Genomic DNA, 124,008 nt, shown 5'->3' on the forward strand with positions numbered 1-124,008 from the left:
TGGTGGCCGCCCAACTCCCTGCAACTACAAATGGCGGGTCTGGCGCTCAGCTGACTCCGTCTGTCTGTCTTTCTTTCTTTTAAATATTTTATTTATTTGAGAGAGAGAGTGAGAGAGAGCACAGGAGGGGGAAGGTCTGAGGGAGAAGCAGACTCCGCATGAAGCTGGGAGCCCGATGTGGGGCTCCATCCTGGGACTCTGGGATCCTGACCTGAGCCAAAGGCAGTCCCCCAACTGACTGAGCCCCCCGGCACCCCATTCAGCTAAGTATTTCTGTTGAATGGATCCCTCAAAGGGAAATTGCTTGGTTACAGGTCAGATGCATTCTCCTGTTTGTTAGATGCTGCCAAATTATCCCCCCAAAATGTTCTACCAACCGATCCTCTTACCACTGTGCAGGGGAGACTCTACTTCCTAACACACTTACCGACAAAGGGCATTATCAAACTTTCTTCTTTCTACATATTTTTTAAAAGATTTTATTTATTTATTTGACAGACAGAGATCATAAGTAGGCAGAGAGGCTGGCGGGGGCGGGGGCGGGGGGTGTGTGTGAAGCAGGATCACCGCCGAGCAGAGAGCCCGATGCGGGGCTCGATCCCAGAACCCTGGGATCATGACCTGAGCCGAAGGCAAAGGCTTCAACCCACTGCGCCACCCAGGTGCCCCTTTCTATATTTTTATTAAGAAAAATGTCAAACATCCAGTGTATCAGTTTCCTTGGGCTGTTTTGACAGAAATCTCTTCTTTCCCGGTTCTGGAGGCTAGAAGTCCAAAATAAAGGCATGGGTGGGTGCACGCTCCCTCTGAAAGCCCTCGAGAAGAATCCTTTCCGCCTCTTCCAGCTGCTGGCAGGGCCGGGGACTCCTTGCCTGGCTGCTGCAAAAATCTGTTTCCATTGTCACATGGCCTTCTTTCTGGCGCCCAAACCTTCGGCCACACTAATCCAAAAGAAAAGAGAGAAAGCCCAAATGAATAAAATTATGAATGAAAAGGAAGAGATCACAACTAACACCAAGGAAGTGGAAACAATCATCAGAAGTTATTTTTTTTTAAAGATTTTATTTATTTATTTGACAGAGAGAGATCACAAGCAGGCAGAGAGGGAGGGGGAAGCAGGCTCCCCGCGGAGCAGAGAGCCCGATGTGGGGCCCGATCCCAGGACCCTGAGATCATGACCTGAGCCGAAGGCAGCGGCTTAACCCACTGAGCCACCCAGGTGCCCTCATCAGAAGTTATTATTAACAGTTATATGCCAATAAGCTAAGCAACCTTCCTCTTCTTATAAGGACACCAGTTATGGGGTTTAGGGCCCACCTGAATCCAGAATGATCTGATCTTGATTACATCTGCGAAGATCCTATTTCCAAATAAGGTCACATTTCCCAGTTCTGGATGGATAATGCATTTCAGGAGGTCACCGTTAAATCCAGTACATATAGCAAGGTCAAAAAAAGCTTAACAGTACCAACGCATAGATCTGCCCCCTAGGTTTTGCCATGAACATTTACTATTGTTTTACCACAAACCGGTCTTTGTACTCACACTTCCCTCCGTTTTATTTTTGGTGCATTTCAAACTAAGTTGCAGGCATCAGCTCACTTCCTCCTAAATCAATCAGTGCACATATCCTTAATGCGAGTTCGATCTTGGATTATAGCTACCGGCTTTTTGTTTGTTTGTTTCTTTTTTTTTTATTCGTTTATTTGTTTATTTACAGCATCACAGTGTTCATTGTTTTGGCATCACACCCAGTGCTCCATGCAGTACGTGCCCTCCCTATTACCCACCACCTGGTTCCTCAACCTCCCACCCCCCCCCCACCCCCGCCCCTTCAAAACCCTCTGGTTGTTTTTCTGTTTGTTTGTTTCTAACAGTCACCATTCTGAGAAATCAAAAATGGCACAGAAAAATAGTCTTCCAGTTCATCTGAGGTGGTGTCTCCCACCTTATGACTCTAGCTGTCACTGTCTCTTTCCACTCTTTAAAGCACACCGAGAAAAGACAATCTACAAGGATGTCTCCTTCCTCCCATTGACACCGCTCTTGCCAAAATCTCCAGTTGTTGCTAAGTCCAAGAAAGTTTTCTGTCCTCATCTTACCTGCTTCCTGGCAGCAGCTGACGCTGACATGGTTAATTTTGGTGTCCTTGAAACCACGCTTCTCCCTTCCTCCCTCTCTTGATCCTCTTCCCCTCCTCCTTGATGATCCTTCTCTGATCTCTCTCCTGGACCCTCCTCCTCCCTGCCCATTTTCAGTGCTGGACGTTCCTCTGGACATTAGCCTGGGTCCTCTTCCCTCCTCACCTGTCTCAGGGAGAGTCCATCTGCAGGAAAGAGAAACCACCCCTGCAATTTTAAGCGGAAGGAGGATTAAAGCGGGGAGACACGAAGCCCCGCGAGTGGGGGACCGAGGGAGCGGAACCGTCCCAGCCCCGCCCCACTCCCGTTCCCAGCCCGTGGGAAGGGGGCGCGCGCTGGGAGCCAGCGGAGCTCCGCCCCACCGCCTTTCCTACTTGGAGCGTGCGCGCCTGGAGACACGCACAGCCAATCCGTGGAAAGGAGCGGCCGTGAGTGGCGTGAGCTTTGCCCAGTCACCTGCTGATCTGGCGAGCAGGCCTGCGCTCGAGCCAATGGTGGTGCGGGGCGGGGCTCGGGCGGGGGCGACTGTCACCTGATCTGCGGCGGCAGCGGCGGCCGAGGCGGCGGAGGCCGAGGCTGTGATGGCGGCGACGGCAGCGGTTCGGGCGCAGGCGGGGACGCGGCAGGCCCCAGCGCTCTGGCAAATGCGGTGGCTGCCACTGTTGCTGATGGCGGTGGCGGCGGCGGAGCAGCAGGTGCCGCTGGTGCTGTGGTCGAGTGACCGGTGAGCGTGGCGGGCCGGGCCGGACCGGGGCAGGCTGCGCTGCGCGCCGCGGCGGCTGAGGTGCCCTCTCCCGGCTCCAGGGCTGTCCTCAACGAGCGGCGGCCGAGGGGGGCAGAGGGGAACTGTCCCTTCCTGGGCGGCCCGTAGTGAGCCAGCGGGGTCAGGACTCGGGGCCCCACGCAAAACGATGGGAGCCCATGAGCTTCAGATCCCAAGCCATATGCCCCCACTTGACAGCACCTCTTGTGTCCCCTGCCAGGGACTTGTGGGGTCCTGCGGCCAACACCCACGAGGGCCACATCACCAGCGACTCGCAGCTCTCTACCTACTTAGACCCCGCCCTGGAGCTGGGCCCTCGGAATGTGCTGCTGTTCCTGCAGGACAAGGTGCGCCCGCCGCAACCCTCTTTCCCTCAGTCATCGGGAAGAAGTCAGGCCCCTCCCCCCAGGACACTGAGGCCCATTCCCCAAGGGAAGCTTCAGTGACCTTGTCCCAACTGTAGGGACGTGTGGCTCCTCTCTTGGGAAGGACCGCAGGAGATGGTTCAGTGGGAACCCTGCGGCCCTTGAAAGGCGCTGACTTGATTGGGCGGTAGCTGGGGGGTCAGAGGCCAGATGCCTACTGAGTACCGAGCACTTATCTGAGCTCCCCTCCGTGGTGGGGATTATCAGCCCTCTTTGTAGGTGGGAAGACTTATGTCCAGGGATGGTAAATGACTTGCTTAGGGTCACACAGCTGATGGGTGACAGAGTTGTGATTTCTAACTTTGATGATCATAATAGAGATAATCGAAATGATCATTTATTGAGTGTTTCATAGGCCCTGTGCTCAGGTGATGTCATTATCTTGGTTTTACTGCCAAGGAAACCAGGGCTGGTAGAGGTGCGACCACTGGCTGCTGTTCCATGGTTTACGGACACCGCAGTAGGTTCCAGCCTGAGTCTGTCACACACACACCCACCCACCCAGCTTGTGCTCCTGGTCACAGTTTCCCTGCCATGCTCATCTCTGCCTCCAAAGCAGGCATATGGCCCACGAGGAGATTCTAGGGCGTTCAGGAGATTATCGAGCCTCTGCTTATTCCTTCCTTCGTGGTGGCTTGTGTGGCTCGTTCCCCTTCGTGGTCTTGCTCCGTTGGCCTGTGGGCAGATAGTGATGGGTATGCTGGCCTGTAGTCCTTCTGAAAGGTGGGAAGTCATGTTGTTAGACTGGAACTCAGTTTTCATTCTACTACTTCCCAGCATTTGGACAAGTGAGATAATCTGTGAGTGCAGGTTCCTCATCTGTAAAACGAAGATACCAGAGACTGGAGCAGTTCTTATAAGCCTTGTAAAACATCTGTCCGGGGTTTCCTTATGGCATCCATCCATTCATTCATGCCCACTGTGTGCTAGGTGTCAAGTGTTGGGGACATAGCAGTGAGGAGAATAATCCAGGTCCCTGCCTGGAGGAAGCTGACATTCTTGTGAGGGCAGCACGTAAATGCTAAGTCGGTGTATGATACAATGTCAGTGCTGCAGTTCTCAGAGAAGAAGGAAGCAGGCCAAGGGAACAGAATGATTGGCGATGGGGGCGCCTGGGTGGCTCAGTGGGCTGGGGCCTCTGCCTTCGGCTTGGGTCGTAGTCCCAGGGTCCTGGGATCGAGCCCCGCATCGGGCTCTCTGCTCAGCAGTGAACCCGCTTCCCCTCTCTCTCTGCCTGCCTCTCTGCCTACTTGTGATCTCTGTCTATCAAATAAATAAATAAAATCTTAAAAAAAAGATAGGGTGATCAGTCAAAGGCGCACCGGGGAGGGATATCTGAGCAGATGCCTAAATGGACAGAGGGATGAGCCATGTGGGTATGAGTGGAGGAGGGTTCCTGGCAGAGGGAATAGTAGGTGCAAAGGCCCTGGACAAGGAGTGCTCTTGGCGAGCCCGCGTGGGAGCTGCCGTGGCTGGAGGGTGGTGGTAAGGGAGATAAAGGGGTGGGAGGTGGTTAGCCGGGTAGCCAGGGGGTGAGGTGGGGGAAGGGTGCTTGCAGTCTGAATGTGGCAGGAAGCTTTGGGCCGTTGTGAGCAAGCAGTACAGAGAGGACACGGTGGCGATTTGTGGGCTTTCAGAATGAGGGCTCAGGCAGCCACATAGGGTTAGGATTCCTGTCAAGGGGGGAGAGGAGGCCGGGCAAGTGTGTACACTAAACACAACGGCGGGGGGGGGGGGGGAGACTGATTAAGATTGCCTCTGGGCCTCACTGGGACAAGCTGGAGGAGGCAGGGAGTTGGGGTGGGGCTGGAGCCGGAGGACAGCTCTGGGTTGTGGGGGGAAGGGTTGCAGTCAGCTGTGTTCCGGAGCCCGGAGACTTCAGTGCCTTCTCCGGCATATCCAACACCTTCACCTTTCGCCCCTCCTCTACCAAACCCAGGCAGGGAAGGAACCTCTTGCCCTCTCTTAAAAAGGGTCCTGTCCAGCCCGGACGTGGGCGGTGCTAGCCGATGCCACCCCCGCAGGTTCTCCTTTTCTCCGACTGCCACTGCGGCCCAGGGGATGGGACGTGGGGGGCGGGGGCAGTGGATGTTCCTCAGTGCCCCCAGCCCCTCCCCCAGCTTCCCTGTTCCCTGCCTAGTTCCTCATCTGGGGGCAGGTGGCTGACTCCTTACCACAAGTCAGCTGCCCGCGACTTCCTCCCAGCCCCATGACCACCTGCCATGTTTTCCCACCCTAGCAGGAAGGTGCTGGAAGAAGAAAAGAGAACCTTCCATCCCTCCACTGCCTACCCCCAAACATGCCTTTGGTCATTCTTTTAACTTGACCCTTTGTGATCGTAAGTGAGATTTTGCTGTCCCTGCAAAAGCGCAGGGAAGGTGTCTGCCCTGCCTGGGCCCCAGCCCCGCCTTCTGAGGCGTCTTCTCTGCTTCCCACTAGCTGAGCATTGAGGACTTCACAGCCTACGGTGGCGTGTTTGGAAACAAGCAAGACAGCGCCTTTTCTAACCTGCAGGTGAGAGTCCTTTCACAGCCCAGGGCCGCGGGGCCTGTCCTGCACGCCCTCCCCCAGCGCAGTAAATGCTGTCCCCTTAGGAACCGGAGGTGCTGGCCTTGGGGGCAGAAAAGCCTGAGGTGTCCCGGGCCAGGAATGTAGGGTGTTTTCTTTCTGACCTCGGGCCAGGAATGTAGGGTGTTTTCTTTCTGACCTCGAGTAAGACCCCGGCGTGTGGGTGTGGGTGTGGGTGTGCCTTGCCAGAGGGGCCGCCAGAGAGGTTTGTGGGCCGGCCCAGGCCCACTGCTCCCTTGCTAACTCATCCTTCTGCCTCTCCCTGGCCCCCAGAATGCCCTGGACCTGGCCCCTTCCTCTCTGGTGCTTCCTGCTGTTGACTGGTACGCAGCCAGCACTCTGAGCACGTACCTGCAGGAGAAGCTCGGGGCCAGCCCGCTGCACGTGGACCTGGCCACCCTGCGGGAGCTGAAGCTCAACGCCAGCCTCCCAGCCTTGCTGCTGATCCGCCTGCCCTACACATCCAGGTACGGCCCGGCCTCGGAGCCCGGAGTGTGGCGAGGTGCCGGGCTGTGGCGGCACAGCCCAGCTAGAGACGGCCGCGCTCCTGTTCAGTACCTTGAAGCCGTAGCAGAAGGTGCTTCGTGTGTCCAGAAGAGGCGGGAAGGGCCTCTGGTCAGCGGTGACTCAGGACTTAGTGCCTGGCCCTGAGTGAGGCCTGTTGGGCTCCAGAGATGAGACAGGCTTGGGCCCCGCTGGTGGGGGAGCTCACTCCCCAAGCCGGGACACGTTCACAGAGCAGCTGGCAGGGCCTCGAGTGCGACTGTGAAGCTGCGGCAGAAGGGGCAAGGGCAGGGCCGTGGAGCCGGCAGAGGCGCAGAGGGAGGAGTGAGCGTGGCTTCCAGAGCCCCTGGCTTGAGTGTGCTGTCGGATGGGGCTGGTCGGGGAGGACAGCGGCCTGGAGGGGAGGGGAGGCGTCCCCAGGTGGCGGGGAGCTGTCTGCGGGGCAGGGGCCCTAACGCTCTGCCTCTGTCCCATAGCTCAGGTCTGATGGCGCCGAGGGAAGTTCTCACGGGCAATGGTGAGTGGGGCCGGGGAGGGCACATGTTTTCCAACCTCATTCAGCCCTTGGCCGCAGAGAGCTGCCTCAGAGCTCCTGAGTCACTCTGCGTTTCCAGGGTGGCCCTCGGGCCTCCCAGAACAACTGGCAGCTGAGCAGAAAGATGCGGACCCCCAGGCCTCGCCCCTCTTCAGCTGGGCAGCGCGTTGGCACTCCTGGGGGCCTTCCGTGGCAGAGCCCGCAGAGTCGGTCTCCACGCTGGCAGCACAAAGCTTAGCATTTGGGGTTTAATAGACAAGCACTGTTTCAAAATCAGAGCTGAGGACTTCTTTTCTGCTATAAAGGACAGCCTTTCCCCATGGAAGGGTCATCGAAAACCTAGAAGTGAATTTGGAGTTTTCTAGATCTCTGTGTCTTTTCTCATTTAATGTGGTTAGGGCTTGGCCTTAGGGAGCCAGCTCCTGAGGCCGCAGGTGTCCCCGGGGAGGCGGGGTGGTAGCTGGGGTAAGAAGTACCCGCTGTTAGGGACCCTCGATGGAAACGAAAACATTGGTGAAGGTTGATGGAGCCAGCTGTGAAGGGCTCAGGGGCCCACCGCAGAGGACACGGCAGGTGCCAGGGGTGGGAGACTCCACACTGCAGACATCCGGTGGTCTCTACCTCAGCGAGGTGATCCCACTGAACACCAGCAAGAGAGGCCACTAATGGGGCACATGGCACGGCCCAGCCTCGGGGCTGCTGGCTTCTGCTGGCTGGCATCAGGGTGTTAGTGTGAGGAGCCGCGCGTGACCTGGGTCTCGGCTCTCTCCGTTGCTCCTCAGATGAGGTCATCGGACAGGTGCTGAGCACGCTCAAGTCTGAAGACGTCCCGTACACAGCGGCCCTCACGGCGGTGCGCCCTTCCAGGGTATGTCGTGTCCCCTTCGGCAGGGCCTTGGAGGGAGTGTGGCTCTGAGCAGAGTGCCTTAGGGGGCCGCTTTGTTCCCTGGGCCTGTGTGGGGGACGAGGATGAACCAGAAAGTCCCGTTTCCTCCTTCCAGGCTGCAGCTTTCCATCTGGCTCAGTGGGCCTTACGGGCTGCCGTGTTCGGACACTGTGTCCAGGGGTTCTAATTTGGAGACACTAGGAAGAGCTCAGGGGCGTACGGGTCGGCCAGGAGGAGCTTCCTGGCCAAAGGGCCTCTGAGTTGAGCAGTAGGACTGCAGGTGCTGGAGAGGGTGCTCAGCGGGGAGAGGGAGGGCAGGTCACTTGCTTCTGGGCCATGCCCTCAGGGCCACTGAGAGAGGGCTTGTGGGTTGTCTGTGCAGGTGGCCCGTGATGTCACCATGGTGGCCGGGGGACTAGGTCGCCAGCTGCTGCAAAAGCAGTCGGCGACCCCTGGCGTCCACCCCCCCGTGAGTTACAATGACACTGCGCCCCGGATCCTGTTCTGGGCCCGGAACTTCTCGGTGGCGTACAAGGACCGCTGGCAGGACCTGACCTCCCTCACCTTTGGTGTCCAGGAGCTCAACCTGACGGGCTCCTTCTGGAATGACTCCTATGCCAGGTAAGGCAAGTGCCTGTCACTGCACGTGGTGGGGGGTCGTCGCTGTGGGAAGCAGGTAGAATCGTGGGGTGGGGCCTGCTCAGATCTCGGCCTCTCCATGCCTTCTAGGCTTTGCCTGGACCTTTGGTTCTGAACACTTCCCAGTCACTGCGGAACCTGACACCCCCCCCACCCCTGAACAGCCTCAGGGTGACAGCCAAGGGTGTCTGCCAGGCCTGAGTTAGTTCAAGGGCTTCTGTAGCCTCCCTTTGTGGTGAGAGAGACCACCTTTATCCCCAGAGTCCACTGTGCGCATCTCAGCAACCGGAAGGCGGGGAGCTGAAAGGAGTGGGAGTGGGGTGGGCCCAGGGCAGCCAGAGGAGGGCGCTCTTAGCTGCAGGGGGGAGCCTGGGTGCTGGTTTCCGGCCTAGATGGGATAGGGCCTCGGTTTTCCCATTTGTCAGGGGGGGGACACTGCCTCTTCAGGTGGCTGTGAGGTCCTGGGGCAGCTTAGGTAGCGTAGACCTGAGGAACTTGCTCTGCTGCTAGATGCTAGGGGCCCTCCCAGAGCCCAACAGCTCACCTCTTACTCTGGTCCTGCAGGCTATCGCTGACCTATGAACAACTCTTTGGTACCACAGTGACGTTCAGGTGAGTCCGAGGGTCGGTTGACATGTGGGTGGGCTCGCATGGCTCCAGCCTTCCCAGCTGCCTGACACCCCACACGGCCTCCCTCAGGTTCATTCTGGCCAACCGCTTCTACCCGGTGTCTGCCCGGCACTGGTTTACCATGGAGCACCTGGAAATCCACAGCAACGGCTCAGTGGCCTACTTCAATGCCTCCCGGGTCACGGGGCCCAGTGTCTACTCCTTTCACTGCGAGTATGTCAGCAGCCTCAGCAAGAACGGCCATCTCCTCGTGGCCCGCTTGCAGCCGTCTCTCTGGCAGCTGACTCTTCAGGACTTCCAGGTGGGACGCGGGGCCGGGGGTGGGGGGGGCAGACTGGAGGCGGCGGGAGGGAGGGATCAGAGAACGGAGGAGCGCCAATGTCTGTGGGGCTGGGGCTGGGCTTGGGAGTGGGGGATGGGAGCGTAGTTGAGAGTCCTGTGTCCACAGTGCCCCCTCCCATGTGGACTGCCTGCCACCTTAGGAACTCACTGGGTCTCCCTGTGTGTGGGCCACACGCTCCTTTGTGTCCCTCCCAGATCCAAGCGTTCAACGTGACCGGCGAGCAGTTCTCCTACGCCAGCGACTGCGCGGGCTTCTTCTCCCCGGGCATCTGGATGGGGCTGCTCACCTCCCTGTTCATGCTCTTCATCTTCACCTACGGCTTGCACATGATCCTTAGTCTCAAGACCATGGACCGCTTCGACGACCACAAGGGTCCCACCATCTCTTTGACCCAGATTGTGTGATCCTGTTCCTGCGGGGGGTTGCGGGCGTGATGGCGTCCAGGTTGTTGCTTTCCCACCTCGAGGCACACTGGACTGAAGGGCTTCCCCTCTTCCTACCATAGCATGAACCCCCACTTGCCCTCAGCCTGTCTTGTTCCCTATTCAACCCACTGAGGGGCTTTCGACCCCCCATCTCTACCAACAAGGTGTACATATTCTTCATAGATAGTAGACAGATCCTCCAGGCCCAGTCGTTGTAGGGGGAAGAGGACATGCGTTCTGGGCCCCCCTCCTGCCCCTTTGCCCCTTCTGTATTCTCATCTCTGTGTCTTCTCCCCTTGCTGTTTATAGTGCTTTTGTGTAGCAAACGCTCCCTCCCCAGGCTTTATGGGGCTCCATGCAGCAGGTAGAAGCTGATGTCCCCTGCGTTTGGGGGTTGTGGAAGTACTATTTAAGTGTCCCGCTTGGCTGGTGTCATTGTCTTTTGGTGATGTGCTAATAATAAGCAGTACACTGGGGTTTATCTCTGTGGCGTGAGAAGGAAGGGATCTGCACAGCAACTGGCCTGGGTGTGATCATTGGTTTTCTGGCCTATTCCGGCCAGGTGCCTGGCAGGAGGCTGGGTTTCTCGGTGGTTTCCTTCCTAATAAAATAAAGACAGGTTGCCATGCTCATAGGACTCTTGGCACTCATTTTGCACTGGGCGCGAGGGGAGGCGCTGGGCTCAGGGCTGCGGGGACAGGCACCCGGATGTAGCTGTAACGCAGTCAGGCCAAAGGCAAGGCCGAAGGGTCTTCAGCAAGACGGGCCCCTAACTGGCGAGGGTACGGAAGGGCTGCGGCGCGCAGGGTGGGGGAAGAGCGGGGCGCCCAGTGCCCGGGGGCGGGGGGAGACCGTCGTGACAATAGCCCGCTTCCCACCCCGAGGGGAACGCCCCCGGCTGCCGCAGCGGCGCGCGCCCGCCTCTCCCAGCCTCCTGGGGGGCGGGGCGGGCGGGTCGCGCGCGGCTCCCGCGCACGGATCCCTCGCGGACCGCAGCACCGGCCGCCGACCACCGCGCCCGCCCCGCCCCTCTCCAATGCACTCAGGGCCCTCGGCGAGCGACGCCGCCCGCGGAACCGCACTGGTGCCGGGACCCGGGCCCGGGCCGCTCCTCCTGGGAGGCGAGTCGGGGAGGCGGTGGCCCCCGCTGGTGCGGCGAGACGTGGGGAGGGGCCGGGACTCTTTGACGCGGCGGAGGGGTCAAGCGGCGTCGGCCGCCGCCATCTTTGGTCCAGTGCGGCGGCAGCGGCGGCGGCGGCGGCGGCTGCTGTGGTGAAGGAGGAGGAGGAGGAGCGACGCGCGCTGGCAGCTAGGCCTGATCATGGACGAGGAATACGATGTGATCGTGCTGGGGACCGGCCTCACCGTAAGTGTGGCCTCGTTGGCCCGGGACCCCGCATCGCCCCCTCCTTCCTGCGGCGCTGCCGCCCCCGGCCGCCGACCCCATCCTCCCGGCACTGCAGTCCTCTGTGCTGCCTCCCCGGCGCTCGAGTCCCCCAAAAAGACAGCCCCCTGCCCGACGCCGCCCCCACCTCCCCCGCCCGCGACATGGTTTTTCTTCCACCGTCGTGGCCCCGTCTCCGAGAAGCGGCCATCTACCTAGCCGCCCCCTCGACTCTCCGGGCCTCACCCACCCCAGTTCCCTCCCCCCCCCCCCCCCCGCCTCTTGGGTCCGAAGACGCACCCCAAGGCGACCCGAGGTACCCCCTCCGCGGCCCTGACCCCGCCCACCCGGCCCCCACCCATCCCTCGCACGCAGCATCCTCCCCATCCTGCATCCCCCCCATCCTGCGCTAATTCTGGTGGGGATGAAGTACAAGGACCCTGGGTAAGGGGGTCTTGCCCAGTTGGGCCCTCATCCTGCGTTCCTGGCTTTTTATGGGGCCTGGGGACCCAGGGAATGTTCCAGAAGGAGCAGCAGTGGGGCCAGTGAGCACATTCCTGCTACCCCACCACGGTTTCCCATGGAGATTACAGGCTGGGTAGTATTTGCAGCCTTTGTCCTTGGCCTGCTGACAGCAACTGGTGAGGGTGTTTATCTTCCTCTTCCCCAAAGCCTGTTGGACCACTCCCCTGGAGAGACTCCTCTTCCTCGGTAGGGATGCAGAATGCCCTCCCGTGGCTGCACAGGGGCAGGGTCAGAGGCTCCTGCCCTTTGAGGAAAGAGCAGCCCAGGGTGGGGCCTGAGATTGCAGGCGGCGCTCAGCCTTTCCTCACTTCCCGTTCTGGTGCCCTTCACTGTCCGTCGGAGCTCCTCTGCGGCTCGTTGTGTCTTTCATGCCTTTTAGCGCGGCCCTGTGTAGGTACAGGACTGTCTTGGCATGGTGGTTGCCCGAAGACCATTCCTGTGTCTGACGGACACTCTTTTTCTCAGCGCCGTCGTTATTTCTCTTCTGTTGTTCAGTCCTTTGTCCAGCAAAGTTAAAAGACACCGGTCAGACGAAGCTGTCATCCCTGCCTGATCTCAGGCGAGGCGGCCGCCAGGGGTGGAAGGAGCTTTCTTTGGAGCAGAGGCTCCAGCTTTGCTCTCTTCTCAGGTTTCCGGTGGGGAACAGAGCAGGGCCGCTGGTGGGGAGGCGGGCAGGCGGGAGTGCAGCGAGTGTTGCCCTCTTCCCCAGGAATGCATCCTGTCGGGCATCATGTCTGTGAACGGCAAGAAAGTGCTGCACATGGACCGGAACCCCTACTATGGGGGGGAGAGCTCCTCCATCACCCCGCTGGAGGAGGTGAGGCTGCTGGGCCCGGTCCCATCTCCCGTTAACCTCTCCCACAGGGGGTCAGGGTGGCTCCCCAGGTTTGCTGGGAAGGGGGGAATAGGGGCGGGAGGCGGTGGTCCTTGAGGGCTCTCTCTGTTTCTCCTGCTTGCAGCTGTATAAGCGTTTTCAGTTGCTGGATGGGCCCCCTGAGGCGATGGGCAGAGGCCGAGACTGGAACGTTGACCTGATCCCCAAGTTCCTCATGGCCAATGGTGAGAGACATGAAAGAGGTGTTGTGGGGGGTGATGAGGACGACCAGACGAGGGTCAGGCTCCAGAAGGGGGGCAGCCGGACCAGCTAGGGCTTCTGTGGGGGAGCTGTGCTGATGTCGTCCCCCGCCGCCCCACAGGGCAGCTGGTGAAGATGCTGCTGTATACAGAGGTGACGCGCTACCTGGACTTCAAGGTGGTGGAGGGCAGCTTTGTCTACAAGGGGGGAAAGATCTATAAAGTGCCATCCACTGAGACCGAAGCCTTGGCTTCCAGTGAGTACATGTTCCCTGCGCCAGAGAACCAGGGCGAGGGGCAGAGCAGGGTGCGGTGCCCCTTGCCCAAGGTCACGTTCCCCGTGCAGGGGAACACCAGGCCCCCTTGCTCTGTCCTCCCTCAGTTGCCCTGAGCCTCACAGTGCGTGGCCGGAGGGAAGTCCACGCACGGAGGGGGACGCATGGGTGCTTGCTCTTTCTGAAGGGACTTCAGCCTCTGACAGGGGCCGCACTTGACCCGTGTGAAACAGCCCCAAGTGTTGGAACTGGCAGAGTGCTCCAGGCTTGTCCAGTCCAGTCACCTCTGTGTGCAGGTGGGAAACGGGCCGTGAGGAGCAGAACGGTTAATTTAAGGTCACACAGTGCTCAGCGACACACAGCGCCAAAACTCAGCTGAGAGTTGGGGCGTCTGCTTTCTTGGGTGGCCTGTGGGAAGGAGAGGTTCGTGTTCTGTGCTATGAAGGTTCTCCTCGCATCCTCCACAGATCTGATGGGCATGTTTGAGAAGCGGCGCTTCCGCAAGTTCCTGGTGTTTGTGGCAAACTTTGATGAAAATGACCCCAAGACCTTCGAGGGTGTTGACCCCCAGAGCACCAGCATGCGTGACGTCTACCGGAAGTTTGACTTGGGCCAGGATGTCGTCGACTTCACTGGCCATGCCTTGGCCCTCTACCGCACTGATGAGTGAGAGGAAGCTGGCATGGCAGACTGCCCCTCGTCTGGCCTGCGCCCTGCCCTGCGCCCTGCCCTCCCCATTCCCGCGTGCCTCCCCCTTGACCCACCCTGCGTATTTCTTATGCTCAGCCACGTGCCCATCCTTGGCCTTTTTTGTTTCTTCTGTGCATTTATTTGACCCGTCGTCTTCCCCAGGCCAGAGAGGGTGGTGGGAAGGCTGGCCCGGTGCTTGGGTGAGGGTGAGCTGGGGTGCTGCCGCTGGAGCCTGCTCTCTTGATGCCGTCCCCCCCCCCCAGCTACCTGGACCAGCCCTGTCTCGAGACCATCAACCGCATCAAGTTGTACAGTGAGTCTCTGGCTCGATATGGAAAGAGTCCTTATTTGTACCCACTCTACGGCCTTGGCGAGCTGCCCCAGGGCTTCGCAAGGTGAGGGCGTGGTTCTTTTCTGTTGACAGTACTGAGTAGGACCAAAGCCAAGAATGGAAATGGCACCCTTGAGCATTTCCATAGCAAGTAGCAATCGTCCTTTGCCTTTGGTGTGATTCACTTCATACTGTGCCTCGGTGCAGGAGCCGGGCCTGCAGCAGGGCAGTCTGGGCTCCCAGCCTGAGGCCGGCAGCTCCAGGGCCGGGCCTGTGGCCTTTGAACCTCGAGTCAGAGGTTGAACCTTCTCCAGAGACCTTTGTTCGTTCCTGGACCATTCCCATGAGGAGCGAGCTGTGCCTTCGGGCCACCCTCATAGTAGCCCTTTGCAGAATGTTCTAGGTGGAAGCTCCAGAGAGAAAGGAGCACTCCAAATTCAGTCCTGAGTCTGTGGCAGTATCAGAGCGGGGAAGAACCACCCATCTCCTGAGCTCTGCCTGTCCAGGGCAGCCTGCTCTGTTCCCCAGTGCTGGCGGGGGGAGGGCACAGCCGCACCAGGCCCTGTTTCGCCCTGGGAGGGGGAGTCCAGCATGGCTGTGCACACCACAGGTTGAGCGCCATCTACGGAGGGACGTACATGCTGAACAAACCAGTGGACGACATCATCATGGAGAACGGGAAGGTGGTGGGTGTGAAGTCGGAGGGGGAGGTAAGCTGCCTGCACAGCGAGAGCATGATGGCCTGGGTGGGGCTTGGCCTTCTTAGAGGTCCTCTTCCCAGGGACTGGGGCTCTGCTGTGACTGCTGCTAATCAGGTCTAAGAGCCTTGGGCAGGGGGGGTTGGGGGGGTGTCAGCGCTCCAGAAGAAACCGCATATAGCCGTTTCTATCAGCGAGGGGCGTCTCCAGCCCACTTGCTGTGCCAGGGCTTCCGGGAGTGTTCTCGGGCACGGTGTCTCAGCAGAAGGGTTTTTCCAGCCCTGCATATGGGGGCCCACCTCCGTGAGGTACAGAGCCGAGCTGTGTGTTACAGGAGGGGCAGCGGTGACCGCTCAGAGGAGTGCGGTGCCAGCCCGCAGCGCGGACGCAGCCCCACGACCACCTAGGGGAGTGTTGGGATGGGCCTCCTGGTGTTTCCACAGGTGGCCCGCTGCAAGCAGCTGATCTGCGACCCCAGCTACGTTCCGGACCGAGTGCGGAAGGCCGGCCAGGTCATCCGCATCATCTGCATCCTTAGCCACCCCATCAAGAACACCAATGACGCCAATTCCTGCCAGATCATCATCCCCCAGAACCAAGTGAACAGGAAGTCAGGTAGGTCGAGTCCCGCGTGACTGCTGCCGGTGTGTGCTCTGTGGGGCGGCTCTGCCCCCCCCCCCCCCCGGCATTCTGGGGGTTGTCTGCCTGACTCCTGTAAGGAAGAGCCGGGAGCTGCGTAGCCGTCCCCAGGCTCGGCGCCGTAGCTACTGGCTAGCTTGGACTCTGCTCTGTGAGCGTGGGTTTGGGTGCTGCCTGCTCTGCGGGGCCGGGGAGGGCTGCAGGTGGGCCCGAGTTGAGTCGAGCTTCCAGGAAACCTCAGAGCCGTGCTAACGGAGCGCCTTCTCCGGCGCAGACATCTACGTGTGCATGATCTCGTACGCGCACAACGTGGCCGCGCAGGGCAAGTACGTCGCCATCGCCAGCACCACGGTGGAGACCGCGGACCCGGAAAAGGAGGTTGAGCCCGCCCTGGAGCTGCTGGAGCCCATTGACCAGAAGTGAGGGGCTGAAGGGCTGGGGCTGAGGCTGGGGAAGGGGAGGGAGCCTGGGAGCTGTGTGGGGGCGGGGGGAGACCAGCGAGAGTAAGGCTGGTCGTGAGGTCTTCCCCTCCCTTGTCTGCCCCTCAGGTTTGTGGCCATCAGTGACTTGTACGAGCCCATCGACGATGGCTCCGAGAGCCAGGTAAGCAGGCCGTCTTGGCCCCAGCTCCTGGCTACCCCACCCAGGGCCCCTGGCCCACTCACCCTGGCCCGGGGCTCTGGATGTTTCCAGGTGTTCTGTTCCTGCTCCTATGACGCCACCACACACTTTGAGACGACTTGCAATGACATCAAAGACATCTACAAGCGCATGGCAGGCTCTGCTTTTGACTTTGAGAACATGAAGCGCAAACAGAATGACGTCTTTGGAGAAGCTGACCAGTGATTGACGACCCCCCCCCCACCCCAGCCCTTGGTACCCTCTCTCCTGACCTAAGTCTGTTCTCCACGAGGGCACCCCGCTTTCCAGCATTCTCTGCCCCCCCCACCACATTCTACATTCCTCATTGATTCACTGACCAAGTCCTTAACCTCAGCGACGGTTCGGGAGACGGGGTTCGATAGCATCCTCTTTCTTGGCCCTCCCTTATTCTTTTCCTTGTGTATGTCTGTTCCGCCTCCACTCCTAATTCTTCTGCCCTGTTTGGGAAGAACGTGGAGGAAAAGCTTCCTTCTGCCCCCACTGCTCTTAACCCCTACTGTAGTGGCCTTTGGAGATGCCCCCTGCCTCCCCCCACCAACTCTCTTGTGTGTTGGAGAGAAGGGGCCCTCCCAGCACAAAGTTGCATCCCCTGCCCCCCCCCCCCCCCCCCGCCCTTGTTAATTTATTCTAATTTATTAACTTTGGCCCGCCCGATCTGAGAAGGGAGCACTGTGCCTCTTACCTGCGGCCTTCTGGTGCGGCCTGGGAGGGGAGAGGGCTTGGGTGTGGCCCGGTTGGAGGTTGATCTCGCTGTTTTTGTTTCTTGTTTTTGTGTTTGTGTTCTCCGGCATTTGCTGAGAAAAAAAATGTGAGCAAAGCAGAAGGAGGTGGGAAAATGGATCCAAACCCCAGTATGCCCTGCCCCACCCCACAGCCTTTCCCTTGTGGTGGGAAACCCTTACCTTGCAAAGTGAATGTGTCCCCTTCCCCAATCTCTAGTGTACTTCACAGAAAACCTCCCAATAAAACTGTGTTGAAACCTGGGCCCAGGTCTTCAGTTTGATCTCCCAAAAAACTGGGCAGTGGGTGGGGCCTCCGCTCCTTGGGCTGCTCCTAAGACTTTGGCTTTGCTCTACTCGGGATGGGTGTGAACGGTGACTGCCTTCATCAGGGAATTAGCTCCTGAACGGAAAGAGCCACATGCAGGCAAATTAGTGCTGATCTGTAACCTCTTGGGGTCAGTGTGGGACAGAGAAGGGGGTCTGGCCTAGGGTGGGGGTGGAAGTGGAGGGGCCGGGGCCCTGGTCTCGAAGGCAGGGAGGAGGCAGAGGGCCCTCGCGCCCAGGTTCATGGCCTGGGGAAACCGGAGACTAGGGCCCGGTCTTGGGTGGGGGCGTCAAAGGAAGCAGTGAGAAGCAGCGTGGCGGCAAGGGCGCTGCCGTGGGGTGCGGACCTGGCCTTGGGCTGGGCTCAACATTAAGGAACTGGAGGGTCTTGGTGGCCCAGGCTTGGGGTCAGCAGGATGAAGGCGAACTGGGGAGCCAGTCTCGGGCCAGGGGTTAACGTCGAGGAATTGATGCGGGAGCCGAGGAAGCCAGGAACCCATCCAGCCTCCCGAGCCGGCGGGGTGGGGCGGGGCCGAAGGGGGCGGGGAGGCCGAAGGGGGCGGGGCCTGGCGGGGCGGGGCGATCACGCGTCCCCGGGTGCCCTACGTCACCGCGCGGGCGTCAGCTGACTGCTCGGCTGCCGCCGTCCGCGGCCGTTGAGAGTCCATCAGGCCGCTGTTGTCGTTGCTGCCGCCGTCGCCACCACCGCCGCCGCCGCCGCCGCCGCCGCCGCCATGGCTCAATACAAGGGCGCCGCGAGCGAAGCGGGCCGCGCCATGCACCTGATGAAAAAGAGGGAGAAGCAGCGCGAGCAGATGGAGCAGATGAAGCAGCGGATCGCGGAGGTGCGCGCCAGGCCAGGGCGACTCGGAGCACGCGCGCCACCCGCCGCCCCGGCCGCCACGCGAAAGCGGCGGCGCGGGACGCAGAGCCCCGGTGGCGAGCCGGGGCGGGACCCTTGCTCGCCCACCCCCGGCGACGGGCACAAGCGGTCCGCCGACAGTGTGCTCATCTGTAAAATGTGCCCAGGAGGCTGAGACGAGCTAATCCTGTGACAAGCCTCCGGGAGGGCGAAGCCATAGTCAGTGGCTGCACTGGTGGAATTTGGGCTCCCCTCCTGTACACAGCATCTGCGCCCTGGCCCCCCGACCCTGGGAACGAGGCCTGCGCCCTGATCCAGTGGATGCCAGGGAGGTCAGGCCCCATGGGCCCTGGCCAATCCACTGGCCACTGAGCCTCTCGTAATAGAGCCCTTTGCCCCGGACCTAAGGCAGGGTTCGCCGTCTGGGCTTTCGTGGGTGGCCGGTGGCGGGGGGGCTCTCAGGAAGAAAGGGTTCCTCTGCTTGGGCCTTTTGGGGACGCTCGTTTGAAGAGCAGGCTGCCTTCAGTACTGGGGCAAGCTGGCGCACGGAAGCAGCTGCACGCCAAGGCCTGGCTCAACCTTACTTCCCCCTGGTGGCCCAGCCCTGCTGTCGCAGTGTGGACTTGCATTCTTTCGCCGGCCCCCTCCTTTGGAGGCCACCAGCCACAGAGGGACCTGTGTGGTACCAAGTGGCGTGGCGCTGGGCTGCAGTGAGGTCTCATGGGGAACTCTTGGCGACATCTAGGGTCAGGAGGGAGCAACATTGCTCAGTGGGGGACTATAGGCCCCTTGGCCGCTCTTCACTCGCTCCTGTCACCCCTGGCTTGGGTCCCCACCTTCAGCTTCAAGGCTGGGTAGGAAGAACACAAAGGGAGGTGGAGCCTGTGACCCTAGGCCACTGAGGGAGCTCTGGTCCCCAGCAGGAGACACGGAGGGGCCGCGACAGCACGCCCCACTTAGCATCCTCAGCACTGGGAGTGCCCCCCAGAGCCCTGGGGACCCTTCCAGTAACCAAGGAAAGAGGACATGTCTTCCCCAAGGTCGCATCACCGTGAGTCCGGAGGCGGGGTGGCGGCTGGCCCTCACCGCTCCGCTCCCGCCCCAACAGGAGAACATCATGAAATCGAACATCGACAAGAAGTTCTCTGCGCACTACGACGCCGTGGAGGCGGAGCTCAAGTCTAGCACCGTGGGTGAGCGACCCGCGTGCGCGCACCCTCTCCTGGCCCCAGATGCCTGCCGCCTCGCTGACTGTGGTGACTGACCCTTGCTCATCTCGCCACCCCTCCCAGGTCTCGTGACCCTGAATGACATGAAGGCCAAGCAGGAGGCCCTGGTGAAGGAGAGGGAGAAGCAGCTGGCGAAGAAAGAGCAGTCGAAGGAGCTGCAGCTGTGGGTTCCGGCGCCGCCGGCCGCGGGCCTCCCCTCCTGGCACAGCTCGCGCTTGGGGCAGGCCGGGCCCTTCGCCCCTCCATGGGGGGTGGGGGGGATGCCCAGGAGCGGGAGGTGCCCCGGGCTGGTGGGTCCGCCCCGGCCGGTGCCACGAAGGCCCCACGCCGAGCGCAGGCCGGCGGCGCTGGGGCAGGGAAGGAGCCTCGGGGTGGGGCCGTGTGGCCTGACAGTGCCTGTGCCCCGGCAGGAAGCTGGAGAAGCTGCGAGAGAAGGAGCGCAAGAAGGAGGCCAAGCGCAAGATCTCCAGCCTGTCCTTCACCCTGGAGGAAGAGGAGGAGGCAGGGGATGAGGAGGAGGAGGTGGCTGCGTACGAGGAGGAGCTGGAGAGGGAAGGTAAAGGCCGCTTCCAGGGGCCGGGCTCTGGCATGGAGAAGCGCGCCCGCCACCAGCCTCGACGGCTGCTCGGCTTGTGGTCCTGCAGCTCCCGCGTCCGGCCGGCTCCGAGGGCCGAGTCTACAGGGCTGCGGCGGGGAGGGGCAGAGGCACGCGCGCGGCTCGGGGCGGGGGTGTGTGTGTGTGTGTGTGTGTGTGTGGCGCTGGGGTCCTCAGTGTAAGAGGCCGCGGGGGGAGGCTGCCGCCCATCCAGGAGCTGCCCTTCCTAAGCGCCACGAAGAGTGGACTCGCGGTGGTCGTGAGCCTGCTCGCGTCTGTGCTGCTCGGTGGCCGGCGAGCACGCAGCTCGTGTGAGCGGGACCCCTAGGTGTCGCTTCTGTTCGATCGATTTCAGGGTAAACTGACACAGCCACAGACATTCGGGGGCTACTGATTGGACAGTAGGGGTCTCCGCCAAGGGACAGAGGGGTGTTGGGCCACTCGGGAAGGCTGGGTAGCAAAGAGGAAACCAGTGTGGGGGCCCCGTGTGCCTCCACCGAGGCAGACAGAGAGGGGCAGGGCCTTGGAGTTCCATAGGTCCGTAGGCGCCCTGCTGAAGGGCCTGGGGCCACCTCAGGACCGGGGTAAGCCCCCTGTGGTGGGGACGGTTGAGATGGGCCTAGGATGCGGAGAATTTCATGAGCAACTCGAGGGACGGGGGAGGGTTGTGGAGAGATGGATAGAGTCAAGCGCTGAGTGTGCCCGGAAGCCGAGCTGGCAGGAGGGGACACGTGAAGGCCTGAGAGGCTGTGACGGTGGGCCCGGGCTGCTTTGGAAAGCGTGGCGGCAGGGAGCTGAGGCAGGGCTCCGTGGGGTGCGGTGTGGCCGCAGGCCCAGCCTCCTGGCCTGGGCGGGAGTGGCTGGCACGGTCGGGAGGAAAAGCCTGTGCCCCCTGGGCTCTCGTGTGCTCCCTGTGCGGCGGCGAGACAGGCGGAGAGGACCTCAGTGGGACTTAGCAGTGTAAGTGTGGAGGGACATGCGGTAGCATCACGAGCTGTGCGTCTGTGTGGCGGGGACCACGGTTTGGGACAGCAGGGACCTGGGGGAAGACTGTTAACATCCCTGTGGGTTGAGGGCTTCCTCCATCCCGCCACCCCCGTGGTTCGGCTTTGTGGGCCCTGCGATGGGGCCCCAGTGTGGGATCTTTGGGTGCTTGTAACGGGCAGGCAGACCCTGCCGCAGCAGGCTGGGGTGTGTGCTTGTCCCCCAGGGCCCCAGTGTTCCAGAAGGGCTCTTAGGGGTCTGTAAGACCCTTTTAGTGGGTCTGCAAGCTCAGAAACACTCTCCTGGTCACGCTAAAGCATTCTGGGCCTCTCGAGCCTGCAGCTGATGGTGTCGGCGTCACTCAGGCTTCGTCTCAGGTTGGGTGACTGTCGACGGTTACCGCCCCGCAGACGCGCGCTCTCCGGGGTCCTCCGTCACTGGTGACCGTGCTCACGGGCGCCGCACACCCCACTGTGCTACTTCGTTCACGTCCTCGCTGTGAAGACCAAGTCGAGTCCCAGCTGCGGGCGAGCCCGGGCCGGAGCACGGTGGGCTTTGGTTTGCTTGCTTCTTTTGGCACCACAGAGGCTGGCCCTGACGCCTTCAGTCCCCCGGGGCACTTCAGGCCGCAGCTGACGGGGCAAGCTCCTGGTCCCCGACCTCCTGTCCAGTTGGCAGTGGAGACCGACGGCAGGGCTCATGGGCAAGGCTCGGGCTCCCTGGTGTTGTCAGGTGGTGCCAGATGTTCCGTGTTTCCTTCTGCTGCAGAGGTCCCCACAAAGAAGAGGAAACTGGGGAAGAACCCCGATGTGGACACCAGCTTCCTGCCTGACCGAGACCGCGAGGTAAAGGCCGCCTGCCCCTCGGCTCGGCCCCCTGAGCAGCCCGGGGCTTTCCTCCTTGACCCGTGTCCTCCCCAGGAAGAGGAGAACCGGCTCCGGGAAGAGCTGCGGCAGGAGTGGGAGGCCAAGCAGGAAAAGATCAAGAGTGAGGCCCACTGAGCGGGATGGCGAGGGGGAGCCGGCCCTGCTGCCGCCATGGGGCCTCGGGGCAGTGCCCCGAGCTCCTGGGAGCTGGTGGAGGCCAAGGGCCGATTCTGCTTCCCAGGTGAGGAGATCGAAATCACCTTCAGTTACTGGGACGGCTCTGGGCACCGGCGGACGGTGAAGGTAGGCGACGCGGGCCGTGCAGCCTGCTCCCCGGGCCACTGCGGCCCGGCCTCCCTCGGAGCTCCCCGGGAAGGTGCGTTCAAGCCTGGCCCTAGAATTTCACAGGTCCTTTTCCTGTGAGTGGTCCTCAGGGACCCTGGAGGGGTCAGGCCAGCGGGCCTGGACCCTCGTCGGGGGGAGTCAGGGCCTCCAGGGTCCCTGGCCGGGGCTTCCAGGCCACTGCCTTCTCGAGGGCCCCTGGCCAGGCTGCCGCGTTCTGTCCCCTGCCGCTCGCTCTCCTGGATGGTGGCGGTCGGGCCGCTCCTGCAGATGAAAAAGGGCAACACGATGCAGCAGTTTCTGCAGAAGGCACTCGAGATCCTGCGCAAAGACTTCAGCGAGCTCAGGTGCGGGCGTGCGCGCCGTGGCCGTCCGGGCCCAGTTCCGGAGACCTACGGGGTGGCCGGGTCCCCGGGCGGGAGGGCGGCCTGCTGGGCACGGGGCTCCTGAGAGAGTGGGGCCGAGGTGGGAGCGGAGGACGGCAGGCGCCGGTCCCTGGCTCGCCACCCGGCCCCGGCTCCGGCCCCGTGGCCATCCTCGGTGGCCACAGCCCCCTGCCTGCGTCCGGCAGGTCGGCGGGGGTGGAGCAGCTCATGTACATCAAGGAGGACTTGATCATACCCCACGTGAGGCTCTTCTCTTCCTCGGAGCCCCCGGGTGGGGGCGGGCAGCGCGCGGTCGGGGGGCTTTGGGGGGTCTGGGGGCTTCTTGAGAGGGGCCCCGTCCCAGCCCGGGTCATTGTCTCAGGCCAGGCGGGCCTGTGGGCGGGTGGGCGGCAGTGGCTGAGATGGGTCACCGGCCGTCACTTTCCCGCCCTCCGCTCCTAGCACCACAGCTTCTACGACTTCATTGTCACCAAGGCGCGAGGGAAGAGCGGTAAGTTCGCCGGCGGGAGACCCTCCCTTCCCCGTGGGATCCCTGCCCTCCCACCCCCCATGGCCCCGGGGCAGCCGCGTGATGGTCTCGGCCTCGGCCTTGGACGGCTGCGTTCCCCGCTCAGGGCCGCTCTTTAACTTTGACGTTCACGATGACGTGCGGCTGCTCAGTGACGCCACCGTGGAGAAGGATGAGGTGCGGCGGGGCTGCGGAGGCGCGGGGCCGGGGAAGAGTGGAGGGAGGGAGAGCTCGGGGTGGGAAGTCCCCTGTCCCCCCGTGGCCCAGAGCCACAGGGCCCTGTCCGTGCACCCCCCAGTCCCACGCAGGCAAGGTGGTGCTGCGGAGCTGGTACGAGAAGAACAAGCACATTTTCCCCGCCAGTCGCTGGGAGCCCTACGACCCTGAGAAGAAGTGGGACAAGTACACGGTGAGCAGCCCCTCCCCCCAGGGGGCCTGGAGCTGGGGGAGGGGAGCAGCCAGCCCTCCGCCCGCTCAGCCCCCTTCTCCGTCCTCTTGTTCTCACCCCAGATCCGGTGAACGTGGCGGTCAACCTGGCGGATCCTCCAGCTCCAGCTGTCCTCCGCCCCCTCCCGGGGTCCCCAGGACTCCAGGCGCCCCCCCAACCCCTCCCCACTTCCCTCAGCCCTGACCTGACTGATGGAGGAAAGGGAGGAGGGAGCTGGCCATCCCCTGCCCCGGTGGTGTCACTTTTATGAGAAATAAATGCGCACGGCAGAGTTGTTTTAAACATTGTTTATTGAGATAAAATTCACCATTTTGATCATTTGAAAGTGTACAGTTGGGGGGTACTTAGTTCACTCAGTGTTGTGCGACCATCATCTCTGTGTACGTGCAGATCATTTCTGTCGTACCCCCGCCAAGGAGACCCCGTGCCCATTCACAGTCTCTCCCCCAGCCCCTGGTACCCCCTTGTCTGCTTTCTGTCTGTATGGATTTGCCTATTCTGGAAGTTCCACATAAATGAAATCATGCCATGTTTCTGGTCTCTGTATCTGGCGAGAAAGCACGTGTTTGTCTGCTGGGGGCGGGACCGTGGAAGAGCAGCGTGAGTCTGCGGAAGGGGGGCGTTCGCAACCCCCCGGGGCCTGGGCAGGCGCTGCCCTTGGAGCCAACCCGTCTCTCCAGGGCACCTACGTGGCATCATGGTTGTCTGTGGTGAGTGGGAGGGGTCCTCCCTCCCCCCAGGCCTTTGGGTTCCTCTTCTGTCTCCTTCCTGCCCATTTCATAGGGGACACGGCTGTCCTGTGGCTCACGACCCCCTGCATCCCCACCACAGCTCTGGAAGCCCACTTGGCCCTCCTGGAGCTGCGCCTTTCCCAGGCTGTCTGCCTGGTGCCTGCGGGGGAAGGCTGCTGCGGGTGCCCCGTGCTGTCCTGGCTCCGAGGGGGGAGGTCTAGCTTGGGGCTGGTGCTCTTGCTCCCCGCCCTTGCTTCAGCAGCCAGATCCCCCCGTTCCCTTCGGGTAAGCTGAGGCAGGCAGGTCCCGTTCTAGAAGGCTGAGGAAGACAACCTGACCGCTCCCTGCTTCCGTTCTTCTTCTCGCCTAAACCAGAGCAGAGGGAACGGGCAGCCCCTGGCTGACAGCATCCCAAGTCTGGGTCTGGTCCCCCCTCTTTGGCAAACAGATGGGACAGTGGGGGACCCCACAAGGGACAGAAGCTCCTGTGCCCTTCTCCCCCATGGGCGGGGCCCTGTGTCCCCTTCAGATGCAGCATGGGGGATCCCGGCCGGCAACCGGGAGCTCCCCCTCAGCCTTTCCGGCCCTGTGGCTGGGGCAGAGCCATCTGGGGTCGGTTGGAGGAGGGACCCAGAGAGCCTGGGCGGGAGCACCTCGGCACAGCAGGGAGTGGGTGGCGGAGCCTGACCCCCGGTCCTGGTTGTGGGGGACAAGTCTGAGGACCTCAATGGGGCCTTTTGTTTGGCACTGGGAACCCTGGAGAGGGGATCATCTGGCCTTCTGCACAAGAAGAGTGCGCTTCTCAAGGAAAGGGAGCCCCGCTCAGCTGGATTACCCAATTGAAACGGTTGCCAGGGGAACTGCCTTCGACCCCATAGCTTCTGGAAAACAAGCTCCTTAAGGCCGGGTCTTGGGTCCTGGCAGGGAAGGACCTGGCTCGGAAGCACCGTAAATGTACAGGGGTTGGGTCAGGATCCAGGGGCGGGGGTTGGGGGAACTGTAAGGGGAGGAGACCCACTTCCTTCGAGCCAGGCCACTGAAGGGATGTAGCCTTGGTGGGCGGAGGGGCTGAGAGAGGCGCCCCCTCACCTAAGTAGGGGTGGCGGGTGTCTGGACGTTTGGTGGGCACAAGCCGGAGTTCCTGTGGGGGCGGGCTGGGCTAGCGCCAGGAGCCCTCTTCTCGGGACTTTGGCCCCATAGGAATGCGGGGCTCAGAGAGGGCGGGCTGCAGACAGAGGCCGGGAAGCACGTGAAGTCACGGAGCTTGGTGAACAGTCACCAACATTTCTGGGGAGCAGCGGGGCCGGCGCTGCGCCAGGCCTCATTCCTGGGCTGTGGGGGTGCAGTGGTGGCTGAACAAGCGCGCGGGTGGGTGTGAACAGCAAACGGAGACTACACACGAACAAGCAACATGCAGAGGCCTCTCTGAGGCCCCGGCGTGGTGGCCGACAAGGGTGACAACCCCAGAGGGTCAGGGAGCGAGAAGACACTGCAGGCAGGTGGGCGGGGAGGGAGGACAGGGCCGAGAGGAAGGGCCAGGGCTGTGAGCTGGGGGGGCTGGACGCTGATCTTGTCTCGTTTACCTTGACCGGTTCTGCAGAGGCCGGGATTGTGCCTGGTTCACGTGGCGGCAGCCCCGGTGGCGGTGGAGACGCCCTGTCCCTGGCGGCCCTCCCTGCCCGGTTCCCGCAGCACCCCCAGCAGAGAAGCATCTCCCCGTATCTGTGCGGGCAGGGCCTCCTTATTCTTTCCTTTTAAAGCAGCAGAATTAATTTTCCAGACATTTTGCAACCCCCCCGCAAGCAGAGGAGAGGGTTCTGCGCACAGGATACTGTCACTCGCCACCGGGACACACGCAACCCGAGAGAGAACGTGTGTTCTCCCAATGTAGGGTTTTGCTTAATTTTTAAAGACTTATTTTTTATTCTAGAGAGAGAGTGAGCGAGAGATGGGAAAGGGAAGCAGGAGAGGAGAGGGAGAATCCTCAAGCAGACTCAGGACCCTGAGATCATGACCGGAGCCGAAATCAAAAGTCAGATCCTGGGACACCTGGGTGGCTCAGTGGGTTAAAGCCTCTGCCTTCGGCTCCGGTCATGATCCCAGGGTCCTGGGATCGAGTCCCGCATCAGGCTTTCTGCTCAGTGGGGAGTCTGCTTCCCCCTCTCTCTCTGCCTGCCTCTCTGCCTGCTTGTGATCTCTCTCTGTCAAATAAATAAGTAAAATCTTTAAAAAAAAAAAAAAAGTCAGATACTTACCTGACCCGGCTACCCAGGCGCTCCTTACTGAATTTTTAAAAAATTTTTTCAACTGAGGGCAAATTCACATAACAAAAATAACCACTATGTTCACAGTGTTGTGCGACTGTCACCCCTATCTGGTTCCAGAACCTTCCCATCACCTCAAAGTGAGACCCTGTGCCCACTCAAAGGTTTCTCTTCAATCCCTCCCCCCAGCTCCTGACAACCACTCATCTAGTTTCCGGCCATGCACACTTGCCTCTTCTGGGAATTTCACATGAACGGAATTGTACAGCTAAAGAGCTATGTAGACAGACCGACCTTTCGTGCTCACGGACTGGCGGGCTCACTAAATCGGGGCGTGGGTATTGGGTCTGTGCTGCCGTGTAACGTGTAACGTCAGTGAGGAGGGGGCCATGCAGGCCTATATGCCAGGATGTGGGGAGCTCGGGCCATGTTAGAATCAAGCACCATGATGACTCCTTTCCCCAGTGATCTAGAATTCAGTGCAATCCCCGTCCAAAACCCCAGCCTACTTTTTTGTGTAAAAATTGACCAGCTCACCCTCAAAGTGTGTAGACATGCAAAGGACCTAGAAATCCAAAAACAGTTTCGAAGAAGAAGAGCGAAGTTGGATGGCTCATGCCAACTGATTTCCAAACTTACTATGAAGCCACCACAGTGATCCAGGCTGTGTGGTATGAGCACGAGAACAGGTGTGTAGGGGCTGGCGCAGAATCGGGGTCTGGGAAGAAACGTTTGCATTCGCAGTTGAGAGGCGGCGCTGGAGCAGTCGGTTATCCGCACGGAAAAAGTACACTTAAACCCTGCTGTCAGGGGTTGACTGGTGTCCCCAGAAAGAAATGTCGCGGTACTCCCCCAGGACCCTCGAATGTGACCTGGTTTGGAGACGGGGTATTTACACACGCAATCAAGATGAGTCATGCTGGAGGAGAATGGACCCTAATCCAAGACGAATGGTGTCCTTGTAGGAGGCAGCAGTGGCCCGTGCGGAGGGAGGAGGCTGCTGGGCGGCGGCGGCAGGAGTGGCGCCCACCAGCCAGGGCAGGCCCAGGACGGCGGCAACCACAGCCGCTGAAGACGCAAGGAAGGATCAGCCCCAGAGCCTTGGGGAGGGGGAGCCCCCCCCCCCCGCCCACACCTGGATTCTGGCCTTCTGGCCCGGGAGTGGGGAGGGGGGTCAATGTCTCTTGTTTTAAATCCCTCCATATGTGGTACTTCTTAGGGCAGCCCCAGGACACTCACCTTGTTTTGACCATACAGAGAAATGAACTTGACGGCTTACAGTTCGAAAAGTAAAAGCCCAAACTGAGAAAACAAAAAGCATCTATTAAAACACAGGAGAAAAGCTTTGTGACCTTGCACGAAGCAAAGTTTGGCAGGATACAAAAAACATTAATCATAAAAGGAAAAAATTAATAAATTGGACTTCATAAAAATGTAAGCTTTTGCTCTTGGAAAGATGCTACTATGAAAATAAAAAGACAAGCCACCGGCTTGGGGACAAAAACAGAAATACCTTATGACAAAGGGCTTGTCTCCGAAATACAAGTCAAGAAACATGAGGAAGACATCCCACCTTTTCCAAAACGGGCGCAAGATTTGAATAGACATGTCACACAAGATGATATAAGAATGGCAAAGGGGGGGCGCCTGGGTGGCTCAGTCAGCTGAGCATCTGCCTTGGCTCAGGTCATGATCTGGGATCGAGCCCCGCATCGGGCTCTCTGCTCAGCGGGAAGCCTGCTCCCCCCCACTCTCTCTGCCACTCTCTCTGCCTGCCTCTCTGCCTGCTTGTGATCTCTGTCAAATAAATAAATAAAATCTTAAAAAAAAAGAGAGAGAAAAGAATGGTAAAAACAGGGCACCTGGGTGGTTCAGTTGGTTAAACCTCTGCCTCCAGCTCGGGTCATGATCTCTGGATGTCCTGGGATCAAGCCCTGCGGCTGTGGCGGTAGCCTCCCTGCTCAGTGGGGAGTCTGCTTCTCCCTCTGCCCTTCCCCTTGCTCAGGCTTGCTCTTTCCCTCTCTCTTTCTCTCAAATAAATACTTAAAAAAAAAAAAGAATGACAAAAGCATATGAGATGTTCACCATCATCCTGGGGACAGAGACCATGACACTAGCCACCCAGGAATGGGTGGCAGTCACTGGCTGTAGACGGAACTTGGAGGGGCCTCTGGGCTGATGGGAACGGTCTATATCTTGACCCAAGGGTGGTTACACAGAGATATATATTGGTTAAAACTCACTGAAATGTACAGTTAAAATGCAGATTGTACCCCCAGTAAAGCTCATTTTAAAGGGAAAAAAGAAAACAGAGGCAAGTGGTCACCTACAGGAGGGAAGGAAGGAACCAGGAGGGAGGGACAATTCCCTGGGTGTATCTTCTTCCTTTTCTTTAAAGATTTTATTTATTTATTTGGCAGACAGAGAGACAGCGAGAAAGGGAACGCAAGCAAGGAGAGTGGCACAGGGAAAAGCAGGCTTCCTGCTGAGCAGGGAGCCCGATGCAGGGCTTGATCCCAGGACCCTGGGATCATGGTCTGAGCTGAAGGCAGACGCTTAACGACTGAACCACCCATGCGCCCCTGCCCTAGGAGTTCCTTCTTGTGTAGTTTTGACTTCTGGACACATGTTGCTACTTTATATCCTCAAAGAATAAAAAGAGAATGGAGGGAAAAGCTGAAATTAAATGCAGAGAGAAAGGATCCCAAGAGTGTTTCAGATGAATAACATGGCCGTGTTAAAGGGGAATGTACAGTGTCCATGCGGCATTGTACGTTACAACCTCCGTCTTAAGCCGGAAGACGGCGGACAGCAGGATCCTGCAGGCAAATCCCGGACTCCCCTTAGGTTTTTCCTGGGGCTGTGGCGCAGCTATTGGGAAAGTGCTGTCTGTGGAGGATCCAGCAAATGATGATGCCGGGAGCGGGTCTCCCAATAATGGCGAAGGGAGACCCCAACATAGACCAGGGGAAGGCTAAGACCTTGTATTGCGGAATTAGAATGAGAAGGATCAGTATGTCCTCCGGATTTACATCCATGTGTATACTTGTGTGTGTGTGTGCATATTCATGTGTGTACACAAACAAAAGTATCATCAGAAATATAGACGTACATATAGAGAGACGGAGACAGAGAGACCTCCTCGCTCTGCCCGCTGAAAACGCCCCAGTGGCAATGAGCACACTTCACCCCCACATCTTGGTTTCTAAATGTCACTCTCCTTAAAGGAACCAGGGCTCCTTGGAAGGATGGCCGATTCCAGGATTGGGGGAGGAAAGGACAAGAAGACAAAAGTCCCAAGCTACTTAAAGAATGAAGGGGCCATGTCAGAAGGCACCAAAGTGGACACAAAATGGAGAACTAACGATCACGGACTATAATCCACTGAATAAAGTCAAGATCTGCCAGTCCACACTTGATCCCGGGATCGAGCCCCACGTCAGGCTCCTTGCTCAGAGGGGAGCCTGCTTCTCCCTCCACTCCTCCCCCTGCTCATGCTTTCTCTCACTCTCTCTCTCACACATGAATAAATAAAACCTTTAAAATTATTTATTTATTTGACAGAGAGAGATCAGAAGGAGGCAGAGAGACAGGCAGAGAGAGAGGGACAAGCAGACTCCCTGTCCAGCAGGGAACCCAATGCGGGGCTCGATCCCAGGACCCTGAGATCATGACCTGAGCCGAAGGCAGAGGCTTAACCCACTGAGCCACTCAGGCGCCCCTACAAATGACTTCTCTTTTCTAAGTCAGCTCTACACCCAACGTGGGGGCTTGAACTCATAACCCCAAGACCAAGAGTTGCACACTCTACCGACTGAGCCGGCCAGTCGGTAACCCCCTCCCCTACAAACGTCTTTATGGCAGAGGGAAAAATAGTTAACTGTTCACTCGAGAGACTGGCAGTCCCCCACCTTATCCAAGCGCTCCAAGCGACAGTTACAGGGAAGGCACAAGGCAGAGAGGCCTGGAGAGGACCGAGCGCCATGGGAGAGAGAGAGTGGTACTCCTCGCAACAGCACACAGCCTGAATCTCATCATGGGAAAACACCAGACAAACCCAGACTGAAGGACATTCTAGCCAATGCCTGGCCTGCCGTCCTCAAAAATGTCCAGGAAAAGCAGAGGAATGTTCCAGATTAAAGGGGAATAAAGAGAAGTGATGACTAAATGCAACGTGGGAACCTAGATGGGGTCCTGGATCAAAGGAAACACTGACGTTTCTGCTGCTTCAGTGTAAGAAGGTATGCGAGTTACATTGTAATTTTACTGGGGCAAAACATGACAGCTCTTCAAACTGTTCTTACAACTTTCCTGTAAGTCTGAAATAATTCCAAATTATAAAATGAAAAGGAAAGTCACCACTCCCAGCAAACATTTGACTGAAGGGTCTAGCCATGACGATTAGGCAACAAAAGAAAATAAAAGGCATCTAGATTGGAAAGGAAGAAGTAAGACTATATTTTCAGACGACATCATCTCATATCTGCAAAATCCCAAGACATCCCCTAAGAACCCATTAGACGTAGCAAACGAGTTCAGCAAAGTTGCAGGACAAAAGAGCGTGACAAAAATCAAGTGTATTTCTATAACCTAGCAATAAATAATCCATACTGAAATTAAAAAAATAATTCCATTTATGAATAGGATCAGGAAGAAGAAAACACTTAGGAATAAATTTAACAAAAGAAGTGCAAGGCTGGTACACTGAAAACTACAAAATGTGATTGAAAGAAATTAAAGAGGATCCAAATACACAGGAAAACATCTGTTTAGCCAGGGTTCTTCAGAGAAACATAGCAGGACACACGCACAGAGGATCTATTTTGAGGAATTAGCTCATGCAGTTGCGGGGGCAGGCAAGCAGGCTGGAGACTCGGGCAGGATTTCTCTGTTACAATCCTGAGGCAGAATTTCTACTTCTCTAAGAAACCTTGATTTTTGCTTTTAAGGCCGTCCAGTGAGTTAACAAGACCCGCACCAACTCCGGAGGGCGGTCTTTACTTAAGGGTACTCAGCTGCGGATGCTGAGCTCATGTACGCGACGCCTTCACGACGACACCTAAACGAGTGTCTGATCACATCACCGGAGACCGCAGCCTAGCCAAGCTGAAATCAATAAACATCTAAAATTAATCAACATCCCATGTCCATGGATGGAAACACTTAATCTTATTACGATGCCAACACTCCCCAAATTGATCGGCAGATTCAATTTTATCCTTATTGAACTCCCCCTGGATTTCTTTTTCTTTTTTCAGAAACTGACAAGTGTATCTTAAAATTCTTATGGAAGTGTAAGGGACGCTGAGTAGCCGAAACGCTCTTGGAAAAGTACAAATTAAGAGGATTAACAGTTCCCAGTTTCAAAACTTAGTACAGAACTATAGTGATCAAGACAGTGTGATATCAGCATCAAGACAGACATATAGATTAACAGAACAGAATTGAAAGAATCCAGAAAAAAACCCATATATCTATCACCAATTAATTTTTGATGAGGGAGCCATGACCATTCAGTGGGGAAAGAACAGTCTCGTCAAGCAGGGGGAGCTGCAGAGGGAGAAGCAGGCTCCCCGCTGAGCAGGGAGCCCGATGTGGGACTCGATCCCAGGACCCTGGGACCCCGGGACCTGAGCCGAAGGCAGATGCTTCACTGACTGAGCCAGGCAGGTGCCACCAGAGACCTGAATTTAAGAGTGAAAACTGTAAAACTCTTAGAACAAAGCATAGGAATAAATCTTTGTGACCTTGGATTAAACAACTTAGATATGACAACAGAACAAAAGCAACAAATGAAGGATAAATTAGATGTCATCAAATTTTAAAACTTTTGGGCATTTAAGGACACTATCAAGAAAATGAAGAAAGATGGGGTGCCTGGGTGGCTCAGCCGTTAAGCAGCTGCCTATAGCTTGGGTCATGATCCCAGGACCCTGGGATTGAGCCCTGCATCAGTCTCCCTGCTCAGTGGGAAGCCTACTTCTCCCTCTCCCACTCCCCCTGCTTGTGTTCCCTCTCTCGCTGTGTTTCTCTCAGCCAAATAAATAAAATCTTTAAAAAAAAAAAAAAGTGAAGAGAGAACCCAGAGAATGAGAGAAAATACTTGCAGATCATAAGGGATTAAGATCCAGAATATATAAGGAACTCCTACAACTTGACAACAACACAACAAAACCCAATGGAAAAATGGGCAAAGAACAGAATAGACATATCCGATTGCTTTGTATGTCACAGAAGATCTACAAATGGCCAAAAAACTCATGAAAAGATGCTCAACATCCTTAGTCATCAGGGAAATGCGAATCAAAATGAGATACCATTTCACATCCGCTAGGATGGCTAGAAAGAAAAGATCAGATAAGGGTTGGCCAGGGGGCACCTGGGTGGCTCAGTGGGTTAAAGCCTCTGCCTTCGGCTCAGGTCATGATCTCAGGGTCCTGGGATCAAGCCCCACATCGGGCTCTCTGCTCATCAGGGAGCCTGCTTCCCCCTCTCTCTCTGCCTGCCTCTCTGCCTACTTGTTATCTCTGTGAAATAAATAAAATCTTTTCTAAAAAAGGGTTGGCCAGAATGTGGAGAAATTGGAACCCTCATACATTGCTGATGGGAATTTAAAAATGGTGCAGCTACTTTGGAAAGCTCTTTGACCCTTTTTCTCAAAATGTTAATTTTGAGTTAATAATGAGTTAATGTGACCTAGAAATCCCATTCCTAGGTGGAAGGGAAATGAAAATGTGTTCCCATAAACACCTGTACACAAATACTCCTAACAGCGTTATTCACAATTGCCAAAAGATAGAAACAACCTAGATGCCCACCAACTGATAAATAAAATGTGATATATCCATGCAATGGAATATTATTTGGCCCTAAAAAGAAAGGAAGTCCTGATCCATGCTGCATCATGGATGAACCTGGAAAACATTATGGTAAAGTTAAAGAACCATAAGACACATGCATATTGTATGAGTCCATTCACATGAGGTGTCCCTATTCAGAAAGTAGATTAGTGGTTGCCAGGGGCGGGGGTGGGGAGGGGGGAATGACGCTTTAGGAGTATGGGAGTTTCCTCTGGGGGGTGACGAAATGTCCTGGAATTTGATAGTGCAAATCGTCACACGACTTTGTGAATATAGTACAAGTCACTGGGTGTTACACTTTAAATGAGTGACTTATGTGATAGGTGCATTCTATTTCAATAAAGCTGTCTAAAAAGAAAAAGGAAACAGAAAGCAGGGGAATGAAGCCCCCAGATTCAGGGCCGCGGGGGTCAGCTGGGTGAGGCGCCAGGTGTAAAGAGCTGACAGCCTCCAGTCCTGACGCTGGCCACTTGCCTGCTGTTAGCCGCGCCCTCCGGGGTATGGCCCTCGGGGGCGACGGTGTCCCGAGCAAGGATCGCGCCGTCCTCCGCCGGTGCGCGCCTGACAGGTGGACACGGGGGCGGCCGCGCACCTGCAGCAGGTGGCCCGGGACGCGCCTCGGGGCGCCCAGGCGGGGCGGGGTCTGTGCGCTTCGGCGGCGCGCGGGGCCCGAGGGGGTGTGGCGCGGGCGCGCACAGGTCCCAGGGTTGCCGGAGGCGGCGGGCGGGGAGGAGGGGGAGAGGCGTGTTCCGCGGACGCGGCCATTGTGCGGGGCGAAGGGGGATCCGCTCTCTGTGCAGGGACCCGGGCGGTTCCTGGGGTCCCGGGTGGCGCGCAGGGCTCCCCGCGGCCCCGGGGGCAGGAGCGGCTCCCGCCCGCGCTCCCGGCCGCCCGGCTCTCCCTGGACGTCCCCGGCCTGCGCGGTGGTACGGTCCGGGTTTAAAAGGCCCCGGCGGCCGCGGGCCTGCCCAGTGTGTGGGCGCGGCGGGGGCGCGCACGGGGAGCGGCGGCGGGGGCGCGCGAGTGGGGCCGGTGTGGGGCTCGGGGGGCGCGTCCACGTGGCTGGCAGGCGGCCACCCGGAGCCGGCGGCGGCGGAGGGACAGGTAGGTAGGTGGCCTCCATTCCCCGCCGCCCGCGCGGAGCCAAGCGGCTCAGCGGCCCGGGGCTTGGCCGGCTGGGTGTTGAAGGGGTTGGGCCCTGCCTCTGTCTCACATCTCGGGCGCCGGTCTGACTTGTCCTTCGCGCCCAGCGCCTGCAAGGACCGCCCGTCTGAGCCGAGCTCCATAGCTCCCCTGCCCTATGGGGACCCTTTGTGGCTGAGGATAGACCCCTCCAAGGACTGCTGCGGCGCCTCCATCCACTAGGTATCAGTGGGTCGGCCGAGGGGTGCCCGTGGTGGGAGCAGGGCGAGCCAGGCCAGCAGCACGGGGAGAGGCATCCGGGAGCGGGGGCGCTGGAGGAGCATCTCTGGGAGGGGCTGTCCCTTTGCAGAGCCGCTGGGTGTGCCTGTGATGCTTGAGGCTCCCGCTTACAGGTGGAGGTTGGGATGGGGGCTTGAGTTGCACATCCTGCCTCTCCAGGTCTCCATTCCTAGGCCGGTATTCCTGCGGGGTGTGGAGGAGGTTAGGGTGGGATGTGACCCCCCCTTCTCTCCCGCCTCCCTTTCTTCTCTGGCTGTTGCATTAGGGGTCCAGGATGCAGACCTGACAAGAGATGATCAGTCTGAACTGCAAGTCGGCAGTTTCAGGCAGGGCCTATTCCTTGTTCTAGCAAATGCATTGTTTTTCTTTTTCTCTCTTATATACTCTCTTACTTTGGTTCCCTGCACCCCCCCCCCCAACCTGGGTACCTTGTGTCCCACTTCAGGCTTGGGCGCAGGGAAGGTAGCGCTGAGCCTTGCCCCGTTGGCTGCTCAGCTGGCAGAGAAGCTGGGTGTGGCCGGGGGGTGAGGACCTGGCCAAGCTGGGCACTTTCCCTACGGCCCCCACCCTATCTCCCCAAGGCCTCACTGTACTGGGGGACATTGTTTCCTTTCTATAGGGCTCCTTCTGCCCCCCTACACCTCCCCTTCCCCCAGCTAACCTCTGGATCTGGAGGGAGAGCTGCACAGGGCTGCCTGAGCAGAGCCTGACTTATATGTCTGTCTGGGCGCGTGGCTGTGGGGGCAGGCACAACTCGGCTTTGTGTTGCTGTGGGTAGCTAGACAGCAGGCTCCTGGACAGTCCGCTGAGGGAGGCCCTCGGGGCGAGGAGGCAGCTGGAGCCTGGACTGGGGATGTGATGGTGCTGGGTCCGTTCTCAGACCTTGATGCCTCAGACATCTGACCTGGGCCTCCTGGTGGCAATGGCACTCTGGGGAGGTGTCCCTCCCACCCAGCTCAACACACACACTTGTGATTGTTCACTCTCTGCCTTTCCTCTCCCCCCAAATTGGGCGTGGGGTGTCTCCGTGGCCTGGGGCCTGCCTGCGGAGGCTCTTTGTGGCCGGCCACCCTCGGCTCCGGGATCTGGTGCTTGGCGTCTCATTCTGGGAGGGCCTCCCGCCTTGCCTCTCCCAGCATCTGGCTCTGCTGCCCCCTTGGGTGTGGCCCGGTTGAGGGAGGCCTCCTGGCCCCTTTCCAGCGGAGGCTGGGGGGTGACTGATGGCCGTCAAGCCTGCCTGTGCTCGCTGCTCACTCATGCACCCTGGTGGAGGCCCTTTGCACCTGGCCACGGTCACCATCTGGGACTCCGGTCTGCGGGTGGATGAGCGCCCTGGGCCAGGTGGGGGTGGGTGGAAGGCTTCTGATTTGCCCTTGCTTTTCCGCCCTCAGGCCTGTCCCCGGGTGCAGCTGCTGGCCATGCCCGCTGTCGGCCTCCTCCTGCTGGTCCTGCCTGCCGTGGCGGGGACCGTGGGTGGCAGCAGGCCCTTCCCTGCCTTCTTGGTGACGGACACTACACTCACCCACCTGGCCGTGCACCGGGTGACTGGGGAGGTGTTCGTGGGGGCGGTGAACCGCATCTTCAAGCTGGCCCCGAATCTGACCGAGCTACGCGCGCACGTCACGGGGCCCGTGGAGGACAACGCCCGCTGCTACCCGCCCCCCAGCATGCGCGCATGCGCGCACCGCCTGGCGCCCACGGACAACGTGAACAAGCTGCTGCTCGTGGACTACGCGGCCCGCCGCCTGGTGGCCTGCGGCAGCGTGTGGCAGGGCGTCTGCCAGTTCCTGCGCCTGGACGACCTCTTTAAGCTGGGCGAGCCGCACCACCGCAAGGAGCACTACCTGTCGGGGGCTCAGGAGCCGGACTCCATGGCCGGCGTCATCGTGGAGCAGGGCCAGGGGCCCAGCAAGCTGTTCGTGGGCACCGCGGTGGACGGCAAGTCTGAGTACTTCCCCACCCTCAGCTCCCGCAAGCTCATCAGCGACGAGGACAGCGGCGACATGTTCAGTCTGGTGGGTGAGCCCCTCGCCCGCGCCCTCTCAGGCCGGTGCTGAGCGCTCAGGCCGCGGTATCTCTGCTCCGCCCTCCCGAGAGCGGGCTCCCGCGCCCTCCTTGCCTTCCCTCTGGCCCGCCGCGGGAGGAGACGAGCGGCTGGTGGGGACGGGAGGATGGGCGAGGGCCCAGGATGCGGGCGTTCCCCCCCACCCCCGCCGTCGGTGACCTTTGCGGCCTGGGCTCCCAGGACCACGGGGGCTGGGGGGGGGGCGTTGTCCCACGCCGCCCCCTCCACCTGCTCCCCAGGTGTACCAGGACGAGTTCGTGTCCTCGCAGATCAAGATCCCCTCAGACACGCTGTCCTCGTACCCTGCCTTCGACATCTACTACATCTACGGCTTCGTGAGCGCCTCCTTCGTGTACTTCCTGACGCTGCAGCTGGACACGCAGCAGACGCTGCTGGACGCGGCGGGCGAGAAGTTCTTCACGTCCAAGATCGTGCGCATGTGCGCTGGGGACTCGGAGTTCTACTCGTATGTGGAGTTCCCCATCGGCTGCTCCTGGCGAGGCGTGGAGTACCGCCTGGTGCAGAGCGCCCACCTGGCCAAGCCCGGCCTGCTGCTGGCCCAGGCCCTGGGCGTGCCGCCTGACGAGGACGTGCTCTTCACCGTCTTCTCTCAGGGCCAGAAGAACCGGGCCAGCCCGCCGCGGCAGACCGTGCTCTGCCTCTTCACCCTCAGCACCATCAACGCCCACATCCGGCGCCGCATCCAGTCCTGCTACCGCGGGGAGGGCACGCTGGCCCTGCCCTGGCTGCTCAACAAGGAGCTGCCCTGCATCAACACGGTGAGCGCCCCTGCCCCCACCCCCCCCCGCCCCCGCAGCCCCCTCCCCTCCCGCCGCTCTAGCTGCCTCTGACTTCCCGCGGGGTCCCAGGGCCCCCGCAGTTGGTCGTGGCTGGCGGGGAGCCAATTCCAGTTCCTGCTTCCTTCCAGAATATGGGGTCACGTGGCCTCCGTCCAGCCGCTGTCCCCCAGCTCTGACTCTCACTGCACCCCTCCTGTTTCACCAGCCCATGCAGATAAATGGAAACTTCTGCGGGCTGGTGCTGAACCAGCCCCTGGGGGGCCTGCACGTGATCGAGGGGCTGCCTCTGCTGGCCGACAGCAGCGACGGCATGGCCAGCGTGGCTGCCTACACCTACCGCCAGCACTCCGTGGTCTTCATCGGCACGCGCACGGGCAGTCTGAAGAAGGTAGGCTGGGGACCGGGGCCAGAACATGTGCTGTGAGGCCCCGGACAGGGCAGGACCCAGGGAGGGGAGGCGGACTGCCCAGACCGGGCCCCAGGAGCCCAGGCACACTCTACCCTCACCAATGCTGGTGCCCGCCATGGCCAAAAGGGCTGGCTCGTGTAACACAGCGCAGGCCCATCTTGGGGGCTCTGTGCTAGCCATCGAGGAAGAAATGTGGCTGGGACACCCCCCACCCCCTGCCAAGCCTGTGCCCTCTTGTCCCCTCATGGGCCCTGGGGCTGCTTCCATTCTGGGACAGGGGGTCGTGGGAGAGGGGGAGATGGACTCTGGGAGCTCCACTGTGCTCTGAAGGGACAGGAGTCAGGACGGCTGTCCCTGTGCTGCCCCCAGGAGGGCTGGGAACGCGGGACAGGGTGGGGGAGATTCGTAAAGGGAGCCCGGTCTGTCCCCCTCCTGGGCCCTTGTGTGCATCTGAAACCACGCTGGGGAGGCATCATTCCCAAAGCACACCGTGCTCCCAGTTTAAGGTGTGCCTCTCAGTGAGTCTCCAGAACAGTGCTCTACAGTCCAAGCATTGTCACTCTCTTGTTCCCAGAACGAGTCATCCCGCAAAACGCCCTCCCCCACCCCGAGCTCTTCTCCCCTCTCCCCCAGGCCTAGGCACCATGAATCTCTCCGTCTCTAGTTCTTGGAGGCCACCCCCAGTGGCCTCTAGGGATGGCCTTTGAACCCTCCTTCCCCTGCCCATGGGGGCCCGGGCGCGGGGGATGGGGGGCAGGCTGAGTGCCGAGCCCCTGCAGGCCCCGGCTGCAGCTTGATAAGAGGATGCCTTGGGTACGCGTGGCACAGCTGTGACGTCCGGCTGGCTTGTCCCGTGGCCCAGGTCCGGGTGGACGGCTCCCAGGACGCCCACCTCTACGAGACAGTGCCCGTGGCGGACGGCAGCCCCATACTCCGGGACCTGCTCTTCAGCCCTGATCACCGGCACATCTACCTCCTGAGTGAGAAGCAGGTGGGCCCGGGGCGGGCGGCGGGGGGGGCGGCGGGCGGCAAGGCGGGGGCTGGGTGGGTCTGACACAGTTGTCCCCAGGTGAGCCAGCTCCCAGTGGAGACCTGCGAGCAGTATGGGAGCTGTGCGGCCTGCCTTGGCTCAGGGGACCCCCACTGTGGCTGGTGTGTTCTGCGGCACAGGTGAGGGTGGCCGCAGGGGGCCGGCGGGGAGGGCGGCTTTGCGGAGGCCCTGCTCCAGGGAGGAGTCGGCTAGACCCCCTGTGGGCTGCCCACGTGCCCATCTCTCCCAGGCATGCCCTTGTGGCCTCATCCTCCTTCCCCTTCTATTTCATCCAACTAATGAGCAGAACCTCCATCCTCCGGGACACTCCTCGGACCCCAGGGGACAAGGCCAGAGCACACTGTTGCCTGTGGCACTGTGGGCTGGGCCGGCTGCCCCTCCTCCCTCCAGACCTCCACGACTCCCCTGGCCAGGGCCCTCCTGGGCGGCTGCATCACGGGCTCTGGCCTGTTCCCACGCAGATGCTGCCGCGAAGGGGCTTGTCCGGGTGCCTCAGCCCCACACGGCTTTGCTGAGGAGCTGAGCAAGTGTGTCCAGGTGCGGGTCCGGCCCAACAACGTTTCGGTGACCTCGCCCGGGGTACAGGTGAGTGGCCTGGCGGATGCACGTGGGGCGAGGCGGTGGGGGGAGGGGGGACGCCGCACTCTGACTCCTTTGCCTCCCCCAGTTGACTGTGGCCGTGCGCAACGTGCCAGACCTCAGCGCGGGCGTGAGCTGTGCCTTTGAGGAGGTGACAGAGAGCGAGGCCGTCCTGCTGCCCTCCGGGGAGCTGCAGTGCCCCTCGCCCTCCCTCCAGGAGCTCCGGGCTCTCACCCGGGGGCATGGTCAGTGGGCTGGGGCTCTCCGGGCTGGGGGCACTCCGCGTCCCGGGCTCGCTCACGGCCACCCCTGGGCTCGCTGCAGGGGCCACCCGCACCGTGCGGCTGCAGCTGCTCTCCAGGGAGACGGGGGTCAAGTTCGCCGGGGTCGACTTCGTCTTCTACAACTGCAGCGCACTCCAGTCGTGAGTCCTGGCCTTTCTGACCTCTGTCCCCCACATCTCTTTGTCCCCTGCTGGGTTGTGCGGGCCTCAGGTGGGCCCTCGTGCCCCCTTCCCTCCGTTTCCCCGCCGGGCCTGGGGGAGAGCGGTAGGAGGGCGGGCCCAGTCCTCTGACTTCCCAGGCCTCTCCCCCGCCAGGTGCGTGTCCTGCGTGGGCAGCCCCTACCCCTGCCACTGGTGTAAGTACCGCCACGTGTGTACCAGCCACCCCCACCAGTGCTCCTTCCAGGAGGGCAGGGTCCACAGCCCTGAGGTGAGGCGGGGCCGGGGGAGGTGTTGCGCGCCAGGGGCTGGGCTCTCCGTAGGCTGGCCTCTGACCTTTCTGCCTTTGATCTCCCGGGTTTCTAGGAGCCTCCCCCGGGGAGCCCCGTGTGTATGTGTGTGTGTGTGTGTGTGTGTGTGTGTGTGTGTGTGGCTGACGGGTGTTCTCCCCTCAGGGCTGCCCTGAGATCCTGCCCAGCGGGGACCTCTTGATCCCAGTGGGCGTCATGCAGCCTCTTACCCTGCGGGCCAAGAACCTGCCGCAGCCACAGTCCGGCCAGAAGAACTACGAGTGCGTGGTCCGGGTGCAGGGGCGCCAGCAGCGGGTGCCGGCCGTGCGCTTCAACAGCAGCAGTGTGCAGTGCCAGAACGCCTCGGTGCGGGCGGGGCCGGGCCGAGTCAGGGACCGGGCCGAGTCAGGGACCGGGCCGGGCGTGTGTGGGGGGGGTCGGGTGTGGCGGGGCTAAGGCCAGCACCCCCCCCAGCTCATGCAGCTCCCTCTCTCCCAGTACTCCTATGAAGGTGACGAGTACGGGGACACGGAGCTGGACTTCTCTGTGGTCTGGGATGGAGATTTTCCCATCGACAAGCCTGCCACCTTCCGAGGTGAGGAGTGGGATGGAGCCGGTGAGCTCGCCTCCTGGGGCCTGGTTGCTAGGAGCTGGGGCCGCATACGGGGTGTGTGTGTGTGGGGGGGACCCTTCATCGGGGTCCTCCGGGCCCTCGGCCCCCTGCACGGCTGCCCCCCAGCAGTGCCCTCTGCCCGCAGCTCTCCTGTATAAGTGCTGGGCGCAGCGGCCCAGCTGCGGCCTCTGCCTCAAGGCTGACCCTCGCTTCAACTGTGGCTGGTGCATCTCGGAGCACAGGTGCCAGCTGCGGGCCCACTGCCCGGCCCCCAAGACCAACTGGATGCACCCGAGCCAGAAGGGCACCCGCTGCAGCCACCCCCGCATCGCCCAGGTCAGTCCCCCTTGCCCTCTTCTGTCGGCCGGGCACCTGCGAATCTGGGCTCACCCTGTCCCCTCTCCTCCTGTTCTGCAGATCCACCCCCTTATGGGGCCCAAGGAGGGTGGCACCCGGGTCACCATCGTGGGCGAGAACCTGGGCCTCAGCTACCGAGAGGTGGGCCTGCGGGTGGCGGGTGTGCGCTGCAACTCCATCCCCTCAGAGTACGTCAGCGCTGAGAGGTGAGTGCGGCTGTGTGCGCTCCGGGACCCTGAGCCCGGGGCCCTCCGCAGCCTGCTCTGACCTTCTCGGACCCCCAGGATCGTGTGTGAGATGGAGGAGTCGCTGGTGCCCAGCCCGCCGCCTGGGCCTGCCGAGCTCTGCGTGGGCGACTGCTCGGCCGACTTCCGCACGCAGTCTGAGCAGCTCTACAGTTTCGTGGTGCGTGAGCTGCCTGTCCCGCACCCCCCACTCATGCTGAGCCCCCCCCCCAGCTGCCCCTCAAGGGTGCTTCTCCCGCAGACGCCAGCGTTTGACCGTGTGAGTCCCAGTCGGGGCCCCGCTTCGGGGGGCACACGACTCACCATCTCCGGGAGCTCTCTGGACGCCGGCAGCAGGGTCACTGTGACCGTGAGAGATGGCGAGTGCCAGTTTGTGAGGTGGGCAGGGCCCTGTCAGCTTCAGCCTGGGCATTTCATAGGGGACACAAGGCACGGTGGGTCCCGGCCCTGGGCCGCCTGCCCTAAGCGCCCTGCTCGCCGATGCAGGAGGGACGCCGAGGCAATCGTGTGCATCTCCCCCGTGTCCTCTCTGGGCCCCAGCCAGGCCCCCATCACCCTGGCCATCGACCGCGCTAACATCTCCAGCCCCGGAGTCCTCTACACCTACACCCAGGACCCCACTGTCACTCGCCTTGAGCCCACCTGGAGCATAATCAAGTAAGACCCTAGGCAAAATGGGGAGCCTGGCCAGCACTGATGGCAGTCAGGGATTGTGTCCTGGAGCTGTTCTGGGGCCTTGCCTGGTGGCCAGAGTCTCAGGCATCAGGTTACACCTCCTGGGAGCCCGAGCCCTCAGCGGCAGAGGGGCCCGGTCCTTCCGCTGACACGGCCCGTGGCATCCACCCAGTGCCCTGGGTCGAGGAGGCCCTGGGCTCCCCCGCAGCCTTGGTAGCTGTACTGGGCCAGGCTGGGGGCAATGGGGGGAGGGAGGACCCTAACCCTACCCCTGAGGCCCCTCCCCCTACCGCTCCCAGCGGAAGCACTGCCATCACTGTGAGTGGGACCCACCTACTGACCGTCCAGGAGCCCCGGGTCCGGGCTAAGTACCGAGGCATCGAGACCACCAATGTGAGTGCCGGCTGCTGTGGCCCCGCCCCGCCCCCACCCCGCCCGCCCCTGCCCCCTGTGGCCTCAGCCACTGGGCTGCCCTCCCTTGTCCCCACAGACTTGCCAGGTGATCAACGACACTGCCATGCTGTGTAAGGCCCCCGGCATCTTCTTGGGACGGCCGCAACCCCAGGCCCAGGGAGAACACCCCGACGAGTTTGGCTTCCTGCTGGATCACGTGCAGACGGCCCGCTCCCTCAATCGCTCCTCCTTCACCTACTACCCGGACCCCAGCTTTGAGCCACTCGGGCCCTCTGGCGTCCTGGATGTCAAACCCGGCTCCCACGTAGTGTTGAAGGTATGAGTGGGGCACAGGGACCAGGAGAGGCGGGGAGGTGGGGAACCGCGGCCGCGACCCTGTCATGTCACCACCCCCCCCACGCCGACAGGGCAAGAATCTGATCCCCGCAGCAGCTGGCACCTCCCGCCTCAACTACACGGTGCTGATCGGGGGCCAGCCGTGCGCGCTCACAGTCTCCGACACGCAGCTCCTATGCGACTCGCCGCGCCAGACCGGCCGGCAGCCTGTCATGGTGGGTGGGGCCGGGGGAGGCCACCAGGGGCGCGTGGGGTGGGCGTGGGGTAGCGCTCACAGCACGCCGGTCCCCGCAGGTCCTGGTGGGCGGCCTGGAGTTCTGGCTGGGCACCCTGCACATCACGGCCGAGCGGGCGCTCACCCTGCCGGCCATGGTGGGCCTGGCGGCGGGCGGCGGGCTCTTGCTGCTGGCCATCGCCGCCGTGCTGGTGGCCTACCAGCGCAAGAGCCAGGACGCGGACCGCACGCTCCAGCGGCTTCAGCTGCAGATGGACAACCTGGAGTCCCGCGTGGCTCTGGAGTGCAAGGAAGGTGCCTGGGCCGGGGGCAGGGCGCGGGGCCCAGGGAGGGGGGCGGGGAGGAGGGGGGCCTCTCCCCTGCTTTGCTCACTCCGCTCCCCTGCCCTTCCCAGCCTTCGCAGAGCTGCAGACGGATATCAACGAGCTGACCAGCCACATGGACGGTGTGCAGATCCCGTTCCTGGACTACCGGACGTACGCCGTGCGCGTGCTCTTCCCGGGCATCGAGGCCCATCCGGTGCTCAAGGAGCTGGACGTGAGTCCCCGCCCTGCCTGCGCACTCCTCATCCCCTCGGCGGATGCCCCACGCTCTCTGAGACTCCCCGTCCCTTCCAGACACCCCCGCACGTCGAGAAGGCCCTGCGTCTCTTCGGGCAGCTGCTGCACAGCCGCGCCTTCGTGCTCACCTTCATCCACACGCTGGAGGCCCAGAGTAGCTTCTCCATGCGCGACCGTGGCACCGTGGCCTCGCTCACCATGGTGGTCCTGCAGAGCCGTCTGGACTACGCCACGGGGCTGCTCAAGCAGCTGCTCGCCGACCTCATCGAGAAGAACCTGGAGAGCCGGAACCACCCGAAGCTGCTGCTGCGCAGGTACTGGGAGGGGAGCCAGCCCCGCCCCCGGCCCGCCCCCCACCCCTGCCAGAGCAGGCCCCGTGCGGGCTGCCCTCTGCCCGCTGGCCCAGCGCCCCTTATGCCCTAGGACCGAGTCGGTGGCCGAGAAGATGCTTACCAACTGGTTCACGTTCCTGCTGCACAAGTTTCTGAAGGTGCGCTGGTGGGGCCGGGGCCGGGGGCAGGCAGGGGTGACGGGACATGGGGACGGGGGAGGTGGCTAGCTGGCAGGCAGGTGGCGACCCGGGTGCCCGACGCCGGCTGCAGGAGTGCGCCGGGGAGCCGCTCTTCCTGCTCTACTGCGCCATCAAGCAGCAGATGGAGAAGGGCCCCATCGACGCCATCACGGGCGAGGCCCGCTACTCCCTGAGCGAGGACAAGCTCATCCGGCAGCAGATCGACTACAAGACGCTGGTGAGCTGGGGGCTGGGTGGGCTGGGCTCCAGGCACAGGGGAGGGAGCCTCACCCAGGACCCACCCCGTGACGCCCCCCCACTCTCAGACCCTGCACTGCGTGTTCCCGGAGAGCGAGGGCAGCACTCAGGTCCCGGTGAAGGTTCTCAACTGTGACAGCATCACCCAAGCCAAAGATAAGCTGCTAGACGCCGTGTACAAGGGCACCCCGTACTCCCAGCGCCCCAGAGCTGAGGACATGGACCTGGGTGAGCGGCCCTTTCCTTTCCTCCCGGCCCCCATCCTGTGGCCACATCACACTGGCTGGCATTCACACCCCCACTTGGGCTCTGTCTTCGGAGGGGAGCGGGTCCAGAGGCGGGGGGACCCCGGGCAGGACCTCAAGGGCTGTCTGTGGCCTGCAGAGTGGCGTCAGGGCCGCATGGCCCGCATCATCCTCCAGGACGAAGACGTCACCACCAAGATCGAGTGTGACTGGAAGAGGGTCAACTCGCTGGCCCACTACCAGGTGCGGGGCAGAGGGCCTGCTCGTCCCCGGGGCCACCTGGGAGCCATGGCCCCGTCCTGACGACACGAAGCTAGGGCACTGGCTCCTCCCTTCTCCTGCCCCTGTGCTCACGGTTCCTGCTCGGGGAGGCTCGGGTGCCTCTGCCCGTGCGCCCTGCGGGGTCAGGGTGGGTGGGGGCTGAGGCCCTTGGCCCCTCAGCCTCCTGCACCGCCTGCCTCTGTCTCCGGCTTTCCAGGTGACAGACGGTTCCTTGGTGGCGCTGGTGCCCAAACAAGCGTCCGCCTGCGGCATGGCCGACTCCTTCACCTTTACCCGCTCCCTCAGCCGCTACGGTAGGTGCCTTCTGCACGGCGCCCTTTGCTGGCTCTGTGCCCTTCGAGGCTGTGTCAGCCATCCACAACAGGGGGCCCCCTCGTTGCGTGGCTGGCTTGCTTCTGGTGGCCTCCCCAGGCCTTGCCCTTGGGAGGCCTGGAGTTTCGTGGAGCCTAGAGGTGGGGCTGGGCCAGTGAGAGCAGGCAGGCCGCCCCTTCACTTGCTGGGCTCCCAGGACAGAGAGGGCAAGAACCGGGCTGGGGGCCGGCTGGCCCTGCTGGCCTAAGCGCCATGCCTGTCCTCGGCCCCAGAGAGCTTGCTGCGCACGGCCAGCAGCCCCGACAGCCTCCGTTCTCGGGCACCCATGATCACGCCCGACCAGGAGACGGGCACCAAGCTGTGGCACCTGGTGAAGAACCACGACCACGCCGACCACCGGGAGGGGGACCGCGGCAGCAAGATGGTCTCGGAGATCTACCTGACGCGACTGCTGGCCACCAAGGTGCGGGCCTGCTGGGAGCCACCGTGGCCTGAGCCCAGTCGACTTGTAGCCTGGCCTTGGCCCTGTGGTAGGCTTGGCCTGCCCTGGGGCGGGGTGGGGGGAGGCCACGGGATCGGTCACATCCGGCGGGCCTCTCTCAAGGCTTTTGCTTCAGGAACTCCCAGCTGGAGGTTGAGGCTGGGCCTGTCTTGGGCGAGGCCCCTGTCCCCTGCCCCAGTTCTGCTGCGGGGCTGTCCCAGCCCGGCCCGCTCACGGCCTGTGCTCTTGCCGAGCCCATGCAGGGCACGCTGCAGAAGTTCGTGGACGACCTCTTCGAGACGGTGTTCAGCACGGCCCACCGGGGATCGGCCCTGCCCCTGGCTATCAAGTACATGTTCGACTTCCTGGACGAGCAGGCCGACCAGCGCCAGATCAGCGACCCTGACGTGCGCCACACCTGGAAGAGCAACTGGTACCGCCGGGAGGGGGCTGCAGGCCGGGGGGCCGAGCAGAGAGGGCGCCGGATGGGGGGGCCACAGGACGGGGGTGGCCACGTGGGGAGGGCGCGGGATGGGGGGCCATGCAGGGAGGGCACCAAATGGGGGTCCGCAGGACGGAGGGTTGTGTTGGGGGGCGCTGGATGGGGGGCCGCCGGACAGGGGACCGCGCAGGGAGGGTGTTACAGGGCCGGGGGGCCACAGTGCTGCCAGCGAGCAGCAGAGGAGGCGGGGATGCTGGCCGTGGAGTTAGGATGAAAGGCCACGGGCTCGTGTTTCTCTCTGCAAGGTGGCTGGTGGGGTGTTAAGGGACGGCTAACCTCACTACGTCACCCTGGCCATGCCCAGGCTGGCCGGGGAGCATTGGTGGGGGGGAGGGGCCTCAGGCGCTCGCTCGTCTCCCCAGCCTGCCCCTGCGCTTCTGGGTGAACGTGATCAAGAACCCGCAGTTCGTGTTCGACATCCACAAGAGCAGCATCACGGACGCCTGCCTGTCCGTGGTGGCCCAGACCTTCATGGACTCGTGCTCCACATCCGAGCACCGGCTGGGCAAGGACTCCCCGTCCAACAAGCTGCTCTACGCCAAGGACATCCCCAACTACAAAAGCTGGGTGGAGAGGTGGGCCCTGCGGCCCCCTGCTGGGTGGGCCTGGGGGAGGGTTGGGGGGGTGGAGGGCGTGCTGTGGGGGAGGGGAGCTTGACTGGGCAGCCCAGAGAGCCCGCTTGCCACCCCGCCCTCTCCCCAGCCCTGTCGACTTTAGGAAGGAGGCCCGGAGAATGGCCTGAGAGCCAGGTCGGGGGTTTCGGCGGCACCTGGCCCTGTGACCTACTCAGGGTTCCGACAGGTACTACCGGGACATCGCGAAGATGGCATCCATTAGCGACCAGGACATGGACGCCTACTTGGTGGAGCAGTCGCGTCTCCATGCCAGTGACTTCAACATCTTGAGCGCGCTCAGCGAACTGTACTTCTATGTCACCAAGTACCGCCAGGAGGTGCGTGCCAGTTCCACAGGCCCCCAGTTGTTAGGCTCCGACCATGCACTTGGTGGCAAAGTTGGGGGGCTCAGTAAGGGTAAGGGAGCTCCAGGGTGCAGGAGGGGACAGAGGGGGCCTGGAGACCATCTCTGAGGTTGTTCATGACGCCCCGCCTCGCCAGTCCCCAGGTCAGCGCCTGGGATGCTTTCCGCAGGCAAAGGTAAAGGTCCAGGGAAGGGATGGGTGGATGCGGGGGTGCCCGGAGGGGTGAGGCCGGAAGGTGAGCTGGGCTAGTGCCTTATAGGGCCCGTGGCTTTTGTGACTGCAGCCTCAGGAGGCTAGAAACAGAGAGTTGTGGAATTGAGGATATATTATTACTGGAAATGAGAACCTGCCAGCCAGGACCCGGCCCTGAAAGCCCGGAGCCTGCATGAGCTCACCGGGGGCGGCCCAGAGCCCGTGTAGAGGGACAAGCGGCCCACGCAGCGAGCCCTGAGGCCCTGGGACACTCGGAGGTGGCGGAGGAGAGAGGGAGCGGCCACGGAGACTGAGGCGGGGTGGCCAGAGGGCTGGGAGGGACCCCGAGAGGGCAGGTGCAGGGTGACCTCCCGGGTCGGGAAGGGCCGCCCATAACGTGCGCACCGGGGCAGGGGGTGGTCGGGGAGGAGCAGCGAGGGGCTCCGCGGGGGCTGCTGCTGGTCAAGGGACAGGACGCCTCCTGGAGACCCGCCCGAGAGGTTCGGGGGGCTGTGGGAGCTGTGTGTGCCGAGGGGCTGGGGAACTCGGGGTCAGCCGTCTGGGCCGCTCTCGGGAGGGGCTGCCCTCTGGCCCCCGAGAGCAGGGAGCCCGGTTCTGCAGCGGGAGGGGCTCTGGGGTGCGGGAGAAGCTGCCCCCCGAGTTGCCAGGGGAGGGATCGCGCCTCCTGCCCCGTGCCCGGGGCCTCCAAGAGAGGACGGGGTACGCCGAGGCGCCGGGGAAGAAAGAGCTCGAGCTGGGGAGGAGGGCTTTGGCCGGAGGGCACCGGCCCCTCCTCGCCAGCCCCGCTCCCGGGGGGGACACCCTCCTCCCCCAGGTTCTCACCGCTCTGGACCGAGATGCCTCTTGTCGGAAGCATAAGTTGCGACAGAAACTGGAACAGATCATCAGCCTCGTGTCCGGCAACAGCTAAGGGTGGCAGAACCGGTTGGGGGGGTGGCGACTCGGTCCTGAGCTGTCCTCCGGGCTGAGCCCCGGATCCAGGGGGTGCGGGGGCAGAGCCAGGGGGTCCCCGGGCCAATACGCCCCGGCACACCTAGGTGCCCCCTTCATTAGTGCCTTCCTCTGGGCCCTGTGGGGGGGGCAGGGGTGACAGGACCAACCCCTGACCCCGGCAGCAGCAATACCCCTGCCCCCTGCCCCCCCGCCCCTTACCCCCTGCCCCCCTTCCCCCTGCCCCTCCCAGCCCTCCTACCCCCTTCCCCTGCCCCTCCCAGCCCTCCTGCCCCTGTGCTGTGGCAGCCCCTGCCCTCCTCGCTATTTATACCCCCAAGAGCCTATTTATTTAATTTATCTCCCTCTCGCCACCCCCATCTGTAACCGTGTGTCCCTTCTCCAGGATGCTGTCGCCCACACGCACCTTCTGCCCTTGAGTCGTCCTGGCTCCTCTGTGACAACAGCAGCCCTGGCCTGTCCTCGGGCACCTTCCCCCCTGCGCCGTGGCCGGCCCCTCCCATTCCAAGCAGGGGTGGGGGGTGTCTCGGCACCAGCAACACTTGGGGGCCGGGCGGGGGATGGAGGGAGGGGACACCCCCCCACGCCGCCCGTGGACGGTGACGGGGCCCAGGGCTCTCCCCGCAGCTGAGCCACAGATACTCCTCCGACACAGCTCCAGAGTCAGATGGCACCTTCTTCTGGCCCCGCTGGCAGCACCGGGACAACTAGAAGCGGGCCTGGGGACTCTGGAACTCTCCTTCCCCCGGCCCTACTGCCACACGTCCCCCGTGCTGTCCGTACTTGCCCTCAGCCGCCCTGTCCTGCGCCTGCCCGGCGTGGCCTGGTCACGGCGGCCGTGCCTTACTCCTGGGTTCTTCCTCCTCTGAGGGCTCTGGCCCTGTCTCCTGGGCCCCCAAACCCACTTCTCTCCTCTTTTAGGGCATGAGCTTTCTGTTGTCATTGTTCATGGAATTCTTTTCCTAATTAAGTGTTGGGAAAATGGAGACTCGTGTGGCTTTGTCCTGGGGGCAAGTGGGTGGTTGGTGCGCAGAGCAGCAGGTGGGGAGGCTGGCGGCCTGGGTGGGGGGGGGAGGTGGGTTAACTCTAGCCGGGGTCCCGAGGCTCTGAGAAGGGCTGGGGCCATGTCCACCCTCAGCCGGCCCTGGTGGCTCTCCCTTCAAGATCCAGTCTGAATCTGTTCCCTTCTGCCCACCTCCACGCCCCCAGCCAGGTCCCAGCTACCCTGGGCTCCTGTCCCACCTGCCTGCCCTCATTCTAGTCTTAGTGCAGCAGGTGGATCTCGTCTCCCTCTGTGCAGAACTCCCCAGTATTATTGGTAGCACCCAAACCCCTCCATATCGGACAGTGCTTTACTGCCCCAGCTGCCTCCAGCCCAATGCACCTGCCTACTTCTCCACCCCACCCCCCACCTGTTAAAGTCACACAGGAAGGGAGGAAGTGGGATGCAACTGCAAATAGAGTGGCCAGGAATGAGATTTGAGTGAGCCAGCTGGAACGCGGTGGGGGGGGGGGGATTTCCAGACCTGAAAGAGCCTGTGCAAGGGCCCTGAGGCAGGGGTGGGCCTGGCCTATTAGGAGAGGAGGCCCATGTGGCTGGACCAGAGGGAGAAGGTAGAGAGGAGAGGGGAGGAGGCCAGAGAAGATGAGGGGGGCTGGGTCCCATCCCCCTCTGTCGGCCACCCTGAAGGGCTCTTTGTCTCTGAGGCAGACAGGAGCCCAGGGAGGGCGGGCGATAGAGTTGTGCGATCTGCCTTGGGTGTCGGCTCCACCCAGCAGCTTCAGGAGTCCGTGTGTGGGGCCAGGGCGGGGACTGTGGTGTTACAAAACTATGCATTTGCTAAAACTCCTAGACCTGCACGCCTGAAAAGGAGGTTACAGGATGGAAAACAGACCTCACTAAACCTGACTTCAAACACAGTAAAGAAAAAGGAGGGGTAAAGGGTAAAGAGAAAGCTGCTTGATCTAGGATAAGGTTTCAAGCCCAGACGAAGGGAAGTGCCGGGACGTGTGCAGTGCAGGCAGGTGGAAGACAGAGGCCAAGGAAGATGGTTTTCGAACATTCCCGCTGTAAGGTCACAGGAACAATGAAAGACTAAACGCGTCAGTTTTTAACCTTGGGGGAAAGAAACCGCGAGCGAGTAGAATAGAACCATTCTGGGAGAATGAATAGGGGAAGCAAAGTGGATAGCAGTGTAAGAGCGAATTTCTCATGCATCAAGAAAGTCTCAAAACTGATTTTGAAGGGGCGCCTGGGTGGCTCAGTCTGGGGAGCATCTGACGCTTGGTTTCGGCTCAGGTTGTGATCTCAGGGTCCCGAGGTGAAACCCCACGTTGGGCTCTGCGCTCAGGGCTGAGTCTGCTTGAGACTCTGTCTCTGTACCCTCCACCCTGCTTGTGTGCACATTCCCTTTCTCTAAAATAAATGTCTTTTTAAAAAGATATTTATTTATTTATTTGACACACAGAGCGAGCGAGCACACAAGCAGGCAGAGCGGCAGGCAGAGGGGGAGAGAGAAGCAGGCTTCCTGCTGAGCAAGGAGCCCGATGCGGGACTTGATCCCAAGACCCTGGGATCATGACCTGAGCGGAAGGCAGCGGCCCAACTGACTGAGCCACACAAGCATCCCATAAATATGATCTTTTAAAAAATGATTTTTAAAAAGGAAGACAGAGACAGACCCCTGCTGTCACCTGCTGTCAGGCGAGTCTTTGGTGTCATCATCATCACGACCGCAGCCCCCCACCCCCCGGCAGCGTCGCTCTCCCCGCCGGCACGCAGCACAGTCTCCATGTGCCGCCATGGCAGATCTTCTGTTCTTGCATCCAGACTAACGGAGAACAGAGTTACAACCCACTTTGGGGGGCTTCGATTGAAGGAGCCCCACAAACCACACGGACTAGACGAAACACACACCATAAAGAATGCAGGTATGGCGCATGAAGGACAGCGATCTCTGGGCGGGTAGAAATCAGAGATGCACCCTGTGATTGTCTGCAGAGGAAGTTTCCTGGTGGAGCCCAATGGACACTCCTAGTTTAGGAGGCGGGACTGAAAGCCCGGGGACCCCAAGTTGGTAGGGCCGAGGGCGGGGAGCGCAGTGGAGGAAGGGAAGCCTGCATATCCACACAGGGGCCTGCTGGAGTAAGCCGCGGACCACTGGTCATCGCCCGTGCGTGAGGGAACTGCCCAAGGCTGGGGTAAGGACCATCTGACGAACGGAAGGCAGTCTGTCCGACGCTCGAGCACGACAGCACCTAGCAGCTGTCCCCACCGGTCAGGAGGACAAACCTCACAATTCAGGAGGCATCAGACCGGCCACCCAGAAGGGTCTTGCCTCAGTAGTGTTGGGGGAAAATGACTGCTACATTGAGCTGTTCTGGTGTGTGGAACAAATCTTCAAAGTACGCTGAAAAGGATCAAACTGTTCCTGGTCACATAACAGCATGTCAGACTAAAGCTCACAGATCTGTTCAGGAATCAAAGATAGACAGCACCGAGGAAGACCTCGTCTGGCGTCCGATCTAAAATCAGCAGGCACGCAGAGAAGCGGGCAAAGTCCAACCTCCGACCAGGAGAGACATTCTTCACTAAAAGGTACCCAGATTGGAAAGGAAGAAGTAAAACTGTCTTTATCCTGAGGAAACCTGATCACCTATGGAGAAAGTCCCACGACACCCACCAAAGGACCGCCAGAGCCCCTGGGCTGGGCCAGTGTACAGGACGCAGGACTTTCTAGCAAGCGCACTCCTTCCGCCGAAAAGCTCAATTGTCCCAGCACTCCTCGTCACTGAGCTAAGTCCCGTCAGCCACAAAGCTCTGATTCTAGTGTTTCTGGGTTCCTTGTTCTTCTCATGTAAACTATTTTTTTCTTACAAATTTTATTTATCTATTTGAGAAAGAGTGTGAGAGAGAGCACGAGCAGGGGGTAGGGTGGAGAGGCAGAGGCAAAGGGAGAAGGAGACTCCCGCTGAGCAGGGAGCCCCATGCAGGACTCGATCCCACAACCCCAGGATCATGACTTGAGCGGAAGGCAGATGCTTAACTGACTGAGCCACACAGGCGTCCCCAGAGTAATTTTTAAAAAACTTGGCCAGAGAGCCAGCAGTAATAAGGTGGAAAACCAGTATTCTGGCAGGAGGGTGCATTTTCTGGAGAGTAATTTTACATTTTTTAAAAAAGATTTCATTTATTTGTCAGAAAGTGCACAAAGCAGCGGGCAGAGGGAGAGGCATGCTCCCCGCTGAGCAGGGAGCCTTATGCAGGGCTTGATCCCAGGACTTGGAGATCACGACTTGAGCCAAACACAGAGGCTCAACCAACCGAGCCGCCCAGGCGCCCCTCATTTTGCCCTCTGGAGCCAGAGTTTTAAAAGAATAGCAGGGCGCCTGAGCGGCTCGGTTGGCTGACTGTCTGACTCTTGATCCCGGCTCAGGTCATGTTCTCCAGGTTGTGGAGTTGAGCCCTGCATTTGGGCTCCACACTCAGCAGCGAGTCTGCGTGAGATTCTGTCTCTCTCTCTCCTCCGCCAACCCCTCTCTCTCGCTAATAAAAAATAGTAATTATTTTTCTATTTTAATTTTTTAAAAAATAATCTTTAGAAAAATAGTTAATATTTGGGCACTTTTCCTCTCCCCTGGTCTATCTCCCTCACTTGTACTCTGAAATAAATAAATAAAATCTTAAAACAGTAAATAGGCTGGGCACCTGGGTGGCTCAGTGGGTTAAAGTCTCTGCCTTCGGCTCAGGTCATGATCTCAGGGTCCTGGGATCGAGCATCGCATCGGGCTCTCTGTTCGTTAGGGAGCCTGCTTCCTCCTTTCTCTGCCTGCCTCTCTGCCTACTTGTGATCTCTGTGTCAAATAAACAAATAAAATCTTTAAAAGAACCAAAAACCAAAAAACAGTAAATCGGCATGCCTGGGTGGCTCGGTTGGTTAACCATCTGCCTTCTGCTCAGGTTATGATCCCAAGATTCTGGGCTGGAGCCCCGCTTCGGGCTTCCTTGCTCATCGGGAAGCCTGCTTCTCCCTCTGCTTGTGCTCTCTGACAAATGAATAAAATCTTAAAAAATATAGAAAAAAATAATAAACATTTAACCAAGTAATTCTGCCTCTATTAACATATCTTAAGGAAGCATCATTCGAAGATTTTATACCAGAGTTCCACTGACTCACCACATCTCACGGGCAAAGCTGAAGAGAATTTAAAAGTTCAGTAATTATGGGGCGCCTGAGTGGCTCAGTGGGTTAAAGCCTCTGCCTTCGGCTCAGGTCATGGTCCCAAGGTCCTGGGGTCAAGCCCCGCATCAGGCCAAGCAGAGAGCCTGCTTTCTCCTCTCTCTCTGCCTGCCTCTCTGCCTACTTATGAACTTTGTCTGTCAAATAAATAAAATCTTTAAAAAAAAAGTTCAGTAATTACATTAGAACGTATCTTTCACGCATCCATCCGGGAGTGTATTCAAAGTTTTTAGAGAGGAAAAGTTCACATTCGATGGGGAAAACATCAGGAGACATGTGAAACGTGCAAAATATCACCCCTCTTTCATTATTCTCCGTTTAGCATATAAACACAAGGAAAAAACCAAGGACACATTCCATCGAGCGGAGAGAGCCGCTGACAGCAAAGGACAGCAAAGGACAGAGAAGGACAGAAGCCGTGTTCTCCCATTTCCTCCACTGTCTTCAGTCAGCTCTTTCGTCTCCCTATCTACATCCCAGAACCTCCCCTCCGCTTCCCGGAGGACAAAGGGAAGACTCTCTGGAGGCGGTGCCACGATGGAAAAGAAACCCAGACAGGGAACCGCAGGGCTCCGTTTAATTGTCTGCAGTGACGAACATTTAAGCGGAAAACAAAACAAAGGGCCCGGGGGCCGGTAGCGGCAGAGGATCAGGCCCTCCTAACACAGTGGCAGCTGGTACAACAGGAGTCACTGCCCGGGGAAGGACGCAGTCCCCGGGGAGGGACACGTTAGACCTCGGCCCCTCTCCCCAGCCCAGGCTTAGCGGGAAACGGGGGGCCCAAAGCGCCGCATGGTCCGCATCACCAGGGAAAGGTGCTCCAGGAAGTTGAGGATGGAAATTCGCAGGAGGCGAGGATCCTCAGCTCTCCAGCGGCTGAAAGGGAGCAGAAAAGACAACCGAGTTGGAGGTTGAAGCTTCTCCCCTTCCTTGCTCCGCCACCCCCCGCTCCAAATCCAGCCCACCAACCCCGACATCCCCATGAAGGCACCTCCCTGTACCCCAGGCCAGGCTGCAGGCGCAGGCCGAGACAGCCTCCCCCAGCCCCGTCCCTAGAAGTAACCGTTCATGGAGGGTCTCTGTGTGTCCAGCTGAGCGCCCCTTCCTTGGAGACCCGGCCTGCTACCTGCTGCCGCTCCCACCGGGCCCCCTTCCAGAACTTACACGGCCAGGACGCTGCCACTCACTGTCAGCTGCTTCTCCACAGCCTTTCTGTGGGGCTCGGCATCTGGGGCCAGGGACCCACAGGCGATCTCCGCCTCCAAGCGGGATGGAAAAGGCACGCAGAGGGCACTGGAGGAGACGGGCTTAAGGCACCATCCAAACGACTTTGCGCCCGCCCCCGTCCTTCTCAGGCCCCCTGACTACCCCAGGCCCCTTCAAGACAGCTCCCACCCCCTTCCCCGACCTAATCACGCCCAGCCACCCCGCCCCAGATGCCAAGTCGGGCCCATAGCCCCCCAGCCCGGCCCCCGGCAACCGGGTCATTCCCCTGCTCTCCCTCCTTCCTCCCCCGACCCATCCCTCTGAAGCCAGGCCATTGGCAACCTGCTGGCATCTCTCTGCCGCCCCCCACTCCCCCAGCAGCCCTGCCTCCCCTCTGTGCCCCTCCAACCCAGCTGTGGGCCAGACCTCCCCCCAACTTCCCCCACCCCCTCGGTGACCACTGTCCCACCAGCCCTGGGCCGGACCCCCACAGCCACTCCCCCGGTGACTACTGTCCCACCAGCAATCGGGCTGGGCCCCCACAGCCTCCCCACCCCCTGTGACCACTGTCCCACCAGCCCTGGGGCAGACCCCCCATCCGCTCCCCCGGTGACCACTGTCCCACCAGCCCCGGGGCAGACCCCCCATCCGCTCCCCCGGTGACCACTGTCCCACGAGCCGTGGGCTGGACCCCCACAGCCTCCCCAACTCCGTGACCACTGTCCCACCAGCCCTGGCCAGACCGCCCTAGCCGTCCCCAGGCCCCGGTGAACACCGCCCCTCTCCCTGTTCGCCCGCAGGCCGCCCCGACCCTTCGGTCCCTCAGGGGCCCCCGGCGCCCACAGCCAGCCCCCGGCCCAGGCCGCGCCGTCCGCTCGGGCAGGATACAATACGTGTCTTCGGGTCTCCCGCCTTCCGGTCGTGGCAGCGGCGTCTCCGCCCGGCTCCGGGACGTGCCGTGCGCGCGAGACGGGCCGAGCCCTGCCGGCGGCGGCAGCAGCTGCCTCGCCCGCGCCGCCGGGAAAGCCGGGGCCGCCGGGGCCACCGCGACGGTCCCGGCCGTCCGGGCCGTCGTCCGCAGCGTCCGCCCCACCGCCCGCGCCTGCGTCTGCGCCTGCCGCTTGCATGGCCGCCGCGCCCCGCCTCCAACCCCGCCCTCCGGGCGCCGCTCCCACCGCCCCGCCCCTCCGAGGGGCCGCTGAGGAACTCCGGCTTCTTTCCAAAGCTCCGCCTATCGCTCGGACCCCGCCCCCACCCCGCGCACGCGCAAACTGGCTCAGGGAGGGGCGGGGCGGGGCAAAGAGTGCCGGGCGCGTGGCCGCTTCCCGCCAAACCGACCCGGCGGGGGCCCGCCAGGAAAGCCCGCCTCTCTCCACAAGCCCTGCGTCTCAGAGCCCGACGCGTCCCCAGGGCGCCTGCGCCAACCAGCTCCACCGCCGGGCCTGTGGTCGCTGCCCGCCCAGCGGGCCCTCGCACCCTTGGGCCCTGGGAGGCCCCTTGGCTGCGGAGCCAGTGAGCGCTTCCTCCCAAAGCTCAGCGCCTTTGTCTGCGAACGCGACTCGGGCTGCCCGGAGCACCTGCGCCAACAGCCCCCATCGCCCACCACCCCACCCCGCCCCGCCGACCCGCCCCGGCCCCGCGAGCCTGCTGGGCCCTTGACTGGCCCCCCCACGGTCCCTGTCAGCTGCCCCGTGAGCTCCCGGAGACCCCGCCCCACGGCTGCCTCGCCAATGGGCGCTCTCTCGTGAAGCCCCGCCCCTCAGGGCTCCGCGTAATCGCGGCGCGCCTGCGCATCCGCGACCCTCCCCTCGCGCGGCCGCGGGCAGCATGCTGGATTCCCGCCAAGCCGACCCCGCGGCCCGCGGCTTCCGGGACCGCCTTCGCGGCTGCGTGGCCAGCGAGCACTCCCTCACCAAACGCTGCCCCGTCGGGTGACACGTGACCCCGTCGCACCTCCACAGCCCCGTCCTGCCTCAGCTCGACCCCCGCCGCACCCCCCACCCCTGCCCGAGACCTCGTGTGATGCCACGGGACTCGTGGCCTCTTGCCCGCCCTGCCTCTTCCCGGGGTTCGTGGTCCCGCCCTGCCTCTTCCCGGGGTTCGGGTCCCCAGGATGTGCGGCTCGACATCCTTGCAGCCGCTCCTGGAAGGGAGGTGGGACGGCGCCCACGACGGATCCTGGGCGGCCCCCCGCCCCCATCGCCTGTACAGGTGGACAACCCAAAGTGGCCTTCGAGGGGGCGGCCCCTGGGATGAGCGCGTCAGATGGATTTTCAGAAAGATGGCCCGGTGGCCCCCGTGCGAGGGCAAGCCTGCCAGCGGGACAAGGAGCGACGGGGTGGCCCCAGGAACTCAAGCGGTGGCCGCGGAAAACCGGGCTCGTGTCCTAGATGAGCCACCAGAAGGCAGAACGGCAATCACGAAAGTCCCCACTCCATACGGCCCTGTCTAGACGCCAGAAAGTCTGCGCAGCACCCCCAAGTGTAGACACCCATGATCTCTGGGTGCTGGCTTTGGGGGGGCTGACTTCCCTGGGGGGGCTTCTTCCCCCAAAAGGCCCACGGGGACCTTACATCACGTTTCTTTCATGTTTTTCTTGTAAGTCGTCTGTACACCCAACCCGGGGCAAAAACTCACGTGCCCCAGATCAAGAGTCGCATGCTGTACCCACAGAACCAGCCTGCGGGCACCCCCATAGTCAAAAAGCAGTTTTTTAATCAGACAAGAGATATCCATCCTGGAATGTTGTATTAGTCTTCTCTGTCCCTCCTTGGTAATGGTAAGGAAGGACATAAAACTGAACTAGAGCATCAAATCCTGCTCGATCTCCTCTCAAAACAGACCCTACATCAGACCACTTCACTCCCTCTGCATTGCTAATGCCAAGTGGGAACCACCATCCATCCAATTCCTTCAATAGCTTCCTGACTGCTTTTCTACTATACTTGTGCCTTACAGCCTGTTCATGCAACAGAATCACCTCTTAATTCTTTTTATTATTAAAGATTTTTTATTTTTATTTATTTGACAGAGCGAGATCACAAATAGAGAGGCAGGCAGAGAGAGAGAGAAGGAAGCAGGCTTCCGCTGAGCAAAGAGCCCGACGTGGGACTCGATCCCAGGACCCTGAGATCATGACCTGAGCCGAAGGCAGCGGCTTAACCCATTGAGCCACCCATGTGCCCACCTCTTAATTCTTAATATAAGTTACATCACATTGTATCCCTGTTTAGAATCATAAAATGATTTTCCATTACCCTTGGAATTATATCTAAACTCCTTGATGTGGCTTATAAAAGCTCCTACGTGTGGGGCGCCTGAGGTGCTCAGTCAGTTGAGCCGCCAGCTCTTGGTTTCAGCTCAGGTCATGATCTCAGGGTTGTGAGATCCAGCCCAGTGCTGGGCTCCATGATCCGCAAGAAGTTTGCTTGAGATTCTCTGATTCTCTCCTTCTCCCCCTCCCTCCTCTCAAAAATGAATAAATAAATCTTCAAAAATATCGCAACTCTGTCTAATCTGAGCTCCCAGCTCGTCCTTCCGTACCCTCATCTGTCTGCCCCTGCAGTCTCTGCAGCCTGGGGCCTTCTCTTTGCTCCTGACCAAGGGTGGCCTGCCCCTAGCCCTTTGCATTTATTCTTCTGTTTGGAAGACTGTACAAATCTTCCCTTGGTTGGCTGCTCCTTGTCAGGAGGATCTTGGTTCCCATGTCGCCTTGGAAAGGCCTTTTGTGTCACCAAACTAACATACTGCCCCCAGGCAACATTCTTCGCATATGCCCATTTCAGTCAATTACATTGCATTGATCATAATCTGAAATGATAATCTTGTTTTCTTTACTTTTATATCATTCATATAGCTCTCTGGTAACTTTTTGTTGTTGTTCTCTGCAATTTCTTTTTAAAGATTTATTTATTTATTTTAGAGAGAGCACGAGCAGGGGCAGGTGCAGAGGGAGATAGAAGCAGACTCCCTGCTGAATCTAATGAGGAAGCAATCAGGAAAATCTAGACTCTGGAACATTCTATGAGGCAAGCACTCTGGATTCTTTAAAAAATACTGTTACTGGGGCACCTGGGTGGCTCAGTGGGTTAAAGCCTCTGCCTTCGGCTCAGGTCATGATCCCAGGGTCCTGGGATCGAGCGCCACATCAGGCTCCCTGCTCCGTGGGGAGCCTGCTTCCTCCTCTCTCTCTGCCTGCCTCTCTGCCTAGTTGTGATTTCTCTCTGTCAAATAAATATTTTTTTAAAAAATACTGTTGCTTGGGACACCTGGGTGGCTCAGTGGGTTAAGCGTCTGCCTTCGACTCAGGTCATGACCCCAGGGTCCTCGGATCGAGCCCCACATCGGGCTTCTTGCTGGGCAGGGAGTCTGCTTCTCTGCCTGCTGCTCCCCCTACTTGTGCTCCCTCTCTCTCTCTGACAAGTAAATAAATTAAAATATATATTGTTGCCTGATTGCCTATGGAGAAGGGAGAGTATTTATTATTTATTTATTTATTTATTTATTTATTTATTTATTTATTTTACCGAGAAAGAGACACATGAGAGGGAACACAAGCAGGGGGAGTGGGAGAGGGAGAAGCAGGCTTCCGTCAGAGCAGGGAGACCGATGTGGGGCTGGATCCCAGGACTCTAGGATCATGACCTGAGCCGAAGGCAGAGGCTTAATGACTGAGCCACCCAGGTGCTCCAAAAAGGGGGAGCGTTTTGAGAGACACAGGTGGCCTCCTGCTTCCTTTTGTTGAAAGTGTGGCTGAGAGCTGCTGGCATTCACTGAGGCAGGCTGTGGAGAAATGCGCTCGCTCAGGGGCTGATGTAAATGCCACGAGGGAGGGAGCTGTGTCTTTCGGTGCCGGCATTGGCAGCCTTTGGGACATAGCGGGCGCTTTGGGAGTGTGTCTGAAAGGAAGGAAGGAGGCATCTGCAGGAGGGCCGGGAGCTGTCTCAGTCGCTCTAGAGATGTGGCCTGGAACTGAGGAAAGAGCGCCAAGAGGGAAGCACAGAGACGGGAATGAAGGTGGGCAGGCTCCCTTGGGAAGTGATGGTGGAGAGTGCGGTCTGGGGACAGGGCCCTGGAGCCCCTCACATTAAGAGGTAAGGTGTGAGGGGGGGAAGAACCAGCAATAGAATGAGGGAAGGAGTGATCACCCCGAGGGGCACGCAGACAGGCTGGTTCCCCAGGAGCCCTGGAGGTGGGCAAGGGTAGCTGTCTCTCCTGCGGGCTTTCCTGGGCCCCAAGGTCTGAGGCTGCCTACAGCTGTGGTGTTACTCCCGGAAGCACCAGGCCCGGCTCAGCTGCGCCCCTGCTGAAGCTCTCAGAGCTGGCAGGGCCCAGTTTTAGCCAGGCCTGTGCAGGAGCCCTGCCCGTGCCAGCAAACTGTGGGGGCAGTCTAGCTGCTCGCGTACCTCCAGTCGGTGAGTCCCACCGCAAAGTAAATGCCACTCTCGAGTCTGCCCCTTCCTGCTCCGTGCCTTTGCGAAATGGCACCATAAGCACCGCATGCCAGGTGCCAGACCACTTCCATCTGTCAGGCCGCAACTCGTCCCGCGTCTCCCAGTATCATTGTAACGAACAGCAGGGCCCACCAGGTGCATCATGTCCCTGGGGGTAGGGACTGTCCCAAGGACCCTCCCCAAGGGGCAGGAAGTGGGGTTTGGAGATCCACAGTGGCCAGGGCCCAAAGGGCAGCAGGGGGGCGCTTGGCTCAGAGGGTACAGAGCCTGCCTTAAACATTGTGACCGCTGTTGAAGAACCACAGCGTTCAGAGCCCACGGGCATACCCGGGGCCACCCCTAGACTCGAGGGACCGAGGGAGGGTGCAGCCCTATGGCCGCTCCATCTTCACTTGGAGTCCCTGGTCTCCTCTCCTGACAGCACAGGCCCCTTCCCTCTGTGCCTCCCACTCCCAGCCCTGCAACATCCTTTCTCCTCGTCCTCCCTCCTTTGCCTGCCCATCCCTAGCTACACACCTATCTCTGCACACAGAAGCTTCCAGAATGTGGGCCCCCCCCCGTCACTCTCCCCACCATCTCCTCTCCCCATCTTGCAGCCACTTCTAGCTCTCCAATGTCACCAACGACCTTCTTGCTACCCCCCAGTGCCTCTTGGCAGCTCCAGACAACACCCCCACCCCCTTTCTGGAAGGGTGTCCTTGGCTTCTCGTACCGACCTTTCCCTGTGGCCTTGTGTTGGGTAGCTTCTGGGCCTTTACCATGGCTCTAGTTGGTAAAATGCCTCAAGGCCCAGTCCTCTCTTCTCTTTTCATGCTACACTCTCTGGGAAGCCTCCTCACCTGTCCTCAGAGATCCTAGGACACGCTCTCCACACCTCACTCCTGACTGTCATCACAGAAGGCTGCACGGGGCTCTGGAACCAGACTGGGCCAGGCTCCCACCATACACCCTGACGATCTCATTCCTGCCTCCATGTCCACCCTGATGTCCTGGCTGAGTTCCTGACCCCCATGTCCAGTGTCCAGTGGATGGCTCCTAGCCACCCGAGGGTTCTTGTCACTCCTGAGCCAGGAGGCGCTGGCACAAGGGACTCAATGGCCATCTCTAGGGTCTGAAATGCACAATGGCGTCACTCCCCTGCAGTGGACAGCTGCTGCTTGGGGCCACCGTTTAGCCCTGGCTTTTGTAGGGAATCCTCCTGCCGCTCCCACCCATGGGAATCCAGGGGGCTGGCCTCCCACCACCCATCCCCCTGCTGGCCAAAATGACTGGAGTGTGACCTGAGCAATACGAGGACAGCGTTTATTTGCTGGGGGCATCCGAGAAAGAAGCTACACCTACACCCCGGGGCGAGAAGGTGCGCCTTGCTGACTGTGAACAGGAGAGTCCGTGGACACGGTGAACAGCCATCTTTTGATCCTGAGGCAATGGCCTGGGCCGGAGAGGGGAGGCAGGAGGAGATTGTGCGTCTGGCGGAACCGTCCATCTGCTGCCAGTACCCCTGGACTTCTCGGCTCGGTCAACCGGTGTTTCCTTGGAAAAGAACACATTTCTTTCATGGTTAAACCCATTACTGGACGCCAAATGCAGTTCCTTCCGGTTCAGAGTCCGTCTCACTCACCTTTAGTGGGATTCGAAATTTCAACAAAAATTTCCTGACTCAAAATGAAATGAGAGCATTGCAAAGTGCCAGAGGAGCTCCCCTGCTGCTTAACATTCCCAGCCCCGGGGGGTGGGGGCAGGCAGGGACTTCTTTCTGCTCTTCAAGGCCTTCACCCTTGGGGCCTGTCTTCCCTGCCTGGCCACCCAGAATTCACCCCATGAGGCCTAGCAGGAGGGCAGCTTCCTTCTAGCCTTGACCATCCTAGGTGTCCTCTGCTAAGGAGCAGGTGCCTAGTGACCTCTAGTGCCCACACACAGGGCAAGGTGGGACCAGGGCCACCAGCCCATGCTTCTAGCCCCTGCCCAGCACTCTGAGCGCTGCCCTCAGGCAGTGAGGCGTGTGCAGAAGGCAAGGCCCTGTGTCCCTGTGGCAGGGGAAGGGTCTACTTCCACACTGTGGGTAAGCGCAGGGTGTGGGCGCCTGGCCAAGGCTGAGTGACCTCAAGTGAGTCACCTGTCATCCCTCGGTGAGAAATGCCCACGTCCAGGAGGAAATAAGCAGAGGGAGTACCCAAAGAGCTGTGACATGAAGGGCCAGGACATCACATCTCTGGGCCATGCTTGGCCACTGCTCGGTTTTTGGCCTGTGTGTGCATGGAGCACAGAGCCCTCGCCTCAGGGCTGCATGAGGATGAAGGAAAGGGAGGTTTCAAGAGCGGCCACCACTGTGTAGAGTTAACAAGTAGGAACCGGCGTGGCACTGGGACTTGCCAAAGGTCATACCACAGAGGTCCCTGACTCCCTGACCCGCTTTTCCTTGTCGAGGGCACACTGGCTGCAGCAGCTGCGGGGGCCCCAGGGCTGGCTGTCACTTGACAATGTCCTGAACCTGTCTGAGGTCAGGTGACAGGACTGGGCAGCCTGGGCCAGCTGCTCTTCCTTTCAGGCCTGAGGAGTTTCTGGAGGGTTTATTCTCAGTGGCCTAAACATGACAGGCCAAAGCCCATCCCTTGGAACCTGTCCAACAGCTCCTTTTCCCCTCTGCACCCTGAGGCACTTCTAGAAGCTGGCCCTGCTCAGAGGCTGGCTTCCCCGCTTCACTGCTTGGTGCCTCGCCGTCTTACCTTTCACAGGAGGTGGTGGGGGGGCGGTGGGCAGAGCCCCGTCCGGTGCGAGTGCTGTGCCTGCCCCCAGCACGAACCAGGTACGGGGACCCGGGTGCCTGCCGGCTATTATTCTTATTCGTATTGTTATTATGAGTCAAATCGCAACAGGAGAACACATTTAATGCCACATGCAGCTTGTAGCCTGGCCGGGCTCCTCCCAACACCGGAGAATCCTATTTGGAGAACCCCTTCTCCACAGCTTCAGTCACTTCGGGGTGCAGAAAGCGGCCAGCCAGGCGCTCGATGTCGTCCAGCGTCAGGCGGTTCAGGGACCTCTCATAATCCTGAGGAGAGAAGGCAGGATTCAGGGGGTGCCGGCCGGGGGTACCCTGCGGCAGAGGCAGGGGATGGGCGCAGCCGGGCTGGGGGTGGATGTCCTGGGCCGCCCTGCTCACCCTCTGGAGCTGATCCAGGACCCTGGCCGCGTCTGAAGCGCTGAAGTGTCGGGCCAAGACTTTGGAGACGAGCTGCCAGGCGGGGGCCAGCGCGGGTGGGGCCTCAGCCAGTCTCCGGGTGGCGCTTTCTTCCAGCAACACCTTCTCCAGAGGTTTGACCACTAGGTTGAGCTTGGAATTGGGCCCAACGCTGTAATCGGAGAGTCTCTTCCCATCTGCCAAAGAGAGATTGATGGAAGTCGTTACCCACGGGCGAAGCTCTGCGGCACCTGTCTGAGGAGGGTTCGGTCACCTCCCTGAGAGCAGAGTGGCCAGCACCCCATGTGTCACACTCTTTCCCAGGCTGGGCCTAGACACCCCGTCCCCCGAATTCCTGCGCGGCTCCCTGGGCGGCTCCTCTGCCCGGGTACCTGCCAGGGCCTTGCCCTTGAACAGCAGCCGCTGCTGGCGCACGGGGACGTTGAGCTTCTCGGAGACCAGATGTTTCAGCGTGGACACCGGCTCGTCCTCCGACACCTGTGGCCGGGCCGAGGGTGCGAGGCACGGGTTGAGTTCGCGGGGCCCCCGCCGAGGGCGGCTCCCCGGCCTCTCCCCAACCCCCCCACCCTCCGCTCCGCCCGTCCCGTCCCCGCGTCCAGCGGGTGGGGACTGCGCGAGCCGGCACGCTGGCGGGGCCCCCGCGACGCTACCTGCAGGCTGCACTCGCGGCCCTGGAGCGCTTTCACTGTCAGCTGCATGGCGGCCGCGGCGGCGTCCACTGCGGCGGGCGCGAACCCCAACCGCCCCCCGCTGCGCGCCGCCACCCCGGGCGCGCGCCGGAACCGCCCGCAGCCGCCGGAAGCAGCGCGAGGGACGCGCCCGGCCCCGCCCCTTCCCGCCCCGCCCCGCGCGGCCCGGCCCCGCCTCCGTCGGCCCCAGAGGAGCAGATCCCGAGTCCCGCCTCGGGAACGTCGGGGGGCACCACGCGCGCTGCCGGATTTCCCTGCGGCCACGGTGCTTGGCAGCCCGCCACGACAGGAAGGAGGAGCGAGTTGGGCCAAGTTGGCTTCCGGTGGAAGCTGGGGCTTGGTCGGGGGGACGGAGGGCCGGGAGTGCCGTCGCCCCCGGTGGGCTGCTGGGACTCGTGCAAACCCGGATTCTCTCGCTCGGGAGTCCGCGTAAAGGCCCGGCGCGGCCAAGCTTTTGCCCCACTGCCCGAGGGCCCTCTGCCTCTCTTCTCTAGCCTGGCTGCAGAAAGTCAGTTGAGCTTGAGAGCTGGCTGGGGAGCCCGGCCTCTGCACTCATCCTGTCTTCATCCTCCCACGCTCACTCGAGAACAGCAGGGCCCACCTCTCACTGACAGGCAAATGCATGGGGAAGGAAGATTAGAGAGAAATTCTGCAGAGGTCACACAGTCACCCAAGCCGATGACCCTAACCCATCCTGCGCACATCTCCACCCAGCCACACCCTTCCTGCCCCCACCCCAAGGGCAAAGACTGGAAGGCACCCAAGCTTGCTTCTCTCTTTTATTGAAATATATTTTCTGAGCAGTGCCCACCTACCTAACTCAGCATGGCCTCTTTGGCACTGAAAGCTGGAGAATAAAAAACCAGTAAAAAAAATAAGCCTGGATTTTTTTTTTTTCTGAGTGCATAGTGCATGAGAGCTGAAGGCCTTTGGTACACAAGAACTGTGGAGACAGTGGGTGGAAGGGAGCGGCGAAGGGTGGTGAAAGCTTGACCCAGGGGCCTTAGGGAACTGGGCACAGGCTGCTGTAGATGAAGTGGCCGATGACCAAGGCCAGCATTTCTGAGGTGCCACTCAGTGCTACGATGAAGGGGGCCTGGGAGGCGTAGTCTGCTTGAAGGCGACGGAGGGACAGCTGCAGCATGGCCAAGGCCAGCAGGCTGTTCTGTACCCCTACCTCGATGCTGACCGTCCGCCGCTGGGCCACTGGCAGCTTCAGGCATGTGGCCAGGCAGTAGCCCACCAGGAGGCCAACCAGGGGCACTGTGAGGCCCACCAGCACGATGGGCAGCCTGACGCCTGCCAGGATGAAGACCCCCATGCGGTAAGCCAGGAAGAGGCCACCCAGGAGGAGCACAAAGCTGAAAGGCTTGATGACCTGCAGCAGCAACTGGGAGAACTTTGGGAGCTTGGACCTGATCACAACACCTGCTGCTATGGGGACGGCGATGAAGAGCAGGGTCCCCAGGATCTTGGAGATGGGCACGTGCAGTGTTTCATGGATGCTGAGCAGGCGGCTGTAGATAGCTGAGGACAATGGCAGGAAACCAGTGGCAGCCACTGTTGAGAGGAAGGTCATGGAGATGGCCAGAGTGACGTCCCCTCCGAGGAGAAGGCTGAAGAGGTAGCTCCCCCCGCCGCCGGGTGACGAGCAGGTGATGATGAGGCCAAGAGCCAGGGCTTTGGGCAGCATGAAGACCTTGGCCATCAGGAAAGCATATAAGGGCATGACCAGGAACTGGCCCAGGAGGCCCAGCAGCATGGGCTGGGGGCTCTGCAGGAGCCCCTTCAGAACCTCGAGTTCTACTTTGCACCCAAATGAACACTTGTTGACAAAGAGAAGAGGCAGGAGCAAGTAGAGTATGGGGCTCTCCGAGAAGTGGACCAGCTCCGCGCCGAGACTGGTGGGCGTGTCTTCAGCAGGTGAGACCTTGATGCAGAAATCTCTCCGTTCCTCAATGAGCATGGGTGGCGCCTCGTGGGGATCCATGAGCTGGATGTGGAGTGGGGCCAGGCCGGGCAGGCCCGAGTGGATGCTGACCACAAAGCCGCCCCCGCCGCCCCAGGTTATGGCACTCACGTTTTTGATGGTCAGCACCTCTGTGTCCAAGGAGGTGACCCTCAGCATGGGGCCAGGTCCTGTCCTGTTGCCCTGGACCGGGTACCGGCTTGAGATCACAATGATGCCTTCGCTCTCCTCTGGGAACTCAAACTCCATCACAGAGCCGTCCCCAATGCTCAAGTATTGGCTCCCTGTCAGAGGCACAGTATGGCCCAGAGCTGTGCCGAGGTTGGCGCTGGCTAGTCCGTGGGCTCCCAACGGCAGGCTGACGAGTAGCAAGGAAACTCTGAGCATGCCTAGGGGGCCTGGGCAAGCCCCGCCCCCACCCCGTCCAGGCCACGGGGAGCTGCCCCTGCCCCTCCTAAGCCCCATGGCTCCTCCCAGAGGACCGTATGCCCAGGCCCTCTGTGGCTTAGGAGAGCAGCCCCACTCGTGCCATCGGGTTGTCCAGAGGAGGGTCCATGGGCCGGGCCTGGCCCTGTGCTGTGTTCTGTGATGGTGGAGCTCTTCCTGAGGAGAGAAGGGACACAGAAAGGTATCTGGTAAGGGTGAGCAGCTGTGAGTCCAGGAGCAAGGGGGTCTGGAAGCCCACCGCTGGGAGACCCAGCAGAGCCCCTAGCTGCAGTCCCGGGACCAGAAAGGCAATGCCTAGTTGCAGGCATGGAGTGCCATTTGGCTGTCCCCTTCCCCCGCCTACCTGCCTCAAGTTTCCCACCCCTCACCCAGCGGGGCCGCCTACGGAAAGGAGTTCCCTTTCCGACCGCGGCTACCGGCTGCGCTCCCGGCCTCCTCCAGCACAGCCAGCGTGCTGCCATGGCCCGACAGCCATGGGTCTGGGAGAGCCACCCCCAACCGTCACCACCGGCCGTTCCCCACGGGCTTCGAGACAGAGAGGGACCACGGTGACACCGCGCCCGGGATGATATCTCCGAGAGGCTGCGTGGGGATGGCGAGGAGACAAGCCTGCTGGGAGCCGGGTGCTGACACCCGGCTTGGGGCAGATCTGAGCGGCCGTCAGGCTGTTTGAGGGTCATGGGCCAGGCAGAGAGCAGCTGGCAAAGCGCCATGTGTCGTGAGTGCGTAACCAACTGGCGCAGGCCTCAGGGCTGATGTCCGCCATCGCCATGCCACTGTGGACAGCACTGCTGTGGCTTCGTGGCCCACCGTACCTGCCCACAGCGGTGAGGCGGGGGTCCTGGGGCAGGAAGCAGGTCCTCTCTCCCCAGGGAAAGTGCCAGACGTGGGAGCAGGAGGCGGTCAGATAAGACCCTGTGTTTGTGGGGTGCTTTTCTTCCTCCTGTCGGAGCTCCTACTCCTCTGGCAGTCCCCAGAATTTGAGCCCCTTAGGAGCACTGTGTCACCTCTGAGAGGCTCTGTTCTGAGTCCAGGAGCTTGTCCCCATGCCCCCATGAGGCCCTACCGAAGCTGAGAACTTCCAGTGGGACTATGAGTGGTTCTGGGTGGGGGGAAGGTGCCTGAGGAGGAAGGGTTTGTCCACTTCCACTTCTCAATGTGGGCAGCCGCTGTCACCTGCTGGAACTGGGGCAACCAGGGTGGGAACACAGTGGTCTACCCTCAGTCCTGTTGGTTCCCTCACTGCCGTGTCCCAGTCCTGGAGGAGGCCCTTGCCTCTCCAGATCCTATCAGTCTTTGGACTTGTTCCCCCTCATCTGAGACTGGGGGGCAGGGGAAGTAGGGGGTGAAGGGCAGGTTAGGCAAAGCTCATCCTTGGGAAAGTTCCCCCACCCCTGCATGCCGTGGCCTCTGCTGGTTTGGAGTTTGGGTCACTTACCCTGGAGGCCTTGGTCCAGCTTTGCATCCCACCGCTGAAGAGGGAGGCAGGAAAACCAGAGGGAGTATAAGAAGCAAAGCGGAGGGGAGTCACAGGGAAAAGACGACAGCACTCGGGACTGAAGCCACTGGGGTGGTGTGGACCAGTTCAGAAGGGAGAGGAGGCTAAGGGCCATCCACCCTGTCCTTCCAGTACGGCTGGCAGCTTTGAGTCACTGCAAGAGGGTTCTGGCCCAGATCCCACACCATTTCTGCTTGAGGGACTGGACGAGTTTGAGCAGCTGCACCCTAGGGCAGGGGAGGAAACCCTGGGCCGACCGCTGTTTCCACACCGGCAGTGTGCTCGGTGTGAGCGCAGTCGGCATTGCTGACCCGGGGCTCCTCCCTAGCTGGGAGTCCGGAAGTTGCCTGCCTGGGCACAGAGCTCGAGCGCCAAGCGAGGAGGGGGCGGCGCGCCTCGCCGTCCGGCTCGCGCTGCGGTCCTGCGTCGGCAGGCGGGCCGGCCGTCCGGGCGGTCCCCGGATCGCGCCAGGGGCCCTCACGCCACTCCCAGGCCCTGCGGCCGCGCGCGTCCCTGGCCGGGCCCTGCCGCCCGAGCGAGCGAGCGCGGAGCCAGGCCGGGGCCAGAGGCCGCCTTCTGCCCGCCCTTTCCGGCCCAAAGCTCTCACCTGCCGCCTAGGCCCGGGAGCTCGGCGCCGGGGCCAGCGCCTGCCCGGCCCGCGGACACCTGCGAGCTGGGCCCGCGGGGCCCCGCCTCACTTGCGGGGGCCCCGGCCCCGGCCCCGGCCCCGCCCCGCCCCGCCGAGGCTCCGCCCTCGGGCGGCCGGCACGCCTCTCGCTACCCGGGCCGGTTTCGAGTGGATATGACGTATCTGGGAGCGACGAGTCGGCGCGGGCGCACGGAGCGGGATGTCTTCCGGGTCGTGCTTGGCCCACGCCGGGTCCCCTTCGGGCCGCGGGTGCGAGTCTTCCGTAGCTGCCGAGGGGGCTCCGGGCTCCGGGTAGGGGGGCCTTGCTCGTGCACAAACGCCCTGCGGCTGGCCCCGGGTTCCCGCCACCACCACGACGCCCCCGGGCGACCGAGCCCTGATAGCCTCCGCCTAGTTCCACCTCCGTTCAAGCAGTGACCGAGTGTCTACTTCCAAACTGGGGGGCATCGGTGAGCTTGTCCGCCTTTCAGAACTATTTGGCGCCACTAGCAGAGTCTGAAGGCTTCGCTGGAAAGGAATGCAAACTGATGGCATAAGCTGGGCACAGAGGTGGTGAGAGTGTAGAAAGGACATGGGGGGCGATAAGCGACTGTTGAGTCTAAGGGGATTTACATGTTGTGAAAGGCTGCTGGGTAACTGCAGTCAGTCAGTCCGCCAGCGGGACAGTGGCCACCCGCCGGTCTGGAAAACTTTGTCACGGCTCTGATGGAAACTAGTGGTCCTGAATCACCGGTACGTGCCCACAGGAGGTGCTGAATCGTTGAGAATGTAAACGAAACGAATCAGCGTCTGTATTTTAGTTTAGTTTTTAAGGCACCATACTAACTTTCATAATAAAAATCTTCGTTTAAATTTAAATATTTTACTTAAAAATTGTATGTTTCATAAAGTTCACATGGGCAGCGTATGTGATATGTAAACAGATAAACACATGGTGGGCTTTATGCTCCAGAGGGTTTGATCAGAAACATTCAGAGGCCCTAGCTCTCCACTCTTCTTTAGCCTCAGAGGACCAGTAAGGCGTAAGCCATTTGTGAGTACTGTATCTCAACATCCCTGGTACTATCCCTCACAGATGAGGCTAAGGGGGTCCTGATGGAAGTGGCCTGGTGCAGGGGAGAGGCCTGCGTTTGGCACAATGCCGCAATGGAAAGTGCAGTTTACAAAAGGGCAGTGCGGGTCGGGGTGTCTGAGGATGGGTACTACCGGCCAAATGGAGAAGGCGAATGGGTCAGCCCGGAAGACCTGGGGAAGGAGAACCTAAAAGACTTGTCCTCCCTGTAGGAAACCTGTGTTTTAATAATCCAACTAAATGGGAGTAGCTGCCAGGGCTCAAGGGGAGTAAATGTAGTTAGAAGGCTGCTCCCTGTTATTGTCAGTCACCTCAGCTCTGAAAAGCCAGAGTGGGCTGGAGGGATGTCCGGCATGAGGGCATTTGGAGGCCTGTACAGGGGAAAAGGACAGCTACATTAAAGGTAAGAGAATGTTCACAGTTGGTTTGGGGGATTAATAATTTACCTCCGGAGAGGAGGAAGGGCTCTACAGATCAGTCAAGAACATCTACTTCCAAAAGAGAAGTCACCTGGACTGAGAGAACATGTAGAACAGACAGTAGTGACTGTCTGAAACGTAAATGCGGTTCAGACGGGAGCCTTGCCACTGTACTACGGAACAGGGCCACGGTGGCGACACGGAGAGTATGCTTACCTCCTGGTCTCCCGCAGCCGTCTCTAGGAGTCTGTGTGGTAAATGAGTGTGCAGGGAAGACACGTTCTACACAAGCACAAGGACGGCGTGCATTTGCAATTTACAGGGACGGGTGACAGCTGTCATTTTTGCCTGCCCAGCATCAGGTAACAGGACCTCGGTTTTCTTTGTGGGAGCCATCCCTGCTCCACACTTGGTGCACAAGGTCTGGATGTGGGTCATTCCACCACTTGCTTCTGGGGTGGGCACACGCCTCGGTGTAGCCCAATCGGAGCCAGCCATATCGCTAGGAGGATACGCCCATAATCTGACCTGGACCAATGAGAGCCAGTTCCCAGGGACTTGCGCTAGAGCTGCTGGGAAGGCGGGAGCTCTTTTTTGGCTGGGATTACTAAACTGGGACCTCGACTACTGCCCTAAGTGGGGGAGACAGCATGTTTGAAAATGAAGCAAATTACAGAGAAAAGTAGAGCCAAGAGACGAGGGAGCTCATGTCCTGATAACATAATTGGGGCTAGAATCACCTGTGGGCATTGGGGCCCGATATGGGAACACCATGTCATTACTTCATTTTGGTTATGTCACTTTGAGTTGGGATCCTGACACTTAAAACCAAAGGTGAGCCAACTCGTCAAGGGTAGGTGGGGGGAGGGGCGCTAGCCCCGCACCCCCGTGGAGGAGGACCACAGGATACAGCTCGGCCTCCACCTTGGAAATTTGGGCGGGCTGCGCTCCACACCATCATCCGCTTCCTAGCCTGGGTTGGCCCAAGGCGGGGATTTAAGCTGGCTTGCTGTTTCCATCTGTGTGACTCTGGTGACTCCCCGAGAGGGCAAAGCCCCCTGAGGAGTTAGAGACCATCGCTGGTACTCATTCCCACGGTCCCAGCATGTAACCCAGCCCGGGGCAGGCCCTGAGCAGGCATTTGGGAACAGTCAAGTGACCGCAGCGGTGGAATGAGGCACAGCGGGGCTGCGCGCCTCCCAGCCTCATAGTGCGGACTTTCTGCGAGGTGCTGTTTCCTTTGGGACACGCTACCAACCTTGGAGAGCCCCACTTACTTGGCTTCTGGCCTCCCAGCTCCAGTGGAATTCTCCTAAACTCGCCAGGGACTTGTCTCTATCCTGCGAGTGGGGATAGTGATAGTCCCTTCTCGCCAGGGTTGTTGTGAGGCCCACGCAGGCCGTGCGTGTAACTGGAGAGCCGGTGGGAGGCGCAGGTGGAACGCTGGCCACACCGTGATCACTGGGACAGCTCAGTGGGTACACAGGGCTTCATGATGCTGTTCTCTCTCCAGGGGACGTTCAGAATTTTCTATGATAGGTTTCAAAGTGCATACTTGTGCACTACCCATTATCCATCTGTCAAACCCATAGCCTGTAATAACAGCACGAGGGAACCCTGCTGTCAAGTGGGGGTTCAGTGACGACATGTCACCGCAGGCCGGGGTGTGGGAACTCAACACTGCTGCCAACCTCAGACTGTTCGAAGAACGTCTATAAAGAATGAACGCACGTCAAGCACTGGGCTCAGGGCCGGGCTGGGAGCGGACGGCTGCGATCAGCGTTTGCGCGCACCTGGTGTCTCCACCTCCCTGACCTTTGAGGTCCCGGCATCACTACCACAGCCTCTCCTGGGCGGCCCTGGGGCCTCTCACTCTTCTGCGTGCTCCTTACTTTCCTTTCTTGACACTCTGTTCACGTTCTGGCTGCACTGAACTAGAAGATGAAGGCTCGGGAAGCCCATCTCCAGGGCGTCACTCGTGAGGTCCTTCGCCCCGTCCCGGCCGCGGCCCCGTCGAGGCCGTTTGGCTGACTCCTGGATTCCCCAGATCTAGGAAGTTCAAACTGCCTTTTCTCCCTTTTCTGACTTCAGACCGCTGCTTTGCTCCCGGATGTGCCTTTCCAGCAATACTCCTTATAGTTTCTTGCTGATTCTCACTCAACCAAGGGAAACAGAACCGTAATGTTCAAGAAATGCCGAGGAGCTCAAACTTGGGCTTTGAAGCCCTGATCTCAAAGGCATTTAAAGTCAAGTCCGACAGGGCAACACGAGCTCCTGAGGTTGGGTGTGGGCAGTGGGGAGGTACCTGGCTGTTTTTAAGTCTCATCCTTGTCTCTAGGGGCCTTGAGGTGTGGGAAGGAGTCGGTGGCAGAACGCTGTCGCCTGGGCAGGGCTGCGGGAATGCCAGCGGCGAGCTGCGTGCCAGGGGCAGGAGCCGGGGAAACTAGGGTTGTCTGGGGTTGTCTACGAAGTCTGTGGGAGCGGGTCCGCCCAGCCCCTGGCCCATGAACGCACTCGATTGCACTGGGGCCACTCGTTTATTAAGAGCGAATCCGGAAGGCCGGCGCCCTGATGGCCGGCACATGGCCCGCAGCGCCCCGCCAGTCCGGCTCCACAGGGGCCCCTTCCCGCCGCAGGGCCAGGCAGGAGGTCAACTGCTCCTGCGGGCAGGCGTGGCCCCTCCGAAGGCGTCACACCGGAATCCGGATTGACCGGAGAGGCGGCGAGCGGCTCTGGGACCGCCCCCGCTCCGCCCCGGGAGACCCGCCGTGCGGGGGTCAGCTCGGGCTCCCCGGGGGAGGCAGCTTTAGGAAGTACGGAGAGGGGCGCCTGACCGCCCTATCAAAGCGAGCCGGGGCCGGCCCCTGCCACCCCCGCCCCAGGTCGTGCCGGGGCCGTCCCCCCCTCCCCCGGGTCACCGCCTGGGAGCCCCGATGTGTGGGGCCAGAGCGCGCTCCTCCGGCCTCGGGCCCGCAGCGGCGCCTCCTCCCGGCCGGGCGCACGCGGCCTCCCTGGGCTGGTCCTGCGGCGGCGCGGCTAGCGGGCCGTGGTCCTCCTGGGGATGCAGCCCTCCATCTCCAGCGCCTCGGGCCAGCCTTCGTACTTGTTGGTGTGTTTGCTGTTCTTCACGTGCTGCGGGGTCGGGGGCAGGCCGGCCTCAGCCGTCGGGCGGCAGGGACGCCAGAGCTTCGGTCGCTCCGCACCTAGGGCACCCCCAGCCCCCTGCCGTCTGTCCCCGCCGCCGATCCTGCCATCTGCAGCGGGGCAGGCGCTGCACAGGGGGAGTGTGGGCGCCGAACGCCCGGGAAAGGCGAGGAGGGAACGGGATGTCCATTCCGCCCTCACCTGACCCGCAGCGAGCTGCTGGAAGCTTCAGGAAGAACAAAGCCAGAAGGAACATTTCATCTCTTTTGTGGCAGCCAGAACCTTCCAGAAACCATGGGAACAGCCTATTTGTCTCCTCCGGCTGGGGGTGGGGGTGGGGGTGTGCGCTGGCACTTTCCCCCGGCCAGGAGCCCCCCAAAGAGGAGGATGGTGCTTGTGCCCTCCCAAGCCCCTCACACGGGGCTTGACATGGTGGGTCTGGAGGGCCAGTGGGCAGCAGGGGCTGCGGGGAGGGGGTGTGCGGGGTGACTCAGGGCACTGGGGCTTAGCAGGAGGAGACAGGACTGAGCATCTGGAAGGCGTCTGGGAGAAAGATTTCCTAACCATGAAAGCTTTCCCTGTGCAGACGGCAGATTCGGGGGACCCTGAGGCATGGGCTGAGGCGCGCTGTGGGCTGGAGGCAGAGGGGCGGAAAGTGCGGGCCAGGCGCTCGTACCTGCTCGAAGGGGCTCTTGTTCTGCACGCCCTTGGCCCCCACAAACACCCAGCTGTCCCGAAAAGCCAGATCCTTCACGTTCTTGCTGCCCAGATCGCTGAAAAGTTTCCTGGTCTCTTCATTCATCCTGCCACACACAAGGAAGGGCCATAAGTGGTCACCGGGGCAGCGTGAGGCTGAGGCTGGCCTCAGCAGTCACTTACTTGGTGGCTGGGTCGTCGTAGGATGCCACAAATACCAGGGTGCCTTCATGCAGCGGCCGAATAAACTTCAGCAGGTCGTTGACATCTGGGGTGACAGGTCCCATGAAACACGGAGCATGGGGCAGCATGGGGTGCCCACCCCCACCAGCCCCCGCTCTCCAAATAAAGAGACGAAAAGAAGGGATCAGGCCAGCGACACGCCCACCAAGGGTCGCCACGGGAGTGCAGGGACAAACTGGTAGAGTAACCCTGATGAGTGGACACCTGTCCCTGTCCCTGCCTTTTCCAAACCCAAGGAGCCACAGCGATGGGCAGATCTGGCGGCACACGACGACTCACCTCCTGCCCACATGTCAAAGGCCCGGGCCTCGATGAGCTCGCCGCTGACGCCTGCAGTGACAGGGAGGGAGGGGGTCCTGCTACTCGAGCCGCTGGGCAGCTCCACCCGACCACCGCCGCCCCCCTTGAACGAGGGTAAAGGCATGGCCCTGGCCACTGGGTGCAGACCTTCTGGAAGCTTTCTTTCACGCCCCCTGTGCCCCCTCCAGCTTCCTGGAAACTTCTGGTTCTTTACTGCTACTGTGCTTTGCTTATTGGGTCACTTCTTCTGGGGAAGCTTCAGCTCGCAGGAACCCCTGCCTAGGCCTCCCTGGGAGCTCCCAGAGGGGAGGGCAGGGGAGGAGAGGGCCGAGGCGAATGTCCAGATGCCTCCTCATGGGGAGGGCACGAGGAAGGAGGGGGGCAAGCCATGGCATGGCCCTGCTTGTCTGATCTCAACTCTGACCCCACATCACAAGGACTCACCGTTCACCAGGGCGATGTTCAGTCCGCGGCCCACGTTGTCCTTGACACTGCTCATGAGCCTAGCAGGGTGGGGGTGGGGGGCAGAGCCCTCAGACGGCACGTTTGCTCCACCGTCCTTCACAGGTGCAGCGTCCCGTCTCCCGCTCCCCCCACCGTCCAGCCCGAGGAGCTCACATCTTATCTTCGAGGCAGATCTTTGGTCCGATGACGTTGGCGGCCCCACTGACCACGCGGAAGGCCAGGTGCTCCTCGGGGCACGGCTGGGGCAGGCCGCACTTGTACTTCCTGGCTCGTGGCTCTGGGCATGAACAGCACGATTGACCCACGGGCCTGGCCCTGGGGTCACCTGAGGTCTGAGACGGGAAGGTCGGGACCAGCCCACAGGGAGGAATGAGTGGCCACAGAGCAGGGGACCAACAGAAGATAGAGAGGACGTGGCTCAGGCCAAGGCCAAGGCCACTTCCACAGACACTCTGTGTCCCGCTGGGGCTGGCCTCAGGGCAAGGTGACAGGGACTAGGGAGGCTTTTCTGCCCCCGGTGGGAGAAAAGAGGCAGGAGGGCTGGCCTTGGCTGTGGTCTTGCAGCGGAGAGAGCAGCAGGGACAGTGACTCAGGAAGTAGCGGTGAGGAAAGCACCTGCCTCCCTCCCCTGGGTAGAGGTGAGAGGACAGGAGGGGGGCTCTGTCACAGGTTAAATTGTGACCCACAAAAGATGTGTTGGTGTCCTAACTCCCGCCATCTTCGAATATAACCCTATTTGGAAACAGGCTCACTGAAGGCCTGGACAGTTAAAATGAGCTCATTGTGGGGTAGGGTTAGTTAGTTAAGCCTAAATCCAAGGACAAGTGTCCAGTTCCTGGCATTTGAGTCCAGAGGCCCGGGGACACCGGAGGCGGGGGTGGGGTGCTGGCCGTGGAACTGGGTAGCGAAGAGAGGCGGTAGAAATCTGTGGAGCTGGGGCACCCGGGCGGCTCAGTGGGTTAAAGCCTCTGCCTTCGGCTCAGGTCATGATCTCAGGGTCCTGGGTTTGAGCCCCGCATCGGGCTCTCTGCTCAGCAGGGAGCCTGCTTCCTCCTCTCTCTCTGCCTACTTGTATCTCTCTCTGTCAAATAAATAAAATCTTTAAAAAAAAAAATCCGGGGAGCAGCTAGACCAGGCCTATGGTCTCGTGGCAGGGCCGACAGAAATATGGATGTTCAAGGCGCTTCCTGTGCGAGCCTAGGGTGAAGGGCGCGGGGAGCTTGTCATGACCGTGGCCGGAGTGGGGTGGCCATGGGCCTTAGAGACGCTGCCGCTGTGGTCTCGGATGGAAATGGGAACGCGTCACTGGCACTGGCGGAAAGGCCTCATCATAAAGCGGCAAGGACTGGGCCCACTCTGGTTCTGACGTCTGAGGAGAGGAGAACTTGGTAGACACTGAACTGGAAACACCGAGCTAAGGAGATTGCCAAACGCAGCCCGGTTTCTCCTTGCTGCTCTCAGTAAGATGTGAGGAGACAAAGACAAATCAGAACCAGAATCGTCAGAATGTGAGAACCGGGAAAAGACAGTCTAAGCGCACCGGTGTGGTCACAGGACCGATGCTAATGCGCGGAGGCGCGTGACTTGTGGTTCCACTCGGTCTTGTCCCCAAAGCCAGGAATTGAGGTGGGATTACCCAGAAGAGGCCTGCAGGGCCCTCCTGTCTCACACCTTAGAGTCTCATGAATCGCACAAGACACCGAGAAGGTTTTTGAAAATTTTATACCAGGAGAAACCCTGCCATCCTAGGCTGAAAAGGACAGAGAAAGGACAGAAGGCAGCAAGGGTGGCTCTGAGGGCAGAGCAGCGGCTGCAGAGGGCAGAGTTGGCACAGCCCCAGAGGGTAGGACTGCCCCCCCAGGAGCGCACCCCGCTCCCCCACCAGCTCTGGTGGGGCCAGAGGACAGAGCATTGGGCCTCGGAGGAGGCCGCTCAGGCCTTGAATCCTGACAGCCTTTACCCTGCTGCATTTCCGACTTGCTGAGACTGGTGACCCCCTTATCCCTTCCAGTTTCTCCCTTTTGAAATGGAAAGGTCTATCCTAGGCTTGTCTCACTAGTGGATTCTGGAAGCAGGTAACTGGTTTTCTAGGTTTGCAGCCGGCAAACAGCCCCAGTGGGCTGTGATGGCTAGTTTCGGGGGGGGATGCAGGGAGAACAGAGACCCCGGAGGACTTGAGGCAGGCGGAGCTGAGAGCTGGGAGGAGTGGGGAGGTGGCCTTACCTGCAGTCACCGAGTTCTCTGGGCCTGTGGGGGTAGAGAGTTGTTTGTGTTAAGGTGGAGGCCTCCCTGGGCTGGCAGCAGGGCATTTTGGTTCTGGCCCTGGACCGTGAACTTGAGGTGGCTCAGGGGCTAAGCCAGACACAAGCACCCCCCGCCACAGCTCCAGGAAAAGGGTCAACGGCACTGTAAACAAGACCCATCCCAGAGGCCGGGGGAGAGCCCGCCAGGGGAGAGCCCACAGGGAGCAGCCAGGCTGTTGTCCCAATGTCTGGAGGGATCCCCTGCCCCTCGCTCAGACTCTGCTGACTCTAACAGGGCCCAGGGTTCTAACTGGCAGAGACGGGAGCAACTGGGTGATAGGGGGAGACGGCCTGAGGGCAGCTAGACGGCGCCTGGCAGAAAGAGACTCCCCCACCCCATCCCGAGCCTCTGCCCCCAGGCCCAGAGTGCCCCCACCCCCGCCACTCAGAGCGAGGAGGCGTCCCACACTTACTGGCGAAGAGCTGCTGGATGCGAGGAAAGCCACTGCCAGGCCCGCCCAGGAGGATGCTGACCACGATCCACGTAAGGCCCACGGTGACAACCAGGGCCACAATGCGGAGGGGGCCTGGAGGCAGGACAGACAGGGGTAAGGCCACCTCGGTTGTCAGTGAGTTCCCAAATGGCCCTGGGGCCTCTCGGAACTGCATCTCCCCACCACTTGGGAAGAAGTGAGCAGAGGACCAGAAGGCGGGGGCCTGCTGCCATCCACAAGGCCTGGGAGGGGGACCTGAAGGAGGACCCTGCATCCAGGGCTTTCAGCTTGGTCCTCTGTGGCAGGTATGGAGCAGAGCTGACCGCTCCAGAGGCTGCCAGCCTCCCTTAGGAGCCCCCAAACTTTGTCTTGGTGGCCACCAACGTATTTACAGCCCACCTGTCCTGTTCTCTTTTTCTCCCGTCATGATGGAGGAGAGGGTCCCTGCTCCTTCCAAAGACCAGTTCCTGCAGCTGCTGTGGAGGTGGACCCTGAGCTCTCCTCCCGAGAATCGTTATCCGCTCTTTTTCCTCGACCTGCAACACCTCCCATCGTAAGACAGCACAGGAGAGACCCTCCCTGAGATCACATCCCCATTCGGCCACTGACCTCTCTCCCCGCCCTTCCTCTTCCCCAGTCTCACCATCCACTCTCTTCCAACCTACTCCGGTGTGGCCTTGTCACCATCAGCCCACCGAAACAGCTTGTGGCCAAGGTCATATATGACCTTCTTGGGGCCAACTGCCTGGGTCACCTGTCAGCCCCAATGTTCCTGATGTCTCGTTGGCCGCCTGGGTCCTCCTGCTGGAAACACTTCTCCAGTGGCTTCCGTGGCAGCACGTCCTACCTCCGACCTGGGCGCTCCTCATCCTCCCTACTTAGATTGGCCACTGCTCTCCCCTGAAATGCTGGCCACGCCCAGCTTCTGTCCCAGGCTGTGTTCTCTGCCTACACTCTACTCTCCCGATAGGTGCCCTCAACTCCTGGCGCCCAATTAACCTACAGAGCAGTATTTTTTGCTCCAGCGCTCGCGGATCTTGAGGCCACACCTTCCCAGCCAGCTCCTCACCAGCGGCTCTACTGGGGACACGTTTACAAGGCTGCAACGTTTAGCGGTTCTGAATTCCAGTTTTTGAGTTCTGCTCAGCATCACCCACTCTCACGTGTTCCTCCCCCAGCCAATCCATCTGTCTTGCTGTCGGGTGGGCCTAGGACAGGTTTGCCGTCGCCGCTCAGGTCAATTTCCACTCTAAGACCACGCCCCTCCGCGACTGCACCCCGCCCCCTTTCGGAGCCGCCATGCTCCCCGCAGCCTCTCCCACAACTCGTTTTTTCAGCCAGCGGCCAGTTACCCGAGTTGGGAGAAATAGACTGCCCTGATCTTCATTTCACAGCTCTTGAGGTCCTGGCAGGTGAAAGGATTTACTGGAGGTCACATAATGAGTGTTTGTGTCGGGCCCTCCATTTACAAAACCATAGTCATCGGTCCACCAGGGCCCCTCCAGACACAGACCTCCGGACACCTGGGCCTCCGGTCCGGTCCCTTTTCCAACTCCCTCCCGTTCACTGTGGAAGCCACCCACCTGCCAACCTCATGTCCACTTCTCCCGCTGGGTTGGGGCTGCCGGCAGGTGCACTGTTTGGGGACCGTGCGCTCTGGGAGTAATACCGCAGAAGAGCAGGTTTGGGTGGAACTCAAGGATGACCCTGGGCTCGGCCTCTGCTGCTGGGAAGACGTGATCGGTGCACCGGCTTGCTCGTTCAACGAACTGGTGAGGCTCCTCGGGCACGCGGAGAGAAGCGCTGCCAGGACAGGAGAATCCTGCGGAACCTGTCGGCTCACGATCGTGCCCACGGGAGCCTCTGGTGCCGCGAAGGAAAGGTAGTTCTCCCGGACGTGGGCCTCCTCCGTGGGAGGTCCTGAGCTCGGGCCGTCCCTTAACCCCCAAGGTTGGGGGACACGGACGACACGGGCTAGGCTGGTGGAGACTTGCCTGGCCGTGGGCGAGATGCAAGCTGGGTTGGGAGGCAGCCGGTCAGGCAGGTTGCCGGGCTGTGCTCCGCGACGGGCGGCGAGGGAGGTGCGCAGCTTCGCGGACTGGCCCGGCAATGGCGGTCCGGGGCGGGGCCACGGCTCGCAGGCGCCACCCTTGCCATCCGCTCCCGCCCTGTCGCCGCGAGGTTCAAGGCGAGAAGACCGTGGAGTCCCCGCCCCCAGGTCCGCGGACCCCGCCCATAGGCCCGCCTCCAGCAGCCGTTCCGGCCGGGACGGGAGGGGCTCCCGCTCAGGCCCCGCCCCTGAGTGTGCTCTGGTCCCGCCACCCGGCGGCGGCTCGGGAGGAGCAGGGTGGTCTCCGCGGGATCCCATGTCGGCTCCGCGGCAGAAGTCTCCCCTCGGGCTCCTCCAAAGTGGGAGATGCCGGCTTCGAGGACTGGGGTTGAGGTCGTGGCCTGCGGTCGGATTTCTGAAGCCTGGAGGAAGCAGCCGGATCTGGGGGTGTAATTAGAAATTGTTGGGGGGCGCCTGGGTGGCTCAGTGGGTTAAAGCCGCTGCCTTCGGCTCAGGTCATGATCTCAGGGTCCTGGGATGGAGCCCCGCATCGGGCTCTCTGCTCAGCGGGGAGCCTGCTTCCTTCTCCCTCTCTGCCTGCCTCTCTGCCTACTTGTGATCTCTCTCTGTCAAGTAAATAAATACAATCTTAAAAAAAAACCCAGAGACCTTTTGGAAAATTGACATGTGTGTCTTTAGAAAGCTGGAGACACAGAGTCCACGGGCAAACGGAGAAGGTGAGCAGCCTGAGGCCAGAGCGATGCCTCTCCTCACACCCTGTTTCCCAGACGGAAACAGGTCCACGTGCTGTCGCGGGTCGCGGACCACGGAGGACTCGCTCCCGCCCCCCTCCCCTCCCCTCCCGCGGGAAGGCCGCCGCGCTCGGCCCAGCACGCCGCCGTCACCCATGTCTGTCACCGGAGAGCAGCACCCGCCGTCGGGCGGGCCCGCCTTGCTCTCTAGAGGGCAGCGCCCCGGCGGCAGGAGAGCCCAGGAACATCCCGCTCATCCCGCCTGCGGGGTTCTTTCCTAAGGAAAGAATCCAAAACAGAGAAAGCTTGCAGCGCCGGGCAGCGACAGCTCGGGACCCAGTACCTTCTCGGTGGGCTACATGTAAGATCAAGGAAATCAGTTCCAGGCCCCTGGTGCTGCAGTCCGCGCTTAGCTTTTTTTCTTTCCTTTTTCGTGGAATTTGGGATCCGAGCTAATGCTGACCACCCGTCAAACTCGCAAGTCTTCCCGAAGCCGGAGGGCACCGTCTCTCCCGCAAAGCTTGCAGGCCGGCGCCGGCAGAGGGAGCTCCTGCTGCCCGCGCTCTCGCGGTGCCCGCCCGCTCGGTAGTTCAGGGACAACCGTGTTTACATCTTGCCCAGGGCAGGAGTCTCGGAAAGGCTGCTTTAATGAATCCCCATGAGGGGCGAGAGGCACAACTGCCGTCCCCACAGCTACCACGCAAGAGATGGGATCCGCTCCAGGTCGCCGGGCCTTCCCGGCAGCCTCACCCGACTCCTGGCTCCACTCGCGGACGGGTTTTCAGCCAGGACGGGCAACGCACGGCCGCCTTCACGTCTCCGCCCGCCCCAGTGCAGGCAAGGGCCGGGAGGGGACACAGAAGCTCTCCTCCAGGCGTCCCTACCTGTGCCTGTGTAGTCCCCGTAGCTGAGGTGCCAGTGGATGTCCTCAACGGATCTGTCATCTGCTTCTCTCAGTAGAGACACCGAAGCAGTTATCAGCGGGTGGGGACCACCTAAGACCCTGGTTGACCCCTCGCCTGGGACCTCTTGCCTCCAGTCTAGATGAGGCGACCAGACCTCAGGCAACAACTGACTTCTCCCGCGCAGTCTTTCCTGCCTCTGCCTGTCTTTAATAACCCACAGCTTAAGGGGCGGTGGAATGTCCTCAGTAGCCCCTCAGTCCAGTCTCCAGAACAGGCAGCAAGATTGGTCCTCAACTGTCCTCATCTGGGCTCTCATGTCTGTCTCAGTGCCTCATTCTCCCTTCAAGCCAAGGGCTCAGGTCTGGCCGCGCGCTGGAATGCGGTCACCTGGGCTTGAGTGTCCCGCGAGGGGGCTCAGGTCTCTGACCACCCCCCCCACCCCGCGGCGCTTCTCGCGCATGGTGTGTCGGAGGCTCGCGCCGTCTCGGGGTGGGAACCCAGATCTGAGCTAAGAGCTGAACGACCTCACCGGTCCCTCGCTCCTCCAGCTGAGGCTCGGCACCGTGTCCTGAGGAGGAAGAGAACTCCACACAGGCACCCAGAGCTGAGGGCACCAGGGAGGTGAGCGGACAGATGCGTCTCCTCACCGTGTCTGTCACCTCTCTTCCCTGTTACAGACCCCCAGGACTGAGGGGACACTTGTCTTAGTTCAGCAAGGCCCAAGTTCTGCATCAGGTGGCATTCAGAGCTGAGGTGACACTTTAATGCCCTTAGTTGTGACTCGTCTGTCTTCCCCATTGCAGATTCCTAGAGCTGAGATGACAGGTGACTGTCGTCAGGTCTCTCTTCCTCAGTTACCCAGGGGTCAGGTGATAGTTGCGTATCATCACCAGGGCCCTTATGTGTATGCCCTGGTGTGGTGCTCAGATCTGGGGTGCCCTCACCTGGACCCTTGTGCCTGTCACAGTGGAGACAGAGCTGGAGGAAATCGGGAGGTCCCAACACGCCACTCTCCGCACTCATACCTGGTCATCATGTGTTGGGGGCCCCAGAGGAGCTAGGTCCCTCTTCTACTTTGGGCTCCCGCTGCTCCCCTTATGTGGATCCTCCCACATTCCCAGCGGAATCCTCCCTGGTGATGCCATGCCAGCAGCTAGCCCAGGGGCCTGGGGACCCAAGAGGACAATGCCCAGAACACAGCTCTCCTGGGTCCCCCAAAGTCTAGGAATGTCTGTGGGGCTCTGCGCTTGAGGACCCTCTCAGGGTCCGGACGGACTGCCGCATCTTCGTTTATTTGACTGCTCCCCACCCCCAAGGGCTTGAAGTTATGCTTAGGTCTGTGTTTTGGGGATTGGAGGTTCCAGGATGGCTGGGAACTTAAGAGTAGGCAGAACAGCACCCTCTGGTGGTAAGCAGCGGAAGGCGCGGTCACATCTTCAGGGACTCACGCTGCCCCACTCCTTTTGTCACCCCAGCTCATCAGGCATGAGGCTGCTCCGCAGTCAAGGGCAAGACCCTTTGCAGCCACGTGGGAGCCAGAGGGCTACAGCGGACCCTGCACGTTCCTAGGCTGTGGCCCCCTCTAGCTCCTGGGGAGGCCTTTGCCACCGCCTCCGCTCCAGGAGGTTCCAGGCACCAGGAAGGACCAAGGCCACTGCCCGCAGGGTGGAGCCTGGCCTCCAATCCTGTCCACATGGAGTCTTCTCGGCTGCTCTGCATGGACCTGGGTTGGAGGGGATCCTGAGGTTCAGAGCTCACCGAGGAAAGTCACCACTTAGGGGTATGTGATCTGTCCCAACCCCACGGAGCTCCCACCTTCCCTGTTTGGTGACCTCAGTGACCTCCCTCCTTCCTCACCTGAGTGTACCACCTCCCCTGGTCACAGAAGGGGATGGGGAGAGTGCAGACGGCATCCAGGAGAGCCGTTCACGTGTACAGGGGCGACACATTCCCCTGGCTTACAGAGCGGAACAGGCCAGCCTGCCAGTAGTTTTTTCTTTATCTACGTATGGCTCCCACGTGGGAGCCTTGGCTCCCCCTGACCAGCCAGCACTCCACCAGGCTGCGCCCCAGTCTCCCTCGCCCTCATCGGGCTCTCCAGCTGGCTCTCACCGGCAGGACCAGGTAAGGTTTGGATGGCTGGAGCGAAAAGCTTCGGGCAATTGCCTCGCGAACAGGGGTGGGGAGAGAGGGGCTGAGCCCTGACAAGCACAGAGCCCTGGTCTAAGTCTCCCCCCCCCACCCTGAGTGATTTTCTGGGCCACTTGTTCCCTCCATAAAATGTACTGCCATCGGATCATTCTGATCTGTCCTTTTGCTCCCGGCTGCACCTCCGAGAGCCTGGGGCTCTGGCGCTACACTATTGTTGAGTAGGGCTGGGGGAGAGGGGAGCACAGGGGCCCAGGGGCGGCTGCCTTTGTCGGGAGTGTACTGGGATGAGCGGCACCCCCCACCGTGGCCACCTGGATTCTTGGAACGTGGCCTTATTTGGAAAGGAGACTGTTCACAGAGGTAATCAAGGTTAAGTTAGAGGTCACTGAACAGAACGGCCCCTAATCCGACAGGACTAGTGTCCTGAGAGGAACCAGGAGACACACAAGCACACAGGGCAGAATGTAGAGTTGGGGCAGACACGAGAATGATATGTCTGCCAGCCAGGCAAGGCCCAGGATGCCACCATAGCGGGAAAAGGCAAGGAGGGCCCCAGAGCCTTCAGAGGGAGCTTGCCCCCACACACCCGGATTTCCCACTTCTGGCCTCGGGAGCCGTGGGAGGACGGATGTCCACGGTCTTAGGCTCCCCTTCCCCTGCCTGTGTGCCTTGTCGCAGCTATCCCCCCACCCCGCCCTGGCACCCGGGGTCAGTCACAAGAGCCCACTGCCTCTCTTTCCTAAACACTTCTTGCCTCTGTGCACTGGCAGTGCGTGTAAATGGGCCACAGCAATTCTGTGAGGGGTCCTCGCTGTGGTAGGGGCAAGGTCAAGGTGGAGGAGGCCCACGTGGGCAGCGAGTGCGGCGGAAGCATTTGTTGGAAGACGAAAATGAATGGGACCCAACCCCGTACCCCTCCGTGGTCTGGTGACGGGATCCAGCGGAGGGTGACCGAGTGAGGAGCACAGGCGTGTGTGAGTGTGTGGGGGGGACTCGGGGAGCAGGGCTCAGTCATGACTAGACGTGGGGTCAGGGGGCAACAAGGCCTGGACTGCCCAACCCGCATTGGGGAGAGACGTGGCTAATGAGAACCAACCATGGGAATCAGGCAGCGGCGGGCGCTTGGTGGGCGGGGCTGGCCCAGGTCGGAAGGAAACAACGGGTCGGGTGGGAAGGAAACAAGCAGGGAGCAGGCGGGTGTGTTTGCGGATTTAATGGCGGGGCTGGCTGTTTCTGCTTTTCCAGTGGTGAGTGGGTGGGCCATGGAGTGCAGAGTTGGGGAGAGCTGGGTGGGGGGGGCAGAGGGGGCATCCAGGGGGCCCAAGACACCAGGGGGCTGCAGGGCAGCACGGAGGTCCCTTCCAGCAGGTGACCAGGAATGTCGAGTGGCACTGAGACTGGCGTGAGAGCGCTGGAGCCCGTCCCCTCGGTTCCGAGGACCTCGCTCACAGCCAGCAGGAGTGTGGGGTGGGCCCCTGGCCCACAGATGCCTGCCCACTGTCCCCCTCTGTCATCCCTCACCCCTGCCCTGGGCGGAGGAGTCCGGGACAGATGGAAAAGCCACTGTACTTCCTTCTGCGGGGGTCAGGCCAGTGGCCAGAAGCTGGCTCAGGAAGGGCCAGTGGCAGCTAGAGATGGTCACAGCGCGAGTCTCGAGTGCTTTGCTAGTGGCGGAATGTACTGGGCCCGGGGTGGTCGGGGGCCGGGAATGTGAGGCCTGTGGTCCTGGAGCGCTCCCGGTGTGGGGCTGGGGAGACGGGCGACTGGGAGCAACAAAGATGGGGCCAAGGTGGCTGGGGCGGGGACCTGGGGCTCGGGGCTCAGAGCTTGTGGGGGTTCACCCACTTGTAGGTGCCCTCGTACTGGAAGCCCACTCTCTTCATCAGATCGTCTGCCTCCGCGGGGCCTCGGCTGGGAGAGCGACAGGCAGAGGGGAGCTGTGAGGGCGTCCCGGGGGGCCCTGTGAGCCCTTCCCCCCTCCCCCGCAGCCCCCCGCCCGGCCCCTCACCTGCCATAAACGTAAGGGATGGGCTGGAGCTTCTCGCGCTCGATCTTGTGCAGCAGCGGCGTGAAGATCCGCCAGGCTTCCCGGAGCTCGTCACTGAGGGGACACCGTGTGGCTCTGGGGGTGCTGGCAGGGGCACGGGGCCGCGGCCCTGCCGCCCGGAGCCCAGCCCCGCCCCGGTGCACACCCGAGGCCCAGGGGCGCCCCTCACCTGCGCACGAAGTGCATCTGGTTCCCGCAGAAGACATCCAGGATGAGGCGCTCGTAGGCGTCGGGGAGCTTCACGTTCTGTGTGGGGAGGCTTGGCGCTGAGGCCACCCGAGCCCGCGGCGCCCCCCCGCCCCTTCCCCCCCAACCCCGCCCGGGCCAGGGGCCCACCTTGTATCTGTTGCCGTAGGTCAGGTCGAGCTCGGACTCCTCGGGGTTGAAGAACATGCCGGGCTTCTTGGTCATCATCTTGGTGTACACGGCCTCGTTGGGCTGCACGCGGACCACCAGCTCGTTGCGCTTGCACTGCCGCTGGAAGATGTCCCCGGCCACGTCGCGGAACTGCAGCCGCACCTCGGCCTTGCGCTCGTTCAGCGCCTTCCCGCAGCGCAGGACGAAGGGCACCCCTGCGCAGGGCGCAGCAGCGTTAGGCGGGAGGGGGCGCAACGGGGTGCAGGGGCCGGACCCCGGGGGGGGGCACCTACCGTCCCACCTCTCGTTCTCCACATAGAGCACGACGGCCGCGAAGGTGGCGGTGGTGGACCCGTGGGGCACCGTGGGGTCGTCCAGGTAGCCTTTTGTGGCCTCCCCCTCTCCATTGGGGTTCCCCACGTACTGGCCCAGGACTACGTTGTCCGCCTGCACCTCGGAGATACACTTCAACACCTTGACCTGGGAGCGAGCCAGGAGAGAGGGGCTCCTTGGGCGAGGGCGGCAGACGTGGGGAAGCTAACCAGCCAGCACACACGGGAGGACACACGCCATCTGCGTGGCTCGCCCGTGGCCGCGGCCCTCCCATCTGAGGGCTCCCGGGGACCACCCGGACCCACCCTCCTTTTCTCCAGAAGCAGAGGCAGCGGGAGGGCCCGGGAGACGGAAGAGTCCCCTGCAGTCCTGGCGGCAGGGGCCAGGACGGGCCGCGTCAGGGCACCTTCTCGTCCCGGACGTCGTCCGAGTCGGTGGAGGCCGGCTTCTCCATGGCCACGAGACACAGCATCTGCAGCAGGTGGTTCTGCATCACGTCCCTGCGGAGGGAGGCGCGGGCGGGCTCGGCTTGGGGCCTTCGAGTGCGGCCGGAGGCGCGGGCGGGCTCGGCAGCTCAGACAGGGCTCTGCAGCAGCAAGCCAGGACACTGGCTCCCTGAGGCCACGTCTAGCCCTGGAGGTCCCCTCAGGCCAGGAAAAAGACAGAGACACCCTCCCTTCACAGCCGACGCGGACTGCTCAGTCACCCACGTGCGGATCGCAAGCTTGGGGGAGGAGGAGCCCCCCAGAACAGGGAGTGGCGACCCTGCAGAACAGCAAGATCACACCCCGCGCCTGTGCTGCCGCCTTGGGAAGGGGAGACCGATGCTCACCGGATGATCCCGAATTCGTCAAAATAGCCGCCACGGCCCTCGGTGCCAAAGGGCTCCTTGAAAGTGAGAATGACGCAGGCGATGTTGTCCCGGTTCCAAACGGGGCCAAAGATCCTGTTGGCAAACCTGCAGCGGGGGCAGCGTGCAGTGCGTTGCTGTACCCTGGGCTGCACCAGCAGGACGGGCGGGGCCCCACGAGTGCCCACCCCATAGCCAGTGTCCGCCCCCACCTCAGCACCATGAGGTTCTGGACCATCTCCTTGCCCAGATAGTGGTCGATGCGGTAGATCTGGTCCTCACGGAACAGGGAGGAGATGTGGTTGGACAGCCTGTCCGAGCTCTGCAGGTCCCTCCCGAAGGGCTTCTCCACAATGACGCGGTTCCAGCCTCTGCGGGAGCCCGGAGCTGCGTCACCATGACCCTGTACCCTCCCTCGGCAGCGAGGGCCGGCGCCTCATCTCCCCCCACATCTCCGTCCTCGAGCAGAGGCAGAGGCTTCCCTCCCCGTCTTCATCCTTAGCCGACCCGCAAAGCTCTGCTGGCACAGAGGCCCCAAACCCGAGGACACCTCCTGTCCGCCGAGCCCTCCAAGCCGCACTGAAGACTTCCTCAGGAGTCCTCCCACCCAGCCGGCTGCTCGCTGGGATGGGTGCTCCAGGGCTCCGTCTGGTGGTCCCGCTCCCTTCCAGCCCCCCGGGGGGGGCTCCTGTTGGTCAGAACTAGCCCAGGAGCTGGTGGGGGAGCAGGGGGAGGGGATGTCAAGGGCACAGCTGCCCCCGCGGATTTTAAAATGGAAGAATGCCCCTGTCTTGGCTAGTCCCCTTGGACAGTGACTGTAGCACTCTGCGTTCAAAACCAGGACAAAGTGAAAGGGACGACTGTGGGTTTGAGAGAGACGGACTGGCAGAGCCCAGGGGCACCGCAAAGCAAAATTCTTGCGGAGCAACACCGCCACCTCGTGGTCACCAAGGGCACCGCGGGAAGCGCAGAAAAACCAGAAAACAGACCAGCGGCAGGTTCGTGGAGCAACAGCGCCACCTTGTGGTCCTCTCAGGAACAGCGGCGAAGGAAAGCTGGATTTCTGGCAAGATGGGCCAGGAGGGCCCTCAGGAGGGTTTCCAAGGCAAGCAAGCGCGGTAGCATTTCTGGCAAATGCTATCAAAGGCCCTGTGCTCATGCCCTATTCTCGTCTTTCAAGAGCTAACTCCTGCAGGGGAGAAGCAGGGGTCGCCGTCCTTTTCCAACTGCCAGGCCCGGCCACACCAGGACAGCGCACACCTAAGAGGCAGGGAAAAGACAAGCCTTACGTCTGGCTCATGCAGGTCTCGTGGATGTGCTTGGTGACCGCCTCGTAGACCGTGGGGGGCAAGGCCAGGTAAAAGAGGCGGTTGGCCTGTGGCCCCTGGTGGAGGGCGTTCACATGGCTGTTGAGGCGCTCGTAGGAGGCTGCGTCGTCGTACTGGCCAGCCACATAGGAGTTGCGGGCAAAGAACTCCTCCAGCTTGGGCTTCTCCTCTGGTGTGGCCTGAGAAAGATTGACACGGGGACACTGAGTCCTGCCCGGCCCTCCTCCACTCATCCGGGCGCGCTCCGCAACTCCGTCATGGGAGCACACCGGCTTCACGCCCATGTTGTCAGCTTTGCACACTTACGGGGGAGGCCGACACAGCACAACACCGCATGGGATGGGGCCCAGCAGTCGCCTCTGGGGACCCCGGGCCCTGACATGAAGTCAGATTTCGGGAAGCTGAGACCTGGCTCTCTCCAAAGTCAGGGCACCGAACCACGGCGTGTTGGGGAAAGGCAGATGTGGAAGACTTTCGGGGTGAAGACACTTTTTCGGCTCCTGGCCCCCAGGCGGGGCGGGGATGGGAGGCGCAGCAGGGTCGAGGTCAGAGGGGAGTTGGAACCAGGGCTCCCAGGCTGGCGGGCTCCCCGCACCTTGCCCTGTGCAGTGGTGTGGCTGGGTGGCACGGCTGCTGCCGGGAAGGCGAAGGGGAGAAGCGCTCAGGGCAGGAGGGGCGCCTGTCCCTCCTGGAGACCCCCCGGAAGCCACTCACTTTGAAGAAGGGCTCGCTCTGTTTCCGGATGTCGGCCACTGTGAGGCGGGAGCGGGCGTAGCCCACGATGAAGGTGTCTTCAGGCAGAAGGCCATCCCGGAACAGCCACCTGAGGGCACGGCGTGGCTGGGGGTCAGGGCAGGGAGGGCAGGGAGGGCTGGGGATGGCCGGATGGTGGGACAGTGCGGGGACAGGCTTACCAGATGGTGGGGTAGATCTTCTTCTTGGCCAGGTCGCCCTGGGGCGGAGGGAACAGGCGTGGTTAGGAGAAGCTGGGGGCTGGGGGCATGACCTAGATGGTCTCCTCCCCTTCAGTCCGGAGGCTGGCTCAGGGTCACCACTCAGCCCCAGGAGGCACCGCGACCAGGCCACCTGCCCTGTGACCACACGTACCACTCAGATCACAACCTCTGGTCACAGGGTGAGCAAGCGGAGCCACACACAGGCCACACACCAGCTTCTGAACCATGCACAGGCTAACGAAGAAAGCCTGAGAGCTCTCGAACCAAAGGCATGACCTATTGCCTGAGATACCGCCTTTAGCTCAGGCCTAATGAGCTCAGGGCCTGATGTAGGAAGTCGCACAAAAGAGTAGAACTTTAAAGCCAAACAAATTACAAGGCAGGTAATAATGAAAAATAAAAGTTACTAAAACAGAAAATAGTGGTGCCTGGGTGGCTCGGTTGGTGAAGCGTGGGCCTTCAGCTCAGGTCCTGATCCCGGGGTCCTGGGATTGAGCCCCGTGTCAGGCTCCCTGCTCAGTGGGGAGCCTGCTTCTCCCTCTGCTGCTCCCCACGCTCATGCTCTCTCTCTCAAATAAATAAATAAAATCTCGAAAAACAAAACAAAAACAGAAAATGAACCCAAAGAAAATGTCAAGAAAGCCAAAACATGGTGTTTTCCAAAGACGAATAAAAACACAACATTTTTAAAACTCCAAGAATTCCACCAAAATGGCAGAAACAGGGAACTCCATTCTGGGGCAGACCCTGCCTCTATAACCAGAATATATAACCTGCTCCTGCACCAAAGTAAGAAGACGGCCCCAGGGAAAACTGACCAGATTCTAACAAGCAAACGAGAAAGTACCCAAGGTCATCAGTTGAAGGGAAAAGGCAAGTGAAGCCCCTCGGGGCTGTTTCCCGGCCACTGGGACAGCTGTAACCCGGGAGGCCCGCGACACCAAGCATCAGAGAGATGGAAACACAGCCCAGAAGCTAAGTGAGAGATGGAGACAAAGGCCCTATACGTTCTTTTTCTTTAAAAATTTTTATTTATTTGACAGAGACACAGCAAGAGAGGGAACACAAGCAGGGGGACGGGGAGAGGGAGAAGCAGGCTTCCCATTGAGCAGGGAGCCCGATGCGGGGCTCGATCCTAGGACCCCGAAACCATACCTGAGCCGAAGGCAGATGCTTAATGACTGAGCCACCCAGGCGTCCAGCCCTATACATTCTTAAAAGAATATTTATTGATTTATTTGAGATACACACACACACACACACACACAGAGCACAAGTGGGAGGGGCAAAGGGGAAGGGAGAAAGAGAATCTCAAACAGACTCCGTGCTGAGTGTGGAGTCCAACGTGGGGCTCGATCCCAGGACCCTGAGATCGTGACCTGAGCCGAAACTGAGTAGGGCGCTTCACTGTCTGTGGCACCCAGCTGCCCAGAAGAGATTGGTGCATTTCAATGCATTTCGACTTTGTCCAGAAAAAACCAAACCCTGAAAAACAACAGTTGAGCAGAGAGTGGGGAGTGGGTGAAGGAAGACAGAATTCCAGGGCGCCTCAGTGGCTCAGTCAGTTAAGCATCTGCCTTCGGCTCAGGTCATGATCCCAGGGTCCTGGGATCGAACCCCGCATCGGGCCCCTTCCTTGGTGGGGAGCCTGCTTCTCCCTCTGCCTGCCTCTCTTCCTGCTTGTGCTCTGTCAAATAAATAAAATCTTTCAAAAAAAAAAAGAGGCAAATTATCATGGCAACTGGGCAACGGACCACGGCCATTTGTTGCGCTTCTTTTTTGAGAAAGAGAGTGAGACAGTGAGCACGTAGGCAGGGGGAGGGAGAGAACCCCGCCAGGCTCCACACTCAGCACGGAGCCTGACACAGGGCTGGATCTCTCAACCGTGAGATCACGACCTGAGCTGAAACCGGAAGTCGGACGCTCACCCGACTTGAGCCACCCAGGCGCCCCTCACGGCCCTACGCCATCAACTTAGCCGATGTGTGAAGTTTCCCACAATAGAAAGGTGTGAGCACACGGCAACTCCAAGCAACAAGACGGCAGATCCCAGAAATTCCACAGAGAACGCCCTAGAGAGCATCCCAGTTCGGTCCGTGAGCCATCCCAATATGCTTCAGTTCTGGGAGCAAAGGAACTCTCGGGTCCAGGTGGGAGAGGCGGGGCAGGCACCCTTCCATCCGCCCACCCTGTCATCAGGGCGTGGGACGGGCCTGGGCTGCGACCCCACGCTGCTCCGGGCACTGCCCATCAGTGCTGACACAGTAAGGCAGGCTGGGGCAGGCTGGACTGGCTGCAGGCAGAAAAACGGACTCGGGGGATAAGGACCTGAATTCTCAATGCAGAACTGGCTTTGAGAAGCCACGTAACCGCTGGATAAGTTCATTTCTATGAACTCTTGGACCTGCAAGCAGAAAGCCCCATGGCCAGAAGCAAAGCAGGGCCACTGTGGTTCAACTTAGCACCCCCGCCCCTGGGAGAGCAGTTAGGAGGGCCCACAGGGGAAGTTCCTTCTTGGGGGGGGGCGGGTGCAGGGCTCAGGGGCGCCCTGTGCCTCAAATGCTCGACTTTCCTCCTGGCCTTTGCTCTACCTCAAGGCTCCTGGGGTGACCTGCCGTCCCCCCGGGGTTTTAGGTGAGGATGTGCACGTGACCCAGCCTTTAGTGAGCACCAAACCCACACCGTCAAGTGTTTCCCGGTCCTCTCTGGGCTCCACCGGGATCCCCAACTCCTAAAGCAGGTGGTTCTCAAACCAGGGTTGGCTTGGGCCCCGCTGCTCCCATCCGCTCACTGTCCACAACTGATCTCCCCAGCAGTCTGCAGCGGGTCCCTGTCATCACGGCCACTTTCCTGCGGCTGCTCTCGCTGGTGCTTCCTGGTCCAACTCCAACCCCCAGCCCGGGGACCCCACTAGAGCGGACAGCCAGTGGCCGCCTCTGGCTTCTCCCATCGGCAGGGCTGGAGGGAGACTCTGCTCAGGTCATGTTTGCTTACGATCAAACTCCAGTGGGCTGGGAGGACTCGGGATAGGCTGCGGGTAGCGGATGGTGGCAGGGGACACGCCTGCTGTCTGCTGAGTCACGGCGCCCAGCACCCCAAGCTGTTTGTTCCTGCGGCCTCCCTTGGGATTAGCTACCGACAGAACCTGCTTGCCTCGTTCAGCTCAGCCCCGGCGCCCAGAGGCCTGCTGGGCTCCAAGTCGTGCAAGGGCCAAGTGAGGTATGACCCAGGACGGTGGTAGGGGGTCCCGCTGGCAGCTCCCCCGCATGGGAGGCGAGCTGGCCGGCCCTCCCTGCCGGCCTAGACCAGACTTCTTTGCAAGAGTGAACATGGGAAGACACAGACCAAACCTCAGCACACCGTGGTGGGGGGTGATCACAGGGTCTCTTGGAGAAATGGGACTCGAAGGCCTCCTGTCTTTTCCAACCCCCTCAGTTTCGTCTGAGGGCACAGCAGTGGGGAAAGAGCTGCCTGGGGCCATGTGGGGACTTTAGCAGGAGAAGGAGGACCTTTTAAGCATCTGGCCCAGCTGGGGCAAAGGGACTTGGGTCACCGCCTGCCTGTTGCCACCTAGTCTGACCACAGCTTCTAGTTTTACAGGCCCCAAAACACTGTCGACATCTCTGTGAGGACCCGAGGGCGGAGTAGGCAGCGCAGTCCCTCAGAGGCCAGCCGCCAGCTGGAGGCCTGGAGGGGTGGGCCAGCCCGGCCCCCGAGGGTCGCCTGGGTCAAGGATGGGCCTGGGCTCTTGGGGTGGAGCCCAGGCCCTGGCTGGGGCCCAGCCGGCTCCTGGGAACTGGGGAGAGAGAACCTAGGGGCTCTGGGGCTAAGTTCCCGCCTCCACCCCGGGGTTCATGAATCATCAGGCCTTGGGGGAAGTGCCAAGGTCATCCTGACGCAGCAAGAATCTTACCGACCCAAGGGGCAAAAGCAGCCCAGAAGCGTCCCCAAAAGACAGAAGGACCAGGACTCTCAGGTAACCTGTCACCTAGGCGGACATTGGGACGAGGCCTGAACGGCCATCAAGTCCATGGTGCTTATGGTCCTGGTCAGGAGACTGAGGTCCAGAGAGGCCCTGCTGAGAAGCCTGCAGTGAGCCGATCGTGCCCACGCAGACTCCCTGTCCTGTTCTCTCCCCGCTCCTTTCTCCATCCCCTGCTGGTGGGGGGAGAGGCCTCCAGCCTGTCCAAGGTTCTATCAGATGGGGGAGGACATGATGTGCCTGGTCTCCCCAGCTCTGGACTTTAAGCAGAAGCTGGTTTCTTTCATTCCAGAGCTTTCCAGACAGGGACATTAAGTATCTCCAGTCCCTTCCTGGCTGGGGGTGGGAGTCCTGAAAAGGGGGTAAGTGGCCACACGGGAGGACCAGAGAGCAGCCCAAAGCCTATTGGGTAAGTGTGAGCCAGCATTAGGACGCTCTCAGGAAGGAAGCTGGGCGGAGAGTGAGGCTTGGGTAAGCAGGAGAGGAATGAGGAAGGGCAGGGGACGGCCACGCGGGCCCAGGCTGCTTTGGGGCCTCTGCTGGTGGGGGCTCTGCGTCTGCTCTGCTCTTTGTATGGAATGTTCCCTGGTCCTGGCTCTGCCTGGGACCTGTGTGCTGGAGGTGGTGGGGGACACAAGGGCCCACTGGTGTTTTCGGTCACATGTGCCACTAGAAGCTCTGATTGGGCTAGGAACTCCCCTTGGGTCCCTTCCCCCCGGCACACAGATCGCATGGAGAAGGTGCGGCCGGCACTCACGGTACTGGAGAGAAGGTACTTGGTTGCTATTTGTTGGATGAATGAGCAGTGAACTTGTGGGTTTCCCAGAAGAGCAGGTCCGGGAGAGCGCGCCCTCAGCACCACTCTGACGACCTCTTCTAATCAGGGAGTGGACATCGGAGGCTGGAGGGCGGGAGCTGTCGTCGACGCTGCCCGAGCACGGCAGGCCCGCCCACCTGGCTCCAGTCCTCTTGAGCGGACGACTCAGGACAGGGGGTGCCCCCCACTCCCCACTTCTGCTCTGGAAGGGTCTGGCTGTCACTCTCAGAGCAGAGGAGAACAAAGGGGAACCCTACCAGTTGCAAGGAAAAGTTGCCCAACCTCGAGCTGGCCACAGGCACTGAGCACTCAGAGAATGAGCTCAGCCCGAGGTCCCTTGACATTGGTTTCAAAAGCCCTCACTTGCTCTGCAGAAACACTGAGGTGCAGAGGAGGAGGGCCGCCGGCCAGTCATGCGGCGAGCTTGGGTGCTCTCACCGAAGCACTGGAGGAGCTGAGAGCCCAGAGTCCTAGACCATTTTTGTGGCCTGGGACCCTCTGGTGGAGCTTCCCGGGACAGCCTGGTATGGGGGTGGGGGAAGGAGGGGGAATAATCCCGAGGAAATTTCTCCTCCAACCTGTTTCTTGGACCGAATGGTCAGAGTCCCAGCTGTGAGAGCTTGTGGCCAACACAGGCTGGGTTAGAGAAGCACATGCTGGGGCCAGGGTAGAGACGAAGGCTGCTCCCCTCCAGCCCATGTCCCTGTGTGCCCCCTCTAGGACTTACAGAGTCAGGACGCAGTGTGGCAGCGGTCTCCCTTCCTCCCCTCCCCCGGCTCTCTGGCGCAGCCCCGTCTCACCCCCCGCACCGCCCACCGCCTCTTGCTCTCCCTTGTGGAGTTCTCGTCGGGATCACCGAAGCTGGCGGGCGCAGGCTCTGTCCACAGAGCTCACCCCATGGCACGTGAACTGGGAACCAAGTCCTGCCAGCGCTAAGGGGACGGTGCAGAGAGATGAAGCCCACCCCGCCAAGAGCTCCACAGTTCTGCTGGAATTCTTGCTTAAGCTGATACAACAGGTCACTGGCAGAAAGGGCCACAGGACGGTCGGCAGGGTCCTGCTCATGCTGAAGGTGAAGACGAAGAGCTCCACTAGGACCGCCCTCCCTCTCCTGTCTCCCCATCGCGTGCGGCCCGTGTGCCGTACCCGTGCCTTCTCTTCTATCCTTTGATCTTCTAGAACAAAGTGTCAGTTCCACAGGCTCAACAGTGGGATGGGGTGGGACAGGTCATAGCTTCTCATCAGGCCTTGGGAGCTGGGGTAATGACACGGTACTCAAAGGAAGGGAGAGTGTTTGTTGCCAGGGAACTTGTGGTACAGACAGAGAACGTGGAGCTCGGGCCTCAGAACTTGCCTTTGCAACTCACTGTGTGACGCGTACCAAGTCAGAAACAGGTGTGAAAAAGATAGAGTGAACAGCCTGCCCCGTGCACAGTCTGCCCTGCCGAGGAAGAAGTCCAACGAGAGAATCTCTAAAGTCCTCCGCGCACAGATTTCAGAACAGCCTGGCAAGGACGCATGCTGGGTGGTACTGGGATAGTCGCGGCAGGACCAAGAGAGCGCAGCTGAGCAGAGCCCCTGGGGCCTCCAGACAGTGGGCTGGGAAAGCCCAGGCCCCCAGCAGGAAGGGACCCGAGGCCATGTCACCCTCCAGGCCTGGGGGAGACTCACCGATGCGCCCATGATGATGAAGATATGTGTATCAGATTGATGGAAGGCATTGCCTTGGTACAGCTCTTCACGCAGGATCCCGCACACCTGGGTCCGGCTCAGGGCCACCTGCTCTGCCATGATGCTCTCTGGTTAAAGAAAGGCTCGTTGACAAAGCGGGAGAACGACAGAGCGTGGGGAAGTTGGCCACTTTCTGCAGGGATCCTTTGGGGTCTCACCCAAAAATGCCTGCTTATTGAAATCCCTCCCTGAATGGCGGGGAAACAGGACTGTTGGGGGCTTAGAAGTAAGTGCAGGCTCTGGGCTGCCAGCGGAGCCTCCAAGCGGCTTTATTTCACAGGATTACTACGGGATCCCAGCTAGAGCCTCAGCTCTGCGTGACCAAGTCAAGCTGCTGGAGCACGGCGCAACCTGCCCAGGCCACCTCTCCCCAGACGCCAGCGCAAACTCCTCAAGGAGCTGGATGGAGCACGTTAGAGCGGGAGCCGAATACGGAGCGCGCGGGCCGGGAGACGCCGGCGAGTCGCCGCCCCTCTCAGGGTCCCTGTCTCCTCGGGGGCTCCCACGGAGGGATGCAGGGGACACTGGGACCGGTTACACCCTCTCGATTTTGCCCCGCTCCCAAGCGTGGCAAATCAAACGGCCTCGCGGCACAGCACGCTCCGCGGCTGGCGCGGCGCCTAGCCACTACGTTACCTGCACCTCGCCGCCGCGGACGCCGCGCTCCCAGCCTCCGAGTGCCCGGCCGTTTCCGGGGGCTGCGCCCCGCGGCCTCATTTAAGCAGCGGGGGCGGGCGCCTGGGCTGAGCTGACCGGCCTCAGGCGAGGTGCGTGGGCGGGGTCTCAGCGGCCCCTCGCCCCGCGGGCGGGGCGGAGCCAGGGCGCGGGAGGGGCGCGCGCATCCCGCGCAGGGGCGCGCGCGCGCGTCCACGCCCTCCCGCCCTCCAGCGGCGTCAGGCTCCCACCCTCGGCCCGCCCCGCCCCTTGGGCACCTGCGCTGGCCGCCCGGCTGCCGGGCGCCTTTTTTCCCCGCCGCCGCTGCGCCGCGTCCTCGGTACCTCGCGCGTCCCCGTGCAGCTTTGCACTGTTCGCCTGCGTACCCATCGCTGGCTCGGCCCAATCCTACAGTCCAGTTTTCTTGCCCGGCCCGGGCGGCCCTGCGCCCTCGCGGAGGGCTCCACTTCCGCCGGCAGTGTGGCCGCGCCTCCTCGACCCTGTTCCTGGGCGGGGCCTTCTGCAGCTCCGTGGGGCTCTCATTAGCTCCTCCCCTGGTGGGGGCGGGGCGGCCCGACATCCGAGAGACGAGGAGGAGAGTGAGTCGCGACGCCCCCAAAAGTAGCAAGTGCTGCGTATCATGAGGAGCGTCCTGTGGGCAGGCCAAGGCTGGCGGACTCGGGTTGCCCTCTGGAACAGCCTCTTGCACAATTCTGCCTGCTCCCGGGCGGGGGCGGGGCTTGCGCATTTTACTTCCGGATCCCACAGCTACGACACCGGAAGCCGGAAGTGTGAGTTTCGGCAGCGCGAGAAGGGAAGGGAGACCGCAGAACCCGGACTTTCTCGGAGCGCCGGAGCCCGAAGAGTGCTCGCGGCTCACGGTTCCTGCCCTTCTCACGTCGGACCGACTCTGCTGACAGGTGTGGTCCTCTTTCCGAATACAGGGTACTATTGGTGGGCATTCTGCCGCCTCCGAAACTCCCCCGGACTTTCGAGTTTACCTCTCCTGTTGGGCCGTGGCCCATTTCTGCCGCCTGCTTTTACAGCACTGGCCAAAGCGGCCAGATGCAGGAGGCGGGTTACCTTGGCGGCAAGCGGGACTGTTTCCGCCTCTCTCTCCGCCATCGTTGCGGAGTCTGACCATACCCCTGCTTCGTGGATGAATCTTTAGTTCGGAGACATTTTCTGCTCATCAAACTTGACTGCATTCGGGGTTGTTAAATTCTTTAAAAAGGCCCCAAATATCGTTGGTCCCAAATACAGCACCTGTGTATCTTACTTCATGTGCCTCAGTTTGTTCACTTTGCAACAACGATTAACGCACCCGACCTCAAACCGTTTCTGTGACTGGAGGGCGCATGAGCCATCCTGGCATGTTTGAGGAGCTGCAGGGAGGCCACTATATAGCTGGGGCAGAGTGAGCGAGGGGAGAATACTTGCAGAGGAAGCGTCGAGGGGCCATATAATTCAGGGCTTTGCAGGCCGTCTTGGGGCCTTTGGATTTTACACGCAGGGCAATGGGGAACTGTGGTAGGGAGCAGTGTAGAGGACGGACAGGATCGGAATTACTTTTTAGGGTGATCTGGGCCCTGTAGGAAGAACAAACTATAGGGGAAAAGGTAGGAGCAGGGTGACCTGTCAGGAGGTTATCCCAGTAACCCAGATAAGTGTGCTTTGAGCATTTTATTATGAAAGATTTCAAAGGAAAATTTCAAAGACGTACAAAAGTAGAAAGAATAGTATAGTAAATCCTATGTCCTCACTTCCCAGCTTTGACAGTTGTCAGCTCATGGCTAATTTTGTTTAATTGATACCCCTCACAATCCTCTTTCTTTTTCTTTTTTTTTTTTTTTTAAAGATTTTATTTATTTATTTGACAGAGAGAGATCACAAGTAGGCAGAGAGGCAGGCAGAGAGAGGAGGAAGCAGGCTCCCCACGGAGCAGAGAGCCCGATGCGGGGCTCGATCCCAGGACCCTGAGATCATGACCTGAGCCGAAGGCAGCGGCCTAATCCACTGAGCCACCCAGGCGCCCGCACAATCCTCTTTCTTTATTATTTTCCATAACAGCTTTATCGAGATACAATTCTCATACCATATAATTCACCCATTTAAAGCGTACGGTTCATGACTCCAAAAAACCACATTTCCGCACCTCTCCCAGCTCCTAAACTCTTCAGCTCCATCAGTCGTTCTGTTTCTATGGATTTGCTTTTTCTGGACAGTTCAGATAAATAGAATCATACGATATGTGTCGTCTTTTGTGAGTAGCTTTTTTCTTTCAATGTCACGTTTGCAAGACTCGTCCACCTTGTGTGTGAATGTACTGGATTTTGCTTGCTCATCAGCTGATGGACGTTTGCGTCATTTCCACGCTTTGGCTGCTGTGAGGGATACTGCTTGGAGCATTTGTGTGCACATGGGTTTTTGTTTCTCTCAGATACCTGGGAGTTCCCATAGTATTTTGAAGCAAACTTCTGGCACCGTATCATTTCACCTGTAAATATTTCAGCATGCATCTCTAAGAAAGGATTAAGAAACAACCACAACACCACTATGCCACTTAAAACACTTTAACACTAATTGCTTACTGTCATCAAATAGATTCTGGAGTACATTACGACAGGATTTCCTGATGCGTTAGATGTGAGCTGTGAGACAAGTTGAGGAGGGGGATCAAGAAGGACTCTGAGGTTTTTGTCCGGTACCTGGACATCAGCTGACAAGAAGGAGGGCTGTGGGTGGACCTGGCTTTTGGGGGCCACCAGGAGTACAATTTTAAGGTTAGTTTTGAGAACATGACCAGGTAGCCAAGTGGAGATGTTGAGTTTTCTGTGTGTCTGGAATTTAGGAAGGAGGTCTGATTTGGGGTGTTGTCAGCATGAAGATGGGGGTTAAAGCTGTGAGGCTGAACCAGCTCTGTACCGGAGTGACTGCAGGTAGGGAAGAGACCCCAGAACAGAGCCCAGGAGCACCACAACGTGATCAGGCGGTGTGGTGAGGAGGAAGGGGCCTGAGCAGGAGCAGCCAGTGAGCCAGGAGAGTGAGCTTTTCTGGAAGCCCAGGGAAGGATCACTGGCTCATCACAGAATGGCTCACGGGTTCATGGGGGGGGGGGCATTCAGTGGAGCAGGAACAGTTTATTCCGCATTAAAGCGGTCCTCTCTCAGCTCCTGGAAACTTGTATTGGGATCAACCTCCTCCTCCGGGTAGTCTGCCTTCTTGGGCAGAATTTAAAAGGGCTCCAGTCTAGTGCCGGCCCACAAGGCCAACTTCTGTAGTTCGTAAGAGAATGCAGACAACTCTGCCTGGCTCTCTGCCTTGTTGTCTTGGGCTATGAGCCCACGTCCCATTTTCAGATTCCTCAGCATGCGTCAGATACTAGATGTCCCCTTCAGGCCCTCAGTTCCAGTGAACACTCATCAGGTTCTCAGTGGTGTCCTTGAAGCCCATCTTACTAGGCAGATTAACTTCTTAGAGCTGCTGTGACAGATAACCACAAGCTGACTGGCTAAGACAATAGACCTTTATCCTCTCCCAGTTCTGGAGGCCAGAAGTCTGAAATCAAGGTGTCTTCAGGGCCACGCTCCCTCCGCAGGCTCTAGAGGAGGATCCTTCCTGCCTCTCCCAGCTGCAGGTGGCTCCAGTCCTTCCTTGGTTTGTGGCCGAATCATTCTAGTCTGTCATCACGTGGCCTTGTCCATGTCTGTGTTCTGTCTCTTAGAAGGACACTTGTCATTGGATTTAAGGCCACTCTCATCCAGGATGATCTCATCTCAAGATCTTTCACTTACTTACACCGGTAAAAAAAAAAACCCTTTGTCCATACAAGGTCACATTCACGGGCTATGGGGGTCAGGATGTGGACATGCGTTGCTGGGATTCTGCTTCAGTGCACTATACGCGGTAATGAACCGACCTCTTCGCTCCTGCTTGGAGGTGTATGTGGCACGGAGGACTCACAAAAACGATCCTCTCCATAAGTCCCCCCCCTCGTGAGATGCTTACCTTGACTTTACAGCCTGGAGGCGGGTCCTAGGCAGAGTTTATAACAAGTGCCGAACCACGGCCTTCTGATCCCACGCATGGGCCTGCAACTGCCTTTGTGCGAGAAGATGTACCACCTCGTAGACGGGAAAGCCTGTCTTGGGTTCCTGTTACACCTGATAAAGTGCTCGGCGTTCTGCTTAAAGTGTGGCCCCAGAACTCCCAAACAGACTACACTCCTTGCCCTGCAAGGTAAGAGAATTCTGCGAGGGTCTCATAGGACACGTCTGCTCCCTTTCTCCTCCAGACCCTGACTTGTTGGATGAGCAGGCCCCCCTGGAAGAGTCAGCCGTGTGAGATGGTGCAGCCCAGTGGTGGCCCGACAGGGGACCAGGACGTTTTGGGTGAAGAGTCTTCTCTGGGGAAGCCGGCCATGCTCCACGTCGCTTCTGAGCAGGGCGCTCCTGAGACCTTCCAGCGCTGCCTGGAGGAGAATCAAGAGCTCCGAGGTGAGGAGGGCGGCAGGTGTGACGAGTCAGACGTCAGAGGTCCCAGCCTTGTTGGAGGGGGAGGCTTCGTCCATTCCTCTGTGCCTGTGTTTTTACCGGGTCTGGGGTGGGGGTGCCCCTGAGAGCCAACTAGTGATTCGAACTCAGCCACTCTCCCTTTGGGTTTCAGGTGGGCTCCCTGGAAGTGGACCATGAGGGTTAGATGGCCGTGCGGGAAGTTTATTGAGAGCGCTCTGAGGACCCGCACCCGGGAAGGGGAGGACAGGGAGGAAGCGGGGGTGGGCTCAGGGAGAAACCGGGCTGCAGTGCAGGCTGACCCCGCAGGGAGCTCTGGCGCTGGAGTGACCTTCTGAGTTGTCCCAAGTCGGCCGGCTGTGGTGGGCCTTGTCCATCTCCATCCTGATCTGTCCAGAAGCGCAGGGCTGTTCTGGGAGGGCCCTGCGGCTCACGGAGAGGGGGCGTGGCCTGCCCTGGGACGGACCTGCGGGGGAAGGAGGGCTGTTTCTGGTGCTTCCGGGGCGTGCCGGAGCACGGACCAGGTGGTGGCTCCCAGAACCATCCGGTTTCTGTCTTCACCTCGATCTGCACCCACTCACCTGCCACCATCTCACTTGTTTGGGGGGCGGCTTCTTCAGCTCCCAGGGGCCTGCACCGTGCCTCTCAGGCGGCTGGCTGCCCTTGAGTGGGGCATATCTGTGGCCGCCCTACAAGGGACAGCATCCCGCCCACCGTGATCCTGCTGAGACATCTGTGGGGCGGTTCCTGGCTGCTCACTTGGTGTCGAGCAGCATCCCTGGTCTCCCCCACTAGATGGCAGTAGCACTCTTCCAGTCACCACAACCAGCAACGTCCCCAATGTTGTCCTGTGTCTTGCTGTGTTGGGGTCACATAGAGCTGGCCGCCGGGTTGGGGGTGGGGAGACAGCTCGGCTTGCACAAGGATGTGTGTGGGCTCTGCTGGGCGCCAGGAGGGTGCTCCAGCAAGAGGGGCTTGGGGGCAGGAGTGACAGGCCCGCTGCAGAGGGCTCATGGCCCCGCAGCCTCCCCTGCCACGGAGCTCTTGAAGCGGCGCCCTCCGGCCGCGCGGCCTGAGCCGAGGATGTGCGGTGCGTTGGCTCCGCACCTCGCCATCAGTGGGTGCTGTGTGTCATGCCCTGGGTCACTCCTGGGCACTGATGGTGTCTGCCCCCAGCGACGCTCAGGATTGTGCCCAAGAAGGGTGCAGGGGAGAGGACATAGACTTTGCTTGGAATGTCGAGGGGCGGGGAACCTCGCGGAAGAGGCAGTGCGTAGCTGGGGTAGGAGTCCGCTTCCGTGATGTGTCCGGGAGAGGCGGATCCAGAGAGGAACAGAAGCGTGGATTCCACAGGCTGAGGGTGATGGTGAAGTGCCTGTGAGTGGGTTCTGGTTTTTTTGGGGAGCGGTAATGGAAACGTTCTGGAACTAGCTAGAAGGGATGGGTGCATAGCTTTGTGAATACGCAGAAGCCACCGAAATATCGTGTACTTTAAAATGATGAATTTGATGTGATGTGAATTTTGTCTCAATAGAAAAGGGAGTTGCATGTGAGTTGAGGCTTGGGTGGGAGCTGGGCAGAATCGCAGCAGGTGGAGGGTGGAGGTGGGTGGGGGAAGCGCGCCTGAGGCGGGAGGCCCCTGTGTGAGGGCCACAGTCTGCTTTGCTCCCCTGCGGGGAAGGAGTCACGTGGGGACAGAACATGCAGAATGTGTCTGCGGCGCTGGCCTCCGACGCCCCTGGCGTTCATCAAGGTTTTGACCAGAGAGTGACGTGAAGCGACTGCCTGTTGCCATCTTGAAGAGTTCCGTGTTTGTGAGAACCTTCGTGTGTCACCGAGCAGTTGGGTCACCGTCCGTGTCCTTCAGCTGCCCGCGGTGTGCCTGGCTGCGGGGCTCTCCTTCCCTCAGCCTCTGCCGACTGCCGGGCCTTGGCACACACTCATCCCTCAGCCAGGTGGGAGGGGGCCGGGCTGTTCCGTGACGGTTTGCTGTGCCCTGCTCCTGGGAGCAGCCGTGTTAGCCCCGCGGACCGTGCCGAGGAGGACGGTGAGGCTCCGGGAGGTCAGTCACTGGGGCCGCTTGAAGCCCCCTGGGCCTCCCAGGCTGCAGCCGGCCATGTCACAGGGCGCTCTGCGCCCGTGGCCGTCCCGGGGTCTGCGGGTAGCCGCGGGGTCTGCGGGTAGCCCCGGGGTCTGCGGGTAGCCCCGGGGTCTGCGGGTAGCCCCGGGGTCTGCGGGTAGCCGCGGGGTCTGCGGGTAGCCCCGGGGTCTGCGGGTAGCCGCCCGTCCTGGTTCCGAGGGTAGTGACCCAGCGCTGCGGGCCGGGCGGGCGCGCCTATGCCCGGGGCCGGAGGACGGCCAAGCTCCGGGCGCTTAGGGAGGAGGTGGCGCTTGGCACGTGCTCAAGCGAAGCCGAGGTGTTTGGTCTCTGGAGAAGTTGAGGGGCTTCGTCACTAGGGCGAGTCTGTGAATCGTTTCGAACGAGGGCGGCAGACTGAGAGGAAGCGCTGCGGCGCCCGCTCGGCTGCCGGGTCGCCGGGGCCCCGGGGAAGGGCCGCCCGGCGGCCCGCAGCTCTCACGCGGGTCCTCTTCTCGGCCGCCAGACGCCATCCGCCAGAGCAACCAGGTGCTGCGCGAGCGCTGTGAGGAGCTGCAGCGCTTCCAGGGCAGCCAGAGGAAGGAGAAGGAGTTCCTCGTGCAGAAGTTCCAGGAGGCCCGGAAGCTGGTGGAGAGGCTGAGCCTGGAGAAGCGCGAGCTGCGGAGGCAGACGGAGCAGGCCCTGCAGGAGGTGGAGCACCTGAAGCGCTGCCAGCAGGTAGCGGGGGCGGCGGGCCGGGTGCTGCCCAGGGCCGGCGAGCGGCGGGGCCGGCGCCCTGCGTTCGGGGAGCGCAGGGGCGCCGGGGCCCCCCCTCCGAGAGCACCCGCCGGCTCGGGGCTCCGCGAGGAGGGTTCGCAGAACGCAGAGGGGCCGGACCGCGGCTCCTGGTGGAGCCTGTGGTGCTCAGCAACGGCGCGAGTGCTCGGGTGGGAACCAGCAAGGACGCAGGGGGCGCAGGGCCGCGCTGGGATGGGGCGGGGGTGGGGGGGGAGCTTCTGGGAGCTTCCGGGGGCCCTGGCTGGCAGGGGCGCGGGCCGGCCCGTGTCTCCCGCGGCCTGGGGTGACAGCCCGCCCTGGGCCCCACCACCAGGGAAGCCTCCCTGAGCGGTGCTGTCGGGGGACTTGAGCACGGGGTCCGTCCCGTCAGCCTGGAGCTCCTGCGGGGCTGACCTCGGTCTGCGCACACCCCCGTCCCCCTGGGATGCGAAGCTGAGAGTGTGGCCCAGCTCGCCCGCCAGGAGTCACGTGGTCAACGGAGATGGCCTGTCATGGCGCTCGGGAAAGAGCATACCGGGTGCCTGGGGCGACCCTGACAGGGGACCCCAAACTGGGCGGCTAAAGAAAGAGACCTGTATTGCCTCCCACTTCTGGAGGCCGGAAGCCCAAGAGCCAGACGTGGGCAGGGTTGGTGCGTTGTGGGGGCCCCAAGGGGAGAACCTGTTCCAGGCGGCTTTCCCAGCCGCTGGTTGTGCCTGTGGTCCTCGCCCTTCTTTCACTTGTAGCTGTATTCCTCCGTGTCCCTCTCTGTTGTCACATCACCTCACTGTGTGTCTGTATGTCTCTCCTCCTCTTCTTTTTTTTTTCAGAGATTTTATTTATTTATTTGACAGAGATCACAGGTAGGCAGAGAGGCAGGCAGAGAGAGAGAGTGGAAGAAGCAGGCTTCCCGCCGAGCAGGAAGCCCAATGCAGGGCTCCGTCCCAGGACCCTGGGATCATGACCTGAGCGCAAGGCAGACGCCTAACAACTGAGCCACCCAGGCGCCCCGAGTCGAAGTCATTTTGTGCCGATTTCGTGTGTATTACAGTCATTGGATCCCCCCCTCCAGCATGACTCGATCATAACTTGATTGTGTCTGCTAAGCCCTCTCTCCTCGTCAGGTACCATCTGTAGGTACTGGGGGTTAGGATGTGGACGTATCTTTTGGGCATCACCATTCAACCCATCCTAGGCTTGAACAGGTGGCCTCAGGGCTCTTTGCTAAATGCCTTCAGAGCCTCTCTGCTTGCCCCGCCCGCATTGAGGGATGCTGGCCTCACAGCTGACAAGTCCGCCAGTGGTGGCTATGGGAGCAGACGCGGCTTCATGTCGCTCGTGACAGTGTCAGCTGGTGCCACTACTTGGAAAAATGAGTCGGCATTTTCTCTTCAAGTTGCAAATGCGGTTGCCCCTGACTCAGCAGCCTCCCAGCAGGTGCGCCTGTCTGAGGAGCCTGGCACCGAAACCTGGGCATGGTGCAGGTGCCCATCATTGGAGAAGCTGGTAGAACCGTAGGGTGGAAGTTTTTTTATAACAGCTTTACTGAGATAAAAGTCATCTACCGTAAAACTCATCCTTTTAAAGTACAGAATTGGGGCGCGTGGGTGGCTCAGTGGGTTGCGCCTCTGCCTTCAGCTCAGGTCATGGTCTCGGGGTCCTGGGATTGAGCCCCGCATCGGGCTCTCTGCTCAGCGGGGAGCCTGCTTCCCCCCTGTCCCCGCCTGCCTCTCTGCCTACTTGTGATCTCTCCCTGTCAAATAAATGAAATAAAACCTTTCTAAAAAAAAGTACAGAATCCCTGGCTTTCTCGTATATTCATAGACTTGTATAACCATCACCACTCTCTGGTTCTAGAACATTTCATCCTTCCCCCCACCGCCCTGCAGAGAAACCCTGGCCCCATTAGCCAGTACTCTGCACCCTCTCCCTCAGCCCCCGGCACTGTCAAGTCTGCCTTCTGTGTCCGGGTTTGCGTCTTCTGGGAATTTCACACAAATGGAATCTCATGGGATGTGCCTCTCACATCTGGCTTCTCTCACTCAGCATCAAGATTTTGGGGGTAATGCTACTATGTATTTTTTTAAAGTTTTATTTATGTAATCTCTGTACCCAGTGTTGGGCTTGAACTCATGACCCCAATATCAAGATTCACGTCTCTCTCCAACTGAGCCGGCCAGGTGCCCCCAGTAGTGCTGCTGTGAATCTTTGGGTGTGGACGCGCATTTTCGTCACCAAGGACACACCTGGAGTTCCCCTGTTAATTTGAAGCAAATTCTAGACACCAAAAGACTTCATCTGTAAATATTTCAGTGTCTGTGTCTAAGAAAGGCCTTAAAAGAGATATAACCACAATACCACTGTCACATCTGAAATAGTTTACATTCGTTATTTGGTGTTCTCAACTAGACACGGTATATATTTTTTAAAATTTTTATTTACTTATTTGACAGAGAGAGAGAGAGATCACAAGTAGGCAGAGAGAGAGGGGGAAGCAGGCTCCCTGCCGAGCAGAGAGCCTGATGCGGGGCTCGATCCTAGGACCCTGAGACCGTGACCTGAGCTGAAGGCAGAGGCTTTAACCCACTGAGCCGCCCAGGCACCCCAGACACAGTATATTTTGACAGCATTTCCTGGTGTGTTAGATGTGAGTGAGACACAGGGGGAGTCAAGAGGAACGCCGAGGTTTCTGTCCTGGTAGCTGGAAGATGGATTTTCCATCAGCTGACAAGAAGGGGGCTATGGGTAGAACGGACTTCTGGGAGCTATCGGGCATGCCGTTTCTCAGGGCGCTGCTAAATATCCAGGGGACACGTTGATGTGACAGGCCAAGTGGTGGGGGTTGTTTGCACTCTTCAGTGGGGAGACCTTTGCTGATGTGCATTCTAGTAAGGACCAGAACACAGTGAGGGGCTGAGCCACATGGGGTATCTAAGGAAAGCCTGTTTTAGAGGCGGGAGGAGAGCATGTGCAAAGGTCCTGAGGTAGTGACATGCCTGTCATTTTCAAGGCACACCAAAGAGGCAAATGTGGCTGAAGCTGTGCGAAGGTGGCTGAGGGGTGGGCGGGGAGAGTCATGGTAGGGGCTGGTAGGGGCAGGTTATGTGGGCTTAGTAGGGCCAGTGGGAAGATTGGGGCTTTGACCCAAGTGTCACAGGGACAGTAGGGGCTGCTGTGCTAGGGTGAGACATTATCTGGTTTCCTGTTGACTGTAGAGTATGGGGGGGGTTATTATGGGGTGGAGTCGTGTGCCCCCAAAAGGAATGTCCACATCCTAAACCCTGTACCTCAGAACATGATCTTATTTGGAAATAGGGTTTTTTGCAGAAGTAATAAAGTTCAGATGTGGTCATACTAAATCCCATGATCACTGTCCTTAACGGGAGAGAAACAGACACGGAGACATCCAGGGAAGACAGCCTGGTGATGATGAAGGCAGAGAGTGGGGGTCCCCCCCCCCAGGCTTCTCAGAAGACACCAGCCCTGCCCACGCTTGCTCCTGGACTTCGGAGCAACAGTACGTTACTGTTGTCTTACAGTCCCCACCTTGCGATCCTGTATGGAAGGCCCAGAAAACTCCTCCAGGTGCAGGAGTGGAAGAGGGCCCAGGTGGAAGTCCCTCCAGCCCCCGGTGAGGCTGGCCGGAGCAGGCACCTGCCCACAGGGTCTGTTGGCAGGCCCAGGCGACGTGGAGTACGGGACAGGTAGCTGAATAGCTAAGGTGGGGCCCCTGAGAAGAGTCTGTCTTAGAGGTGTGACTTGGCCAGCGGCCGGCCTACAGGGGTCCGGCGGGCCTGGAGACCAGACCTGTGCGTGGAGATGCAGAGCAGAAGGGCAGGAGTGGCAGGCGTGGTGTGTGCCTATGCGCAAGAAGCCAGGGCAGGGGCGTGGAGGGCAGGAGAGGCGGTTTCCCGGGGCAGGGGGTCTGGCCGTGGGGGACTGAGGTGCTGACTGTGGGCTTGAGCCGCTTAAGGTAATGGGGGACCTGGCCTGGACGGTGGGATAAGGGAGACCGGCCATCGGGAGTTTGGGCAACTCTCGAGTTTTGGCCCTGGTAGAGAGCCTTCTGGAAGGCGTCCGGCCATCTTGGCTCTGGTAGCCTCGGCTTGTGGACAGGAGCACGCATGTTGACGCTGTCTTCAGGTCCAGCCTCCCTTGGCACCATGTCCTGCCGTGCTCTGTCCTTACAGCCTCCCCGTCATCCTCGTGAGCCATGAGGCGACTCTGTGCCTGTGTCTGCAGGGGTGGGGGGGCGTCTGGGAATGTGTGGTTGTGGGACTCGGGAGGCTTCTGGAGGGGAGCGGTGAGGTGAGTGGTGGTGACATGTCTTTATCCCTGCCCGCTGCCCCGGGGCTCGGGGATGCCAGGGGCGGGCAGCTGGTGAGAAGGCATCGCTGATAGGAAGTGGCTTTTTTTTTCACGCAGCAGATGGCTGAGGACAAGGCCTCCGTGAAAGCCCAGGTGACATCCTTGCTGGGGGAGCTGCAGGAGAGCCAGAGTCGTTTGGAGGCCGCCAACAAGGAGCGGCAGGCTTTGGAGGGCAGGTGAGTGGGGAGGGAAAGCCCCCCAGGGCTGCTGCTCAGGTACCCTAGAGGAGGGAGGCATCTTCAGAGCCTCCGGCGGGTTCCTCTGTCCAGGCACAGGGACCACCGTCAGAAGGGAACTGTCATGCTGGCATGGGGGCCTCGAAGCCGCCCGCTGCCCACATGCCGCCCGATGGCCGGGTTTGCGAGTGGCCTGCCCAAGTCGGCGGCTGGCCGGCTGCTCCTTGCTGCCATGTGGGCTTCCTGCAGGCGGGATGAGCGGGTCAGGGCACGCCTGTTCCTGGGCTCTCCTGCCACCGGGGCGCTGCCCTCTAGAGAGCAAGGCGGGCCCGCCCGATGGCGGGTGCTGCTCTCCGGTGACAGACATGGGTGATGGCCGTGTGCTGGGCCGAGCGCGGCGGCCTTCCCGCGGGAGGAGAGGGGAGGGGGGCGGGAGCGAGTCCTCCGTGGTCCGCGACCCGCGACAGCACGTGGACCTGCTTCCGTCTGGGAAATGGTGTGAGGAGAGGCATCACTCTGGCCTCGGGCTGCTCACCTTCTCCGTTTGCCCGTGGACTCTGTGTCTCCAGCTTTCTGCGATCATGTGTGTCACTTTTTGGACAATCGGAGTCTTTTCTGCCTGTCTTTTTCTGTGTACATGAAAGAACCTGCTAGAGGCAACTTGGGGCCGTTCGTGACACCACGCGGACATTTATGGCGGCACTTGTGGGCTCCTGGGCAGTGTCCGTTTGTGTTCCTCACCTCACGGTCCTAGATGTGCTGAGCTGGCCAGCTTGGACGCAGAGGCCTTGCTGGGGTCTCGGGGCACTTGGTGTGGCCGTTTGGAGAGCTTCCTGCCTCACACACACACAGAGGGCCCCCAGCCCTGGGCCTGTCCTGTTGTCCCCCTTATTCCAGGGCCCCGGGGCGATGGCAGTGTCGGAAATGTGCTCAGTGTGTTCGGACAGGTGCAGAGAAGCGGCGAAACCAGTGGCCATTCCCGGCAACCCCCATCGCCTCTGCAGTGGGGTCTGTGCAGGGCTTTGGGTCAGCCGGGCGACATGGCCGGAGCCTGGGACTGGAGATCTGGGGAACTGTGGGGAGATAGGAGAGCGGAGCTTGGAGACTGGGGGCTGTGGGGGATATGGCTCCGAGGATGCCGGGCTGTGGCGGCCGTGGCCGTGGCCAGGCGGGTGGGAGGCTCCTCTTCCAGGTGTGTGCCTTTGGGAGTGCCGCTGAGCCATCGAGCTTCTAGAACAGGGACTGAGAGGGAAGGAGTCAGCCCCAAGCCGGGCTCTCTGCGGTTGTCCCGTGTTCGGTAACTGGCTTCCATCTTCCCCTGCCGTGGGCTCGGGCGGGCGCGCCAGGGCCCTGCCGTGACCGTCCCCTTCCGTGCCAGGGCCCGGGCGGCCAGCGAGCAGGCGCGGCAGCTGGAGAGCGAGCGGGCGGCGCTGCAGCAGCAGCACAGCGTGCAGGTGGACCAGCTGCGGATGCAGAGCCAGAGCGTGGAGGCGGCCCTGCGCATGGAGCGCCAGACGGCCTCGGAGGAGAAGTGAGTGGCCCAGGCCCGCGCGAGGACACCAGGTCCCCGTGGGCCGCCCCCCCCGGCCCCCATTTGACCCGGCTCTGAGACGGGGATCTGTGCTCTCCAGCCCGCGCTGGGGTACCCCCGCGTGGCCGCCTTCAAGTCTCCTCTCGTCCGCAGCCGCTCTCCCGTCCCCTCTGCTTCTCACGGGGCCGTTCCACCTGATTCTGAACGTTCCTCGTTTCCACGACCGATAGCCTTCACACAAAGCGTGCTCACCGCGTGCTGAGGCTGGCCCAAGGGCGGAGGGTCTGTAGGCACAGAGGCCCCTGGAGGCCCCCGTGCGGCCTGTGCTGGGGACAGGCGCGGAGGGGGTGGGCTTGCGAGCGGAAGCGCGGGGCGCTCGTTTCCCCAGCGGAGGCTCCTCTTCGGCAGGCGGAAGCTGGCCCAGCTGCAGGTGGCCTATCACCAGCTCTTCCAGGAGTACGACAGCCACGTCAAGAGCAGCACGGTGAGCAGCGAGCGAAACCGAGTGCGTGTGGCGGGCATGTCCCCGGGACTGGCCACCACGGACGTGCCTGGGTTCCTCTCCTCGCGGCCGAGAAACACAAGGGCCCACGGAGCTGCTGCCCCGGATTTAGGACTGTCGGAGCTCAAGCTCTTATCTGAAGACTTGAGAGAATTGTGTCAGAGCTCTGTCAGGGTCGCAGTGTGACAGCTCAGGGCGGGATGCGGGACAGACCAGGTGGGCCTCTAGGTGGGGACACGCTGGTCTCCAAGGCCAGTCCCTCCTGCCACCTCAGCTCCGGACGCCGATTTCTCAGAGCCACGGTAAGGCCTGGAAGGCTTCTGTCACTCTGGTGAAGGTGGCTGGGGCCTTTTTTCTGGTTTGTTCTCATCAGACCTGTACTGGGTGTGGTTTCTAGGGGTCCCATTTTAAGAAGGATGCTGTCAAACACAAATGTACCCAGAGGAGACTTGGAAGGGGACAGCGCTAGGGGAGGTGGATGGCCTTGTCCCTTGAGGGCCTGGAGGCAGGCTGTGTGGCTGAGGAGTCCGGGAAGGGAGTGTCGAGCTGGGCAGGAAGTTGTGCCCCCTGACCTCAGAGGCCCCCCACACCCTCTGCCTTTCCTGTGCCCTACCCGCACTGACGTCTGGTGGCCGGTGTCACTCCGGCATTGGCCAGCTGGGGCTCGTCTCTTGTTGCTTTTGGTTCTTGTCACCTGGAGCAGCCACGGGCCTGGTGGCGGCCTGGCTCCTGCGCTGGGCCGGCTGGGGCCCCCTCACCTCCCCCTTGCCCGGCTCTAGGGAATGCAGCTGGAGGACCTCAAGCAGCAGCTCCAGCAGGCGGAGGAGGCCCTGGCGGCCAAGCAGGAAGTGATCGACAAGCTGAAGGAGGAGGCCGAGCAGCACAAGGCGGTGATGGAGACTGTCCCGGTGCTAAAGGCTCAGGTGAGGGCGCCCCCCCCCCACCCCGTGGCTGGCGGAGCCTGTGGGCACTGGGACCTCCTGTGTCCCTCGCGTCCATGGGCTGGGGCTTCTCGGAAGCCCTCGGAGCCCTCTGTCGGCGCTCTCGGGGCGGCCTTGCCCTGCGCCGCGGAGCCCGGGAGGCCGGGAGCCGGACCTCCTCCGTGTCCCCCAGCACGGAGAGCCGGAGGGACGGTGGACGGCCGACAGACGGCGGGCGCGGCCCCTCTTGGCTTTGTGTGCCAGGCGGACATCTACAAGGCCGACTTCCAGGCCGAGAGGCAGGCGCGGGAGAAGCTGGCGGAGAGGAAGGAGCTGCTGCAGGAGCAGCTGGAGCAGCTGCAGAGGGAGTACGGCAGGCTGAAGGCCAGCTGCCAGGAGGCGGCCAGGTGGGCCTCGCCGTCCAGCCCCGCGGGGCGCGGGGCCGGGGGCTGTGGTGGTGGCCGCCCGGGTGTGGCGGCTTTCGAGCCGGCGCTTGTCGCCCCTCGTCCTGCCCCAGCCTGCTGGCTCTGTCGACCAGACGGTTTCTCTTCTCAAAGGATCGAAGACCTGAGGAAGCGACACGTGGAGGTCTCCCAGGCCCCGTTGCCCCCCGCCCCAGGTGAGGGAGCTGCAGGAGGAGGGGTGGAGAGGGCGGGGTGCCCTCCGGAGGGTAGTCCCTGCTCCGGGGGGGTGGTGAGGGGAGGGGGGGAGGAGCTCGTGGTGAGGCCCCCAGAGCTTGGACCCGACAGTCCGGTCAAGTCGCAGTACTCCGTGCCTCCCCGCTCTTTCCCCAGCTCATGCCTCCTTCCACCCGGCCTTGCCCAGCCAGAGGAGAAGCCCCCCCGAGGAGCCACCTGACTTCTGTTGCCCCAAGTGCCAGTACCGGGCTCCGGATATGGACACACTGCAGATCCACGTCATGGAGTGCATCGAGTAGGGGCTGCCTGGGGGGCGGACAGCCCGGGACAGCGCCCCGTGAGCTAACTCTAGGACCTTCCGCTTCAGCTGCCCCGGCTGCTGGCCCGCGTCTACCCTGGCGCTCGGAGCCCGCCGGGCCTGAGGCTCCGCTCTTCTGGTTTGTTCTGTCTGCTTGGACCGCTTGTCTCTGGGGCTTCCTCTCCTTCCATGGCCAAGTCCAGAATCACGGCCAGGGCTCTCCAGGAACTCCTCGAGCTGCCGCGGGCAGAAAGCTCTCCTCGCCCGCGAGCTCCTGCACGCCGTGGCATCAGGGCACTTGTGGGCCCCGTGCTGTTCCGTGGGGGCCGCCCCGCCGTTGGATGGCAGACATCCACTCACGAGGCCCCTCTTCCAGCGTCGCAAGTGATCTGCGACGAACATCCTTGCGCGTCACTTACGTGTATCTTTGGGTCAGATTCTTCGAAGCTGCCCCGTGGAGCAGCTGCCGACGGGTGCGTGGGGCCTGTGTGTCGCCCCTGCTTCTTCAGAGCCTTGCCCGTGGCGGCGGTGTCTAACCTGTGGGCTTTGGCCATCTGTCCAGCACGTGGCTCTCTGTTCAGTGAGCCTGAGCATCTCTTCAGAGATTGAAGGATCCTTTCCGATTCTGCTGTTAATGACTTGTTTGTGTGTTTTGCCCATTTTTCTGTTGAGCTGTTAGTGTTCTGCTCCTCGGTGTCTTTGAGCTCTTTGGTCATTCGTGGGACTGGCTCTTGCGTGTGATAGTGCAGGTGGGTTTTGGACTTGAAGTTTGTCATCTTTATGTGGTCACGGTTCTCCACCTTCCCTTCACGGCCTGGAGTTTACTGTGGTTGTGACGGTTCCCACGAGCTTTTCCTTAACACTGCAGTGTGCTCTTGTCCTCCCTGAGCCTGTCGCCACCTGGCAGTGGCGGCTGTGTTTCATCACCCTGCAGAGGCTTGCGATGCTGTTCCTGCGCCAGCCCCAAATGCCCCAGCCTTCCGAAGGGAAGCTCCCCGGGGGACCGTGGGCATTTTACGAACACTAGAGGGCTCCTTACTCTTGTTTTGCAAGATCCTGGATGTTTCCTCGATGTCAAAGCCAAGGGCATCAAGCCTGCCGCTATCAGGCAAGGACCATAGAAGAATGCCGCGGTCTCCCGGGTTGGGAATGGGATGTCACTGAAGGCAACCCGGCTGGCAGCCGGTTCTGAAGACGAGCCTGGGCCGGGGGCTTGCTGGGTGTGTGCAGGCAACTGTCCTATGGGAAGATGTTCAAGGCTTCCGGGTGCTGTGTCCCAGTCCTGACCCCGTAGTTTTTCTGCAGGAACACTTTTAGTTTTGGGGGATAATGTGTGCATTTCCCATGGCCACTGTAGCAAATGACCGACTTGGCTTAAAACAAGTCATTCTTTCGTGGTTCTGTAGTCAGGGTGTCTCGGAGGGCAGATCAGTTCCAGGCCTCTCTCCCGGCCTCTCGGGGTGGCCCCTGCTGTTCTTGGCTGATGGATGTGTTGCCCCAATCTCTGCCTCTGTGGTGACATGGCCTCTCCTTCCCGTGTCATCTCTCCTCCTCTCTTAGAAGCACACCAGTCGCTGGATTGGGGCCCGCCCGCGTCATCCAGGACGAGCTCATTTGGAAATACTTTATCTTCATTAGATCCACAAGGACTCTTTCCAGCTGCGGTCATAATCCCAAATTCTGGGCATTAGCTCATGCCTGTATCTTTTGGGCCACCGTTCAGCCTAGCGCAAGGCCATCTTCTGGAGCACACAGTCCAGGACACAGGCGGGGCAAGACCGGGGTCTCCAGGGCCGGCCGCTCCGTCGAGGGGCTCATTGCCTGGGGTGGTGGTGGCTGCTGGGTGCTCCGTGGGCGGGAGAGCTGGGTGGGTGGGGACAGACCCTTGTAGGCGTGGGGACTGCTGCTCCTTAGGACACCTTGGCTCCAGCTGGCCGCCGCTGGGTGGCCATGGGCAGGAGAAAGAAGGCTGCGGGCCACGGTGGGACGGGGACGCGGGCCTGTCGGGCGCCCTGGGTGACAGCCGCCAGCTGTGGAGGGAGAGGCTTCATGCTTTCTTAGGGGCGCGGACGAAGGCCTGGGGGAGCCCTCCTTTTACTGGCTTCCTCTTCCGAGACGGAGTTGAGGGGAAGAGGATGGGACCCAGGAGTAGTAAGAGAGGCCAACGTTCTCTTCCTGGGGCACTTTTCTCAGGGCGGTGGCCAGGAGCTCGGATGGGTGTCGGTGCCTGGACCCCAGGCTGAGTCAGGATCTGCTCTTCTGAAGTGTCCTCTCCTGGGCTGCCCGTGTCCCCTGCCTCCTCGTGGCCCGCATGGGAGTTGTACACGGGACAGCCGCGACTTTCCAGTGGGCCACTCACCCAGAAGTCCGGGATTCTGCTTTCTCCCCTGCTCGCTTTCCTTTGAGCTTCCAGAAGAAGTGGTTGGATCCTTTCTGTGAGGGGAAGCAGCTTGCCTACCTAATGATCTGTGGCCCCTTGACCTTCAGCACACTGGCTTTGGGAGGCAGAGACAGAGAGCTCGAGGCACAGCCTGCCAAAGCCCAAGTTGTTCTTGCTGCTTGGACGACAGCTCGCGCCATTACCCGCTGGCCTGCGTGGGCCAGAAATCCGGGTGATCCCAAACGGCACAGTAAGAAAGCTGTTCTCCGTCGCTGGTAACTAAAACACAGACTCCGGCTGCATGGAAAGTGATGGGGGGCAAGGAACAGATGAAGCCTGGCGGCCGGGTGTTGGGGGCTGGGCCCGCGCTGTCCCCGGGGTTGGGGGCCGCTGTGGCCGGGAGAGGCCGCCTTGCACCATTTGAGTGGATGTGGCTGGTCGGGTTCCCTGTAATTACGGTTTCCTTTTGTATTTGCGTAGTTGCTAAGTGGCTCTGATTTGCATGTATTACTCTGATAGGTAGAACAACCTGTTTGTTCAGAGTCTGCCCGGCCGGCTAGCGTGGCCCGGAGGTGGTGTCTGCTGGGGCTGAGAGAAGCAGGACTGCCTGTCGAGGGCGTTATGAGGGGCCTCAGGTGCCTGGCGATCGCTGACGTGCTGGGAAGGGACCGGGCTGAGCCGGAGCTGCCGGGGTCCCACAGGCCCGGTGGGGTGAGCAGCAGGCAGGGCTGCGGGGCAGCAGGCGGGGTGAGCAGCATCCCTGGGCCTCCTGGGGCCTCGGTCTCCACGTGGAGGAGGTGACCGCAGAGCTGCGGCTGCCCTGGAGGGGCTCCTGGGAGCTGGCTGAATTCCGGTCCCCTGAGCGCGGGCAGGTGTCAGTCGTAGTGCTCTTCAGGAAGGGACCCGTGTGTGTGTGTGCCCGCACGTGTGTGCACGTGCGTCCTCCAGATTGTTTTCGCATCTCCTCCTCTGAAGCTGCCGTTCATCTATTCCAGATGGCAGATCATGTGAGTGTGTATTTTTATGTAGTGGCTTAATTATTCTTTCGTGTAACAGCTGAGTAGTGAGCCGCTGAACATCGGGTTTCTTTCTTTTTTTGAGTATTTTTTTAAGTTACTCTGCATTTCAGCCACTCTGGAAAATGGTATGGAGGTTCCTCATACAGTTGAAAATAGAGCTACCCTACGACCCAGCAATCGCACGACTGAGTACTTACCCCAAAGATACAAATATAGTGATTGGAAGGGACACGTGCACCCGAATGTTTATAGCAGCGATGTCCACAATAGCCAAACATTCATCAACAGACGAATGGATAAAGAAGATGTGGTTCACATACACAATGGAATACTATGCAGCCATCAAAAGAGAGGAAATCTTGCCATTTCGAACGACACGGATGGAACTAGAGGGTATTGTGCTGAGCGAAATAAGTCAATCAAAGAAAGACAATTACTATACAATCTCACTCATGTGGAATTTAAGAAACAAAACAGAGGATCATAGGGGCAGGAAGGGAAAAGCAAAACAAGACGAACCCAGAGAGAGAGACAGACTATAAGAGACTCTTATCTCAGGAAACAAACTGAGGGTTGCTGGAGCGGAGGGGGGTGGGGCGGTGGGTGGCTGGATGGTGGACCTTGGGGAGGGCATGTGCTGTGGTGGGTGCTGTGAAGTGTGTAAGCCTGATGATTCACAGACCTGTACCCCTGGGGCTAATAATACATTATGTGTTAATAAAAAAAGTCACTCTGCATTTCTAGAGCTCTGTTTTATGTAACAGGTACTTGAAGTAGTAAATATTACATCTGTTAATGCACATCCTTTACTTCTCATTTTCTTCTTTTCCTCTTTCTCTTGTTATTTGTTGGAAGTCCTTGTTGAAGAAGGAAACAGACTGCCCTGTAGTTTTCGTGAGTAATAAGCAGCCCTGGGTATCAAAACAAGTAGCCCGAGCCCCACATCCGGCTCCACACCTAGCCCAGAGCCCACTTAGGATTCTCTCTTTCTCTGCCCCGCCCCTGCCACTTTTTCAAAAAATAAATAAAAATGGCCTCTGATTCTTCAGTATCTGCCATCGTGGCATTCCCATGGTCAGTTTCAGCGGTGAGCTCCCATCCTACAGCAGTAAGATTTTGCTTGTGAGTTTAAAGGTGCAGAGTCTGTGAACATCTGTTCAGCAAGCGCTGCCGGGGGGGGGCATGAAAACTGGGACAGATGTGCTTCCGGATGACTGATTGCTGTTTAACATGTATTGGAGTATATATAAAAGACAAACCGAAAAGCTAGGAAAATACTTGAATTCTTTCACAATCAAACGTTCCCTCCTAAGCTTCGATGTTCTCTTTCAACAAAGGAAATATCTTAGGAGAATATTGATGCCTGGACCAGGAGTTAGAAGAGCCTGGGATTTTTTTTTTTTTTCTGAAATTGAGTGAAGTGTATTTTCTTCTTTCTTTTTTTAGGTTTTTATTTATTTAATTTAATTTTATTTTTCTTTATTTTGCATACTTTAATCTCAGAACAAAATAAACAGAAAAAAACACAATACACGTCCAAACCCCTTGTCAAATATCAGAAGGGATAGGGCTTGAGGGCATTCTTTCCTGCCTCAGAGGCAGGAGGAAGAAAAACAAAAACCACTAGACATCAGCAGAGGGAACCAGGTGAACAGGGCCACTCCGGGCTGCTGGGGAGCCATGGGGACACTACACAGAGGGCTCAAGGTCTGCAGGTAGAACTAATCTACTTCTTCCATGCGAGAGGCATCCTCATATCTCATCAGGAGCAGCAGCACTGGGTTCCTCTGCTGTCCCTTCATCTTCATCAATGCCCAGGCCTGGCTTGATCATGCGGCAGATGCGGTTGGAGTGCGTCTGGGGCTCCTCGAGTGAGAAGCCAGAGAGAGCGGAGCTGTTCCAAACAGCAGCACCGCCAGGTCCTTGACAGCCTTGTCATTCTTGTCCGCCTCTGCCTTCTGCCGCAGCGTCTCCACAATGGGGTGGTCAGGGTTGATCTCCAGGTGCTTCTTGGCCATCATATAGCCCATTGTGGAGTTGTCCCGAAGGGCCTGGGCTTTCATGATCCGCTCCATGTTGGCCGTCCAGCCATAGGTGCTAGTCACAATGCAGCCGGGTGAAGACACTAGCCTGTTAGAGATGGTCACCTTCTCAACCTTCTTATCCAAGATTTCTTTCATGAGTTTGCAGAGGTTCTCGAACTTGGCCTTGCTCTCCTCCATTTTCTTCTTCTCCTCTTCATCCTCAGGCAGCTCCAGGCCCTCCTTGGGGAGAGACCAGACTCTTCCCATCAAACTCCTTGAGTTGCTGCACGCAGTACTCGTCAATAGGCTCCGTCATATACACTACCTCGAAGCCCCGCTTTCGCACTCGCTCCACAAAAGCGGAGTCGGCAACCTGCTCTTGGCTCTCCCCGGTGATGTAGTAGATGGACTTCTGGGTCTCCTTCACGCGCGACACATACTCTGGAAGTCATCTCATCCCCAGACTGGGAGGTATGGTAACGCAGCAGCTCAGAAAGGCGGCGCCACTTAGTAGAGTCCTCATGGATTCCAAGCTTTAGGTTTTTAGAGAACGCCCCATAGAATTTCTTATAGTTCTCCTTGTCTTCTGCCAATTCAGAGAACAGCTCAAGGCACTTCTTCACAATATTTTTGCGAATGACCTTCAAGATTTTGCTCTGCTGGAGCATTTCTCGGGAGGTGTTCAGGGGCAGACCCTCAGAGTCAACCACACCGCGGATGAAGTTGAGATACTCTGGTATCAGTTCATCACAGCTGTCCATGATGAACACACGGTGAACATAGAGTTTGATGTTGTTCTTTTTCTTCTTGTTCTCAAAGAGGTCAAAAGGAGCCGGACGGGGGATGAAGAGCAATGCCCTGAGTTCCAGCTGACCTTCTACAGAGAAGTGCTTGACTGCCAAGTGGTCTTCCCAGTCATTAGTAAGGCTCTTGTAAAACTCTCCATATTCCTCCTGAGTAATGTCATCAGGGTTTCTGGTCCAAATGGGCTTGGTCTTGTTCAGTTCTTCCTGATCAATGTATTTCTCCTTAATCTTCTTTGTTTTCTTCTTCTTGTCTTTCCCACTATCATCCTCCTCATCTGAGCCCACACCTTCAATCTTGGGCTTCTCCTCATCATCTTTATCTTCTTCCTCCTCCCCTTTCTCATCCTCTGCCTCATCATCACTGATCTCTTTCTCTCGTTCCTTCTCCAAATAAAGGGTGATGGGGTAACCTATGAACTGCGAGTGCTTCTTCACCACTTCTTTGACACGTCTCTCCTCTAAATATTCTGTCTGGTCTTCTTTAAGATGGAGAATCACTTTGGTACCCCGGCCAATGGGCTCACCGTGGTCTGCATGCACAGTGAAGGAGCCCCCAGCAGAAGACTCCCAGGCATACTGCTCATCATCATTGTGCTTTGTGATAACCACCGCCCTCTCTGCCACCAGGTAGGCAGAATAAAAGCCAACGCCAAATTGTCCGATCATGGAGGTGTCTGCACCGGCCTGAAGAGCCTCCATGAATGCTTTAGTTCCGGACTTGGCAATTGTCCCCAAATTATTTATGAGATCGGCTTTGGTCATGCCAATGCCTGTGTCCACCAGAGTCAGGGTGCGTGCCTGGGGGTTGGGGATGATGTCAATTTTCAGCTCTTTACCGCTGTCCAACTTGGAAGGGTCTGTCAGGCTCTCATAGCGAATCTTGTCCAAGGCATCAGACGCATTACTGATCAACTCCCAAAGGAAAATTTCCTTGTTAGAATAGAAAGTATTGATGATGAGGGACATAAGTTGGGCAATTTCTGCCTGGAAGGCAAAAGTCTCCACCTCCTCCTCTCCATGGTGCACTTCCTCAGGCATCTTAAAAGAGAAGAACTGCAAGCAGTACAGACCACGGTGGGTAGGGACTGTGTCTGGCACTGATTCCGCCACGAGACCGCACGGGGGTGACTCAAGAGCAGGTTTTATTTATTTGAGACAGCATGAGTGGGGGCAAGAGATAGAGGGAGAGGGACCAGAAGATTCCCCGCTGAGCAGGGAGCCCAATGTGGGGCTCGATCCCAGGACCCTGAGATTATGACCTGAGCTGAAGGCAGAGGCTTTAACCCACTGAGCCACCCAGGTGCCCCGAGATTTTTTTTTTTTTTTTTTTGGTTTCTATCTGTGTGGCATTAAATTGTCATCCTTAAAAATATGTTTATTGGTAAGCTATGAACAATGTGATTATTAGTAACATTAGCTTGAATTCCCCCATTAAAGGATCCTAAGAGAATACTGTGAATAATTATATGCCAACAAGTTAGGTAACTTAGATGAAATGGACAAATTCCTAGAAACACAGACTACCAAAATGGATTCAAGAAGGAATAGAAAATCTCCACAGACCTATCATAAGTAAAGAGATTGAATAGTTGCTGTGATCTGAATGTTTGTGTTCCCCTAAAATTCGTATGTTGAAATCTTGACCTCCCAAAGGATGGTATTAGGAGGTAGGGCATTTGGGAGGTGATTGGGATGGGATCCATGAATGGGATTAGTGCCTTTAAGAGGCCCCAGGGAGCTTGCTTGCCCCTTACCTCATGTGAGGATGCCAGGAGAAGTCTGCGGTCAGGAACAGAGCTCAAATTTCTAGATCTAGAACAAATGAGAAACAAATTTCTGTTGTTTATAAGCCACCTGTCTGTGCCATTTTGTTAAAGCAGCTCAAATGGACTAAGAAATCAGTAATCAAAACCCTCCCAAAAGAGAAGTCCTAGACGGGATGACTTCATTTAAAGAAGAATTGACACCAATCCTTCCTAAACTCATTCAAATAATAGAAGAGGAGGAAATACTTCCTAATCCATTCTATGAGAGCTTTCCTGAGCATTACCTTGATGTCAGAGCAAGACAAAGACATCACAGGAAAGCTAGAGCGATATCCCTTATGAATGTGGATCCAAACATTCCTGACAGAAAACGCATCTGACAAAATTCAACACCTGTTTCGTGATAGAACACTCAGAAATCTGGGATTAGAAGGGAACTTTCTCAACTGATAAAGGGCATTTGAAACCCATGACTAACATTGTAGCCAATGACTTTCTCCCGAAGATCAGGAATAAGGTAAGAATGCCCACTTTTACCCCTTCTCCTCAACATTGTGCCACAGAAATGAGACAAGAAAAAGACAAAAGACATCCGATTAGGCAACAAAAAGACACATAAGACCTTTATACTGGAGAGAAAGAAGTGGAACTATCTCTGTTTGCAGATGGCATGATCATACATACAGAAAATCCTAAGGAATCCACAAAAAAATGTTAAAGGTAATAAAAATTCAGCGAAGTTCAGGATGTAAGATCAACATGCAAAATTAGTTGTGTTTGTATCTACTAGCAAGGAACAATTTGAAATGAAATTAAGAAAACAGTTCTATTTAAAATAGCAGCAAACAGAGCAAAGTACTTAGGAATATGTTTAGCTGAGGAGGTACAAACTTGTCTGCTGAAAATGACAAAACATTGTTGAAAGAAATTAAAGATCTAATTAAACAAATAGCAGATTTGTTTATAATAACCAAGGGCTGGAAACTATCCAAATGCCCATCAACAGTAGAACAGATAAACCATAATGAAATAGATAGCTGACAAGAAATTCAGTCACATGACATGTGAAATTGTCATTGTGGGATTAATGAAATGAATGGGGCAAGTCTATCAGACCATCCAAATCTGTTCTGATCCTGGCTGGGGTTTGGTGCCATCTAGTGGCAGGTGTTACTGTGGTATAAAGCACTGATGAAGGTTCTGGGTCCCATGGCTGGGACATCCAGGGCTGGGCCAGGAAATACGGGAATCCCCCAGTTAGCTAGGACTTGTTTTATTTACTTGATCTGGGGATATTGGGTTGGGAGAATACGGGGCAGACCCTCCCTCCATCTTGATTCCTGAGACAAGGTTATGGGCCTACCCTTCCTGACCTGCTGAAAGTAAAAACCTTAGCCTACCTCTGTTTGACAGTGGAGGCTGGGCAGGGGAGGGGAGGCAATAACCAATTGGGTTATGTCTGATTTCCAGCTATTTCAGGGCTAACTGTGTTATCAGGTTGTGTTTCCTGTTTATATTCTTGTGCTGCTATCATTTATAGCCAGCTTGGCTGAATCCTTCTGAAGCCTTTTATTGTGAAATATAACACACATACAGCCAGGTGCACAAAATCAAACATCGCCATAACTTCAGAAAGCCCCTTTTACCTTGTCCAAACTATGATTCTACTTCAGTCCTAGAGATAACCACCACCCTTTTATGTTACTCTTCTTTTTTTCCTTGTAGTTTTGCTATTTTAGTTATCTCTTATTTTGTAATCATTCTTCAGGGTTGTCTTTTTCTCCTCTTCCTCTTTTGCCTCTTAAAAAAACCACCTATTGAGGTGTGATTGACGTCTGAAAAGCTGTCCATATGTGACATATACAACCCGATGAGTTTGGGGCTAGGTGTACTTGTGAAACTATCACCACATATTTACCCTAAAGACACAAACGTAGTGATCCGAAGGGGCACGTGCACCCGAATGTTTATAGCAGCAATGTACACGATAGCCAAACTATGGAAAGAGCCTGGATGTCCATCAACAGATGAATGGAGAAAGAAGATGTGGTGTATATACACAATGGAATACTATGCAGCCATCAAAAGAAATGAAATCTTGCCATTTGCGACGACGTGGATGGAACTAGAGGGCATTATGCTGAGCGAAATAAGTCCATCAGAGAAAGACAATTATCATATGATCTCCCTGATATGAGGAATTTGAGAAGAAGGGTGGGGGGCAGGGAGGGAAAAAATGAAACCAGATGGGACCAGGGAGGGAGACAAACCATAAGAGACTCTTAATCTCAGGAAACAAACTGAGGGTTGATGGAGTGGAGGGGAGTGGGAGGGACGGGGTGGCTGGGGGATGGACACTGGGGAGGACATGTGCTACCGTGAGCGCTGTGAACTGTAGAAGCCTGACGATTCACACACCTGCACTCCTGGGGCAAATAATACATTATGTGTTAAAAAAAAAAAACCATTACCACAATCTATGCCATAAAATTTTCTCCTGCCGTGATGATGATGATGTGTGTTGAGAACACGTAACATAATATCTACCCTCTGAGCAAATTAAAAAACATATTTTATTCATTTATTTGACAGTGAGAGAGAGCACAAGCAGAGGGAGAAGCAGGCTCCCTGTCGAGCAAGGGAGCCCGATGCGGGGCCCCATCCCAGGACCCCGGGACCATGACCTGAGCCGGAGGCAGATGTGCAACTGAGCCACCCAAGTGCACCCTAAGCAAATTAAAAAAAAGATTTTGTTATTTATTTGACAGAGAGATAGAGAGAGGCACAAGTAGGCAGAGTGAGAGAGAGAAACAGCCTTCCTGCTGAGCAAGGAGCCTGACTCGGGACTCCATCCCAGGACCCCCGGATCATGACCTGAGCTGAAGGCAGACGCTTAGCCGACTGAGCCACGCAGGCATCCCCCCTGAGCAAATTTTAGGCAAACCATACAGTGTTGTTAGCTATAGGCGCTATGCCATATAGATCTTGAGAATTTATCTTACATAACTAAAACTTTCTATCCTTTAACCATTTTTTCTCCATTTTCCCCTTCCACTAGGCTCTGGCAACCACCATTCTACTCTCTGCTCCTATGAGTTTGACTATTTTATTTATTTATTTATTTATTTATTTATTTTTTTTTTAGATTTTTTATTTATTTATTTGACAGAGAGAGAGATCACAAGTAGGCAAAGAGGCAGGCAGAGAGAGAGAGGGAAGCAGGCTCCCCGCTGAGCAGAGAGCCCGATGTGGGACTTGATCCCAGGACCCTGAGATCATGACCTGAGCCGAAGGCAGCGGCTTAATCCACTGAGCCACCCAGGCGCCCCTGAGTTTGACTATTTTAGATCAACATATGAAGTCAGACAGCATCAGTCTTTCTGCACG

The 124,008-nt window shown here is 59.7% G+C and overlaps 11 protein-coding genes, 1 long non-coding RNA gene and 1 pseudogene across 23 annotated transcripts; 5 read left to right on the plus strand and 8 right to left on the minus strand.

The window, feature by feature from the left end:
- Window positions 1–575: 575 nt before the first annotated feature.
- LOC123935138 lies at window positions 576–2,492 on the minus strand. Its single transcript, XR_006816879.1, has 3 exons — window positions 2,103–2,492; window positions 1,318–1,391; window positions 576–941 (listed from the first exon to the last, which is right to left on the minus strand). It is a non-coding gene; the product is annotated as an uncharacterized LOC123935138 (long non-coding RNA).
- Window positions 2,493–2,667: 175 nt separating this feature from the next.
- Window positions 2,668–10,489, plus strand: ATP6AP1 (ATPase H+ transporting accessory protein 1). The gene is made up of 10 exons (XM_045996142.1): window positions 2,668–2,865; window positions 3,125–3,251; window positions 5,769–5,843; window positions 6,171–6,364; window positions 6,878–6,918; window positions 7,719–7,804; window positions 8,205–8,443; window positions 9,026–9,073; window positions 9,161–9,392; window positions 9,629–10,489. The coding sequence occupies exons 1-10, from the start codon at window positions 2,723–2,725 to the stop codon at window positions 9,836–9,838; spliced, it is 1,395 nt and encodes a 464-aa protein (XP_045852098.1). The 5' UTR covers window positions 2,668–2,722; the 3' UTR covers window positions 9,839–10,489.
- A 435-nt stretch (window positions 10,490–10,924) lies between these two features.
- GDI1 (GDP dissociation inhibitor 1) lies at window positions 10,925–17,122 on the plus strand. Its single transcript, XM_045996013.1, has 11 exons — window positions 10,925–11,225; window positions 12,478–12,585; window positions 12,728–12,827; window positions 12,965–13,099; window positions 13,585–13,783; window positions 14,071–14,202; window positions 14,749–14,848; window positions 15,280–15,451; window positions 15,750–15,894; window positions 16,024–16,078; window positions 16,169–17,122. The coding sequence occupies exons 1-11, from the start codon at window positions 11,181–11,183 to the stop codon at window positions 16,319–16,321; spliced, it is 1,344 nt and encodes a 447-aa protein (XP_045851969.1). The 5' UTR covers window positions 10,925–11,180; the 3' UTR covers window positions 16,322–17,122.
- A 692-nt stretch (window positions 17,123–17,814) lies between these two features.
- On the plus strand, window positions 17,815–23,933 carry FAM50A (family with sequence similarity 50 member A). The gene is made up of 13 exons (XM_045996248.1): window positions 17,815–18,029; window positions 19,155–19,239; window positions 19,339–19,438; window positions 19,686–19,831; window positions 21,623–21,699; window positions 21,775–21,841; window positions 21,962–22,023; window positions 22,333–22,409; window positions 22,634–22,688; window positions 22,890–22,938; window positions 23,063–23,133; window positions 23,255–23,365; window positions 23,467–23,933. Exons 1-13 carry the CDS (start codon window positions 17,919–17,921, stop codon window positions 23,473–23,475), a joined length of 1,020 nt encoding a protein of 339 aa, XP_045852204.1. The 5' UTR covers window positions 17,815–17,918; the 3' UTR covers window positions 23,476–23,933.
- Window positions 23,934–27,303: 3,370 nt separating this feature from the next.
- LOC123934782 (basic proline-rich protein-like) lies at window positions 27,304–34,382 on the minus strand. The gene is made up of 2 exons (XM_045994846.1): window positions 33,734–34,382; window positions 27,304–27,467 (listed from the first exon to the last, which is right to left on the minus strand). The coding sequence occupies exons 1-2, from the start codon at window positions 34,380–34,382 to the stop codon at window positions 27,304–27,306; spliced, it is 813 nt and encodes a 270-aa protein (XP_045850802.1).
- Window positions 34,029–49,439, plus strand: PLXNA3 (plexin A3). Of its 5 annotated transcripts, XM_045996060.1 has the most exons (34): window positions 34,030–34,363; window positions 34,510–34,624; window positions 36,073–36,696; window positions 36,986–37,525; window positions 37,752–37,934; window positions 38,818–38,946; window positions 39,025–39,125; window positions 39,468–39,591; window positions 39,674–39,830; window positions 39,910–40,009; window positions 40,184–40,298; window positions 40,483–40,683; window positions 40,816–40,912; window positions 41,076–41,266; window positions 41,348–41,493; window positions 41,572–41,692; window positions 41,774–41,910; window positions 42,019–42,189; window positions 42,507–42,600; window positions 42,698–42,937; window positions 43,029–43,172; window positions 43,252–43,486; window positions 43,587–43,729; window positions 43,810–44,066; window positions 44,176–44,242; window positions 44,355–44,501; window positions 44,590–44,749; window positions 44,906–45,009; window positions 45,245–45,341; window positions 45,633–45,823; window positions 46,105–46,274; window positions 46,706–46,918; window positions 47,145–47,295; window positions 48,350–49,439. In XM_045996060.1, exons 3-34 carry the CDS (start codon window positions 36,100–36,102, stop codon window positions 48,443–48,445), a joined length of 5,619 nt encoding a protein of 1,872 aa, XP_045852016.1. In that variant the 5' UTR covers window positions 34,030–34,363; window positions 34,510–34,624; window positions 36,073–36,099; the 3' UTR covers window positions 48,446–49,439. The 5 variants fall into 5 exon arrangements, with proteins under 5 accessions (XP_045852017.1, XP_045852016.1, XP_045852013.1 ...); XM_045996057.1 differs by lacking the exon at window positions 48,350–49,439 and having other exon boundaries at window positions 47,145–47,825; XM_045996061.1 differs by lacking the exons at window positions 47,145–47,295; window positions 48,350–49,439 and having other exon boundaries at window positions 34,029–34,363; window positions 45,633–45,890; window positions 46,706–46,838.
- Window positions 49,440–54,285: 4,846 nt separating this feature from the next.
- On the minus strand, window positions 54,286–56,087 carry LAGE3 (L antigen family member 3). Its single transcript, XM_045995473.1, has 3 exons — window positions 55,821–56,087; window positions 54,891–55,019; window positions 54,286–54,602 (listed from the first exon to the last, which is right to left on the minus strand). Exons 1-3 carry the CDS (start codon window positions 56,057–56,059, stop codon window positions 54,488–54,490), a joined length of 483 nt encoding a protein of 160 aa, XP_045851429.1. The 5' UTR covers window positions 56,060–56,087; the 3' UTR covers window positions 54,286–54,487.
- Window positions 56,088–61,666: 5,579 nt separating this feature from the next.
- On the minus strand, window positions 61,667–64,395 carry UBL4A (ubiquitin like 4A). The gene is made up of 5 exons (XM_045995416.1): window positions 64,238–64,395; window positions 63,959–64,064; window positions 63,549–63,763; window positions 63,112–63,437; window positions 61,667–61,918 (listed from the first exon to the last, which is right to left on the minus strand). The coding sequence occupies exons 1-4, from the start codon at window positions 64,283–64,285 to the stop codon at window positions 63,327–63,329; spliced, it is 480 nt and encodes a 159-aa protein (XP_045851372.1). The 5' UTR covers window positions 64,286–64,395; the 3' UTR covers window positions 61,667–61,918; window positions 63,112–63,326.
- A 647-nt stretch (window positions 64,396–65,042) lies between these two features.
- SLC10A3 (solute carrier family 10 member 3) lies at window positions 65,043–68,923 on the minus strand. Of its 2 annotated transcripts, XM_045996508.1 has the most exons (3): window positions 68,798–68,914; window positions 68,131–68,164; window positions 65,043–66,848 (listed from the first exon to the last, which is right to left on the minus strand). In XM_045996508.1, the coding sequence occupies exons 2-3, from the start codon at window positions 68,155–68,157 to the stop codon at window positions 65,280–65,282; spliced, it is 1,596 nt and encodes a 531-aa protein (XP_045852464.1). In that variant the 5' UTR covers window positions 68,158–68,164; window positions 68,798–68,914; the 3' UTR covers window positions 65,043–65,279. The 2 variants fall into 2 exon arrangements, with proteins under 2 accessions (XP_045852464.1, XP_045852465.1); XM_045996509.1 differs by lacking the exon at window positions 68,131–68,164 and having other exon boundaries at window positions 68,798–68,923.
- Window positions 68,924–72,848: 3,925 nt separating this feature from the next.
- Window positions 72,849–80,107, minus strand: FAM3A (FAM3 metabolism regulating signaling molecule A). 2 transcript variants are annotated; one of them, XM_045996376.1, is made up of 9 exons: window positions 79,499–80,066; window positions 77,895–78,008; window positions 77,402–77,425; window positions 75,332–75,455; window positions 75,158–75,216; window positions 74,693–74,743; window positions 74,354–74,438; window positions 74,151–74,277; window positions 72,849–73,462 (listed from the first exon to the last, which is right to left on the minus strand). In XM_045996376.1, the coding sequence occupies exons 1-9, from the start codon at window positions 79,509–79,511 to the stop codon at window positions 73,367–73,369; spliced, it is 693 nt and encodes a 230-aa protein (XP_045852332.1). In that variant the 5' UTR covers window positions 79,512–80,066; the 3' UTR covers window positions 72,849–73,366. The 2 variants fall into 2 exon arrangements, with proteins under 2 accessions (XP_045852332.1, XP_045852331.1); XM_045996375.1 differs by lacking the exon at window positions 72,849–73,462 and adding an exon at window positions 73,469–73,700 and having other exon boundaries at window positions 79,499–80,107.
- A 4,875-nt stretch (window positions 80,108–84,982) lies between these two features.
- On the minus strand, window positions 84,983–97,342 carry G6PD (glucose-6-phosphate dehydrogenase). Of its 5 annotated transcripts, none has more exons than XM_045994852.1 (13): window positions 97,107–97,342; window positions 96,115–96,242; window positions 89,603–89,640; window positions 89,403–89,511; window positions 88,650–88,867; window positions 87,573–87,731; window positions 87,343–87,468; window positions 86,917–87,010; window positions 86,471–86,657; window positions 86,157–86,392; window positions 85,990–86,066; window positions 85,782–85,874; window positions 84,983–85,684 (listed from the first exon to the last, which is right to left on the minus strand). In XM_045994852.1, exons 1-13 carry the CDS (start codon window positions 97,216–97,218, stop codon window positions 85,594–85,596), a joined length of 1,668 nt encoding a protein of 555 aa, XP_045850808.1. In that variant the 5' UTR covers window positions 97,219–97,342; the 3' UTR covers window positions 84,983–85,593. The 5 variants fall into 5 exon arrangements, with proteins under 5 accessions (XP_045850808.1, XP_045850809.1, XP_045850810.1 ...); XM_045994853.1 differs by having other exon boundaries at window positions 97,173–97,341; XM_045994854.1 differs by having other exon boundaries at window positions 97,215–97,317.
- A 144-nt stretch (window positions 97,343–97,486) lies between these two features.
- On the plus strand, window positions 97,487–114,882 carry IKBKG (inhibitor of nuclear factor kappa B kinase regulatory subunit gamma). Of its 2 annotated transcripts, none has more exons than XM_045994857.1 (10): window positions 97,487–97,748; window positions 101,123–101,324; window positions 103,943–104,154; window positions 108,619–108,737; window positions 110,116–110,268; window positions 110,677–110,752; window positions 111,550–111,693; window positions 111,955–112,097; window positions 112,248–112,309; window positions 112,485–114,882. In XM_045994857.1, the coding sequence occupies exons 2-10, from the start codon at window positions 101,138–101,140 to the stop codon at window positions 112,625–112,627; spliced, it is 1,239 nt and encodes a 412-aa protein (XP_045850813.1). In that variant the 5' UTR covers window positions 97,487–97,748; window positions 101,123–101,137; the 3' UTR covers window positions 112,628–114,882. The 2 variants fall into 2 exon arrangements, with proteins under 2 accessions (XP_045850813.1, XP_045850814.1); XM_045994858.1 differs by having other exon boundaries at window positions 108,622–108,737.
- Window positions 114,883–117,607: 2,725 nt separating this feature from the next.
- LOC123934351 lies at window positions 117,608–119,930 on the minus strand (annotated as a pseudogene).
- Window positions 119,931–124,008: the final 4,078 nt, after the last annotated feature.

This window comes from Meles meles, chromosome X (genome assembly GCF_922984935.1).
Source record: "Meles meles chromosome X, mMelMel3.1 paternal haplotype, whole genome shotgun sequence".
Lineage (NCBI taxonomy): Eukaryota > Metazoa > Chordata > Mammalia > Carnivora > Mustelidae > Meles > Meles meles.

Bases quoted from the DNA above. Each gene is read 5' to 3' on its own strand.
- ATP6AP1 (XM_045996142.1), top strand. From the start codon at position 2,723: ATGGCGGCGACGGCAGCGGTTCGGGCGCAGGCGGGGACGCGGCAGGCC. The intron at 2,866-3,124 runs GTGAGCGTGGCG...GTCCCCTGCCAG, and splicing joins GTGCTGTGGTCGAGTGACCG to GGACTTGTGGGGTCCTGCGG. The intron at 9,074-9,160 runs GTGAGTCCGAGG...GGCCTCCCTCAG, and splicing joins GGTACCACAGTGACGTTCAG to GTTCATTCTGGCCAACCGCT.
- FAM50A (XM_045996248.1), top strand. From the start codon at position 17,919: ATGGCTCAATACAAGGGCGCCGCGAGCGAAGCGGGCCGCGCCATGCAC. The intron at 19,439-19,685 runs GTGGGTTCCGGC...GTGCCCCGGCAG, and splicing joins CAGTCGAAGGAGCTGCAGCT to GAAGCTGGAGAAGCTGCGAG. The intron at 22,410-22,633 runs GTGCGGGCGTGC...TGCGTCCGGCAG, and splicing joins AAAGACTTCAGCGAGCTCAG to GTCGGCGGGGGTGGAGCAGC.
- UBL4A (XM_045995416.1), bottom strand. From the start codon at position 64,285: ATGCAGCTGACAGTGAAAGCGCTCCAGGGCCGCGAGTGCAGCCTGCAG. The intron at 64,065-64,237 runs GTAGCGTCGCGG...GCCCGGCCACAG, and splicing joins GCCGCGAGTGCAGCCTGCAG to GTGTCGGAGGACGAGCCGGT. The intron at 63,764-63,958 runs GTACCCGGGCAG...TCTCTTTGGCAG, and splicing joins CAAGGGCAAGGCCCTGGCAG to ATGGGAAGAGACTCTCCGAT.
- G6PD (XM_045994852.1), bottom strand. From the start codon at position 97,218: ATGGGTACGCAGGCGAACAGTGCAAAGCTGCACGGGGACGCGCGAGGT. The intron at 89,512-89,602 runs GTAAGCCTGTCC...CCGTGCCCTCAG, and splicing joins AAGATCTACCCCACCATCTG to GTGGCTGTTCCGGGATGGCC. The intron at 87,011-87,342 runs GTGAGCATCGGT...CTCCCTCCGCAG, and splicing joins GACGAATTCGGGATCATCCG to GGACGTGATGCAGAACCACC.
- FAM3A (XM_045996375.1), bottom strand. The intron at 75,217-75,331 runs GTGAGCTCCTCG...CCACCCTGCTAG, and splicing joins ATCTGCCTCGAAGATAAGAT to GCTCATGAGCAGTGTCAAGG. The intron at 74,439-74,692 runs GTGAGTCGTCGT...CTGTCACCCCAG, and splicing joins CTTTGACATGTGGGCAGGAG to ATGTCAACGACCTGCTGAAG.
- PLXNA3 (XM_045996059.1), top strand. From the start codon at position 36,100: ATGCCCGCTGTCGGCCTCCTCCTGCTGGTCCTGCCTGCCGTGGCGGGG. The intron at 39,126-39,467 runs GTGAGGGTGGCC...GTTCCCACGCAG, and splicing joins TGGTGTGTTCTGCGGCACAG to ATGCTGCCGCGAAGGGGCTT. The intron at 44,243-44,354 runs GTGCGCTGGTGG...CGCCGGCTGCAG, and splicing joins TGCTGCACAAGTTTCTGAAG to GAGTGCGCCGGGGAGCCGCT.
- SLC10A3 (XM_045996508.1), bottom strand. From the start codon at position 68,157: ATGCAAAGCTGGACCAAGGCCTCCAGG. The intron at 66,849-68,130 runs GTAAGTGACCCA...TTCTCTCCTCAG, and splicing joins GCTGGACCAAGGCCTCCAGG to GAAGAGCTCCACCATCACAG.
- IKBKG (XM_045994857.1), top strand. From the start codon at position 101,138: ATGAGCAGGCCCCCCTGGAAGAGTCAGCCGTGTGAGATGGTGCAGCCC. The intron at 111,694-111,954 runs GTGAGGGCGCCC...TTTGTGTGCCAG, and splicing joins TCCCGGTGCTAAAGGCTCAG to GCGGACATCTACAAGGCCGA. The intron at 112,310-112,484 runs GTGAGGGAGCTG...CTCTTTCCCCAG, and splicing joins CCCGTTGCCCCCCGCCCCAG to CTCATGCCTCCTTCCACCCG.
- LOC123934782 (XM_045994846.1), bottom strand. From the start codon at position 34,382: ATGGAGGCCACCTACCTACCTGTCCCTCCGCCGCCGCCGGCTCCGGGT. The intron at 27,468-33,733 runs GCAAGTGGCCAG...TTGCGTCTTCAG, and splicing joins GAGGGCGCGGCTAACAGCAG to CGGCTGTGGTTGCCGCCGTC.
- GDI1 (XM_045996013.1), top strand. From the start codon at position 11,181: ATGGACGAGGAATACGATGTGATCGTGCTGGGGACCGGCCTCACC. The intron at 11,226-12,477 runs GTAAGTGTGGCC...CCTCTTCCCCAG, and splicing joins TGCTGGGGACCGGCCTCACC to GAATGCATCCTGTCGGGCAT. The intron at 13,100-13,584 runs GTGAGTACATGT...CATCCTCCACAG, and splicing joins GACCGAAGCCTTGGCTTCCA to ATCTGATGGGCATGTTTGAG.
- LAGE3 (XM_045995473.1), bottom strand. From the start codon at position 56,059: ATGCAAGCGGCAGGCGCAGACGCAGGCGCGGGCGGTGGGGCGGACGCT. The intron at 55,020-55,820 runs GTATCCTGCCCG...CGTCTCCTCCAG, and splicing joins GAGACCCGAAGACACGTATT to TGCCCTCTGCGTGCCTTTTC. The intron at 54,603-54,890 runs GTAAGTTCTGGA...GCTCCCTTTCAG, and splicing joins AGTGGCAGCGTCCTGGCCGT to CCGCTGGAGAGCTGAGGATC.